We start from the raw sequence: 144,179 nt of genomic DNA on the forward strand, positions 1-144,179 counted from the left end.
GAAAGACAAAAAAAACACATACTATGTGTTTTTGCCTCCGTCTTCAAGAAACACACCTCATCATGAAAGATAAATATGGCCTTAGAGTTAAGGGAGGGACAATATATTATGAGCAAAAAAAAAAAAAAAAGATATTATGAGCAAATATATCCTAGGAAATAAGCTGGCATTGCTATTCTAATATTTGTTGTTTATTTTATTTACTTATTTATTTGAGAGTGACAGAGAGAGAAAGAGGCAGATAGGGAGTGAGAGAGAATTGCGCCAGGGCTTCCAGCCACTGCAAATGAACTCCAGACACGTGTGCTCCCTTGCACACCTGGCTAACATGGGTTCTGGAGAATCTAGCCTCCAACCGGAGTCCTTAGGCTTCACAGGGAAGCACTTGACCACTACGCCATAGCTCCAGCCCTATTCTAATATTTGGAAAAAACAGACTTCAAATTCTAATAAAAAGATATAAAGATGGCCCCTTCATATCAACTAAGGGAACAATCCATCAAGAGGACATTAATGTTATAAACGTAAATGGACCAAACGCAGGTGTACCTAAATTTATAAAACAAGTACTACTATAAAGTCAGAAATTAACCTCAATTCTCCAATAGGGGTAACTTTGATAACTTACTTTCAGTAATAGATGGGTCAACTTATCAGAATATTTCTTTTTTTAAAAAAGAGAAATTGAAGTTAAATGGCATCATAGAGCAAATGGGAAGTCACAGAACATTATACCTCAAACAAGCCAAAATATGCCTGCCTTCTCAGCATCAAATGGAACTTTCCCTAAATTATATCATATAGTAGGAAACAAATGAAATCTCAACAATATAATAATATTGAAATAAGTCCTTATATTCTATCTGACCACAAAGAAGGGCTAGAAATCAATAGCAAAAACATGTACAGAAAGGAAGTGCACACTGAGCGTGGGAGCGGTGCTTGCTGTGGAGATCTCCAAAGTGGATAAGACTCATGAAGATGTCATTATTGGCAACCATTCTCATGAAGGTGATAATCCATTTGCAGAGTATATGTGAATGGAAGAGGAATTTACCAAATTTAACAAACAAATAGAAGAGAAAGTGTGGAAAGAAGAATTTATTAAATGTTGTTTCCAAGAAATGCTGGAGGTGGAAGAAGGACATAGTGGTTTAGTCCAGCTAGAGATCTTCCAAACTATGGATCAACTCCAAGACCAATTTAGTGTGTTAGTGTGTTGTTATTAGTGACAGCTCTTCTCTGGAAGATCTTGTGGTCAAGAGCAATCTGAAATCAAATGCAATGGAATTTGTTCCTGGGTTGAAGTATGAAAATATTTGAGTTGATGGGGCCCTCTTTTTGTGGATGTAGCACAATTTCCACACTATGAAGGCAGTATTAGAAGACTTAACTTGCAAAAGTTCTCTCATCAAAGTGTTACACTTATGCATTGCCAAAGTTTTGTTAGTCTTGCATGCTTAATAAAAGTGCTGAGACTGTTCTTAAGTAAAAATCTGTCAAATATATATTGAAAGTAGAATTGACTCCATGGCTTAATGTAAAGACAGCAAGGGAATCTGCTCCAGTCAAGTTGTGACAAAATAACAAATTAAAAATCCTCCAAATCTTACTGAGTTTTCTGTCTTTGGGGCTAAACTGAGTCCTTGGAATTAATCAACATGTTGTAAAAATAATTTTAAATTAAGTTCTAATTAATTGATTAGTAGCCATTGTCCTCATCAAAAACAGTATTTTTCTAGTCAGGTGTTGTGGCAAATGACTTTAATCTCAGCACTCAGGAGGCAAAGTAGGAGGATCACCATAAGTTTGAGGATACTGTGAGACTACATAGTGGAGAACCTATCTCAAAATATAAAAAAAAAAAAGATAGGGCTGGAGAGATGGCTTAATGGTTAAGGTATTTGCCTGCAAAGTCAAAGGACCCAGATTCTATTCCCCAGGACCCACGTTACCCAGATGCACAAGGGGCATATGTGTCTGGAGTTCGTTTGCAGTGGCTGGAAGCCCTGGCATGCCCATTCTGTCTCTCTCTCTCTCCCTCTTTCTCTGTCAAATAAATAAATATATAAAAAAATTTAAAAAAAATAATAGAACTGAAGAGAAACATGTACAGAAGATGTATGATCTCATGGAAATTGGACAATATGTCTTAATGTCAGATGAAACCTATGGGATATAATGGGATATAATGAAGGTGGACCTAACAGGGAAGTTTATAGCTCTAAGTTCCTACATCAAAATATCAGACAAAGGGCTGGAGAGATGGATTAGTGGTTAAGGCATTTGCCTTCAAGCCAAAGGATCCCTGTACAATTCCCCAGGACCCATGTGAGCCAGATGCACAAGGGGGCACATGTGTCTGGAATTCATTTGCAGTGACTGGAGGCCCTCACATGCCCATTCTCTCTCCCCCTCTCTCTGCCACTTTCTTTCTTTCTTTCTCTCTCTCTCTCTTTCTCTCAAACAAATAAATAAAAATAAAGTTTAAAAAAAAATTTTTAAAGATCAGACAAAGCTCAAGTAAATAGATCAGTGATGCACCTTAAGCCTTTGGTAAAACTGGAATAATCCAAACTCACAATTTGAGATGTGAATAATAAATATTATACTGGAAAAAAAATCATGAAATAGAAATTTAAAAAAAGAAAACAAACAGCAGGGTGGGGGAAACAACTCAGTGGTTAAAGGTGCTGGTTTCCAAAGCCTGCCTCCTCAAGTTCAATATCCCATCACCCATATAAGCAAAATTCACAAAGTGGTCCATGCATCTGGAGTTTATTTGTACTCACAAGAGGCTATGACATGCTCTTTTTCTCTCCCTCCTTCCCTCCCTATCTATATATCTCTTTGCAAATACAAAAGTATATTTTATGTATTTATTTTTCCTAAAAGTGTTTCACACATAGTCCCCATCTGCGTTACCCCAATTCTGCTGAGGACCTTTGGTGGGTAATTAATATTCAGTGTGAAGACCAAGACACCTCTGTCTCAATCAGTCGTTGCAGGGATGGGGAAAACATGGTTTCTCAGGCTATTCCCACCTACTGTGATGCTTGTTGGGCAAGATAGAGAATAGATTTAGTTCTGCTTTCTCTGTAGACTCTGGATCTATGTTTTTATGAGGTTTGAGTCACCAGTGTCTGTTGTCATTTCCCTGGAACTGGTTTTCAGCCTAGTCATAAAAGCAGTCTTTATGTTACCTCTTCGCCTGAAATGACTTCTGGGTCCAGACAGATGAAGTACAGGTGATACATATCCTTGTAGACAGTCTCTTCTTGATGTATTGATGTAAAAGGTTTCTCCCTTGTATTATTCTCCATCTGTAAAGTGAAACAGATTATCTAACTAAAAATGAGAACAGTTTGAATAAAAGGGGATGCGCCTAGTCATTAGAAAGATATATTGGTGTGTATATTCTTAATTAGAGAGCAGTGGAGGTTCTCTCCAGAACCTATTGGTTTCCTGTTCTATGGTGACTGGCTTGGTTCACCCCCACTGAAGTGGGACTCCTGTTCAATCTGTGAAGAGTTAGTTACCTACACTGGCTATGTGCCAATATTGCATAAGTATATATTTCTTGCTCAGCTGGTTGGTTTTGTACCTGGCAGGATCTCCTGCTAAATTAATCAGTTGGCAACTGTTATACTCCAACCACTCTCATAGAACTTTCCAGCACTATGAGGGCTAGCTGAGAGGGAACTGGATTCCCTCTTGGTCCAGCATGAGCACTTCATGTCCTCTGGCTGCAGGCCGTGATGTCTTAAGCAGTAGGGATTTACTTTTTAGGTATTGCAGGTAAGCAAGTGTTTTGGCAATATTGTGTATTATTTTGGGTACCTACTGTCTTCCTGACCAACAGCTCATTTTGATGGGGGGGGGGCACTTCTAGCCCTGGGAATTATCAGCCAGTGCCCAAGTCCATCTATACTGAAAATTTGATTGCCTCATTTTCCCTTATGGCTGAGTAAAATTTCGTTGTGCATCTTCATTAACCATTCATTTCTTGATGGGCATCTGGGCTGCTTCTGGTTCCTGGTTATTGTGAATAAAAATAAATAAGTATCATTGATCATGTGTCTCTGTGGTATGTGGTAGATTTCTTAGGGTGTGTACCCAGAAATGGTATAGCTGGATTTAATTTTAATCATATTTTCAGCCTTTTGAGGAGTCTCCAAACTGATTTCCATAGAGGCTTTACAAGTTTGCACTCCCACCAGCAGTTTATATGCTGTCACTTATAATTTTAATGGTTGCCATTCAGACTGGAATGATATGAAATCTCATAGTTGCTTTAATTTGCATTTCCATGATAAGTAGAAATGTTGAACATCTATTTATGTGTTAAGCATCGCTTATGGTCATTTGCATTTCTTCTTTGAGAACTCTCTATTCAATTTCCTGCAATATTTTGAATGGGGTGCTTATGTTTTTGAGTTCTGTATAGATATTAAAGTTATCTAGATATTAAACTTTTGTCAGCAGAATTGCTGGTGAAGATTTTAATCCCACTCAGTAAGTTGTCTATTGACTCTGTTGATGGTTTGCTTATTTGTACAATAGTGTGTTTTTTTTTTTTATTTACAAGAGGTCCTAGTTGTTGACTGTCTGTAACTTAGAATGCTCTCTCTACTGTTTCTTTTAGTTGATTTAGAGTTTCAGATCTTATATTGAGGTCCTTGATCTATTTGGAGTTGATTTAGTGCAATGTGGGAGAATAGGTGGTCAAAATTCAATCTTCTATTTAAATATCCATTTCTCCAGAAATATTTATTGAATATTCTGTCTTTGCTCCAGTGAGCACTTTACACTTCTTTGTTGGAGATCAGGCAGCTGTAGTTACTCGATCTCATACTTGGATCTTTAATTCTATATTATTGATCAATGTTCCTGTTTTATTATGCCAGAACCATGTTGTGTTGATTACTATTTCCTTATAATATAGCTTAAAATATGTTAGGGTGATACCACCAGAGGTGTTTCTTTTGTTGAGTACTTTTTTGATTTCATATGAATCATTCTTTGAAGAATGTTGCTGTTATTTTGAATTGGCATTGCATTAAATCTTCTGGTATGTTACTTCTGGTAGTATGGCCATTTTAACAATATTAAATCTTCCAATCCATGAGCAGAGAAGGTCATTTCATCTTCTCATGTCTTCCTCCAGTTCTTTCTTCAATGTTTTTATGTTGTCATTTTATAGGTATTTTATTTCCTTAGGGAGATTCCAAGGTATTTAGTTTTTGTGAGTATTGTAAAAGAGAAAGCTTCCCTGATTTCTTTTCCATATTGTTGTTATTGATTAATACAAAGGCTAGTGATTTTTGTGTTGATTTTATATCCTGCCACTTGCTGAAAGCATTTATCACTTCTATTTTTTTTTTTTTTTTTTTGGTGGAAGAATTTGAATCTCTTAGGTGTAGAATCATGTCATGTACAAATAGAGTTTGACTTCTACCTTTCCAATTTCTATCCCTTTGATTTACTTCTCTTGTCTTATTGCTTGAGCTAAGACTTCAAGTACTACATTGCAAAGCAATGGTAAGAGTAGGCACCCCTAACTAATTCTAGACTTCAGTGTGCATGCTTCAAGTTTTTCCCCACTTAGTATGATATAGGCTTTAGGTCTGTTTTAGATTGCCTTTATTATGCTGCTATGTGTTCCTTCCGTCCATATCTTCTCTAGTATAATTTTTTTAATTTTAATTTTAATTTATTTATTTATTTGAGAGAAAGAGGCAGAGAGAGGAAGAGAGAGAAAATCAGCATACCAGGGCATCTAGCCATGGCAAATGAACTCCATCTGGACTCCATGTGCCACCTCATGCATCTGGCTTACATGGGTCCTGGGGAATCAAACCTCAGTCTTTTGGCTAAGCAGGCAAGTACCTTAACCATGAATCCATCTCTTCATCCCTATATTCTCCAGTGATTTAATCATGAAGAGATGTTTTATCAAAAGCCTTTTCTGCATCTACTGGGATGGTCATGTGGTTACTGAGTTTAAGTCTCCCTATGTGATGTATTAGATTTAGCAATTTTTGCATGTTCAACTAACCCTGCATCCATACTTGATCAACATGAATGATTTTTTTAATTTAATTTTTTAAATTTTTAAAAAAATTTATTTATTTGGTTGAGAGTGATAGAGAAGGAGGGAGGGAGGGAGGGAGGGAGGGAGAGAGAGAGAGAGAGAGAGAGAGAGAGGGAGAGAAGGAGAGAGGGAGAGAGGGAGAGAGGGAGAGAGGGGGAGAGAGGGAGAGAGGGAGAGAGAGAGAGGGAGAGAGAATGGGTACACCAGGGCTTCTAGCCACTGAAAATGAACTCCAGATGATGCGCCCCCTTGTGCATCTCGCTAACGTGGGTTCTGGGAATGGAGCCTCAAACCGGGGTCCTTAGGCTTCACAGGCAAGCACTTAACCACTAAACCCTCCAGCCTGAATGATGTTTTTGATTTGTTCTTGAATTCAGTTTGCAAGAATTTTGTTGAGAACTTTGCATCTAAGTTTTGCTGTTTCTCTGTATGGTTTTAGTATTAATATAATGCTGAATTCGTATAAGGAACCAGGGGCTTGTCCCTCCTGTTTAATTGTATGGAATGACTTGAGAAAATTGTCCTTAGATCTTCAGTGAAGGTTTGGTAGAATTCTCAATGTTTTTTCTAATCCATTGATTTCTGTTCCTATCTTATTTCCTTATTTCTGGTAGTATTGACTTTGGATTGTTTCTTGTTTTTCCAGTGCCTTCAACTGGATGGCTAAGTTGTTGATTTGAGATCTCTCTGTTTTTGTAATGAAAACATTTAGTACTATAAATATCCTTCTTAAGAATGCCTTCATGTGTGCCATGAGTTTTGATATGCTGTGTTTTCATTATCATTCAGTTCCAGAAGTTTTTTTTTTATTTCCTTTTTTATTACTTCTACTACCCATGCATTATTTAATAGAGTTAGTCAGCATCCAGGTACTTGTGGACATTTTGTTTTATTGCTTTATTTATTTGCTTTATTGCACTGTGGTCTGAAATAGTATATGGAATTATGTTGACTTTACTGAATTTGTTGAGACATGTTTTATGCCCCAGTATATAATCTATTTTAGAAGTTTCAATGATCTGCTGAGACAAATGTGTATACTGATGAATTAGGGCAGAATATTCTGTAGTTCTTTGCTAAATCCAATTGATCCACAGTATTGTTAAATCCCTTATTTCACAGTTAGTAGTATTCTGCCTAGATGATCTTTCTGATGATGATAGTGGAGTATTGAAATCTCCTATGATAATTGTGCTGGAAGTTATTTCTGGTTTATTGTCCAACATGCTCCTATGTTTGGTGCATATAGGTTTATGATTATAATATTCTCTTGTTGTATTGTTCCTTTGGTGAGTACAAAGTAGCCTTCTTTATCTCTTTGTGTTACTTTTGGTTTGAAGTATATTTTTGTGTGATATCAATATAACTCTCCCCCCTATTTTTGTTTCCATGAGTCTGAAATATATTTTCCATCCTTTCACCCTATCTATCTTTATAGGTAAGGTGGATTTTCTGTAGGCAGCAAATTGATGGGTCCTTTTTTTCTTATCAATCATTTAAGCCTGCATCTTTTGATTGAGGCATTGAAACTGTTGATGTTTAGAGTTATAAGTGTGAGGTATGAGTTAATCCCTGCCAAATTAAGGACTTGGTGGAGTTTGGTGTTTTCTTTGACTTCATAAGTTTTCATGTCTGTTCTACTCATGATTGTTATTTTCTGTTTTTGTAGACTCTTGGGTGTGATTGTCTCTTTGGTTTGTATTATTCAATGTAAAATACTCTGTAAGTTTGGCTTACTGCTCACGTAATTTTATAGCTGGCCTTTATCATGTAAAGTTTTCTTTTACTTTTGATTATTAGAGATGATATTACTGGTATAGTATTTGTGATTGGCATCCATGGTCTTTTTGGATTTGAAATATTCTTTTCAAATCCCTTCTGGCTTTTATAGTTTCCATTGAAAAATCAGTGGTAATTCTGATGGATTAACTTTTTTTTTTTAATTATTTATTTATTTATTTGAGAGCAACAGACACAGAGAGAAAGACTGATAGAGGGAGAGAGAGAAAGAATGGGCACGCCAGGGCTTCCAGCCTCTGCAAACGAACTCCAGACGCGTGCACCCCCTTGTGCATCTGGCTAACGTGGGACCTGGGGAACCGAGCCTCGAGCCGGGGTCCTAGGCTTCACAGGCAAGCGCTTAACCGCTAAGCCATCTCTCCAGCCCCTGATGGATTAACTTTTGTCTGAAACTAGATTTTATTTTACCTTATTTTTTATTTTGTAGTTTCAAGGATCCTTTATTTTCATTTTTGACAGACCCATAATGTGATGTAGGGAGTTTCATCTTTGGCCATGCCTATTTGGAGTTCTGAGTGTCTCTTATATTTTGATGGAACTCTTTTGTGAGGTTAGGGAAATTTTCTTCAATAATTTTCTTGAAATTTCTCCATGCATTTGGTTATAATGCAAATATTTGTCCTATTTAAGGTGTCCTATATTTCCCTCATGTGTTGTTTACATTATTATTATTTTTTTTTTTTGGAATTTAGCATTGGTTTTGGACTGCTGGATTACTTTCCCCATCTTTTCCTCAAGTTCTAAGAGTCTATCCTCCATATGGTCTACTCTGTTGTTGAGGCTTTCATGGGATTCTTTTAAGAGTTATTTCATTGTTGTTGTCCATTATATTTTTTTTTCTTAGCATCTCCAGCTCTTTATCAAATTCCAATTTTATTTCTTGATTAGTCTTGTTAGTTGTTTGTTAAGAGTCCATTCCTGCAGTTGACTATATCTTCAGTGTGTTTATTCCACTGTCAATGGAGAATATTTTTGTTGATTCTCCTCCATTTTCTTTATATTTCTGTCATAATATGCTCAATGCTTGTGCAATAAAGGTCTAAATTAGACACAGTTTATAGGAAGAAGGGATTTATCTCAGGCTTATAGATGCAGATGAAGTTCTGTAATGAGGGAAGAAGCTGGCACCCTTTGCCATATTCACACAGAAAGGAAAAACACCAGCAGCACTACAAGCAAGCACATTCTTGAAACTACAGGCAGAGCTCAGTCATTGCACAATTTAGGCAGGAATTCAGATCTACCCCCAGTAATACCTTAAAGATGGTCTGCCTTCAGTGATAACTCTTTCATCCAGGTGACTGGAAATCCAAGTGAGTCTGTTGAGCGACACAAATTCAAATGACCACCCCTTCTGTCAAGTTCTTTCTGATTGTCTTTTACTTTTTTGGGTTATTGTGCTCTATTGCTGAATTGTATCCATTTCTTTAAACCATGCTTTTTCTTTCTTGAATTCTTTTGTTGATTTTCTTCATTCACCCAATGTGGGGCTGAAGAGATGGCTCAGTGATTAAGGTGCTTGCCTTGAAGCCAAAGGACCCAGGTTTGATTCCCCAGGACCAACATAAGCCAGATGCAAAAGGTGGTGCATGCATCTGGAGTTTGTTTACAGTGGGAGGAGGCCCTGGTGTGTCCATTCTCTCTGTCGCTCTCTTTCTCTCTCTCTCTCTCTCTCTCTCTCTCTCTCTCTCTCTCTCTCTCTCCCTCTCTGTCTCCCTCTCCTTCTTTTTCTCTCTCTGCTTCTTTCTCTCTCACACACACAAATAAATTTTTTTTTTATTTTTTAATTTATTTTTATTTATTTGATAGCAACAGAGAGAGAAAAAGTGAGAGAGAGAGAGGGAGAGAAAGAAAGAGAGAGAATGGGCACACCAGGGCTTCCAGCCACTGCAAACGAACTCCAGATGCGTGCACCCCCTGGTGCATCTGACTAATGTGGGTCCTGGGGAATCAAGCCTCTAACTGGGATCCTTAGGCTTCACAGGCGAGTGCTTAACCACTAAGCACACAAATAAAATATTTTTTAAAAATCGTTGTCCTGGGGAATCAAGCCTCTAACTGGGATCCTTAGGCTTCACAGGCGAGTGCTTAACCACTAAGCACACAAATAAAATATTTTTTAAAAATTGTTTGTAATTGTTTACTTTGGTACTCAACTAATTATTCCATCTTTTTATACATGGCCTCCTAAAATTTGTTGACTAGACTTTCCATAGCTTTGTTTTTTTGGTACTAGGGCTAGAGTTTGCTCTATGTTTGCAATAAGGCTTCTACTTCAGGGCTGGATAGGGGGTATTTTGCCCTGGTTTCTTGCATTCTTTGTTTTCCATTAGGATTTGTCCATCTTGATGTCATTGTCTTGTTTTGCCTGGACTGTGGCAATTAACATATCTTGTGGAATATTCATTTATTGCCTTGTTCAAGTTTGATTAAGGTAGGAATTTGGAGGTGATATATTCACAGGTTTGGACTGGATGCTCTTGAGTCTCAGCCTGTCTTTCTTGTGTATTCACTCTCCTGGACATTCTGTATAGGGCCTTGGAGTGTTTGACCAATTCAATGACCAGGGAGGGTCATGTTGTCTCTCTAGTACTCACTTTTTAGTCTTTGGTAGTGGGCTCAACTTTGGCAACTGGTGGAATATAGGATGAAGCAATAGCAGGGATCCCACATGGGGTTTAAATCTCAGTCACTGTGGCTTTGGGTCCTTCCTGGGTCACAAGTTTGGGAATGAGATAATTGCAGGTGGAGCATTGCTTGTGAGCTTGCCACACATGTCTTTTGTGGGGATATGATATTTCTCTACTCACCCCACCTTGGAACAGGAAACCAGGGCCTAATCTCCCTGCATACAAGCAGGGGCCCAGCTGCCCTACAAAACTACTGACCAACAGGCAGCCAGGGGACTAGGAGCCCAGGCCTAATTCTGCTGCATGCACACAGGGTTTCAGTGGCCCCACACCAACCACCAAGGAACTATCAGCCAAACCAGATGTGGGGAACTGGGAGCCCATGCCTACTCACACCACAAACATGCAGCATTCTAGCCACCCCACACTAGACATGGGAGAACCACGAATGAAGACCCAAGAGCAGGGGGACCAGGTACCCAGCCCTCATAAAAATTTTTGAAAGGAAATTGAAAAGATTTAAGAAGTATCAATGAAAGTAGGAGTTGGTTCTTTTACATTATACACAAAATTGACAAAGGCTTAGAATATGGTTTTTTAATTAAGTAAAAAATTTTTATAGATGCATCATATGTTAATACCATCTTTTCCCTCCTCTTTGCCCCCATTCTGCTGAGGGCCCTCCTTCATAGGATTTCTGGTATTCCCCCTGTCATTGTGGGTTATGAGATATGAGAGTATCAGTCAGTCATTGTAAGGGGGTGGTGCAAAATACCTCGACATTCCCTTTCATTCTGTGGCTCTTATAAACTTTTTACCCTCACTTTCACAAAATTCCCAGAACTGTGGTGGGTGTGGTTTTTGTTCAAGTTTTTAAAATATTCTATTATTTATTTATTTGAGGAGGGAGAAGCAGATAGAGAGAATGGGAGTTCCAGGGCCTCCAGCCACTGCAAACGAACTCCTGATGATTGTGCCTCTTTGTCCATCTGGTTTACACGTGTTCTGGGGAATCAAACCAGGGTGTTGAGGCTTTGTAGCAAATGCCTTAACTGCTAAGCCATTTCCTCAGCTCTGGTGGGTGTGTTTTAAGTCTACTTTAGTGTGGGACATGTTCTGGATTTCTGCGTTGGTACATTTTGAGTATTTTCAGTGTCTTTCTCCATGACCCTGAAAATGGTTGACAGGCTCACCATTGAAGCAGAACTTTTGCTCATCTTGCCAATTCCTCTGTTGCTTCACCTGGGCCCTGGCTGATGTGCTAGGGAATTTTGTGTCCTTCACTTAATTGACTGTCTTTCACTTAATTAACTCTGTTAGTGAAGGCTTCTAGAGAGGCTTTTATTTATTTTTTTTATTTTTGGTTTAAACATTTTTTTTTTTTAACATTCAACAGATTGCCTTTTTGTTTTTAATTTATTAGTTTTCTTTTCAGCAAATACAGGCAGCTTGGTACCATTGTTTAGGCTCATCCATGACCTACCCCCTCCCAATGGTCCCTCCTTGTTGATGTAAGTGGGTCATGCCTTGTGGAGTTAGCCCACAGTTCTTTGTACGATAAATGTCTCTGCATATCATGACCCAACCTGTGACTCTGACATTCTTTCTGCCCCCTCTTCCGCAAAATTTCCCTAAGCCATGTTGGGTTCATTTTTGGTCTGCTTCAGTGTTGAGCCTCTGGCTCTCTGATTTGGTAGGAGTTATTTTTTCTCTGTGTTGGTCTCCTTCCCCTTTGTGCTGGTATCTGGTTCATCAGGAAAACAGCACCCATGTTTGTTTGCCAATTTTCCTTAGTTTCAGTCGAGCCTCTTTTGAGGTATAATGGGGCAGCTATCTCCTTAGAATCTGCATCTATCTGAAAAAGAGAAGCAGATTCTCCAACGGAGAATAGGTTTAAACATTTATTGCAATGATATTACAGATAGTCTCACATATAAATATACATATCATTTTGAACACTTATGTAGATTTCCACCAAATATATCCAGGTTTAGAATTCCTTGTTCATAGTGTATGTACATTAAACAAAACAGATCATGCTTTAAGTGGATTTTGTGACACCACAAGAACTGTTGGCTGTCCATTCTTACCCAATCCAAGTATTATCATTTATATATATATATATATATATATATATATATATATATATATATATACACATATATATATATATATTAATTTTACACATTCTGATGTATATGGAAATGTATCATTATTGATTTTACTTTTTTCTTTCTTTTCAGTAACTATATTGGTCATCTTCAGATAAGCCTACTCGGGCTAACTTAGACACTCTTTTGTTATTTATTTTTTCTTAATCAGTTTTGTACTCAGTGAATACAGTCAAATTGGTACCACTGTTAGGCTCATCCATATCCTATCCCCTCCTCCTAGCCTCTCCTTGTTGAGGCTTTTAAATTTTCTGTTTCATTTTTGTTTTCTGTTGTGTTTTTATGTACTATGGCCATCTCTTTTCTGAAGTCCAGGTTCATATTTTGATAGTTCATGGAATTCATTCTTTTTTTTTTCTTTTTTTCTTTTCACAATTTTTATTAACATTTTCCATAATTATAAAATATATTCCATGGTAATACCTCCCCTTCCCGCACTTTCCCCTTTGAAATTCCATTCTTCATCATATTACCTCCCCATCTCAATCACTGTGCTTACATATGTACAATACCAACCTATTGAGTACCCTCCTCCCTTCCTTTCTCTTCCCTTTATAACTCCTTTTATACTTACTGGCCTCTGCTACTAAGTATCTTCCTTCTCACACCGAAGCCAATCTTCTGTAGCTAGGATCCACATATGAGGGAGAACATGTGGCGCTTGGCTTTCTGGGCCTGGGTTACCTCACTTAGTATAATCTTTTCCAGATCCATCCATTTTTCTACAAATTTCATAACTTCATTTTTCTTTACCGCTGAGTAGAACTCCATTGTATAAATGTGCCACATCTTCATTATCCACTCATCAGTTAAGAGACATTTAGGCTGGTTCCAGTTCCCAGCCATTATAAATTGAGTAGCAATAAAAATGGTTGAGCATGTACTTCTGAGGAAATGAGATGATTCCTTCAGATATATGCCTAGGAGTGCTATAGCTGGGTCATATGGAAGATCAATCTTTAGCTGTTTTAGGAACCTCCACACTGATTTCCACAATGGCTTGACCAGATTGCATTCCCACCAGCAGTGTAGAAGGGTTCTTTTTCTACATCCCCACCAGCATTTATGACTATTTGTTTTCATGAGGTTGCCAGTCTCACAGGAGTGAGATGGAATCTCAATGTAGTTTTAATCTGCATTTCCATGGTGAGTAGTGACATAGAACATCTATTTAGATGCTTATATGGCATTCGTATTTCTTCCTTTGAGAATGCTCTATTTAGCTCCATGGCCCATTCTTTGATTGACTTGTTTGATTCCTTATTATTTAACTTTTTGAGTTCTTTGTATATCCTTGATATTAATCCTCTATCAGATATATAGCTGGAGAAGATTTTTTTCCATTCTATAGGTTTCCTCTTTGCTTTTTTCACTGTGTCCTTTGCAGTGCAAAATCTTTGTAATTTCATGAGGTCCCAGTGATTAATCTGTGGTTTTATTGCCTGAGCAATTGGGGTTATATTCAGAAATTCTTTGCCAAGACCAATATGTTGAAGGGTTTTCCCTACTTTTTCCTCTAGCAGTTTCAGAGTTTCCAGGCTGATATAAGGTCTTTAATCCACTTAGACTTAATTCTTGTGCATAGAGAGAGAGAAGAATCTATTTTCATCTTCTAAAGATATATATATCCAGTTTTCAAAAACCATTTGCTGAAGAGGCTGTCTTTTCTCCAATGAGTATTTTTGGCATTTTTATCGAATATCAGGTGGCTATAGCTACTTGGGCTTACATCTGGGTCCTCTATTCTGTTCCACTGATCTACATGTCTGTTTTTGTGCCAGTACCATGCTGTTTTTGTTACTATGGCTCTGTAGTATAGGGTAAAATCAGGTATGGTGATACCACCAGGCTTACGTTTTTTGCTCAGTATTATTTTAGATATTCTAGGTTTTTTGTGATTCCAAATGAATTTTTGGATTGTTTTTTCTATTTCCATGAAAAATGCCTTTGGAATTTTGATAGGGATTGCATTAAATGTGTAGATTGCTTTAGGTAAGATTGCCATTTTCACAATATTGATTCTTCCAATCCAGGAACAAGTGATGTTTCTCCACTTTCTAGTGTCCTCTGCAATTTCTTGCTTGAGTGTTTTAAAGTTCTCATTGTACATATCCTTTACTTCCTTTGCTAGGTTTATTCCAAGGTACTTTTTTTTTTTTTCTGATGCAAGTGTGAATGGGAATGATTCTCTGATTTCATCCTCTGTGTTTGTTGTTAGCATATATGAAGGTTACTGATTTCTGTGTACTTATTTTGTATTCTGCTAAATGGTTGTAGGTTTTTTTCAGCTCTAACATTTTGCTAGTAGAGTCTGTGTGGGCTCTGGCTGCTCTGGATCTCTTCTACTTCTCTCCTGCCATTTCAATTTCCTATACACCTCACTTTTTAGTATTTTGCTGAGGTTTTATTTTTGGTCTTTTTCCCCTAGGCTGCTTTGGCGTGGTACCTATGCCGCCATCTTAACCGGAAGTCATGGTATTCAGTCTTGCATTTGATGATATCCTCAATTAGAGTAGACAATGTGTTGTTGAGAAACTATTTATTGACTTGTCTTCAGTTAATGATTCTCTATTTTGATGTCTGTCTGGTTTTTCTCGATGTTGAGCCTAGTGACAAAGACTATATACATTTCATTTATGAAATTTTTGGCTTTTTGATGATTTGCTTTCCATTCCACAATTAACTTAGTCAAGTTCATATAGTTATTGTACTTTCATTTTGGGATTCAATTTCTGTTGTTTTCTCTATATTTTCACTGCAGGCTTCCCCATTGAACTAGGCACCCTTGGTGGAGATCTCTCAGTTTATTGACTTTCTTTATCTTTGTTTATATTTATTTGTTTGTTTGTTTATTTTTACACTGAGGGTCTAACCATTTTGGGAAAATGTCTCATTTTAGTAAGGTGGAAGTATTTGTCCTTATAGAATCTTCAGTGAATATTCTTTTAGGTTTTAACTAGATTGGAGTGGGATGTGGTTACAATTGCAGCTGTGCAGGTTGTGGAGGCTGCAAGTGTGCCAGATAGCAAGATATCTCCTTTATTAAAGGTAGGATATAATACAAAACATAGAACTCATAATTTCTCAGGGACCCCTCCTAAGCCCTCAAATCCTGCATCAACAGCACATGTGAGGATCTGGTGGTACCGTACCTGCCCCTACAAGGAGTAAAAAGCCGGGGCCTACTCTCCCTCCCCATGTGTGTAGGGTCCCAGACACCACACACCAGCAGCAGAAGAACTAGGAGCTGGGAAACCAGGGGCCAAGGCCTGTTCACCCTGAAGGAATACAGGGTCCAACCATCCCATGCCAACAGCAGTGGTATCAGGAGCCAGGGAACCTGGAGCCAGGGAAGAAGGAACACAGGCATATTGTTGAATCTCTTCAGGGTCCAAGCAACAGGGGTGCTGGGAGCCAGGGAAATGGGAGGTGGAGAACGGAGAGTTCAGGCCTAGTAATTCAGCATGTGCTAACCCTCCATTACAGGGTAACCAGGAGCCAAAAGCCCAGAACCGATCATTCTGCAAGAGTGCAAAGTCCAACTTGCCCTCATTAGTATTAGGGCAACTGGGAGAGAAAGAACCAGGAGCTGGAAAAGCAGAAGTCCAGACTTACTCACATTGAACACACACAAATCCCTAGAAATTTAACCAAAGCAGAGGACCCTAATTAAGATACCAACAAAATTTAGAACATCACAAGGACATACTTTAAAAGTACATTTTCTACCAAATTGAATATTCAAAAAAAAAAAGAATTTCTAGATGCATATGACCCACCAAAATGAAAAGAGTGATTTAAACATATAGATAAGGGGCAGCAAGATGGAAGCAGTAGCGACAATAGAAATCTCCTAACACCAACAAAAACCTCTCATCCAGGTATATTCCCTGTAGAATTCTACCAGAGTTGTAAGAAAAAATTAAAATGTATACGTCCCCAGTTATTCCATAAAATAGGAAGGGAAGAAATAGTTCAAAACTGCTATTATGATATCAGCATTTCTCTGAAACACAATCTAAATTGACACACACACAAAAAAATAAAAATATAGACCAATATATAATATATACATGTATATATGCAAAAAATTCTCAATAAAATAATTGCAAACTCAATTCAAGAATAAGCCTAGAACATAATATATCATTATCAAGGGAACTTCATTCTAGAAGTGAGGGGATAGTTCAGTGTCTCTCTCTCCATGTATGTATGTGTATACGTGTGTGTGTGTGTGTGTGTGTGTGTGTGTGTGTATAGATAGATAGATAGATAGATAGATAGATAGATAGATAGATAGATATAATTTTCATCATATTTCATCATATAGATAGACTCAAGGACAAACCCATAATGATAAAAACATTATGGTACCAGTACAAAAATAGATGTGTAAATCAATGGAATAGGATGGAGGACTCTGATATCAATGTATACAACTACAAACACCTTATTTTTCATGTTATTTTTATTTGAGAGAGAGAATGAGGCAGAGGAAGAGAAGAGAAAGACACACAGAGAGAGAAGGAATGGGCACACCAGGGTCTCCAGCTATGGGTAACCAACTCCAGATGCATGTGACACTTTGTGCATCTGGCTTATGTGGGTCCTGGGGAATTGAACCAAGGTCCTCTGGCTTTTCAGGCAAGTGCCTTAACTGCTAAACCATCTGTTCAGCCCCACACACCTTATTTTGATAAAGATACCAAAAATATTCATTGGCAAAAAGGCAACATATTCAATAAGGTACAGAAATAACTAGTTATTGATGCAAAGAAGTAAGCTAGATCCTTATTACTCACCCTGCACAAAGGTTATCTTCCAATGGATCAAAAAGTAGGGAGTAAAAGTCAAGATGTATGCATAGATAAGTAATCACAGTCTGAATAAGATTCCAGGGACTCAGGAAGTAAGATCAACTGTTGAAACATAGAACTGTAAGAAATTAGAAAGAGTTTTGCCATGCATAGAAAATGGTGAATATAATGAATTGGCTTTCTACAGAATGGGGGAAAATATTTGCCAGCACTATATATATATATATGACAAAGTATTAATATCTAGAATATAAGATATCTCAAAATTTAGCATCAAGAAAATAACCCAGTCAATAAAATGGGCTATGGAAATGCATGGGTAGTTCCGAAAGGAAGAAATACAATTGCTAAGAAATATTTTTAAGTGTTTGACATTCTTTACCATCAAGGAAATGCAAGTAAGTACTTCTCTGATATTCCATCTCACTGGTGAGGATGTGAGGAACAGATGACTATAGTCACCATTGGTGGGACTGTGAGGTAGTACAGGCATTAAAGGAGGCAGTGTTGCTTCTCCAAAAGTTTAAAATAGAGCTAACTTATGACCTAATTATGTACCCTACAGGCTCTACCCTTCTGAGATACTTGCTAACCCATGCTTATTGCTGCTCTTATTCACTACTAGTAGGAAATGGAGTCAGCCTAGATGTCCATCAACTGGTGAATGAATAACTAAGATATGGTACATATACAGAATGGGATTCGCTGGAAAAAAAATAATGAAATTATGAAATTTGCAGAAAAATGGATGGAATCAAAAAAGATTATACTAAATGATGTAACCCAACCTCAGAAACACAAACAGCATATGCTCTCCCTATGTGTAGATCCTAGTTTCAAAGTGCTAGATTAATGGCTGTAAGCCAGTGTGTCTGCAGATGTTTAGTGGCTATAATTCAGTATGCTTGTTGAGTCAAGAAGTTGGATGGGTGCCATGGGGGGGCAGTTTTATGAGTAGATAGTAGAACACATGGGACATGAAAGTAGAAGGTGGTCAAAGAGGAGGAAAAAGCTTAAGAAGGGATAAGGATATAAGGATGGGGAATAAATACAAAAAATGTACTAGTGGGGAATGAATCAAATTTATGGATATGTGACTAAGCCATATGGAACCACTTGTAAGCCACCTAAAATATAGGGTTTTTTTTTTTTGTGTGTGTGTGTGTGTTTGAATGAAGTTTCCTTACATGGGTGGATAAAATTGCTCCAAGAAGCCATAGTTTTGTTTAGTTTTGTTTTTATAGTAAATGCTAGTGCCTGGGCTGAAATGCCTCCTAATGCATTATTTATCAGGGAGGTCAAAGAGGTCCTAAAACAATATAGGCTATTGTTATTGCTCCTTGTTGCCCAGAAAAAGTAAGTAATAAGTGCCTACAGCTGAAGTTACCAGTTTTGACTTCAGGACATAGAGAAACCAAGCTGCTATATTCCTCCCTATATGCTAGTTTTCTTCAAACCAAGAAGTGCTATGTGAGTTGCTGGTGTAGAAAAGCCATGGACAGAGCACATTTTGTATTCTATAACTGACCTGCCAGGTATGATAGGCCTACTGGTACAATGGGTTTTTCTTTCTTTTTATTTTTTTTTTAGTTTTTTGCAAGTTATGAGTAACAAACTTCTTTCTAATTAGATTTGAGTCCATAGGAGGAGTCATGTCAGCTATTATATACCATGCTAAAAGCTTATGTCATGACACAGGCCCCAAGGGGAACCTACTACTATAATTAGACTAAATAGGCAACGTATCAATCTGCCTTCTAAACATCTATATTTTTCCCATAGATTAGTACTACTTGAAGTCTTGATCCATAATTTTCTTACTAAAATGGTGTTAGAATCACCAATTAGTTAATTGTAGATAAAATGAGACACTTGCCTAGCAATGATGACATCACTATGGTAACCAGAGACCATGGCCACAGCCAGCTGCACACTGATATGCAAATAGGCTAACCCTAAGGTGCATAAGGACTGGAGAAAGTGTGTAAAAACCAAAAAAAAAAAAAGTTGAAGAAACCGTCACTCAACCCAGAGGGGCAGAGTCCACATCACTCTGCACTGACACCTGCCACAGGTCTCGAGCAGCCCATGGGAGCCCCAAATCAGACTTAGCTGATGGAAGGAAAATAAGAAGAAGAATAGCTGGCCCAAGCCCCACCCATGGACCAAGTGTCATCAGAAGTGAGCTGCTTTAGGGTTAGGCTACAGTTGTGAGAATAGAATAGGGAATTTGACCTAATTAACAGGGATGAAGAGTGAATAAAGTGTGGTAATTAAATTAACATAATCTACCTCTTAATTACTTAATCATAATAGGTAGGATTCTCAGGTAAGAGGAAGGCCTCCAAATTCCTCCCCCCAATTTCTAAATTAATTGGTCCTGTGGCATAAAACTAAAATTAACTAAAATTAACTCCAATCAGAAAAACCATTTGCATATGACCAGTTTCCAAAGGGGCAACTCTGACAAGTGGATGCACCTGCTGTGGCAATGGGACATGGAGGAATCTAAAGTGCATGGGTACCCCATAAAAGACACTCAGACTTCTACAAAATTATGAGTGATGGCTTGTGGGTCCAGTTCTGCATCTTGTCCTAAGACTGGGTAGCTGCAGTGGTCCCACGGTATCAATGCACAAGAAGACTCCACATGGAAAACTGGTTAGCCAAAAGAATATATCGATTGGCTAAAAGAAAATTGGATGAATTAAGTGGAGATATACAGAGTGCAAATTGTCCTAATTGGTATTTAGGAAGGAAATCCATGAAATTTTTGTTTCAACTCACCACAAAATGTACGAATGGTTGCAGGGATGAACTGAGAGAAATGACATCAAACCCCAGTCAGAATGGAAAAAAAAACAAACAAACAAACAAAAAAAAACCAGAGTATAGTGCAGGAAAAATTGTGAGAAAGGAACCCAAATAGACATTTTGCTCCATAAGCCATAAATAGTAGAATCAATCATAGCTTCAGCAGAGAAAAGGAAATATCCACCATTTTGTGTATAATCAATATTAAAGAAGACAGAATGAAAGGAAAAAGACTGGACAGACAAGTTTTGGAGAGATGTAAAAATAACCAATTCTTGGGAGATGCAGTTAAAGAATAGGAACGGGACAAATCCACCCAGAGTAACCTACCAATTTCACCCCAGAACATGGTAAATACACCCCATAAAGCCTCTAGAGGACTAGGGATAGAAGTAGAACAAATAGTGGAAACCAGAACTTTAACTAGAGTGGAAATGCAAACATATAGACAAGAGTTTGCTCAAAGGGCAGCAAAAGATGTTACTTATGAAACTAGAACGTGGAAAAAGGCAACGACACATTAATGCTAACATCAGGTGAAGTGCATAGCCTAGCCAGCATAGTGGAGAATCCATATATTTATGAAAGCCTTAGCACAATCCTGGAAGTTTGCAGCAGTGATCTGCATTCATTATTTGCTTGGGTGTTCAAATGGGTTCATGCCTTCCCCACATTGGACTTCATGGCTCTTAAGGAGGAATGGCTGTTGAAAACCTTGCAGGAAGCTATTGAGATATGTTGTAAATTAGGGATATTGTATAAAATATGTAACATGGGAACAAACACTCCTTCTTATCAAGGATGTGGAAAATAATTATCAAAGGAACCCCCATCATATGAGGATGACTTTGGCCACTGCATTAACAACTTACCCTAACATAGCAACAGCCAACAAATTCCTTAAACAAATGAGACAATTGGATTCTAACAAGGTGGTTACCTTAACAGGTAGGAAGGGAGAAAGCCCTAGGTACAAGCTGGTGTCTCAAGGAGCATGGCCAGCAGCCAGGGTGACACCTGCTCCGTGGCCCTGAGAGGCTTGCAACCAGTGGGCCTAGGAGATGTGTCATCAGCACACTTGTATCTGCCAGGTAGGAAAATAGAAGAAAAAATAAAGCAGGTAAGGCGCCTTGGGGAGAAATCGCCCCAGGGGACATTTTGGAAGATAAGGCCATTTGGGGAAAGGCATCCTCACAAAGAAAACTGGCCCCTTGTATATGGGGACCCCAGGAGGTGAGGGGCCTGGATGCCTCTGAGATCTGTGGTCAGGTATCCCAGGAAAACATCTGTCCATACCTGCAGCTGTGCTGCAAGATAAGAGGAAAAGACTATTGCTTCACCTTTCTAGTGGACACAGGCAGTCAAGTCACAATAGAGACCAGCTTTCCTGCAAGGAAAATAGAAATGTAAATATAAATTGAAGGAGTCCACCCGATCAGTGTGCAGCACCAATTAAAACTATAAAACTTAAAATATTTGATAGAACTATATTATGTGATGCTGTCTTATGGCAGCCCCTGTGGGTATATTAGGAATGGATATGATTAATATTGTGTTCCCACAATGGACACTCTATAAGCAGCTGATAGTAGCCAGCATCCTACTGGGCATACTTAATCTATCACTAGTAGAGCTACCAAAGTTTTCACCATCCTTCACTAAGCACTATCCCTTTAAGGGAGGAAATGATGAAATTACTAAAAATGCGGAGAAACTTGTGGCAGAAGGAATTATAGAATGTACCCAATCATTGTCTTGTAATAGCCCAGTATGGCCAGTTAAGAAGCCCAAAAGGCAATACAGATTTACTGCAGATTAAAGAAATCTGAATACTAAAACAGTAGCCATGCTAGGTAACCTATAAGAAGTAGAAGAATTTTTTAATAGAATATTTAATGCTCAATATGTTGTAACCATGGATTTGTCAGATATATTCTTCTACATACCCCTGCATCCTAATAGTAGAGAATATACTACATTCACATAGCAAAATAAACATAATCAGTTTACTAGCGTCCCACAGGGATACTGCAACAGCCCAGTCATTGCACGTCAGTCTGTAATGAAGCCTGGATAAGGTGGAACATTCACCTGATATCCTGATACTATCTCATATGGATGACATAATTGTGTTGGTCATACAAAGGAGAAAGTACAGGAAGGGCTAGATGCCCTAGAAAAATTTTACAGGGGGATGGGTGAACTGTTAATTATGAAAATGACCCAAGATACTAGCATTAAGTTCTTAGGAGCAATCTGGACAAGTGAAGGACCTTAAGTCCCTTCCAGTGTTATTAATAAAATAGCTAATTTAAAACCACCTGAGAACAAGGCACAGATACAACACCTAATTGGATTGTTTGGCTATTGATGCCTCCCTATACCATATTTGCAATTAATATTGAAACCTCAAATTGAGGTCACCAGGAAGGCTGCCATCTTCCAATGGGGAGAATAGCAACAGCAGGCTTAAAACATGTGCATACATAGCAGAATTAGGCCAGTTATATGTCATACAACCTGATGATGAGGTATGCATCAACATACTCTCTATGGGAAATTATGGTCATTGGAGCATCTTCATTAACACACCAAAAGGAACCAGGGACCAGTGACATTCTATTGTAAGAGGTTTCAATTTTCAGGAAACATACTCATATTCTGAAAAGTTAGCATGGACACTATATGAAGCTCTGAGAACATTTAATCCTAACATCCAGGATCAGTGCCTAATAGTCAGAACCCCAGTGTCCCTGCTGGAATGGTATGTATGCCAAGTGAAGCCTTGGTAGGAATCAAAACTGAACTGAAGGTATTACAGTGGAAATGGTACCTTGAGGACCTCATTAAAGACCCCAAATTATCCATTAAAGAGCCAATGCCAGATTGAGTAGAAGAGATAGCACAGCTACTGCTTGCACTAAAACCCACATTCATGAGCACCCCTCCCCAGAAAATGGTGTCTATAGGATCATGGTGGACAACAGAGTGAGAACCTTCACAGACTAATACATGGTTTTTGTATGGTTCCTTAGCATATATGGGGGAAGGGGCAAGCTGCATTGGAAATCCACAGCCTGGAGACCAAATGACAGGTATATCCTAACAGATGAGGGGGTGACAAAATCAGAGCAGCACACAGAGGTACACATTGCTCTATTGGCTATTGGCTGTAAAGGAGGGATATAAATTTATGAGACTTTATTCAGTCATGGTTCCTATTCAATGGCATTGCCCTCTGGTCATCTAAGTGGAAACAAACAGATTAGAAGATTAATGGAAAGGACATTTGGTCCAAGTCTGATTGGAGCAAAATTGACAACTAATCCAACAATATTAAATTTTTAATTATGCATGTAGATGCCCACAGAGCAAAACAAGATGTTACAAGATTACATAATAGCAATGCTGATCAATTGGCACACATTATGTTAATCAAGTTGAGGAATGATGCACTATGGAGTATAACAAAAAGGAAAGAATGTGTATGACCATTGCACATCCTAAACAGTGGTACATAATGCACAACCCTAACATAGTGGCTATAAGAAATGATGAACTGTTAAAATTACATAAGTCCCTACGACATATTAGTACAAATTCCATGTTCTCATGGGTGCAGAGACATAATTTACCTGAAACCCCTGCAACTATGTTATAATGTAGTGATGGAATGTCCAGACTGTACTGGTATGAAACTGAGCTTTCAGAGAAACCCACCCAGGTCTATGGTAAAACCTAGCAAATTTAATTATGCCATTCAGATTGATTTTACTGGGTTCCTATTCTCTTTCAACAATCAATACTGCTGCATGATTACAGAGATGTACACTGGACTAGGATCTGGAAAGGCTTGTGAGAAGTCAAACCAGATAACAACTATATATACCCTACAGACATGAGTGGCCCAACATGAGGCCCCAGTAATTATTACATTAGATAAAGGATCTCATTTTACTGCTACAGCATTGGGCTGCAACCATGGACATTTTGGGGGACTTCCACTTACCTTACAACCCCATAATAGAGGTAATATTGAATGATTTAATGGATTCTTAAAATATAAGTTGCAATTCTAGGGCTGGGGAAATTGCTTAGTGATTAAGGTGTTTGCCTGAGAAGCCTAAGGACCTCGGTTCGATTCCCTAGGACACACATAAACCAGATGCACAAGGGGGCGCGTGCATCTGGAGTCCGTTTTCAGTGGGTGGAGGCCTTGGCATGCCCATTCACTCTTTCTCTCTGCCTGTTCCTTTCTCTCTCTCAAATAAATAAATATATATATATTTTTAAAAAGACATAAGTTGCAATTTTTATTAAAAACTTCCCTTAAAAAGGTGTTGGAAATTGCTTGTTTTGAGTTAAACTCACAATATAGACAAATGAGAGCAATCCTTTGGAGGAAGTACATGGCAAAAATGTTTTGGACATCCCAGATGCACCAGAAGGGGATAACCTGATAATACCCCACAAAATTAGGCAGCATAGTGCCAATAAATCTCTTTCCTCACAGTAAATTGTTGTACCTGGTTATGGTAACAACATCTGGACAGCAGGAGGAAAAGGTGATATATGGATGATTAACTCAAGGAAGTCACTGGGAGATATTCACCATGATTATTACTAGGAAACTTCTTATCATTGTGTAGAACTTTTGCTTCTTAGTTCTACTGATTCCTCTGGTGGGAAATTACACCTACCCTCATAGAATGGAGAATTCATCACACTGGGAATCCACATGGCTTACCAACCACACTTCCTGAATAATAAACAAATATACTGGCAAAAGTTAATTATATATTGTGCGCTCCACGCCTCATACAGCTTTGATATTGTCACTCCTAGTGATAATGATACTGCCACTCCTACTATGAAAGTGTCTACTACAACAACAACCCTGAGAATGCTACTTATGCTGACAAAGCCAAACCCTAAGTATCAATATCCTGAGCACCAGGTACCAGAATATTTTAATCACTATCATCTTGCATTAAACCAAGGAGATCCTTTTGGGCAAAATATGATTGTGCCAGTACCAACATGTTGAGAGACATGTGTACTACTCCTATTGTGACCAGTTTCACAAAGTGACTGCAAACCATAGCCCATTGGTGAGATCAAATTTGGAAGATATTAACAACACTTGTTGCAGTCCGGTTCGCATTGCTGGTAGAAATTATCCAACCAAGAAGGGTATAACCTGATAATACCTGATAAAACCTGATAATAGAGCAGCTTCTGGGAAAAAGAGATCTAGTTTGGCTTACAGGCTCGAGGAGAAGCTCCACAATGGTAGGGGAAAACAGTGGCATAAGCAGAGGGTGGACATCACCTCCTGGCCAACGTAAGGTGGACCACAGCAACAGGAGGGTGTGCCAAACACTGGCAAGGGGAAACTGGCTTTAATACCTATAAGCCGGCCCCCAAAATACACTCCCTCCAGGAGGCATTAATTCCCAAATCTCCATCAGCTGGGAACCTAGCATTCAGAACACCTAAGCTTATGGGGGACACCTGAATCAAACCACCACAAACATCTGTGATGAAAGCCTTTTAGAATGCCATGTTATGGAACTCTGGAGACAAATTACTTCTGCTTCAGCCATTTATATATTCCATATGAGAAAAATAAACTGCTGCACTAGAGAAACCAACTCCATCAGCCACAATATATCCTCTGGAGGATGCACAGTGTTGTACATATTCAGTTGGAACCATGAGGACACTCATCAAACATTTTCATGCAAATATGAAGCAAATGCAGAGTTCCTGTCAGTATTCTTTGTGCCCTGGTCAGCACAGACATTGACTCCTGATTATGCTTATTATGATAATAATTATTATAATTATGAACATGAAGAAGATACCATCATGACAAGGACCAAACAAACTACAGCCGCAATGACTGCATGGAAGGAGAAACATATACAAACAAAAGGGAGCTTTTAAAAAAATATTTAATTTGGGCTGGAGAGATGGCTTAGCGGTTAAGCGCTTGCCTGTGAAGCCTAAGGACCCCGGTTCGAGGCTCGGTTCCCCAGGTCCCACGTTAGCCAGATGCACAAGGGGGCGCACGCGTCTGGAGTTCGTTTGCAGAGGCTGGAAGCCCTGGCACGCCCATTCTCTCTCTCTCCCTCTATCTGTCTTTCTCTCTGTGTCTGTCACTCTCAAATAAGTTAAAAAACCTTTTAAAAAAATTTAATTTATTTAGTTAGTTATTTAAGAGAGAGAGAGAGAGGCAGATAGAAGGAAAGAGAGAATGGGCATGCCAGGGCCTCTACCCTCTGCAAACTAACTCCAGATGCATGTGCTCCCTGTGCAACTGGCTTATGTGGGTCCTGAGGAATCAAACAGGGGTTCTTAGGCTTTGTAGGCAAACATCTTAACTTCTAAGTCATTTCTCCAGCACCCAGAAGAGAGCATTAAATGACAACCAATACCAAACCATATGACATAAAATGTCCTAATGAGCTTGATGACAAGTCCCCACAGCTGAACTCTACCAACCACACCATTTTGTGTGTGGCTGACTTCCCAAACCTGCCTTATTATAGGAAGCTAGGAAGACAGAACTCTCACACAATAGATATGGGTGTCACCAATGACAGCTTTCTTCCTGTACCAGTCTGGCAAAAGATATTAACCTTGGGAACTCAGCATTACTAATTTTCTATCATCCTCACAAATCCAATTCCGCAGCCCTATGTGACTTATGATTTGGATCCCTGATAAAATATAAATGCAACTCTTATGATGATCTATGACCTTTGGGCAATGGCAGTCCCCGTATGAACAAAAACAACGGAACCAGAGGAGCCAACCCAGCCATACTATATGTCCAGTAGGCATGGATGAATTGGAAATGTAGTACAGTGACTGTAGCAGGAAGACATATTCTTTTGTGTCATGATTTTGGGTAAATATTATGGATGTCTCATTATTCCCTAGTAACACCATAGCAACACATATTTAATCAGGTTTAGTAAACTCATCTTCACCTTTCAAATGGGCTTTTATAGCTATGCAATCTGAGTTTTGACAGTATATCAATATGTCTTTCAACCAGTCACACATTTTTGGCTTCAAAGGTGAGCAGCCAATACAACTTGGCTTTGAGGACCTTTCAGTCCCCATTTCTTGGACTACAAACAAGACATCTCAAGATATTCTAATGGAGAAAAGAAATCTGTAAGTAGAGACTATAGGCATACCTTAATGTACTTTTATGACTTGAAAAATATGACTACCACAGGAGCACTCAGATAGAGATTTATTTTATTATTAGACAGAGTAAACCTTTTAACTCAACTGAGGAAACTCATCAGCACCTTTTCCAGTAACCTTGGATATGTACCTTCATAACAAAGTTGTAGATAGATTTTGTCAAGCCCAGGAAAAAGCCACATGTTTTAATGTGTCAACAGTAGACTACATATTTCCTAGACTAGATGTGAAGAATTGGTCAGTATACAAGGATAATCCACTGGACAGTGTGCACACCGGGTACATGATAAAAGACATGGATAACAGATCCTTACTATGGTAGAACAAGGCTGGAATGAAGTTGGTTCCAAACTACACTCCTTCAAGCATCACCATAATTCACCTTACTACTTTTACATGATTCTTCCTCTACTTAGAGTACGTGAGTGGGATATATTGTATCTGGTGACTAACACTCCCTCCATTAATGCTACACAATCCTCTACATTGAGACACCTGGTATGAATTTGATTCTGTTTGGATTTACCCTACCTTGTTCAAAACTTGTTACATCAATGAAGATATTGCGACCCATTGTATTTTAGACAGAGGAGCATTCAGTGAGTTACACAAATTCTTTACAGCTCTTTATAAATGGTCAGAGATATTTCTCTGCATACCTAACCCTGAAATGAGACACGGATAGCTATTCAATGCAACTGACAACCGTATTCTGCAGCCACATAGATCTATAGAAAGTTCGGAGCTATATATAGTTACTAAGTAAGCTGTTTCAGAACGATGCATGTGAGAAAATTGCAAACATAAAAGAAAAACATGTTAAGTAATCTTCAAGTAAAAAGAAATCTCGTCCATGAACAGTGATCAGACAAACACATCTGTCAATATGGACATGAAACAGTGAGGTAAAGATCAGCAAGTCAGCTAGAAACAGGAAGAAGATCCAGCTTGGTTTGAACAGCTGCCTGGGATTCTTGGCCTTTTGCCATCATCCTTGGAGGGCCTACTCCTCCTCAGGCTAATGTTCTCAAGTTACTTTCATAATAAACCAGTGGTCCTTCCAGCTATGGCTCTGACAATGCCACAATGTTTGTTCCTCATTTATCAACCCCAGCAAGGTGAGTGACATAACTAAGAGTACAACCTACAAAGGTAACACTTAATTTGAAAAATTGGGTGCCACCTGAAGGAATGTGCCCAGAAATGCCGTTGCCAGTCTGATTATTCTTCAGCTAACCACTGGTCTGCAAGGAAACCGTTGCAGGTTTTAGCAGCTGGAGCATTCTTGGCTAGGGCAGCAGTGGGCACCAGTATGGTATCCACCATGCTTGAACCAATCCAAACCAACATCAAAGATATAAGGCATCTTTCTCAAGAATAAGCACAAGCTTTAACAACATTATCCAATGTTCTGCATCCAATCATACACTCATCACCCAGATGCAAACAGAAAAGACCTACTTAAAGAATCTATGAAAGAGTACATGACAGATATGCAGAAAGCAATGAAGCTGATGTTGAACATGATCAAGGATGCCAGGACCTCCCAACAATGCTCTCAGTATCAACTTCTGCTGAATAGGCTAGAAATTGAGCTGTCCACATTATTTGCAACTGGCATTGGTGTTGAAACTGGAATATTTAAATCCATCTTAGATGGGAAGAAGTCATCATCTTGTGAGAATGGCATGTGTGTGATCCATTATCTACAATTGCTAATTGACAGAGCAGTTTCAGCATATGTGATAATACCACTACCACAACAACTGGGAGATAGCTTTGTCCAACCAGTACAATCTTATTTGTGGGCAAATATCTCTAATGAACAAGCTTACTACCCTATAGATGACACTATCCACTTAGGCTCTAACACCAATGTGGTGAACAAACTCCTGTTCCCAGAATTATACATTTCCAGCATCTCTTTTACCACCTTCTATGATAGAGTTGACAATTAGGAAATGCCATCTTTTCAGTATGTGGTACAAAACCTTTAAACCTCACAACCCACTTTTATAACAGTACCAGCTGGAAGTACAAACCTTTGTACTGGAATCTGCCAAAAGGATGTCACTTAGAATTTGCTTTAAGCAACATGATGCACATGTCTATCATAACCATTGTGCAACCCCACATCTTTGATTCAACATCTTTCAATGAATTTCTTTTGGATGATGCCAAATACTATAAGAAAACAAAAGTGGCCATACAGAAGTTAACTAATATATGGCAGCATAATGAGAAATAGAAAGCATGGACAGATCCATTCATGCTTAACACCTATGACAAGCAGGTGGACCATGTCAGCCATCTGGTGCACATTCTTCAAACTGACACCTTAGCATGGGAACACAATGTTAAAGGCATTGACTATTGCACCTTTCTGGACACATTGGGCTGAATGGCATAACTAGTTGTTTCATGCATTTGGACTGGAATCCTATGCATTGGTTTAAGCAACTGTTGTACACATGTGCTTGCATAATTCTGCTTATAGTATGTTTGAAAATTATGATTGTCATTTGTAGGAAACTCCTATGGAGCACTATTTAAAGGAAGAACTCACAGCTGATCTGTGACCTTTTAAAAGGCCAAAGTTAATATGACATACCTCTCTAAACACAGATTTTTGTCCCAGCCATCTCAGATCTCTATTCTTCCATGAATGTTGGAAAAAGTGCATGAAACCCACAAGATGGAATGAAAAGTAAGTGGGTGGATACCGCCCTCTCAATGCCACTTTTGTACTAACCATTGGTCTGTTATTATGTGAATCTGGCAAGATAAGTATAATATGCTATTTGTAGTATTTTTATGTCATATCCTACATAGCGACTTAGATCTGCTTATAACATCTTATAGGTGTGAACAACATATTGTAGTTTCACTGGATTTTTGGTAGCATTGTATGTTTCTAGTAGATGTTATATGTATCCTACAACCATTCAACATGTGATTGTGCAAAACCCTGATTTTGCCATGACTTGACTTCTTCTAGAGGTCCAAGGAATAAACCAAACAAAAAAATCTGATTATCGTTGTTAGAACATTAGAGGAATATTGTCTTAGATCTCTTGCAAGATGATTTGCAAAATTTGGTTTGTTTCAACTAACTGGTTATTTGACATGAAAATTGCATCAACAGTCTCTTGTGCAGTATTGTATTTTGAAATGGGCTACCCATATTACTCATTGAGGCATACTATGATTTGAAGCTGACTACCCTGGAATGATGTGTGATTTTTAGTGAGTTCTATTTGCAGTGATTTGTGATGCCCCTTTGCCCCTACATGCTTGAGGCATCAAGGGGTAGGATGTTAGGAGTACCAACTGGTTAATTAAGTGTAGATAAAATGAAACACTTGCCTCACAATGATAACCTCACCATGGCAACCACAGACCATGGCCACAGCCAGCTGCACACTGGTATGAAAATGAGCTAACCATAAGGCCGTTATCAGAATTATGGATAAGGACTAGAGAAAAAGAGTATAAAAGCCACCCACAAAAGTTGAAGAAGCTGTCACTCAACCCAGGGAAGCTGATTCCACATCACTCTTCCCATGTTGACACTTTCCACAGGATCCAAGAAGCCCATAGAAACCCACAGTGAGGTAAGTGTCAGCAGATAAACAGAGAAGAAGAAGAAGAAGAAGAAGAATGGCTGTCCCAAATCCTCCCACCTCCCCATGGACCAAGTATCATGGCCAGTGAGCTGCTTTAGGACTGAGAGGATAGGAGAATAGGGAACTTGACCTAATTAACATGTTAAGAGTGAATAAAGTGTGGCAATTAAATTAACATAGTCCATCTCTCTACTATTTAATCACAGGTTCACAACAAATGGGCAGTAATTCACGCAAAGCTGTATAGCAATTAAAATTCCCAAGAACTAGTGACTATAGTGTGCTTAACCTCAAGCAGGTAGTTAAGCCACCTCTTATAAAGATTATATAATATCACTAAAGAAGGGTTAGAAAGATCAAATAGTAGGAGGAAAACTGGAGGGCTGTCTGCCAGATATGGCATGTCTCATAAAAGATAATGTGATAAATAAGGAAATGTCCTAAAGAAATGTTACCTGTGGTATGCAGGATGTGGTACCTTGCAAATGTTATCTTTGTCATGCAGAATACCAGGCCACCTGCTTGAATGAGATAACCTCTAACCTTTTATTTTTTCTTTGCCTTTATAACTAGGCTTGTGAATGTTGTCATGTAGACTTGTTTATCAACTAGCTCTTATAAACTCTGCTTGGATGTAACTGGGGGATGCACTCTCGAGTTCCAATCTCGAAGTGTAGTCCTGGCCAGAAGTAAATGCCTCTGTTTTCTAATATCATATGTGTGGTGGTTTGATTTAGGTGTCCCCCATAAACTTAGGTGTTCTGAATGCTAGGTTCCCAGCTGATGGAGATTTGGGAATTAATGCCTCCTGGAGGGAGTGTATTGTTGGGGGCGGGCTTATGGGCTTTATAGCCAGTTTCCCCATGACAGTGTTTGGCACACTCTCCTGTTGCTGTGGTCCATCTTATGTTGGCCAGGGGGTGATGTCCACCCTCTGCTCATGCCATCATTTTCCCCTGCCATCGTGAAGCTTCCCCTCGAGCCTGTAAGCCAAAATAAATCTCTTTTTCCCAGAAGCTACTCTTGGTTGGGTGATTTCTACCAGCAATGCGAACCGGACTGCAACAGTAAAGTGGTACCGAGGAGTGGGATTGCTGCTAGACACCTGAGTATGTGGCTTCGGCCTTTTGGAGCTGATTTTCAAGAGGAATGTGGGAGGATCTGAAACCTTGGCCTAAGAGATGCCTTGCAGTGCTGTAAGTACAGCTTAATGGACTATTCTGGTCTGAGCTCCAAGACCTGAATGCAGTAAGAACTATGGACTGTGAGGTTTGGTTTATGAGGGTGTGAAAGAGCTTTGCCTGGACTGAGCTATCAGTTTGTGTGAAAAGCTTGCTCTTATGCCCATGTCCTGAGAAGTTGTGCAGGGTTGCTTTGCGTAGAAATGAACTGGTGTGTGCAGAGGGACATGGCACAGAGAAAAAAAAGAAAAATCTTTGGGTGAACTGTTGCCCATTTAGCTGCAACTGAGAAATTACAACCTTTGAGACTGGGCTAGCTGACCTGCGCTGGGGCAACAAGAAGATTGTCTACTCTTTTGAAGGGGCCTGAGTGGTCAAGGAGTGTCCTGTTCTTCAAAGTCTGCTTTATTCCCCCCTGGAGTAACAAATTGGCACCCTACCTGGTATCGTGGTGTATAAGAAATGCAGGAAAGAGGGCCATTGAGTTTGCAACACGGTTTTGTGTTTTGGAAATGGCCATGAGCAGTGTGAAGCGGGTTTGCTGGTTGCCTGCATAGAGACCCCATGGGGCCATGAGCATGAACCGTGGCTTGCAGTGGAGACCCAGTGGAGATGCCGGGACCATGAGATGGCTGCTGAGGAGCTGCCGGTCCCGATGAAGTTTCCCAGGACTGTGAGTAGCCTAGCTGGAGGGGCGGAATTGGAATGCCAGAGACTTGTTGCTGGTTAGAATTATCAGACTTGAAGATTTGTCACTGGCTAGAGTTGCTGGACTTGAAGCTACAGAGTTTGATATTTGCCCTGGTTGTTTTAAATCTTGTATTGGTTGAATGTTTCTTTGCTATGCCCAATGCCATCTTTTGCAGTGTGAATATTTATTCTGTGCCATTATGGGTTTTTTGAGGTTATATTTTGGTATTATGGCTCAGTTAAAAGATCTTGAACTATGGGGATGTATGAACATCATTGAGATTGATTAAAAACTATGGGGACTTTTAAAGTCAGACTGAAAGCATTGTATTTTACATCATGTATGGATATCAGTTTATGGGGGCCAGGGGCAGAATGTGGTGGTTTGATTCAGGTGTCCCCCATAAACTTAGGTGTTCTGAATGCTAGGTTCCCAGCTGATAGAGATTTGGGAATTAATGCCTCCTGGAGGGAGTGTATTGTTGGGGGCGGGCTTATGGGCTTTATAGCCAGTTTCCCCTTGCCAGTGTTTGGCACACCCTCCTGTTGCTGTGGTCCATCTTATGTTGGCCAGCGGGTGATGTCCACCCTCTGCTCATGCCATCGTTTTCCCCCGCCATCGTGAAGCTTCCCCTTGAGCCTGTAAGCCAAAATAAATCTCTTTTTCCCAGAAGCTACTCTTGGTTGGGTGATTTCTACCAGCAATGCGAACCGGACTGCAACAATAGGTCAGACTAGTGAATCTCTGAGTGACCCCAAGACCCATTACATTTGGGGGCTTTTCTGGTACCTGCCACGGACACTCAGCCTGATTTACATCTGTATTTTTTCTTTCCAACTAGACGTAAGGCCCGGGAAATCCCAGTAAAGTCCTGGCGGGGGTGTGTGGGGGGGAACCACTTGGGGCAGCTGATGAGATGACTTTTGCTTAGGCCAGACTAGAATGCTGGTAAGGCCTGGCACTGCAAAGTTTCTGGGACCTTAACGCCTAGACGTCTTCTGTGACTAATGAAGACAAAGAGACTTCAGAACCCCCGTCCTCTTTAGAGTGATATGGAGGCACTCTGGAGGTTTTGTTTCTGCTTGTGCATATTTTTGAAACTCCCCAAATCTTGTCTCATGGATTCTTGATTTCTTGGCACTGTACTCTGGCAGCAGGTTGGAAACCCTAGAAAGTGGCTGCTGAGAGATGTTCCTCAGCCCCAGGGACATTCTCTAGGCCCTGGCAGGAAAGAGTGTTAGTCAAGAGATATCAACACTATGGCAGAGAGTCATCTGGTCGGGAAAGGGTCCAAAAGGTAAAGGGGATTCAGTAGAAGGCTGGACACAGCAACGGTTTCCTAATTGTGGATGGTTGTGAGAGATCACCTTACACCCTGGTCTGGTTCAGTTCTGTTTGGTCACATGTCTTTCTTTCCGTTTAGTGCTTGTTTTGGCCTTTTGTGTCTTATGGTAAGGAGGACAATGAAAGTTTTTGTTGGTAGTTATGAGATGAACTGACTAAAGAAGATAAACTGGAGAAGAAATTTTAATGTTGGATGTTAAGTGTTTGATGAAAATAATTGTTGCAGAGTGATTACATAGATTTTAAGATGAAAGTATGTAGATGAAGGTATGACTAAAGTATGTGGATGAATGTAATAATACTCTTAAACATAAGAGACGAAGTTGATTAACTAAGTCTTCAAGTACTTGATCAGATTACAAAGTCTGGAGATACAAAATGACTATTAGCCTAGGGCTTATATCAGAATAACAAAGTATGGCTCTGCCTGGTATCAGGTTGCTATGGCATTCAGGTTGTAAACTTAAAACTTTAACTCATTGATGTTAATCTGGTCATCATAATGGTCATGAAAAACCGACTTTAGAGTACTCAACCAATTTAGCTAGGTTCCTCTGTCTGTCAACCTTTTAACTAAATCTTGAGGTTAAAATTAGCTCATTAGTATTTAATTTTCTGATTATTATATCTAAAACTATGTCTCAAAAAAAAACAGGGAGGGGTTATTTACTCTATTTTTCCTATTTGATAAGGTAAATAGACTACATTGGGAGACACTGAACAGTATTTATGTGACAGTATTTATCTGCTATGCACTTGGAAACTATTTACGTCATGCTGAGCAGAAAAAGAAAATTCTAAACAAAGTTATGTTGTGATTTAAGTTGTAATTCTTCAATTCCTCCAACAATCACAATCTTAATTACCTTAGATTTAACTTCTGTAACTATTGAACAAGTTTACTAGACTGCTACAGGCAGAATTATAGAGTTGGTTAAGGTTTGAGTAGTTATAGATTGTGTCATGATATTTTATCTATGTTTTGTGTATGATTTGGAGGAGAATGAAAATATTTCTTTCTGTCTCAACAGTTAAACATGCTTGCTTCCAAAGCCAGATGCACATACTGAAGCAGGTATTTGGAGATTGTTTGCAGTGGCAAGTGGCCCTGACATGCCCATCCCCTCTCATTTTCATAAGACTTGTCTCATTTTTCATTAGATAATGGCAGTTTAGTACAGTTCCTTTATTCTTTGGTCATCATAGACATAGCTGAATTAATTTCATAAACTGCCTTATACATTAGGTAGATATCTTATTTAGCTTCTAAAACTGCTAAATCTCATAAAGAGTATATATATATATCCTGATTCTGATGAGCTTTAAAAATTGTAAAAAATTTCATGTCTTCATATTTAAGCCAAAAATGTTACTACATAATATAGATTTCTTATTTATTTTGAATTTTGTTAGCAGATCTTTTGTTCAGTTTACTCTCTGTAGCCTCATGTGCCTTAAATATATGAACTCTTCTTTTTGTTAATAGACTTTTCCAGATATCAGAATGTTGTAATTTGTTTTAGACAAAGTCCATGATGTTTGGCTATCAATAAGCATACAAACATGCCTGGCTGCAACTATAATTTTATGATGGTTCTCGTCTTGTTCATGCTGGTTTTGCTAGGTGATTATCACTGAGGTTATAATCTAAGTCTTTTAAAAAATGACTTTTTGTGATTTTGTCCTTAGAAAAACTGAGGAAGGCTCCCCATGTCTTAGGTAAATCCATTGTATAAAACAATGTTAATATAGTTTGTCTAAAGCTTTTTATAACAGTCATAAATATTTCCTTAGTTAAGCCTTAAAATAATTTAATGGTAAAAGGTACTTATTTAAGAAATTCCTTTGTGTCTGTCATATTGTCTCCAATGTATGTTACAATGAGGTTTGCTTAACTCAATAATGACCAGGTTTTATTTTATTCTTAAGCTATGTATAATCAGTCTCAGTAAAGGCTTTACTAAATTAATTGTCTCGTTTCTGGTATTTTGCTTATAGAGATATTGATACTTAAGGCATATTTTCTGCCCTAGAAAGATAATCTTAAAATGCTGTTCTTCTTGCAGTTTGGGGGGAAATTGGTACTCACATTGCTGTAAATAGTAGCCAAAGTTGTTTTCAAACAAAGATGCCAAGTTTTTGTACTGTCTCATCTTTTCCTGGCATACAGTTTCTAGATTAAATCAGTTGGCTTAAAGTTATTGAAAAAATAATTAGTAAAATATTGTTTTTAGTGCTACTAAGATATTCTGCCTATACTTATAACTGACATGCTTAAAATATAGAATTTGTATGCTTTCTGTGTTCCATATATAGCTTACAGTGTCACCTGACAACTAAATTTAAATATTAATCAGAATGATTTTAAACTATTGTGTCATAATCTAACCATATCTAATATGCTAACCAGATAGGTTTTGGACCTTTTTAACTAATCTGTTTTGCTAATTAGATGTGTACAGTCTCTCTGAGTGATTAATAGACATATGTAGAAGCCAAAATCAATTAGAAACTTTGGAGTTAAGGGTTAACCAATATTCTGATTCTTTATCCCAGGTCAGAAGGCAACAGGAGATGATGGGACACTAGCTAACTTTGTTCCTGCAGCCAATGACACCATAGGCTGTTGGGATAGAAAGTAGAGCAACCTGGCTGGAAACTGGAAGATAGTCAAACCTCAGGCAGAAGGTGTTACATGATTGATTGGGAAAAATGACCAACATCTGTCTTAGCAACTAGTGGTCTAAGCTATTCAGCAGCAATCAACCTGACATGATACTCACACAAGTGCAATAGTGGCACATAGACATGTTGAATTACCAGCTGCTCTTGATTTGGCTGATGGATCCACTCAGTGGAAGGAACCCATACCTGGAATGGGATACAAGTCAGAACCATATCCAAAAATGAGCCCACTCTCCAATATCAAGCTCCCACCAATAGTGAGCTACAAGTGGGCCTACACCTATTAACTTCTCTCTAAAATAATAATGGGTATCTATGCATTTTGCACTGATCTCACTCTCCATTGTAGCATTTTCTTCTCTTTTTTAGATGGATGAAGAACCTGAGGAGAGAATCAGCCTATACATCCCACCAGGGCATCATCTTAAGCCATAGAGTTAGTGTGGTGATGAGCAAGATCTGCATTCTTAACCTGGTATCAGCACAAGGGTGAAGGAGATAGACACAGAATCCATGCAGTCAGAAAGCTGAGATAGGAGTATGAGGAGTACAAGTTCATCCTTAGCTACATATAATTTTGAGGCCAACATGGGCTGGATGAGACTTTATCTAAAAAAAAAAAAAAGACAGTCCTAATCTTAAAAGACCAATGAATAAGTTTTATGCTTTTCCAGAAAATATGCAAGCTAACCTACAATTATTAGTAAAATAATTAGATTATACCTTTCCTATCTATCTACTATAAAGAGAACTTGGTTTGTAGTTATTAGAAAGTTTTTTGAGTTGTGTGACTAATATTTGTTTAAAAATGTATTATGTCTGCAAAAAGTAATGATCAATAAAGGAGAAGATGAAAAGTTAGCAGCATGTCAGCTTCTTTATCTCTCACTTAAGAGTTTCACTATATTATCACAGATCCGTATTATTATAATCATAGAATATCTTTGCTAGTAATTGTACGAATGTTTATTTATTTATTTATTTATTTGAGAGCAACAGACACAGAGAGAAAGACAGATAGAGGGAGAGAGAGAATGGGCGTGCCAGGGCTTACAGCCTCTGCAAACGAACTCCAGACGCGTGTGCCCCCTTGTGCATCTGGCTAACGTGGGACGTGGGGAACTGAGCCTTGAACCGGGGTCCTTAGGCGTCACAGGCAAGCGCTTAACTGCTAAGCCATCTCTCCAGCCCTGTATGAATGTTTTTCAAGAATTTTGTAACTTACTTTAAATAGATAAACAATTTATCTGACATTAACTCACTCCACTTACTTTAATAATGTTCATTTTTGTGTCAAGAATGCCAAAAAAAATAATTACTAATCCATTTAGTGATTTCTGATGAAGAAAAATAAGATTGTGTTTAGATATTACTCAGATATTTTTGAAGCAAAGGTAGTAAAAAGTTTAAAAATTACAAAAGCAAATAAATAACCTTATCAATATGAAAAAATATTTAATAAGAGCTGGAAAAATGGCTTAGCAGTTAAGATATTTGCCTGAGAATCCTAAAGACCCATGCTTGACTCTCCAGATTTCATATAAACTAGATGAACAAAGGTGAGTCAAGCATAAGATTGCACATGCCACTAAGTAGCACAAACATCTGGAGTTCAATTTCAGTGGCTGAGGCCCTGGCATGCAAATTCATCCTCTCCCTCTGTCTCTCTCTTTCTCACTCAAAAACTAACAAGTAAAATACTTAATAAATAGTAGATAAGGGTCAGTGTATAAAGTATTTGTGTCTCCAGTAGCAATGTAAATGCTGAGGAAACATGGTAGCTTTGAAATCCCATGGCTCCAGAGGTGGAGACAGAGTATCTGGTGGGCAAGCTAGCTAGATACACAATAAACAGTGAGCTCTGAATTTGAGAAAGAAAGAGACCCTGTCTCACAAAATACATTGAAAAGTGACTGAGGAAGATACAAGCTATCAAGTTCTTTCATCTACCTTCACATAAGCAAGCAGTGCACACACAAATGTATGCCCTCATACCTGAAATCACTTCCACACAAAGGCAAACATACCACATACACTGTACATACCAAAACTAATACAAAAATTATGAAGTAAAAGGGTTTAGGAAAAGCTTGGAGTTGAGTTGGTTTTAGACAATCCAAGAATAACTCTCCTCTTAATTCTTGCTTCTTTAAGAATAATGGTAAATGAAACTTATGTATGTTAAGCATCTGGAAAACAAATGCAATTAATCCATTGAGGTTTAATAGCTTTGAGGGGATTTTTTAGCTTTCTTAAAAGCTAAAAGAATAAACAAAGTTAGCTAAAATGTTTGAAGTTACAGATTACATTGATGCCTACCTGACATGTTCTCTTGGGTGGCTTTAAATGTAAGTATAATATTTCTACACTGTTATTATAATTTTCCCCTGCAATATGCTCCAATGTAAGATATTTGCCTGTGAGTTCTAAGGCTTCCTTTCTAGTGCCTTAGGATGGAAACTTAATTTTATACCTGACTCTTCTTCTTAGTGTTCACATCTCCAACAAATTCTTCTCGGTTATTTTTCTAATTATCTTCACAGTCCTCACTATTCCTTTATTATACACAGCTCTTCTCTGACAAAAAGCATAGTTGTTTCATACCAGAATAATTGAAATAGCCTCCTAAATGGAATACATGTTCCTGCTTATACTCTCCATTTAGTTTATTCCTACCAATAATTCCTTGTGAGATAAAAACCATCTGTGGGGGTGCACACCTTCACACAACTACATTATACACTGACCCACCTCTCCTATTTATTAAGTATCCCAGCACCTGGAAGGCAAATGTAGGATTTCTAGGAGTTCAAGGCTAGCATGACTATATAGTGAATTTCAGGTCAGTCTGGGCTAGAGCATGACCCTATCTCAAAACAACAACAGCAAAAAAGAATTCAGTTCCTATTACCACTAATAGTTGTGTTGATGGAGGAGAAATGGGAGAAAGCTAACTTCTTTGGGGTAGTTTCTGTGAGAAATTGAGGCCCAAAAGGAACAAAGAGATGCTACTCCACATGCCAACCCCATGGATGCCTTCTCTAACACTATGCCTGTTACTTATGTAGCTTCTCTAAGCATAAGGAAAACATAGGATAGCCATGGGTTCTTTTCTGAATTTCTTGGTCTCTGTTTTGATATTTCCACTCTGATATTCTTCCTTAAGCTACCAACATTTGATCTCAACTTCCTTCCCTGGTGGGAAGCACAGTATAGATATTATGTGTTTCTTCTAAACCTCCCTGTTTATGCCCTTAAGTTCTATCTCCAATTTGCGTGTGCAAATTGTCTATGCAGCGTTTCATTGAAAGCCTCAATTTTTCTTAAATGAGATTTATGAACTACTACACTTGCAGCTTGCAGCTTTACTCCAATCTTTCTTTAAAAATAAGAATTTGGAATGGGACAGATTCTTAGTGGTTAAGGCACTGCTGGCAAAGCCAAAAAAGACTCATGTTTGCTTTCCCAGTACCACACAAAGCCAGATGCACAAGGTTGTGCATGAATGTGGAGTTTGCAGTGGCTACATCCCTCACATACCTTCTCATGCTCTTTCTATATGCCTCTCTCATATAAATGAATAAAATATATAATTTTTTAAATGTTTATTTATTTATTTATTTATTTGAGAGTGACAGGCAGTGAGAGAAAGATGCATATGGAGAGAGAGAGAGGGAGAGTGGGTGCGCCAGGGCTTCCAGCCACTGCAAATGAACTCCAGATGCATGCGCCCCCCTTGTGCATCTGGCTAACATGGGTCCTGGGGAATCCAGACTTGAATTGGGGTCCTTAGGCTTCACAGGCAAGCGCTTAACTGCTAAGCCATCTCTCCAGCCCAATAAAATATTTTTTTAAAAACCCACAATTTCTCTTAAATGAACCTTATTGTGGTGGTTTGATTCAGCTGTCCCATAAACTTATGTTTTCTGAATGCTACATCCCTAGATGGTGGCAATTTGGGATTGCATCTTTGTGGAGGCAGTATATTGTTAGGAGTGGGCTTATGGGTATTATAACCAGATTCCCCTTGCCAGTGTTGGGCCCAGTATTCTGTTGCTATTATCCATCTAACAGTGGCCTGAAGGCGATGTTTACCATCTGCTCATGCCATAATTTCCCCCTTCCATCATGGAGCTTCCCCTCACATCTGTAAGCCAAAATAAACTTTTTCCTTCAACAAGCTGCTCTTGGTTGGACATTTTCTGTCAGCAATGTAAAGCTGACTGCAACACGTAAGCACTTTTCAGTGGTTTCCACATAAGTATGTGTTTCCTACTTCCCATGTGTTTATGACTATAATCTAGCTTTCTTCCTAGTTCCCAATTTGCCTTAAATAAAGCCTGCAATTAGTTATTCCTCATTAAATAAACTTAAAAATTTATTATTTAATCTTCTTGAGTTCATTTTTACCAATTCTTTGTTAAAAATAGAAGAGGACCCAAAATTGGGGTTCATAAACTTTGGGGAACCCTCCTAATCTTGCATCATTAATTCACAGATATGGTTCCAATAAGAGGACAGCTGCTAGCCCTTTGTATGCAAAGAGGCCAGGTACAAGGAGAGGGACAACTTGACCACTTGGGCTGGACAGCAAGATCAGATAATATACTCTGATTTACGATTTTGTAGCCTATCCTGTGCAACCTCTCAGGATATAACACTAGTAACTCCAGTCACGTCTACCCTACAGCTAGGCCTTATTTCTAGCTAGAAACAACCCCCCAAAAATAATAAAATTAAGAAATTTTCTTGGTCCTGTTAGTGTCTGTCATTGATGTTGAAAGATTCTTCCACCCCAGAGAAGCCCCTAAAATGCCTGTTTTCTGCATCTTTTGATTTGAATGGATAAGAATCTCTGTCACTGAGCAGAAGTAGAGGTCATTTTACAATATTAACCTTACACCTGATGGGTCCTACCACATCTTGAGGTTCTGACATTTAGGCCACTTCACCCATTGCACTCCAGCCTCACTTATGACTTCCTTCTGCACAGCAAGCATCTTCACAGAAAACATATTTTCTTGTGTTCTTTCCCTTCTCTCTGGAGCATTCTTCCCCTCCTTTTCCCAGGAATTTTCAGTCTCAGATATACATATTTTTTTCTTTTTGTACCTTTTTCACTTAAATGTCTTCTAAATGAGAGAACAGCTAACTAAAGTAAGCTTTCCTTCTTCATTTATAATGATGTCACCCACCTCCTATTTGCTTTCTCTGCTTATTTACCTGCTTTATTGGTTCATGTTTTGAACTTTTTAAATAATACTATTTTTGCTAGTTTGGTTAGCATACAACTGCATGACTAATCAGAACATTTTTTAAATCCATTAAGTACATAAAAATAACCAGTAGTGAGAACCATGTATATAATACAATGATTATTGAAAAAATACTAATTAAAAATCATAAGTTATATAAGTGCTATGTATAGTTATAAATGTAAAACTTGTATTATAGCTAATGATGTTCTTTGTTTGCAATTTAATCTTGGGAAAGGTATGTGGGGTTATTTTACATTGTCTTTAGTATGTATGGCTTCACTTCCTATTTAGGTTGCCAGATCAGAATATACATTGGAAATGTGGAAAGTATAATTTTAACAAGTATTAAACAAAGATTATCTTTAATTATTATAGGTAGGAAGAGGAAGAACACATTTCTTCTTATGATATCTTCTGCCAAGAACAAAATTTTTACCTCCTAGGAATTGTGAGAATGGTATTTTCAAAAGTTTTCAGGTGAATTTGATATTAGGAAGCTAGGCCATGCATACACACACACACACACACACACACACACACACACACACACAAATTATATGTGTGATTATGCATGCTTCAATGTCAAATTACTTCACGTCAGAAAGAAAAAGAAAAGTTTTTGTTTAGAAGAAAAAATAAGGCCTATACATCTTCCTGGCATGTTTTATAACTTAAAAATGATAATCAAATTTGATATAGCATCAAAATTGCACATCTCACAAAGCCACAACTGTACACTCACAGCAGGAATATTTTATGAATTTCCTTCCTTTCATAAGCTGTTAAGCTGACTGTAGTGGTGCATGTCTTCAGAGGGAAAGTAGAGATAGGAGGATCCCAGTGAGTTCAAAGGCACCTTGAGACTACATAATTAATTCCAGAATTCCAGGTCAGCCTGGGCTAGAGCAAAAACACTACCTCAAAAACAAAACAAAAATCAAAAACCAAAAGGGGAAAAAATGATGATTCTGAGATTCGTAAATTCTGCATATGTTTGAAAATCCTGTTCATCATAGTGGCTCTTTGTACATAATATTTCTATATCGCATAATATCTGCTAAAATAAAACCTTAATGTAGAAAACTCCTGTATCTTAAATTGCCAAGAATTCCATAAAGTTGGAAAGTATAAATTGAAATCTTACAACCAGTCTCTCCTGTTCTCCAGCACTACTTAATATTGTTAAAATGATAGTTTCTTCAGGAACATGCATGTTTTCCAACACATTCAGGTACAGCAGCAATATAGGATATTTTTCTGACATTTTTTTATTCAAGCCCTGTGGTAGTGTGAATAGGTGGCCCCTTATATACTTAGTATTTTATTCATTTGTAGTTTGGATTTGCAGATACCTGAATGGAAGAGGTATCACTGGGCAGATCTTACGGTGCAGCCCTAAGGTGTGGTGGTGAATTTGCAATTCCAGTCCAAAGACCTGCAAAGTGCCTGAAATTTTTGAAGTGTGTTTGTTGTGGTGTGGCTTTTCTTTCTCTCTCTCTCTCTCTCTCTCTCTCTCTCTCTTTTTTTTTTTTTTTTTGGTCAGGATGGTGGTGTCTTTTTCTCTTTCTACTTGGATCTGTAAAAAGCATTCCATCTTCTGCCATTATGAAACATCCCTGGATCTGTAAGTTTCAATAAGTCCCTGCCTTCCATAACTGTGCCTGGTCTGGAAATTTATCTCAGTGACCTGAAGCTGTCTACTACAAGCCCTATATGTACTTCATTTTGTAACTTTACACAGTTCCCTTGGTGAGTGTGTATCTTTCTGTATATTGACATTGCCTTATCCTATGAATACATTTTTGTTAGCAGAGATTTAGGTAAATGAAATATGAGTAGAAGTTTGAAAGAAACTTGACCTGGCTTGGACAGCTCATACTGGATGTGATGACCTGACAGAAGAATGTACTTCCAGTAGCTGAGGCACACAAAGATGAGGCATTTGGTATAATCTGAATGCAAACTAGACTGGGGAGCCAAGTTCAGCTAAGAGCAGAAGGGTCTGACACCCATGTTTTCGCTGAAAACCACAGAAAAGTATCTTGAAATCCACAGATTTTCAAGTGCATATATATAGTTATATTACTGTATATGTAACTAATACTTTAGATACATAAAGTAAAAATAAAATCTTAATTTATGAAATTTCATGGTTGCCTATGACTATCACTTTAATTATTTTCCTCTTTAGTTATCTTGTTCACATTTATTTATTTCTACATTCAGTATTTTTTTTTAATATTTCCTGGCAGATATGTACCAACTATTTCACTACTTTTGTATTGTTCTAATGGGTCTCGGGGTCACTCAGAGATTCACCAGTCTGACATGAATAAGATACTAATAAATAGAGGCATTTATTTTTGGCCAGAATTATAATTTGAGCCAGGAACTTGAGAGTGCAGGCCCTGTTGCATCTGGTCAGGGTTTATAAGGACAAATTGATAAACCTGGAACTGGGGACAACAGTCACAAGCCCAATTACAAAGGCAAAGAAAAAAATCTTACAGGTTATCTCATTCAAGTAGGTGGCCTGTTATTCTGCATATCAAAGATAACATTGGCAAGATACCAGGTCCAGCATACCACATGTAACATTTCTTTATAACATTTCCTTATTGACCACATTCCCTAGCCATCATGTCCCCCCCTTGAATTGCCACTCCAAGTCAAACCTTTGACCCTCCAATGGGAACTGGCTGGTTTGGTGATCTAATAACTATTAATTATACTGAGGAAAGTCTCTGTTGGATAAACTTGATTAGAACATTTAAATGCATGGACCTATACTCAATCCTAAAAATAACAGAATTATAAGTACAGAGATGGCAGTAATTGGAATGGTGAGTCCAGGTGACCACAAATACCCAACTTTTCATACAGGCAAATGGGCAACTGATCTACAGAAGCAGGACATGACAACTTGTACATTCTATATGATTTAAAACAATATTCTTTTTTATTATTTTGGCTCCTTTTGTTATGAGTTATGTACACAGTATGAACACAGCCATATTGGTACCATCAATAGCCTATTCCCCCCTCCAAAGTGACCCTCCTTTTTTGGGATTGTGGGTCATGCATTGTGGGGTTAGTCATCACTTATGGGGAAGAGGCAATGCCTCCATGCATAATGTCCCAACTTGTGGCTCTAACAATCTTTCCTTACCCTCTTTCACAAATTTCTCAGAGCCATGTTGGGTTTGTTTTAGGTCTATTTTAGTGATGAGGCCATGGGAGCCTCTGTGTCTCTGGATATCTGGTTTGATAGGAGTTGAGTGTCCTCTGTGTCTGTCTTCTTCACCTTTGTGCTGGTACCAAGTTCACCATGAAAGCAGCACTCTTGCTCATTTCCCCAACTACTCTTGGTTTTAGCTGAGGCCCTGAGGAGGTGCAATGGGCTGATTCTTTCCTCAGGTTCTGTGTTCATCTGAAAAAGAAAACCAAATTCTTCAATAAAGCATGAAGTCACCACTAGATAAAGGGGATAATTATTCGTATTTTAGAGAGAATTTAATAGGTGTAGGCCCTCTTGTAGCCTATAATTGGTGGGAGCTTGATATTGGAGAACAAGCCCATTTTATACATATAGTTCTGATTTGTTTGTTCTCAAAATTCATATAGAATGGCAGAAGGCCTCAAATATCCAAGCATATCCTCAGCAAAAGAAACACCTCTGGAGGCATCACCATACCTGATCTAAAGTTGTATTACAAAGCTATAGTAATAAAAACAACATGGTACTGGTATAAAAATAGGATTATAGACCAATGGAATAGAATTGAGGACCTGGACTTTGAGTCAAGTAACTAGAGCTACTTGATATTTGACAAAGGCCCTAACAATGTAGGCTGGAAAAAATATAGCATCATCAACAAATGGTGCTGGACAAACTGGATAACCATATGCAGGAAAATGAAATTCAATCCACACATCTTTCCATGCACAAAAACCAAGTCCAAATGGATCACAGACCTCAATATAAGGCCAGAAACTCTGCTACTACTGAAAGAAAAAAATAGGAGGAACTTTTCATGATATAGGAATTGCAAAATACTTCCTGAACAAAACCCCAGTAGCTTAGGAAATTAAACAATCACTCAACCATTAGGATCTCAGGAAGCTGAAAAGCTTTTGCACAGATAAATATACAGTAAGTCAAACCAATAGATTACCCACAGAATGAGAGAAAATATTTGCTGGCTATACAACTGACAGGGGCCTAATTTCTAGAATCTACAAAGAAGTCAAAAACCTAAACACCAAAAAGCCAAACAACCCATCCACAAAATGAGGCAGAGAACTGCACAGTGAGTTCTCAGAGGAAGAAATATAAATTGCACACAAACACTTCAGGAAATGTTCATCATCACTAATCATCAGGGAAATGCAAATTAAAACAATTATGAGATTCAACTTTATGACAATGGATTCCACCTTATCCAAGTAAGGGTAGCAAACATCAAAAAATCTAATGACAACAATTGTTGGTGAAGTTGTGGAGAAATAGGAACCCTCATTCACTGTTGGTGGGAATATAAGCTGGTACAACCACTATGGAAAGCAATATGGAGACTCCTTAATAGGATGACTATAGATGACTATAGAGTTACCAACAAACCCAGTTATTCACTTGAAGGGCATTTATCCTAAAAGCTCCAAACCTTAGCTCAGAGATATTTTCTCAACCCTGTTTATAGGTGCTCAATTCATAATAGCCAAGAGTTGAAATCAACCCAGATGCCCATCATTAGACAAATGGATAATTAAGATGCAGTATATCTACATGATGGAATTCTACCAGCAGTAAGGGAAAATGACACATGAAACTTGAGGAAGAATAGTCAAACTTGGAACAGATCATTCTTAGTGAACTCATCCAATCTCAGAAAGATAATCATCACATGGTCTCACTCATTTGTGACTCCTAACCTGAATCTATCTGTGATGCCAACATTCCTAATAATCATCTCAAGTTCTGGTAAATAGGGATGGGATTGTGGGGTGGGAGGGGAGGGTAAGTGTGAGAAGGGGGACAAAACATTGGACCCAAATGGAAATGTTACCATAATACTACATCCTGAAATACATACTAAAGAATCAAACCTTCATCAGGTACTTAGAGAGAAAACCTGATTCACAGGGACCTGGAGAGGGTATGATAAATACTATCCTCAATCTTCTCTTGCTTCTCTCTCCCTCTCGCTCTTTTATATCACCTATATTTTTCTTCCTTTTTCTCCCTTGACACTGACTTGTAACTCCCACTGCCAGCACTGTGGGTAACATTCACAATGAGTTGTTGATCAGAGACCTACAAGGTTTCCCAAAAGTAGACAGAATTCTGTCAGAGTACTTGATGACCCATCAAAGGTTAATGGTAAGACCCTACTGCTGAAGACATCATATGATGCTGGGATGGAATATGGAGTGACCTGGCTGGAACCTGGAAGAGAGTCTATTCCCAGACAATTAGCTTGTCTAGTGTCAGAATGTTTACATGAGCAACTGGGGGAAAATGAACAACATCTGACTAAGCAACTCGTGGTCTAAGCTCCTCAAAAGCAATCAACCAGACATGATATTTACACAAGTGCAATACTGGCACACTGCCAAGATGGGTTACCAAGTGCATTCAGCTAATGGACCCACTCAGTGGAACAGAACCCATACATTCATCAGGTGGTTAGAGAGAATATCTGATTCACAGGGGTCTGGTTTCTCTCTCTCTTCTCTCTATCTCATTTATATTGTTATATATTATTAGGTAGGTATTTCCCACTCCTATATCACGGAAAGTTCCTTTATTTTTCTTTCAGTTGTAGCAGAGTTTATGGTCTTATATTGAGGTCTTTGATTCAATTGAACTTGACTTTTGTGCATGGTGAAATGTGTGAATCAAGTTTATGTTTTCATATAGTTATCCACTTTGTCAAGCACCATTCGTTGAAGACGCTATCTTTTTTCCAGTCTAAATTGTTAGGGTCTTTGTTAAATATCAAGTAGCTGTAGTTACTTGACCCAAAATCCAGGTCCTCGATTCTGTTCCATTGATCTATGTTCCTGTTTTTTTTTTTTTTAATTTAATTTATTAGTTTTCTTTTCAGTAAATACAGGCAGTTTGGTACCATTGTTTAGGCTCCTCTGTGATCTACCCCCTCCCATTGGACCCTCCTTGTTGATGAAAATGGGTCGTGCATTGTGGAGTTAGCCCCCAGTTATTGGTATGATAAATGTCTCTGCAAATCATGACCCAACATGTGACTCTGACATTCTTTCCGCCCCCTCTTCCGCAAAATTTCCCTGAGCCATGTTGGGTTCATTTTTGGTCTGCTTCAGTGATGAGGTGTTGGGGACCTCTGAGGCTCTGGCTCTCTGATTTGGTAGGCATTGATTCTTCTCTGTGTTGGTCTCCTTCCCCCTTGTGCTGGTATCCAGTTCACAGGAAAACATCACCCTTGCTTGTTTCACTAGTTGTCCTTATTTCAGTTGGGCCCCTTTTGAGGTATGTTGGGGCAGCTCTCTTCTTAGGATCTGCATCTATCTGGAAAAGAGAAGCAGATGTTCCTGTTTTTATGCCAGTACCATGTTGTTTGGATTACTATGTCTTTGTAGTACAGCTTTAGATCTGGCATGGTGATGATTCCAGAGTTATTTCATTGCTGAAGATATGCTTAAATATCTGAGGCCTTCTGCCACCCATATGAATTTTGAGATCATTTTTTCTATCTCTGTGAAGAAAAATGTAATTATTATTCATATTGTATTAAATCTATATATTGCTTTTAGTAGCAATGACATTTTCACAATATTAATTCTGCATATCCATGAGCATGGGAGGTCTAACCATTTTTTCAAGTCCTTCTCAAACTTTTTCTTGAGTGTTTTTATGTTTCACCAACTTGGTTAATGTTATTCTGAGGTTTGTTTTTTTTTATGCTGTTGAAAATGGGACAATGTCACTTATTTCTCTCTCTGTATCTTTGTCTTTTGCATATAGAAAGGGTACTGATTTTTGTGAATTGATTTTGTATCCTGCTACTTTACTGAAGAAGTTATCAATTTGAAGAATTTTGAGATGGAAGTTCTTGGGTCACTTATGTATAGAAACATGTCATCTGCAAATAGAGCTAACTTAAATTCTTCCTTTCCAATTTGTATCCCTTCTATTTCTTTCTCCTGTTTTATTGCTTGAGCTAGTACTTCCAGTACTATGTTGAAGAGCAGAGGTGAGAATGGACACACCTGTATTGTTCCTGATCTCAATGGGATTCCTTCAGTCTCTCCATTATCTATTATTGGGGCTTTAAGATATATATCTATATATCTATATCTATATCTATATCTATATCTATATCTATATCTATATCTATATCTATATCTATATCTATATCTATCTATCTATCTATCTATCTATATATATATATATATATATATATACATATATATTGCCTTTATTATGTTAAGATATAGACCATCCATGCTGTTCTCTCCAGTGTTTTGATCATGAAGCGATGTTGTATTTTGTCAAAGGCCTTTTCTGCATCTATCAAAATTATCATATTGTTCTTGCATTTAAGCTTATCTATATAGTGATTACATTGACAGATGTCCATATGTTGAACTACCTCTGTGTTCCTGGGATGATGCCTACTTGATCCAGCTAGATAATGCTATTGATGTGCTGTTGAATTTGGTTTGCAAGGAATTTGTTCAGGATCTTTGTATCTAAGTTAATCAGGGAAATAGGTCTATAGTTTTCTTTTCTTGTAGCATATCTGCCTGGTTTTGGTACTACGGTGATACTAGCTGCATAAAAGGAGTTCAGGAGCTTTCCCTATTCTCTGATTGTGTGGCACAATTTGAGAAAATTTGTTTTCAGAATCTTCCATGAATGTTTCATAGAATTCAGCTGAGACACTATCTTTTCCTGGTCTCTTCTTTTTAGGGAGGTTTTTGATTACCCGTTCAATTTTGATGGTTTTGATAGGTTTCTTTAAGCTCTCAGTTTAGCTTTGGTAGGAGGTATGTGTCCAGAAATTCATCCATTTCCTCCATATTATCCAATTTTGTAGAGTAGAGGTTTTTGGAGTAAGTCCTGATGCTTCTCCCAATTTCACTTATGACTGTTGTGATTTCTCCGTTTTCATTTCTAATTTTGCTAATTTGAAGCATCTCTCTCGTTTTGTTGCTGTTTTTTTTTTTTTTTTTGGCATGCTCAAATTGGCCAGGGGTTTATCAATCTTGTTTACTTTTTCAAACAACAAGCCCTTTGTTTCATCAATTTTCTTAGTTTTCAATGCATTAATTTCTGATCTGACCTTAATTATTTCTTTCAGTCTGGGGCTTTTTGGATTGGATACTTCTTGTTTTTCAAATACATTTCATGGATGGTTATTGATTTGGGATCTCTCTTTGTTATGAAGACATTTAGTAAAATGAATTTTCCCCTGAGGACCACCTTCATTGTGTCTCATAAGAATTGGTATGATGTGGGCTGGAGAGATGGCTTAGCGGTTAAGCACTTGCCTGTGAAGCCTAAGGACCCCGGTTCGAGGCTCGGTTCCCCAGGTCCCACGTTAGCCAGATGCACAAGGGGGTGCACGTGTCTGGAGTTCGTTTGCAGAGGCTGGAAGCCCTGGCGCGCCCATTCTCTCTCTCTCTCTCCCTCTATCTGTCTTTCTTTCTGTGTCTGTCGCTGTCAAATAAATAAACTAAAAATTTTAAAAAAAAAGAATTGGTATGATGTGTTCTCATTTTCATTTATGTCTAGAAATTTTTCAAATTCATTTTTACTTCACCCACTACCCATTTATTGTTTAAGAAAGTTTTGCTCAATATCCAGGAGTTGGTTGGGTTCCAGATGCATCCTCTTGTTGTTAATTTCTAACAATACAGCATTATGATCTGACATCATGCAGGAAATTATGTCAATCCTCCTAAATATATGAAGGAAGGCTTTATGATACAGTATATGATCTATTTTAGAGAGAGTTCCATGAGCTGCTGAGAAGAATGTGTAATCTGTGAATTTTGGGTAGAATGTTCTGTAGATGTTTGTTAGGTGTAATTGATCAATAGTGTTGTTGAACTCTCTTACTTCCCTGTTAATTTTCTGTTTGGATTATCTATCTATTGCTCATAGTTGAGTATTGAAGTCCCCAACTATGATACTGTTGGCTGCTAATTGCTTTATTGTCAAGTAGGTTTTGTTTTATGAATTGTGGTGCACCTGTGTTTGGTGCATAAAGATTAATGATTGTGATAGCCTCTTGTTGGATCATTCCTATGGTAAGTAAGAAGTGGCCTTCTTTGTCTTTTTTGATTACTTTTGGTTTGAAGTCTATTTTATCTGATATACATATAGCTACACCTGCTTACTTCTTATTTCCATTTGCTTGGAATATTATTTTCCACCCTTTCACCCTGTGGTGGTGTCTGTCTAGTGGTGAAGTGGGTTTCTTGCAGACAACAGATTGAGGAGTTTAATTTTCTGATCCACCCTGTTAGCTTATATCATTTTATGGGTGAATTAAGGCCATTAATATTGGGGGTAATAATTGTGAGGTTTGATTTAATACCTGCCATATTGTGGCTGTTTATATGCTTTCCTGTTTTCTTGGCCTTTGTATTTTTTGCGCCTTCTTGAAGTTTGGTTATTGTGATCTGCCTGTTGTAGGCACTTGAGGTTGGTTTCTTGAATCTTCTGTGTGGAGCATTCCCTGAAGTACTCTCTGCTTTATGACTTTCTCTTTGGGATCGATTGCCACAGACAGCAAGCATGCCATTTCAGGATCAAAAGGAATCAAGCCCTGAAGAGCTGCATGACACAGTTCCAGCCCAGCTGTCTCTTCCTTGGAGTCCAATGTGGCCCCTCTATAGAAATATCTTTGGCTCTCTGTGCTACAGATATCTATACTTTTCTGTATAATGTTTGTCTTTTTCTGTCTTTCACTTGGTACACCAATCTCTAAGCTTACTTTTCCAGCAAAAATTGATGTTAATGAAGTGTTGGTCAATGTCTGTGAAAGAAGCTCTGGCATAATTGCAAAAATAAGAAATTGGGTCAGAAATAATTGTTTTCCTTAAAGGCCTTAAAGAAAGCCAGGCATGGAGTACAGTACACTGAGGAGGAAACAATGAACCTCCTGGAACAGTGTAAGAATTGTTCTATGACTAATTTTTCTAATGGTGGCAATTGCAGCAAACTATGACTCTTTACCAAGAGTCCTTACAAGAAAAACAACCAAGGTCAGAAAGAGTTCAATTGGGGGGGGGGGGGCAAAGTCTAAGTATTGGAGAGACATGAAAAGGAAAATTCTAAATAATTGGTTGGGGGATAAATGGGTTTATTGGATCAATGATCAATGGTGGGAACCCCCATTTTGTCTCTCATCTTTAATATTGTAATTGAAAGTATAAGCTCAGGAAACTGCAAGTGCTTGAGTGCACATATATGGGGAAATTGTTTAAATAGTTAATCATTATAGGGGCTTGATGACTGTACTTGTGGTAAATAATTATGGGACTGTTTTATGTAAAGAAATTGCAAAAGGTTTCTATGAATTCTGTGGAACTATACCTTTTTTGAAGTTTGTTCTTGCATGACATGATCAGAAAATAAAAGAGTGAGGTTAAGAGCTGTGGCAGCAGAGAAGCAGAAAGAGAGAGAGATGGAGAAATTCAGCTGCCTTCAGCATTTAGCCTTACAAGCTTGCACCAGAACTTGACTTCGAGTCGTCATTGTGCTGCTCACTTTCACACCTCTTTTCGGAGACCATCCTTCAAGCCAGGGCACAACTGATGTTTAGAGTCTTAATTATGATATGTCTTGGAGAATTTCTGCTTTTTTTTTTTGTTTTTTGTTTTTGTTTTATTTATTTATTTATTTATTTTTTTGGCCCACCTGTTTGGAGTTCTGTTAGCTTCTTGTAAATTGATGGCACTTTCTTTTGAGAGAGTGGGAATGTTTTCTTCAATAATTTTGTTGAATAATTTTTCCATGCCTTTGGTATTTCTTCCCCTTAATGTTGGAATGCTTACAAGTATCCCGTAGTTTCCATGTGTTCTGTTCAAAGAAATTTTTGAACTTGTTGAAACTTGTGGGCTCATGAACTGTTTCTTGTGTTTTGTCTTCCAGTTCTAAGTTCATATCCTCCACATCACATGGCTGACTCTATTCTTAAGGGCTTCTGTAGAGTTTGGGCCTTATTCAGTTCAGTTTGTGTTTGCTACTGTTTTTTTGTTTTTGTTTTTGTTTCTGTTTTTGTTTCTTGGTTTTACAAGGTAGGGTCTTACTCTCACCCCTGGCTGACCTGGAATTTACTCTATTCTGTATTTTCAGGGATGCTTTGAACTCACACTGATCCTCCTACCTCTGCCTCCTGGGATTAAAGGCATGCACCACCACGCCAGGCATTCTACTGCTTTTTTATGCATAGTTTCCAACACTCTGTTGAGTTTCCTTCTCACATCATTTGCTGATTTAGTTAATGCTTCTTGGCATTCATCCTTGCATTTACTTTATTTCTTCATTGAGATTAGCCAGCTGGTTATTGAGGTCCTCCTTTATTTTAACTCTCCTTCAGATAATTTGTGTCTGGAACCCTTCCTGGTTCTTTTCTAATAGGTCTAATCTAGTGAGCATACCATTCATACAATTTTGTCCTTTGTTGAGTTTCTGCAAGTTTTGCTATTTGTTTGGACAGAGTTACATAGTTTGTTTCTTCATTTTGGGGCTCTGCTCCTATTGTCCCTTCTATGATTTGATTAGAGACATCTATTGTGGGACTGGGCAATCCAGCTGGATCTCCTTGCATCTAATTTTTCATGCTATTCCTTTTTCGCTGTGGTCTGCCCATAACAACTCTTCAGAAAGCCCAAGGTGTGGGACACTAGCCTGCTGGCCAGGCGTGGGAAGGGGGCAGCAGTGAGTGGGACTCCAACCACCTGCAGAGTTGGAAAGGCTAGGGCAGACACTAGCCTGGGTCCCTGTTAGGGAGTGGGACGGGTCAGCATTGAGTAGAATGGTGATGAGTTTGTGGCCCAGAAGGGTTGGGCAGGAATAGTGACTGGTATAGCGATCTTGTGCATGGGGGTCAGCAAGGCTGGGCAGGAATGGTGACGGGAATGGCAATGGTCCACCCTGGGGTCAGCCAGGCTGGGTGAAAATGGTGTCTGGGACAGTCATCATGCGCTGGGCTCAGAGAGGCTGGGGTGGAATTACGAGTGGGATGGCCATTGGGTGCACCGGGATCATCAAGGCTGGGAGGGAACGGTGATTGGGATGATGTTCGTGCCCATCGAGCTCTGCCTAGTGGCGGGAAAGCCTAGGGCAGAGGACCTAGCCTTCAATCTTGGGTCCACTCGGCCCGCAGTTAGTGCAGGAGGGAGCTCCGACTGGGACTGCGGCTAGGAGGGCTGCTTGAGGGCATCGAGGGACTGGAGGGCTACCCGTGAGCATGGCAATCAGTGGATTCCCTACTTTGTTCCTCTGCATTCTCCCACTGGGAGCCTACTAGAATCGGCAAGCCCTTAAACAAAACAACAGCAACAACAAAACAAACAAAAACCCTGAACCTTAAGGGTCTTTCCTTTTCTTCCCCATGAGGTAAGGCGAGGTTAGGTGGATGCCATCGTGATCAGACATCACTCCTCCTTCAGAAATGAAGAATCTTAAGTTGAAGCATTAAATCAAATACTTAGTGAGACATATGGAAAACACCTAAGCATAGCAACTTTGTAAAGAGACAAGAATCCATTATCTATTCCTGGTGCTACTGAGCAAGGAGGCCAATTAAGGATGCCTAAAAAGAGGCCTTCTCATTTCTCCAAGATTCAATATACAGATACTTGTAGGAATTAAGGAGTGAAAACAAGAAAGTGGGCTGGAGAGATGGCTTAGGAATTAGGGCACTTGCCTGTGAAGTCTAAAGACCCAAGTTCAATTCCTCAGGACCCACTTAAGCCAGATGCCTAAGGTGGCACTTATGTCTGCCATTATTTATTGTGGCTGCAGGTTCTAGTACACCCATTTCCCTTGTCTCTCTCTAATAAATAAAAAATAAAATAAAATAAGAAAAGAAAAGAAATATTCTAGCGCTCTAAACTCTCGACAAAAATTGTTGACATAGGTGGGAAGATTGTCTGTGGTTAGAGGTATTTCCTTGTGAAGTCTGCCAGCATTAGGCTCAGTTCTATGTAAGCCACTATGTAAGCCAGGAACAACAAAAGTCACAAGTGTCTGGTGTTTACAATGGCAAAAGCCCTAGCATGTCTGTAAGTACACACACTCACAAACACTCCATTCTAAGCAGGATAAAGGGGAAGAAGGGAAATAAGAATGCCCTGCACTTATATCCTTCACAGATACTATTAGAAATTCATGATCCCAAACATACCAACTTCCTCTGAATACCCAGTAGTGAGATAAGTTAAAAATTGTTGAAAAGGAGGCACATTTCCAACCCCACAATGTTAAATCTCCAAGCTGCTTGTTACTTATCTTCAAGTACTTGGCTAGGATTGCTTGAGTAGAATCAGCCAGCACTGCATTGTGAGAAACTGTCTGCTTGTAATTAACTACAAAGTTATGGAAGAGCCAATGACAGGGGTTTAACCTGGCCCAAAGCTAACAAAATGAGAAGGTAAACTTATGCCAATCGTGAGTTAATTGACATTTTAGACATAGCCTGAGTTCCTGATCACCCAAAGCAAGACTAGGAGATTAAGCAAATAATAAAATCTCTTCCTTCATTGGCAAAACAGGCAGAGTGATGCTTTCAATCCCAAGAACAATGTCACACTGAGAGCAGGCTGACCTTAAACTTCTTCAATAAGGCTACAAGGAACAAAGGCCCTAGGGATCTAGCTTCTCACTTCCTTGCATGCTCACCATGTCCTGTAAGGTATATCTTTTTCTTGTACTCTATTAAAATGATGCTTCTTATTCTTTCCTCCCCTCATCTGTCTCCTCCAAGAAGCTGCCAAGAAGCCCAGCTCCTATGTCCTATTGTTTTGTCATTGCACTCTTCTTTGTAAAATATCCTTGGGCTTTCTTCTCAATTTTTAAGTTCTTTTAAGAATATTGAGAACCCACAAAGAGGGCTATGTGTGCATAATGACATATGTGACTTTGATATACACACAACATTTTTATGCTTGAAAAAAACTGATGTGTTACTTTGAATGGATCACACCCAATATGTTCAAGATTTTATTAAAGTTTGTAACTTAGATCTATATCCATATGGCTAGAGGAGGCATCACTGTGGGTAGATCCTAGGGTCCAGTCCTAAGGTGTGGGTGGGGCTTTGGAATTCTAGTCTAATGATATGAAATGTGCCTGAGCTTTGCCTGGAATTCCTAAGTGTGCTATGTAGTGTGGCTTTTGGGGTTTGGCTTGTGGTTGTTTCTCTCTTGGCTTGGACCTGAACAAGTGAGGGCAACTTCTGCCATTATGGAACATCCCAGCTTTAAGATTCAATAAATGACTTCCTCCATAACTGCCTGGTTGGGAAGTTCATCCCAATAATGTGAGGCTGTCTACTACAGAATTGGTTTTCAGAGTGAGGTGTGGCTGAGCTGAATCTGACCATGTGATTTTTGATCATTTGGAACTTTTGTTTTGGAAGAGTGGAAAAGTTGGTTCTTAAAACTGTAGATGCTCTTGGAGTAGTAGGCAAAGTATTATGGACTATTGTGAGAATTGAGAATTTGAAAATACTAAATTCAGAGAGATAACTGTACTTAGAGGCTTGGATTATGAAATTTCTAAGTGAAAGGAAAGACTGCAGAAAATCTTGTTGGAATTGAGCTACTGGCACAAGGGCTGGCTGTGTTCAACTGCCCAGGCCAAGAGAGAGTTTGATCAAGGTTAAATTTGTAATGAAGTGTTGTGCTTGGCTAAAGATATGGGACTGAGAGGTTTAAGATTTTAAATTGGGTAAACGCAAACAAGTTTAACTGGCACAGAGGCCTGTTGCTGAAGTTGCTTTTATCAAATAGATTAACATTTGGAAGAAAGATGGCCCAACTACTTAACACAGAAACAATGGAAAAGGATGCTTGAGGAAATATTATGATAGACATGCAAACTCTTTTGGAAAGATTTGTTGGAGAAGTAACCTGCTTTACAAGGTTATAATTGATTTCATCCCTGAATATAGAATATGGTTATTGTTTGTATATATAGTACATATTTTAGAAATATGAACAATGTATGAAGTGGTCATGAAGTACACACTGTCCCTGGAGCTGCATGCTGACTGTCATTAAGAGGCTGACAATGTCATTGGAAGATAGACTGGTTTGCAGGGAGACCAAAGGATGTTTAGATATATCAAGACTGTTCAAGGGACTGTTCATGGAGACTGTTGGCTTGGGATAGAAAGATTCCCAGGTGTGGTAATTTGATTCAGGTGTCACCCATAAAGTTAGGTGTTCTGGATGCTAGGTTCCCCAGCTGATGGCAATTGGAAATTAAAGCCTCCTGGAGATGGTGTATTGTTGGGGGCAGGCTTATATTATATTTATTTTATATTTTTATATTTATTTGATATTGTCCACCTGATGTTGTCCAGGAGTTGATGTCCAACCCCTGCTCATGCCATTGTTCTCCCCTGCCATTGTGAAGCTTCCTCTTGAGCCTGTAAGCCAAAATAAACCTTTTCTCCCACAAGCTGCTCTTGGACGGGTGAACCAGTCTGCAACAGTAAAATGGTAATGAGGAGTAGGATTGCTGCTAGACACCTGACTATATGGCTTTAGCCTGTTAGAGCTGATTTTCAAGAGGATTATGGAAGGATTTGAAACCTTGGCCTAAGAGATGCTTTATAATGTTGTCAGTACAGCTTGATGGACTACTCTGGTCTGAGCTGAAAGACCTGAATGCAGTAAGAATTATAGACTGTGAGTTTTGGCTTATGAGGGTGAGAAAGAGCTTTGCTTGGACTGGGCTAGCAGTTTGTGTGGGAAGCTTGATGTTATGCCTGTGTCCTGAGAAGTTGTGCTGGGCTGCCTTGCATAGAAATGAACTGGTGTGAGCAGAGGGATATGGCACAGAAAGCAAAATGTTTGGGTGAACTGTCACCCATTCAGCTGTAATTGAGAGACTACAACCTTTGAGACTGGGATAACTGACCTGCCCTGGGGCAACAGGAAACATGTAGACTCTTTTGGAGGGTCCTCAGAGCTCAAGGAGTGTCCTGTTCTTCAAAGTCTGATTTGTTCCGCCTGGATTAACAAATTGGCACCCTACTTGGTATTATGTACTATAAGAAATGCAGGAAAGAGAGGGTCATTGAGTTTGCAACACAGTCTTATGTTTTGGAAATGATCATGGGCAGTGTGAAGGAGGTTTTCTGGTTGCCTGCATGGAGACCCCATGGGGCCATGAGGATTAACCCTGCATTGCAGTGGAGACCCAGTGGAGACTCCAGGACCACAAGATGGCTGCTAAGGAAAGCTGCTGGCCCTGATGAAGTTTTTCAGTACTGTGAGTAGCCTAGCTGGAGGGGTGGAATTGGAACTCCAGAGACTTATTGCTGATTAAAATTATTGGACTTGGAGATTTGTCACTGGCTGGAGTTGTTGGACTTGAAGTTACAGAGTATGATGTTTGCCATGGTTGTTTTAAATCTTGTATTGGTTGAATATTTCTTCGCTATGCCCAATGCCATCTTTTGCACTGTAAAATGTTTATTCTCTGCCATTATGGGCTTTGGGGGGATTTTTTGGTATTATGGCTCAGGTAAAAGATCTTAGACTATGGGGATGTTTGAACATCATTGGTATTGAGTTAAAAATAGAGGGACTATTAAACTTGGACTGAATGCATTGTATTTTACATCGTGTATGGATATCAGTTTATGTGTGCCAGTGGCAGAATGTGATAGTTTGTTGCAGGTGTCCCCATAAACTTAGGTGTTCTGGATTCTAGGTTTCCAAGCTGATGGCAATTGGAAATTAAAGCCTCCTGGAGGTGGTATATCATTGGGGGTGGGCTTATGGGTACTATAGCCAGTGTCCTCATGCCAGTGTTTGTCATACTCTCCCGTTGCTATTGTACCTACTGTTGGCCAAGGGGTGATGTACTTCCTCTGATCTGCTCATGCCATCATTTTCCTCTGCCATTGTGGAGCTTTCTGTCAAGCCTATAAGCCAAAACAAACCTCTTTTTCCCACAAACTGCTCTTTGTTGGGTGATTTCTACCAGCACTGTAAACCTGACTGCAACACCAGACTATTTAGCCTAGATGAAGTGGTAGAATTGAAAAAATTTGGAGACTGTCTGTCACTGGTTATGATATCAAAGTTGAACTTCAGATGTTTGATGTTTGCTTGATGGTTATTCAGTGTACATTGTTCTATTGTCTTTGTCATGCATTATAGCAGTTAGAAATGTTTATTCTGTTCCTTTATATTTTGCAAGTATATAACTTGTTTGATTTTCCAGGACTCAGAACCAAGAGACAATCTTAAATCTCTGATGAGACTTAGTACTTTACCACTATCTTAAGTTGATAAAGACTGAAGAGACCTTTGACATTGAGTGAGATGTGAATCTATTGGGGGTTAGGGAAGGAATGTGGTTGTGTGAATGGATGGCCATCTAGCTGGGTGGCTTCTAGGGTCCAGTCCTAAGGAATGAAGGTGAATTTGGAATTACAGTCTAAAGACATTCAAAGTGTCTGAGCTTTGCCTGGAGTTCCTAAGTGTGCTGTGTGGTGTGGCTTTTGGCTTCTGGGTTATGGCTGTTTTCTGCCTCGGCTTGGACATGTGGAAGTGGGACCATCTTCTTCTGCCACTATGGCACTTCACCTCTATCTGTAAGGTTCAATAAATTTCTTCAGCTATGCCTGTGCCTGGAAGTTCATCCCAGCAGTGTGAGGCTATCTACTACAAATGAGAATTTGCATGTTTGCAAGGGAAAACAACACCTGTCATAAGCAATAATTTAAGATGAAAATATACCTTTTTTTGAGTACATTTGTCTGAAGGGAGTATGAGAATGTGTCTATATGTGCATATGTGATGGACAATGTGTATGTGGGAATGCAGTGTTCCCAAGTGTGTATATATGGGTAGGCCAGAGGTCCATGTCTAGTCTCCTCAACTATTCATCACCTTACATTTTTGAGACAGAGTCATTCCCAATGTGCTCACCAATTTGGAGGAATTAGCTGGCTAATGATCACTAGGGGCCCTTGTGTCTTTAACTCTTCTGCACTAGGACTACAGGCATACACCACCACATATGGATTTTTCGTGGGTGCCCAGGATCTGAACTTAGGTTTTATTGCTTATACAGCAAGCACATTATCCTCTGAGCCATGTCCCCAACCACAGAAAATACACACTTGTTCCAGTTCATAGTAAATAAGGACAATCCATGGGAAATGTGATTTTTGAACTGCATATTATGCTGTGCTGCCCATAAGCAGGCAGAATCAAGAAAGTAGGCATTGATTCAAGATGCTGCCCCATGGTCCCTTCTCACTGAGACCTGCTCAGTTACAATATTCTTGCTGCCAAAGGTCTGTTGTCCTTATCCCAAACAGTACTGTCCCTAGCAGAATCATTTCCACACAGAAATAGCAAATATCTATTTGTAGTTGAAGAATTCAAACTGGCAGTGTGTTCTCTTAACAAAGTAACACTGTGAACTGGTTATTCCTATAACATTTTTCACCAAGGTCAAGGCTTCTGAGATTAAATCTTTGTCCATGGCCACAATAAATCACAGATTCTGATTGCAAAGCCCATCACATAACCCCACTTGGGGAAAAAAATGAGAGTAGTATTTGTTTGTGTTTTCTCATTCTATACATTCTATACTATAGATTATACTCTAGCTATGTTCCAAGTTTTCCAATTAGAAATTAAAGCATATGACATTAACTATACCATGGAGTATGTATTTGCATAATATTTATATGTCTTTTAATTTTTAATAGAACTGACAGCTAGAAGATCAGACTGAAATAATGATTCCAAATAATGCTAACCCAGAAGTTTCCTATCCCCACAGAGAGGACTTGAACCAATTAACTAGAGAATTTCATCATAAGAAAAAAATATGAACATGGTTCTGGTGCCAAATGTGGCCTAAGTGTATGCATCATCCACCCCTAGGGTTAAAAGAAACTGGATATTGCCTCATTCATCTTGCTGGTGATGTTCATAGATGAAGCTGCCTTAAGGAGCAGACACTGGTGGAAGAAAAGGTAAAGAAGTCTCCTGAGACTTGCCATAAGAACCACAGTGCCCACATTTAAAGATTCCACAGTATGAATAATAGCATTGTCCCTGAAGCAGATATGTGTGTGAAGATGAATAACACTAACAAGGTTCTGACCCACACATCAACATACTTGTGCTTGCTAAGAATGAATATATATTATCACATCCTGGCCAATGCTACCTTATTTGGTCCCAAGTGCTAAGTTTTTGAACTATAACAAATATCATAAAAATGAGTCATTGTTGTTAGATTTATTTTACAGATGTCAATATTGCCACCTTTTGTCAAAATGGGAATTAGAAGACTATCCTTAAACACTAGCTGAGGTTGTGCCAGAGACCAAATGGATGAAACTGGATCTAGTTTTACATCAACTCAAGTTTCTACCATGCTACACCTAAGCCAAGCCCCATACCCAACTCTTGGTTCTTTTTAACAAAGAAAATCAAAGAAGGTTAAAAAAAAATCTATGCATAAGACTGGAGAGATTGCTTAGCAGCTAAGGCACTTGCCTATGAAAACTAAGGACCCAGGTTTAGTTCCCCAGTACCCATGTAGGCCAGATGTACATGGTAGCACATGCATCTGGAGTTTGTTTGCAATGGCTAGAGGCCTTGGAGTGCCCATTCTCTCTATTTGCCTCTTTCTCTCTCTCTCAAATAAGTGAGTAAAAATAAAATTTAAAAAAATATATATGCACAAATAATCTCTATTTTCCAAGGACTCTAACTGCAGAGATAAGTTTAATCACCTACTTGGTCTATCTGCTTGGATATTCCTTGACCATTTCAGCCTCAACATATCCAAAACCAAACATCTACTATACTCCACACACTTTTATGTGTCTCCTGTCATGCTCTTCCAAAAAAAAAAGGGTAAGTCTCCTGTCATGCTCTTCCAAATTTCAGTTAACAGTGTCTCAGTTATTCCCATTTGTTAGTCAAAGACATCACATCAACTCAAGTTTTCATTTTATACACCACCTTAGAGTCATCAGTGATTTTATCACATTTATGTTAAAAATACCTAAATTTAATCTTGTCTAGTATAACACTTGTCTAAGTTACAATCACTTAGCCTATGATTTCTTGTTCCTGCCACTCTCTTTCCTTGGTCATTTTTAGCTTCTTCTAACACAGAAATGAGACATTAAAATATCACCTATCTATTCAAAACATTCTCGTGCTTTCTTTTCACATAGGAGCCAGAACAGTCTTCAATGTGCCCCCATTCTCTCTCTCCTCTCTAACTCTTTTATATTACTTATCTTTTTCTTCTTTCTCTTCATGGGCACTAACCTGTAACTCCCAGTACCAGCAGGTGGCAATCATTCACAATGAGATTTTGATCAGAGAGACCTACAAGGTTTCTTAAAAAGAATGACAAATTTCTGTCGTAATACTTGATGACCCACCAAAGGTTAGTGGTAAGACCCTACTGCTAAAGATACTATATACAGTTGACACGTAACATGGAGTGACATTGCTGGAAGCTGGAAAAGTCAGTCCCTAGACAGTGAGCATGCCTAGTGCCAGAAGTTGCTACATGGGCGAATGGGGGAAAATTACCAATATTTGTCCAAGCAGCTCATGGTCTAACCTGCTTTGCAGCAAATAACCTGTTGTGATGCCTACACAGTGCAATAGTGGTGCACAGCCATGGTAGGAAACCAACTGCTCTTGATTTGGAAAATTTATGATTTTTATATTCACCTGTCACACTGAATGCACTATGGATTTTCAGATACTTGTTTAAATAGTGTTCTGGTTGTTTATATTTAGAATTTTGGGGGGATGAATTTAATGCATAGAACATATTTCTCTCTCCAACATGGGCAAGTCTCAACTAACCATCTAAAGCCTAGATAGACCAAAAGACTGAACCTTCTCTTGGTCACGGGGAGCTACTACTGGCTGAGTGGACTTTCCTTAAACTAGGACACCAGTCTTTCCTGCCTTTTAATGTAGTTGAAATATTAGCTTTCATTGGATGTTGAGCTAGTTGAGCTTAGGACTAGAATGTCCCTCTCTAAAAACATATATATATATATATATATATATATATATATATATCCATATATATATATATATATATATATATATATATATATATATATATGGTTATACTTTCCAACCTAAATTCTTTTATCACTGTAAAAAATAATTTCTTTTTGATATAATAAAACTCTGCTTCATTTCAAAGTTCATTAGCTGCCTTCTTTGAATACTTGAAAATTATGCAGATTACCAGACTCTTCTTCACTTCAAAGCCAACATGCACATGCCAACATATAAAAATTCTGTGTTACCATGTGTGCTGTGTAAGCCATGAAGGAAATGTCAATTTGGAGAAGTTAAATTGAGCTACCAAGCAAAGACATAGAAAAATATTACAGGAAGTTCCCATGATTTATCAGATATTAAAAGATCATTTTCTGTTTAGGATATTTCTAACCATTCTTAGCATTCCCATAGCCCCTATGCCCCACACCATTGCACATACTAATACTATCCCTATATCCCCTGTGTTCTAACACCACTGAAGCACCTCTGTGCTCCACACCCTTACATATACTAATATCATATGTGCCCTACAACCTTACATATACTAATCAAAAACAAAGAGTTCGAGTTGATATTCAGAAAGGTTAAAGATGCAGCTATTAATAAAAATAAATGTCTATATGGCCAAATATAATATAATCTTAAATATGACAATGTCCTCCATATGCCCATGTATATTATTTAATCTATTATTGATTGATATGCTTATAAATCACTTCTTTGAAAAATATTAAAAAGGCAAAATTATGTTTAAACTATTTATTGGTTCCATTATATGTAATATACAGAGTTAAACTACACATAATATAAGGTAGTGTAGAAATTTAGAAATATTAGTATTAATTTATTAGTAATTAATTAGTATGAATTTAAACTCCTCACATGCCTCTTCAATGTTAATGTCAGTTTCTATAATTATTTTTTAAGCACCTACATTTCCAGAACACACCTTTCCCCCTTTCATCAAAGTGAGATACAGTTTACATAGTGCATGTTTCCATCACTGGGACATTTACACACAGCCACAAATGCTGAGTAGTATCACATAATAACGTGTTTTATCCTATCTGCTTACATTGGTAAGGCTGACTTGCTATTACTTGTGCTATTATATTTTTAAGGAACTCTTTACATGACTTATTTACAATTACCATCTATGCTTTTGATTGTAAAAGCAATCCCAGGGAATAACTACTAAATATGATTTAAATTTCTTCCCTTTGTCTTAATTGGGTCAGGTGGCTTCTCTCACATTCTAAACATGCATTGTTTGAAGTTTAATTCCACAGATACATATTCCCTAAACAGAATTTTAAAATTAAAATTAAACATCTAAGATATCACTGGAAATGCCAGAGATTCCCAGAAGAACTCTTGAAGATGAAAAAAAGGGCAAGTATGGATAAACCAGGTTATAATTTTTAAAAAATGCCTATGACATGAAACTAAAAGCAGAACTATGTTGGGAGGGCCAAATGCAGGAGAAAGTGGAGAAAAAAAGAGTGTAATTAATGAGCACAGAAAGATGAAAATTACTATTTTTTCTCTTGTATGTGGAGGGCTTAGCTAGTCACATATGTATGTATACATATATGTATTTTATTCATCTATTTATTTGAGAAAGAGAACAGGGAAGATAAGAGAGAAAAGGCACACCATGGCCTCTAGCCACTGCAAATGAACTCCAGACACATGGGGCACATTGTGCACTGGACAATCAAACTTGGGTCCTATGGCTTCTCAGGCAAGTGTCTTAACCCAAAGACATCTTTCCAACCCCTTACATGCAGTTTTATGCTAAGCCAAGGAGATATGTGAGCTTAACAGAAGGTTATAAGGCAAAGAAAACTGGCTGTAATCCTACAAACTATCTTTTTCCTATATTACTTTCTATATAATCATTATTGTTTCTCCTACAAAAATTAAGGATCTTTCATTTACTTTGGTAAGTTGCAAAATATAGAAAAGTACCTAAATTGAGTAACTGACTTCTTTCACATTATCTTTAAAACAAAGTGTTTTACTTTTAGCAAAAAGAAAATGTATGTTAATTTACCTTTGGTCTTCTAACACACAAACTGATTAAAACCAACCTGGAATATTAGCAGAGAAAATAAAACTTAGCTGCATGAATATATCAGTCAGGTGAGTGCACACCAATCTTAAGTGCTCCTCTTGACTCCAAGTGGCAATGTTAACCAAAAGTATTTTCTTAACATTTTATAACTACAGGCAAAATTTGCTGCCATATTTCTTGTATTTTAATATAGTATTAAGTAATGCAAATGGACATTAGCGCATTCAAGGGATAAAGACGAGCATGTCTGGCTGGCAACCCAGTGGGATATAATAAGGAAAAAAAAGAAGACAAATGTATCTAGTGTTCTCATTTGGAAAAGTTTGCAAAAACACAAACTACAGAGGAAAAGTACTGGTGAAAACTATTTGTGTTTATAAAAATCTGAAACACCTAGGAAAGGAAAAAATGTCAGTTTCTCTTCTTATTTGATACGTGTAGTGACCAAGAGATAGTTATTTTCATGACTATAGGAGAAGAAAAGACAAGCAAATAAGAGTGTGATTTTCCAGAATGGAGGTTTGGGAGCACTTTTTGTAATCAATAACCTAACCCTAGTAGGAATGTGTGGTAGTTTGAATGCATGCCCCACCCCCAATAGACTCAGGCATTTTATTGAAACTTGTAATTTGGATTTCCAGCTGCCTAGCTGGTAAAGGTGTCACTGGGGGTGGATCCTGGAGTCCAGTCCTAAGGTGTCACTAGAGGCAGACCTGAATTCTAACCCAAAGGTGTAAGAGAGCAGTCTGAGCTCTGAGGGTCCCACTTGTTCCAGTTTTCTGCTCCTTGCTACCAGTTTGTATTGTTGCTTTTGGTATTAGCTGGCTGGTGGTGGTTTCTCTCTGCTTGGATGTATAGAAGCAGCTTCTTCTGCCGCTGATGGAGCTTCCCCCGGACCTATAAGCTTGAAATAAATCCCTTCTTTCCCTACCTAAACAGTGCATGGTTTGGATGTCCAGCTTAGCACTGTGAAGCTGCGTACAACAGTATGTAAAATAATATTAGCACTCTAGTCACAGAAGATTCAGTAATATTGATCTGAATTTGAGCATTTTTTTTTAAAAATGCTATTCTCATTGAATCCTTTCTGTATAATTATTTATTTTTAAAATAGTTTCATTTATTAATGAGAGAGGAACAAAGATAGATACAGAAAGAGAGAGAGAGAGAGATTGGTATGGACAGGCTAGTGCAACCTGTGACAGTAAAGGAATACTAGATGCATATGCCACTTTGTGCATCTGGCTTTATGTGGGCACTGGAGAAATAAATCTGAGTCACTAGGTTTTAGAAGCAACTGCCTTAAACCACTGGTAAATCTTCCCAGCCCTACTTTGTGTTTTTAAAACTTTCTCTGCATTGGATACAGAATATGACCCCATGTGAAATCTTCCTTCATTCATTAATTTTTAAAATGTCAGCCCTACATCAAAACAGAAGAAGGAATAGAAAAAAAAAAAAAAGGTGTTCCATGGAAAAAGATTGAGAAGGAGATTCATGGTATGGGATGGAATTATGTAAATTTTAATATTTTTTTATTTTAATTATAAAAGGCCTATTTATGCTCAGCATTGGAAGCTATTATGATTATTATTGTTTTGCTCTATAAGTTTATACACAGGAAAAAGCAAATGAATAAAAAAATTGGCTAATATAAAATTGCAAGTAGATGTAGTGAATAATATTATAGTTATCATTTAATAACTATGTTTCATCTAAATCCTATCACAGGCCTAAAGGTTACTGTTTTTCCTTGTATCTGATCATTTTTAAATGCTACTATTGGAGGACATCCATTCAAACAACACCAGGGGCCCAAAAAAACAGTGCAATGCAAACCATCATTTTTCTCCTTTTACTCACATGAGCTACATGGAGATTAACCCAAATATCTCCTACTATCATGCACTTGGAAGCCTATGTGCTATATGTGCAACCTACTTTATCAATATCCCTACACTGATCTTTAACTACTACCAGGAAATATTTCCAAGAAAGACCCTTTACTTGAAATTTATGTTTCATTCTTTCATGCAAATTTTATTGAAAATTATCTTTTCTCACAAGAATACTGTGGCAGTATTTGTAGGTGGTCAAATTTCCACTTCAAAAATATTCCTTTTCTAACTTAGAATATATTTACTTGTGTGTGTCTGCATATGCAGATACATGCATGCTATGGCACCTGTGTAGAGTTCTCCTCATGGGAGGCAGTATTCTGTATCCTGTATTCTGTATCCTGACTCTGCTGCTATAGTTCTCTATGTTAGCCAGGAGCTTCTGGTAAATGCTCTTGTTGTTGTCTCCCCATTTTGGAAGGAAGTGTCAACTTCAGCATGCTAGGATTGAAGAAGCCCATAAGGGATTCCAGGTTTTTATATGGGATCTGGGAATTGAACGAGATTATATCTATCAAGACTTATAGCAAGAACCTGTAGATCTCAGAACATGCATCTTCTCTTGACTTACTGACATTACACATAAACTGTGACATGTACATGTCTTTCTTTACCACCCAGTTTTCTATGCACCAAGAAGGAGTGATGCCAAGTGGAACCATCACTTTTCCTGGCAACATTTGGCTGAAAAGGAATAGATTCAGGCCCTCCTTGTCCAAACCAGGATCAACACAGACATCTGTCATCAGGGGTAAGAAAAAATGAAATTTATCCTATAAAGTAGGAAGCTTGATTAGATTTTTTTTCACAATTAATCCCAAATGACCTTCCAAGTTAATTCATTTAAAAAAATTGTTTATTTTATTTATTTATTTGAGAGCTACAGAGAGAGACAGAAAGAGGGAGGGAGAGAGAGAGAGAGAGAGAGCGAGTGCCAGGGCTTCCAGCCACTGCAAACGAACTCCAGATGTATGTGCCCCTTGTGTATCTGGCTAACTTGGGTCCTAGGGAATTGAGCCTCGAACTGGGATCCTTAGGCTTCACAGGCAAGCACTAATCGCTAAGCAATCTCTCTAGCCCACAAGTTAATTCACTTTTTTATAACCTAAATGAAGGTTTCAATATTTGAAAAAAAAAATGAAAATAAAAACCATCACAGTGCTGTCATATAATATTAAGGTTTGCTTTATAATAAAAAATAACAATAATCCCAACACTTTGACCTGAACAGTAATACTATGTTCAAAAGTGTGAATTTGAAAGTAAAGCAAATCTATTGTTTGCTTTAGCACATCACCTATAATATTTCTAAGCTTCTTTATTATCTCTTCTAAGATGTAAGTGGCTAACTAGGGCTTATGATACTCCTCAAAAATTTAAACAGCATTGAGTGATTACCAAATCTTTTTGTATTTTTATAAGTCTCTTAAAAAAAGATATTTTTCTTCATGGTGTACATAACAAATTTCATTTAAGTATTTAACTAAAAATAAGTCATTATTTTATATAAATTTTAAAAATTTGCAAAAACTATATAAGTAATAAGAATGAACACATATTGGGAATAGCAATTGCCAAATATTATTTATGAAAATAAAATTAAAAAATATAGTAAATAGGTGAGTTTTTGTAACTAATGGTTACAATATCTACTCTTTCCCTTTACAAACTAAAATATAATCCTTCACGTGTATGACACACAACTATGAAAAAGTTCCACAAATATTCAATCTTTGAGACATTTACTTAAACTTCCCAGAGGTCTCGTTGAGACCCCAAGTTATCAGTAAGAATTTTGGAACATACATTACTTGGATAATTACAAATTGTTCTAATTTATATATGATAAAAATTAGAATGAGTTCAGTAATTTACCCATCAGCGCATATAACTAAATTTTGTGAAAGCCTGAATCTGAATTTAAATCTGTATGATTGTAAAATCACAATTTCAAAGCAAATTTTTGGTAAGTTAGTGAATATTTACCACAGACAATGTGTTTCTGAGTAAGTCATTAAGTGATGTGCCAACTAACAGTCACATGACTATACTTTAGCTCAGCAAGTTATTTTATATACTTTTATGTTAATCATGTGAAATATAAAGTAGATAATAATGATATTACTTTTTAGCTCTAATTTGCCCCGGCCAGCGGGGAGTTGAACAAGGACTCAAGGAGAAGCTAACCTGGGTGAAAGAAGGCAAACAGACACAAGAAAGAGACCATGCTAGGTGTTTGTCACAGCCTCGAGAGTTTATTCTTACATGTAGGTTTATATAGGGTTGTAGGGGGAAGGGGACGTGGTCAGGGCAAGGAGTTGTAGGGGGAAGGGGATATAGTTAGGGCAAAGATCACAGAGTTACTGGTTAAACCGCAATGCCTTTGTTTCTTCATTAGCTACCGGCAGGATGGGGGAGTGTTTGGCCAGGTGTACGATCGCACTGTTTCTGGTGGTTGAATATTAGGTGAGGAAGTAGAAACTTAACTTGTTATACGGCAGTCTTTGTTTGTGGTAGTTGAGTATTAGGTGAGGAAGTAAAAACTTAACTTGCTATATGGCAGTCTCTGTTAACATGGTCGAGGTTTGGTTCATAGCTCCCAATGCTAATTAACTGTTATTTTCCTTACAAATATACATTACAGAGAAATAATGAATAGAAATTAATTAGCATAAAATAAAGTGATCTGAGGTTTTTTATTTATAATTAGCCAAGTACTGACTGGAAAAATCAGTTTGTAAACACTTTGTTATAAAAATAAAATCCACATTATTAATAAATAAGGTATTTCTCTAAATTATAATGCCTAATACATTCCCAAAATTTATTGTACAATTTTATTACTTACAATTAAGTCTTCAAAGTATTTGTTTAAAAATCATAAAAATCTTCTCAGAGGGCCTGACATGATGCTTCAGTGAATCAACTGCTTGCAGCTCAAGTTGAAAAATCTGGAAGCCAAGGGTCGACTGTAATCCCTGCTGCTAACTGTGCAATGGGAAGCAAAGACAGAAGAAATTCTGAGAGGCTCAAGGAAAGCCAAGCAAAGAACAACAGAAAGAGAAACCAACTCACAATGACATGCAAAGATGAGGACAATCCGAATGTTTTCCTCTGATCTCCACACATCATGACCCGTTTGCCCACACTTTCACACAACCTAACATGTTGAAGAGGTCACAAGTGCAAACATACAGAAACACTAAAGAAGACCTCAGAAAGCCTCTTAAAATCAGAGGTATCCAGCATTTATACAATTCATGGTTTCAGACTCTGAACAGCCTACTTTGATAATGTTACCCTGAAACATTTTCCTCCAAGTTTCAGGATTATCCATGGATAACCACAGCAGCCATTTTTTAATGATACATCTGAAGCATAGCTAAAGGTCTTCTTCTTTTACTAAAATGAAATTATTTTTCAATAATATAATTGACAACTGTTTCACCTTCAGAGGCAAATGTGGAAAGAAAGAGGTAGGCCAGGATGTGTGTGTGTGTGTGTGTGTGTTTTTTAAGATTTTATTTTTATTTATTTATTGCAAACAGTGAGAGGGAGAGTGAAATAGAAAAAGACAGAGTGAGAATGGGTGCGCCAAAGCCACTAGACACTGCAAAGGAACTCCAGATGCATGTGCTACCATGTTCATCTGGCTTACGTGGGACCTGGAGAATCAAATCTGGATCCTCAGGCTTTGTGGGCATGTGGCTTAACCACCAAGGTATGTCTCCAGCCAGGTGTTTTGAATGAAGTCAATTACTCAGTTAGCTCACCAGTGATTTCTGTATGACAAGATGGAGAGATCACTGATAAGTGGAACAAACAAAATTCAGAGATCATATATTCCAGGTACAGAAGTCTTAAGCAGGAACTAGTAGGAGAAAGAATAATTATAATCTGATCCCATTCACACTTCTAAGGATTCCTGCTCTCCTGCTCTATTTGCACAGCAGACAAGAAGAGCCAGAGAGATCTGGAAACATCACCAGCTTACAGGACCAAAAATTAAATTCTTTCTAAATCTCTTTCTACTTAATTGTTCTTAAGGCTCAAGGCAAAGTGTCTGGAATTGCATCCTTATTCTTTTGCAGGTACTGAGGAGAGTTTACATAAAGACAGAGCCATAAGACTTCCATCTGAAGCCAAGATTTGTTCAGAACCTTGTTATATCACTTCTATGGCCAAAAGCATGAAAATATATGTAAATATTTTTAGTGTTTAAGCCATAGCCACTAGTAGTATCTTGTTATTTTCCCAGAAAATTATAATTCAACTAGGTAGAGAAAATTTGGAGAGAGAGTGCCAATTTAGAGATAGGTTTTAATAATCTGATAGTCATTTAAGAAACTTGTAACATTATCTAGACAAAAGCAGCCAGGTAGAAGGAACAGCAACTAAAAAAGAATATGTTTATTTGGTAAAAATGAAGAAAAGACATATCCTTGCATGGCTAGAGAGGAAAATACCAAGGAATGATAGCCAAGAGGAAGCAGGAGTTAGGTCAAACAACACCTGTGTCCATGAGACAGACCGGACTGTATGCCACTGGGTATCAGAAGGAAAGAAATATAAGATCATTTAAATTAAACTTACATAAGTGGCTATGTTGATAATTGACATGGAAATTACTAGAAGAAGGGGCAGGTACTATTTTAACTCAGGTGTAGAAGAAATAAGGCTGAAGTAAAGGAAGTGGTGATACACTAGACCAATTTTGAAAACAAAGTGAAAAGTTTTCTTTTTTGTGAGTTTTTTAAAATTAATTCTTAGTTTCGGCTGAGACCCTTTTGAAGTATGATGGGGTGGTTATCTCCTTAGGATCTGTGTCTATCTGAAAAAGAGAAGCAGATTCTCCAACAGAGAGTGAAGTTAGCACCAGATAAATGGAATGACCCTTATTTTTTTTTTTAATTGAGAATTTAATAGGTGTAGGCCTTCTTGTAGCCCATGATTGGTGGTAGCCTGATAATAAAGAGCAGGCTCATGTTTGGATATGGTTCTGACTTGTTTCCCAGGTACAGCTATGGTTCCCATTCCACTGAACAGATTAGTTAGCCAAATAAAGAGCAGTTGGTTTCCCACCATGGCTGTGTGCCCCTATTTCACTTGTGTGGGCATCACAACAGGTTATTTGCTGCTAAGTAGGTTAAACTATGAGTTTCCTGGACAGATATTGGTCATTTTCCCCCAGTCGCCAATATAGCACCTTCTGGCACTAGACACACTGAGTGTCTGGGGACTGACTCTCTTCCATCTTCCAGCCATGTCACTCCATATTACTTGTCAACCGCATATGGTGTCTTCAGCAGTAGGGTCTTACCACTAACCTGTGGTAGATCATCAAGTACTCTGACAGAAATATATCTTTCCTTTAGGAAACCTTGTAGGTCTCTGTGATCAAAAGCTATTGTGGATGATAGCCACCTGCTGGTACTGAGAGTTACAGGTCAGTGCCCACTAAGAGAAGGAAGGAAAAGATAACTAATATAAAAGAGTTAGAGAGAAGAAAGAGAGAGGGCGGGGGGAGAAGCTGTAGAAGATTAAGGTCAGTCTTCATCGTCTCCTCTCTAGTGCCTTGTGACTCCGGTGTTCCCTCTAAGGACCTGGTGAAGGTTCAACCATCTGGTTTGCCTTTTAGGATGTAGAATTTTATGGTACCATTGCTATTTGATTCTAGACTTTTGTCCCCCACCATCCCCCTTGCCCTCCCCTCCCTCCTCGCCCACCCTATGTTATAGTCCTCGAGATGCTTGCTGGTTTATTCTAAATATTTATTTAATGTGTGAGGGAAAGGAAACAGGCTAGATTGACCCAAAGGATTACAATCAAAGTATACTCTAAATTTAACTTTTAAAAAAATGGAGAAAAGATGATAAAAAAAAAAAGTCTATAGCTAGAGAGATGGCTTAGCAGTTAAGGTGCATGCCTGTGAAGCCTAAGGACCCAGGTTGATTCTCCATGTCTCCTGTAAGCCAGGTGCATATGTTGACACATGCATCTGGAGTTCATTTGCAATGGAGGCCCTGGCATGTCCATTCTCTCTGTATGTATATGGGTCTCTAATAAATGAATAAATAAAAATAAAATCTTAAAAAAACGAAGTGTAAAAGTGAGGTAACAGTCATTAGAAATATAACACAGATATTGCAGTTTGGACATTAGTGAAAGTGAGCAGAAGAGGCGAAGCCAATGAATTGCTAAGCTTTTTTAAAGCTGATTATTCCTTAATATATCACCATTAGGGATAATAGTATATAGTAGCAGAAGTGCTATGGAAGAAAACTCATGAGATCAAAAAGCTGGGATAAGATGCCAGTGTAATAAATAAGAAATAACTATACTAAGTTTATTAAATGCATTGTATTCACTGAAGAAAATACCAGAATAGATATGTGGCATTTCATTAGCCACAAGATAAATTGTACTGCAAATGAATGGGAGTACATGGGAATTACACACACCCATGTGAAGTGTGCAAGGATAGCACAGAATTCAATGAGGTTTGGGTTAACAAGAAAGACAAACTTATGAATGGAAAATAAAATCCCTGAAAATTTTTGTCCTATAGTTATTTCCTATGCTGAATTCCTTATATGACAGTATTAAGAGGTGGGGTACTGGGAAGTCACTGAGTCAGGAGGGTGAAAACTTCATGAATGAGGACACTCTTCTGCAAATAGAGGCTAAGATGGTCTTATCCTCCCTTTCCATGGGAGGATTCAAGCAGATGGAGGGCTGCAACTCAACTTGCTCCCTTCACCAGAACTCAGATATGCTGGCACTCAGCCTCCAGAATTCTTAAGAATAAAATTATTATGTCTATACATACTCTCAGCACTTTCACATAAAAACCTAAAATGCAAAGCACACAATAAAAATCACACTTGGCAAATTCCCTTATGTAGTTTGCAAGGAGGAGGGAGCAGTGTGTGTGGTAGAAGGGGAGATATCAGTTGAGGAACAAAGAAAACATAGAGGAGTGTTCTGAGGCACACAGAGCAGGGATTGAAGAGTCCCTGAGGCAGAGAGGCACTTGGCAGTGAGTTGAAGTGGAACATAGCCTGGGAAGAGCAGTTCAAGTGTGAAATTTTGAATGGTTTTAATATTCTAGACTAACTGTTCTGCTCTAAGTGGACAAGACACGGGGAAAAAGACACAGACATCTTGTAAGAGAAGAATATTTTAAATGAAAATCCTATTTGTGCTCACACTGGTATAGGGGCTTATAGCATTCCATGCCTCTGAGCAATGTCAGGAAGAGGTGAAAGAATAATGCATCATGATCATGTATGATGGCCACCCAGTAATAGCCTACCTCCTAGTAATATAGATGCTGTATGAGTTTGTATAAGCACTTTCTGATGTTTGTACACTGCAATCTGATAATGATACATCTCAAGAACGTGTCTGTTGATAAAATACTTGGGACTGTATGTTTTCTGGTGCCAAATATGTATAATTTGAGAGGGGGGTTTGAGGTAGGGTCTTACTCTAGCCCAAGCTGACCTGGAATTTACTATGTAACCTCAGACTGGCTTCAAATTCACAGTGATTCCCCTACCTCTGCCTCCTCAGTGCTGGGATTAAAGATGTGCACCACCATGTACATGTATGCTTGTGCACACATCACAGTGTGTATGGAGGTCAGAGGACTTCAATGTGTTGAATCTCTCCATCCACCTCATTTAAGACAGAGCCTCTCTGTTTTCTTTTTGTGTGTGTGTGCCACTGAGGTAGCCCAGAATAGCTTGCCTTTCCTTGAGTGCTGGGGATCAAAGTCAGAGTGGTAAGAATTGGGACCTGCCAATAGCCTTTAACCACTGAGTCATCACCTCAGCCCCTCAAAGCCATTTACAAAAGCCTTTCCTGTGGTCACAAGGGGTTTGTGGACAAACCCTGGTTATTCATTCCTCTTCTAAGAAGGAAGACATCTGAATTCTCCTTTCCATATTCCTTCTGCAAAAGCCCCCAGCAGAAGTTGCCTTTATTGGTGGATGTAGGCAGGGGTCTGGTTCATCTTTGAACTGATACTTAAGCCTACTTATTTTTCTCTTTATCTCAGGCCTTGACCACACACTCCACAGTACAAACAACTGTTACTCTTTGTTTCTCAAATCACAGGAAATATATGGCCTTTGAACAAAGCAGAATTATAACCAAGGGAAGAAGAAATTTTCACTGGGAAGAAAAACAAGTTGTATGTATTTCTATTCCATAATCATTGTCTTAGAGCAATGATTTGTTGCATATATTACACTTTATATAATATTTTTCTAAAATAATATAAGAGATGGAGTCATAACAAACTGGAAAAAAGTTCCCATGTTGTATTACCTTTCCCTCCTTAGACTATCTGGCCCATCTAAATGATATGTGTTCAGTATTCAACTGTAAAAATGTTACTGTAGCAATGCTTGACTGAAAATAAAATCCACTAGCCTCCTCTCAGGGAGAAGTCATTGGTTACATTTGCTTGTTTCAAATCCAGACTGAGTCTTTCAACTATATTCAGATAAAAGAGTTTTGATTTGGAATAATTGGTATCACTGAGTATAAGAAGATCCCCATGCAATTTTCTTGGTGTGTATTTAGTGCTGTTGGTTGATTCTAGGACCACACTAATGCCAGATGATACTACACCACTGAGCTTCATCCAAGACTTCCAGTGCACTTATTGTCATAAACTGGTTACTTAAATAACAACTATTTACCACTGTGAGTCTCTGAAGCTTTCTGTTGGGATAAGGTGCAAGTCTTGTGATCATCTTCTTTCTCTGTTCAGTGCACTAGGGAGCTCTCTACCATCACAATAATGATGAAGGCAGTCAGACATATTCTGAAACCTACAACAAGACATTCATAGTGAAGAGAAACACAACTTCAAACTGAATATTGTTAAAGAAAATTTTTATATAAGAAGAAAACCAGAGGACAACCTAAAAGGTCCATAAAAAAATGCTGTTTGTGTCCATGCCTTTCTTGATAGGTATTGACACAGTCAATGAGATTGCCTTCTGTCAAATTCACAAAGTTACTGGTGGATGAGGCAAATAGTGCCATTAAAGAAATTTGCCACCAGAAATGAAGTCTCTGGAAAAGACACTTTCTCACTTTTCACTCTGGTGCTAATGAATGGAACTTTATAGATTATAAATGTATTTTCATGCATTTTTTCTATATCATTTTCATTTTGATAGATGCTTCACTATTGACTCTTTTCTAGATACCTGGGTTTTCAGCACTGAAGATATTTTGTTCTCTGAACTGAACAAATAAATGTTGGAAAATAACACTGTATTTCCTCAATTGTTTCTTAACTTGCCAGCCTAAATGTGAACTCCTGTTAAGTAACTATGCATAGGTAGGCTTGTAGATCAGCATTATGTGAAGAAAATTCACTTGAAATTGAATATTTGAAACCTTTTAAGTGCATTAGTGATTCCTGTTATGTATGAGAAGCTCAGAGATAATTAATAAGGGCAAAGCATGTCATATAGGAGGGCCACATATCCCAGCCATATTTTCCCTTCCTGAGGGTGATAGGAATAGAGAAGTTTTCTGCAGCAAGCATATTTTTGCTATACATATTTTTCAGAGAGCTTATTTGAATCATGGGTTTTATGGCACATGGCAGGAAGGCAAGATCTCAAGAACAGAATGGATAAAATAGACTTCTGGAATTTCTTGCAATTTTGGGCACTTTGAAAACCTTCTGTTCATGAAACCAGCTCTTTCCCTTGTAAAAGTAGATTTCTGAAATACAGTAATTTCCATGTGAGGTCCAGAGAAAGCTAAATAGTTCAATAAATAACACAACTTTAAGTTCTAAAACTAGCCTTTGAAAAAGGACAAGTCACTGTAGCTATTTGCTAATATATTTCTATCTTCAATGAAGAAAAATGGTGGGCAACATTATCTCTAGTGAACTATTTCTGACTATCTATGATTCAACTATTTACTCTTAAAAATATGTGAAATGGGCTGGTGAGATGGCTTAGCAGTTAAGGAACTTGCCTGTGAAGGTTAAAGACCCATGTTTGACTCTCCGGGTCCCATGTAAGACACATGCACATTGACACAAGTGCACAAGGTCACATATGCACATAAGGGAACACATGTATCTGGAGTTCTATTGCAGTGGCTGGAGGCCATGACATGCCAATTCTCTCTCTCTTTTGCTCTTTTTCTCTCTCACTCTCTCACATAAAAAGGTAAATCTGTCAGGTTTGCCTCAAATAAATAAGATATATATGGTAACAGGATTCTGCAAAATATATTATAGATTTCAATAAATGTAATATCACAGAAAGGCAAAATGTATCAAAATTATATTAATCTCTATGAAAGGGTGAAGGCTGCCACATAAAACAGGCACAAAATTTCATTACTAAGAGTGAAACCCTACATCCAAAAAAGGAACTATTTTTAAATTTAAATTTATTTGAAAATCTACTTTTGTACATCCATCTTCTAATATACAAAGTAAAGAAAATGAAGGAAAACCTAATCATAGCTTTACTATCCTTTCATCTCATTCAGGGCCTTACTTTTGTAAATTACTTTCAACTCAGTGCTATTGGTATTTGTATTTTCCCTTATGGAATCCTTCTTTGTCCAAAGGAGAGGTTTGTTAAAGGTACTTCTTTAAAGCATATTCCAATATTATCTTAGGTTGAATCTCCAGCTACAGACACCTAAACTATAACTTTGAGAGCAAACACTTTCAACAAAATGTCTTGAGTCAATAACAAAGACTTTTTCTTTGATTTTTCCAAAAGATCTATGAGTGCTTTAGTGAATTAAAATAATATGTTTAATGTAATAGTTCCATGTGATATAGAAAAACACATTTCTTTCAACTGTAGTGGGAAATTGACCTTATAGAAAGCATAATAAATCCTGATTTATGAAATTTTATGAGTGTTACCTTAAAACATTGACATAAACCATATGACAGTGGATCTTAGTTCTACATGTCCATATGATTATTTTAGTCATCCTTTAATTGAGTAAATAAATATTTAATAAACTATATTAATGTTTATGCCAAGCACTGTGAGAAAAAAAGAAACACAAATAAGAATGTCTCAATGTCTTGTAGCCATTCTGAAGCAAAACAGAAAACATGGAGATGACAAAAGGAAAATGTGTTGATCTCAAGCCAAAGAGTATAGACTAAAATCAGATTGTTAGAGTCTGCAGATACTGAAGATGAAAAGGAAGTGTATTGTTAGCTTTATGTTTCTAGAGCAAATATCTGAGACAATCAGCTAACAAAGGAAGACTTCACATTTGTTGAGGTAACAAATCTTTAACATATGGACTTAAGCAACATTCAAGAAATCACTATAGTAGGAATATCAAAATCAGGGCCTGGAAAGCAAGGGATATATACTAAAATAGTTATAGGTAAAGTAGAAAAAAATTACAATTGGAAAGCAAAAGTTATGTTATGGTGTTATGGAAAATGGATAACAGGTAGGAGCCTCATTGTTTGAGGATTTGTCTGGAAATGGTGCAGTGGATATGTAAATATATAAATTGAAAGGATGAAAGAAAAGAAAATCTAAAATACAAATACTATAAATTTATCATGGCATGGTCAAAACTAATTGCATTTCTAATATACAGTACATTATTTATAAGTTGTATTGTATATGTGAGTGATGATATCTCTACAAGTTTTAAAGATCAAATACAACTCTCACAAATTTCTTTAATTACTATTCATACCAACTATGCTAAAATGTAACTATTCAATCCTAGCGTAAGCAGTTTCAAAGTTGATTTACTTTACTATTTTATAGTACAGGCCCTGGTATACTTTTCATATGAGGACTTATAAAATCTTTCCCTTCTCCAAATGATGACAGATGCCATATTCAGTCATTCTCTTTGACAATGAAAAAATACCATTTGCGTAGCTCAAACATTAATGTAGCCCAATTAATGCAATTGTTTTCACTATCAGTATCTACAGGAACAATTTACCTAAATTCTCAGAGAATTTTAAGGCATTTCTTTTCTAAAAAGACAGAGGAGGGGCTCATTCATAGAGTACCTGCTTAGTATGGCCAAGGCCCTGGGTTGTTTGGCTCCTAGTAACACACACACACACACACACACACACACACACACACACACACACACGGACAAACAATATGTACTGGGCAGATAAAAAATGAAGAAAGTTGAAGGACTGAGAGAGGAAGAAATAAAAGGGATAAAGAGAAGTAGAAATGTTATATTGTACATTGTTAGGAACTGACTGTGTTGCATCTCAAAGGTAGAGGATTCAGAAGCCAGGAGCAGCAATGGAAAATTTTATCAGCAGAATGAGAAGCAGGTGACCACTCAAAAAGAAAATGACTAAGAAAAATATCTAAGACATTGAAAGGATTCATTCCTACATGGTTGCTATCCCACTTAAATTTATAGCTTCCTTGTATGTCCTTTGCATAATACTTAATCATCTTAGTGCATTTTGAGTGGTAGTTACAAAATAATTCTCAGGGAGTAACTAATAAACAACAGAATGTATTCCTTTCACCTTTGGGGAATGAGAAGGTTAAGCAGCAGTAGTCATTCAATGCCTGATGGCTTCTTTTTTCCCTACTAAAAGACACATTCCTTTCCTCCTGTTTCCTGACATGCTTGCACAGGTGAAAATGTTCCCTCAATCCTCTTATGTAAGGACACTGATCCCATGCTTGACAATGAAATGATCTTAATGCTTCCAAATCCTTTTAATACCCTAACATAGCAGATTATATGTCAGCATATGAACTGGGGGAGTTATACACAAAAACATTCAGATCACAGCAATATTCTGTCTTAACCACACCAATTTTACCAAGTTTTCAAAGATTTTCACTCATTGAGAAGATTTTGTTTATAATTCCTGTTCTATAGCAGCCAGAAGTCTTCTCCAAGGAAGTTCATATTGTGAACTAACGTTTCTGAAAAGTGCTGCATCTATTCCAACAAGGTTGATAGAACTCTTCTGATCATAGTAGGATACAATGTTGCAATATCAGAGTGAAATTACCTTGGGCTACCTTCAGCCCCTGAAGAGCCATTTATTGCACACCTCTGTCTGACTGAACATCCTGGTGACTGTCAGTTAATCAGATGTAACTTTTCTTGCAGTGTACTTACAGACCCCCGTCTTCTCCCAACCCAAGGACTAAGAATGTCACCAGATAGCATCTGAGGCCTATGGTGGAGATTTCCCCTCATGTTGCTATAATTCACCTACCAATATATTTGAAAAGTGCCTTGATTTATGACTCTCTTTTGTTCTCTAATTATAAAACCCTCCTGAAATTCTTAATATGTTGTCACATAGGATTGGGGTAACCTAAATTAGTGTTTCTGGGCCATGGATCAGTCATATTTGGCTCCAGAATAAATTATCTGTTAATCCCTCTGAGGTAAGAGCTGTTTTGTTTTGTTTTGTTTTGTTTTGTTTTGTTTTGTTTTGTTTTGTTTTGTTTTGTTTTGTTTTGTTTTGTTTTGTTTTGCATCACACTATTATTTTAAGACCTAGTTGACAGGTCATGTATGCTTGTGAGGTTTCTTATGCTTTTCTCTGTTGTCAGCCCATTCACTGGCCTAGGAGAAAGTTTCACATGTATTTTCATAACATTTTTGCATAGTTGATTAATACACTTTTAAACCATTAAAATGTGTCTTGTTACTATTGTTTGACTCAGAAATGTTCCCATGGGTGCCTGGACTGAAGTCTTGGTGCCCAGCTAGTGGTGCTACTTTAAAAGGAAGGTGGTCACTGGGGGTGTGGCTTTGGACATTATCTTATCCCTGGCTTCTTCCTCCTCTCTTTTTCCTCCTGTGTACTCCCCTCCACTCATTGCCCCCATTCTCTTATCCTTTCTTTTCATCTGCTCTATGCTCCCCTCCCTCTTTCCTACCTGTCCCCTTCCTTTCCAATATCTCTATTATCTCCCATTCTTTGCCTCTCCTCTCCCCTCTGTCTCCCTTCACACCCTCTCCCATTCCTACCCCTCACTTCCTTTCCTCTTCTCTCTTGCTCTTCTCCCCTCTTCCCTTCTTCTCTCTCTGCCTCCTTTTCTGACTACTATACTTAGAACCAGCAACAATGAATTCACACATATTTCTATGAACTCTAATATCTAAAACCTTGAAAAATGTACATCTTTCCTCTTTTAAGTATTCTCAGATATTTCTCACAGCAATGAAACAAACCAACACATCCACAAAACAGTGTGTATCTTGTGACTATCTTGTGACTTTCCTACTTTATTAATCCTTGTATTATTTCTATTATCTAACAAATAATAGTACAGGCAATAAAAATAATTATTTGCTGAAATAAATTGAATTTTTAAATTGTTTTGTTCCCCAAGTAGCCACATTCTTCTGCAATGTCATGCACATTGGTTAGCTTGTCCTTTCCAATAGTTTACATGCCCAAGTGATGTAAAAACATGTCAGTACAGAGCCAAAGGAAAGACTTTTTACAGCTCTGCAATAGAGCAATGAAGTCATATTTTAAAAATATACTTTGACACCAATATAATTAGAAGTTATTGAGCTTTCATTAGTTAAGGAAGCCAAGTACCTTTTAATTGTCATTTAGATTTTTTGCAACTATAATAGCCTCAAGAGACAGATGTCTTATTTCTGTAACAGACCCATTGGTTACCACTGGCATAAATGAAGCCTAGAATAGTACTCAACATTGATTCTATTCCCAACTTTTACTAGTAAATTTAGTCAAGTAAAAATTAATCCCATTTGTCATTTTAAAGTCAGAAATTCTATATATAGAAAAAAACAGTATTTAAACACTACCTGAGTGATGTTTTAATCCCACTATAAAGTTTCACCACTGTGTAATATAGCTCATTATATGCATATATGAACATATTTGTTCTCCCTCTCTTTGATCAAACTTTCATTTTATTATAGCCCAGGATGAATTTGAGATCAGCATTCTTTTTGCTTAATATCCTTAGTGCTGGAATAAAAGACATGTCCACCATGCCCAGACCATTGCATATTTTTACAATGTTTCAGGGATTCTTTACAACAAATATTTTATGCCATAATGTCATTTATATTACATGTACATTATGCCCTATTCTGTGGACAAATCTCCTAATATTGGACATAATTAGTAGGTTGCTTTATTTGGTTGAACAATATATACCAAGTTTTTCACCGAAATTTCATGTTATATCATTTATGTTCATTTAAACTTCCCAAATGCTTTATCTTTTCTAAACATACTACAATCCTTAATTGAGGTACCCAGAAGTGAAATCAAAACTCATTATGTGACTTTGCAACAGAGGAAAAACATCACATCTCATCACAGTTGTTTAAGATGAGGGGCTTCTAAGATTTTTGGTTTTGTTGTTCTTGTCCTAGTAATGTTAAACTTTACTCTTTTACAATATGAAATGTAAGGGTAAAATGTACACACTTAAATATATAACTCCTGTTTCTAATACCTGTGGCCATCATTATCTGAACTTTGAGTAAATAATCAAAAGTGAGCCAAGTATTTACTGTTTCTTAAGCACTATTTTTTTTACATATATTGCAAGATGCATGAGTTCACCATATGCTCACATGATATATCTCTTTATCTCAGTGTAGTTCACAAATTCTATGTTCAACGAGGGCACTAAATTCAAGGCAACAAAATGCTGTTTACATACTCCACTGGAATGTCTCTGTATTTGTCTCTCGTTCATATATGTTTCAAGTCTTGGGCTATTCTTACTCTATATATTTTCACTATCAAACAGAAACCCATTTCTTGAATAAATGGTGATCTTTGTGCTACACAATACTGTATCAAAACAATATGAAAGATAAAAGCACATCTCACCCAGATAAAAAAAAAATGTTTAAAATAAGCCAAGTAAAGAAAGAGCTAACATATTGTGAAATAGCACCAACAAAAGTTGCTTCAGTGATGAAATTACATAGAACATATTCTAATTTTATTATTATAAAGAAACAAGGAAATTTCATTGACATTCAGCTATTCTAATTTCCAGAAAGCAATAAATTGGTCAGTTAGATTTATATTTACTATTACTTTATGATTTTCGTTTAAATATTGCATATGTGTGCATTTGTATGTGTTATGATGGGGGGATGTACATGTCATAGTGAATGTGTGGAGGTCTGAAGACAACCTCAGTGGTGGTCTTCCCATTTACCTTGAGGCAGTTTCTTTTTTTAACACTTTTTATTTTCTCAATTTTTATTAACATTTTCCATGATTATAAAAAGTATCCCATGGTAATACCCTCCCTCCCCACCCTCCTACTTTCCCCTTTGAAATTCCATTCTCCATCATATCCCCTCCCCATCTCAATCATTGTACTTACATATATACAATACCAATCTCTTAAGTACCCTCCTCCCTTCCTTTCTTTTTCCTTTATATCTCTGTTTTAACTTACTGGCCTCTGCTACTGAGTTTTTTTTCCTTCCCACACAGAAACCCAATCATCTGTAGCTAGGATCCACATATGAGGGAGAACATGTGGTGCTTGGCTTTCTGGGCCTGGGTAACCGTACTTATTATAATCCTTTCCAGATCCATCCATTTTTCTGAAAATTTCATAACTTCATTTTCCTTTACCCGTGAGTAGAACTCCATTGTATAAATGTGCCATATCTTCATTATCCACTCATCAGTGGAGGGACATCTAGGCTGGTTCCGTATCCCAGCTATTATAAATTGAGCAGCAGTAAATATGGTTGAGCACGTACTTCTAAGGAAATGAAATGAGTCCTGAGGATATATGCCTAGGAGTGCTATAGCTGGGTCATATGGTAGATCAATCATAAGCTGTTTTAGGAACCTCCACATGAATTTCCACAATGGCTGGACCACATTGCATTCCCACCAACAGTGTAGAAGGGTTCCTCTTTTTCCACATCCCCACAAACATTTAGGATCATTTGTTTTCCTGATGGTAGCCAATCTGACAGGAGTGAGATGTAATCTCAATGCGTTTCCCTGATGACTACTGACATAGAACATTTTTTAGATGCTTATATGGCATTCGTATTTCTTCCTTTGAGAACTCTCTATATAGCTCCATAGCCCATTTTTTGATTGGCTTGTTTGATTCCTTGTTAGTTAACTTCTTAAGTCCTTTGTATATCCTAGGTATTGATCCTCTATCAGATATATAGCTGGCAAAGATTTTTTTTTCCCATTCTGTAGGTTCCCTCTTTGCTTTATTCACAGTGTCCTTTGCAGTGCAAAGTCTTGTAATATCATGAGGTCCCAGTGATTAATCTGTGGTTTTATTGCCTGAGCAATTGGGGTTGTATTCAGAAAGTCTTTGCCAAGACCAATATGTTGAAGGGTTTCCCCTACTTGTTGCTCTAGCATTTTTAGAGGTTCTGGTCTGATGTTAAGGTCTTTAATCCATTTGGACTTAATTCTTGTGCATGGAGAGAGAGAGGATCTATTTCAATCCTTCTACAGATACATGTCCAGTTTTCCCAACACCATTTGCTGAAGAGGCTATCTTTTCTCCAATGAGAATTTTTGGCATTTTTATTGAATATCAGGTGGCTATAGCTGCCTGGACTTACATCTGGGTCCTCTGTTCTGTTCCATTGATCTACGTGTCTGCTTTTGTGCCAGTACCAACTGTTTTTGTTACTATGGCTCTGTAATATAGGTTAAAATTAGGTATGGTGATACCACCAGCCTTATTTTTGTTGCTCAGTATTATTTTAGATATTCGAGGTTTTTTGTGATACAAAATAAATTTTTGGATTGTTTTTTCTATTTCCATGAATAATTCCTTTGGAACTTTGATGGGAATTGCATTTAATGTGTAGGTTGCTTTTGTTAAGATTGCCATTTTCATAACCTTGATTCTTCCAATCCACGAACAAGGGATGCTTTTCCACTTCCTAGTGTCGTCTGCAATTACTTGCTTGAGTGTTTTAAAGTTCTCATTGTACAGATTCTTTATTTCCTTGGATAGGTTTATTCCAAGGTACTTTATTATTTTCTTGATGCAATTTTGAATGGGAGTGATTCTTTGATTTCATCCTCTGTGTGTTTGTTGTTAGCATATATAAAGGCTACTGATTTCTGTGTATTTATTTTGTATCCTGCTACATAGCTGTTGGTTTTTATCAGCTCTAACAGTTTGCTAGTAGAGTATTTAGGGTCCTTTATATATAGAATCATGTCATATACAAATAATGATAACTTTATCTCTTCCTTTCCTATTTGTATCACTTTTATGTGTGTCTCTTGCCTTATTGCTATGGCTAAGACTTCCAGAACTATATTAAATAAAAGTGGGGGGCTGGAGAGATGGCTTAGCGGTTAAGCGCTTGCCTGTGAAGCCTAAGGACCCCGGTTCGAGGCTCGGTTCCCCAGGTCCCACGTTAGCCAGATGCACAAGGGGGCGCACGCATCTGGAGTTCGTTTGCAGAGGCTGGAGGCCCTGGCGTGCCCATTCTCTCTCTCTCCCTCTATCTGACTTTCTCTCTGTCACTCTCAAATAAAAATAAATTAAAAAAAAATAAAATAAAAAATAAAAGTGGGGACAGTAGACACCTTTGTCTTGTTCCTGATTTTAGTGGAAAAGCTTTCTGTTTTTCCCCATTTAGTAATATGTTGGCTGTAAGCTTGTCATAAGTAGCCTTTATTATATTGTGATATGTGCCTTCTATTCCCAGTCTCTGTAGGACTTTTATCATGAAGGGATGTTGGATTTTGTCAAATGCTTTCTCTGCATCTAATGAGATGATCATGCGATTTTTGTCCTTCAACCCACTTATATAATGTATTACATTTATAGATTTGCATATGTTGAACCATCCCTACATCTCTGGGATAAAGCCTACTTGGTCAGGGTGACTGATCTTTCTGGTATATTCTTGTATTCTGTTTGCCAATATTTTGTTGAGAATTTTTGCATCTATGTTCATGAAGAAGATTGGTCTGTAATTTTCTTTTTTTGTTCTATCTTTGCCTGCTTTTGATATCAGGGTGATGCTGGCTTCATAGAAGTAGTTTTGTAGAATGACGTCTTTTTCTATTTCATGGAAAACCTTAAAAAGCAATGGTGTTAGCTCTTCCTTGAACGTCTGGTAAAATTCAGCAGTGAATCCATCTGGGCCTGGGCTTTTTTTAGTTGGGAGATTTTTGATAACTGTTTGGATCTCCATGCTTGTTATAGGTCTATTTAAGTGATTAACCTCATCTTGATTTAATTTAGGTAGGTCATATAAATCAAGGAACTCATCCATTTCTTTCAGATTTTCATACTTTGTGGAGTATATGCTTTTATAATATGTCCCTATGATTTTTTAAATTTCTTTGTCATCTGTTGTGATGTTACCTTTTTCATGTCTAATTTTATTAATTTGTGTCTCTTCTCTCTTTCTTTTGGTCAGATTTGCTAAGGGTTTATCAATCTTGTTTATCCTTTCAAAGAACCGTCTTTGTTTCATTAATTCTTTGGATTGTTTTTGTTGTTTTTATTTCATTAATTTCTGATTGAGGCAGTTTCTTGTTCACTACATACAGCAAGCCTGATCTCTCACAACCTTCCGGGGAATCTTCTGTCTTTGCACTCCTTCTTGCCATAGGTCCACTGGTGTGATACATACACACTAAGGTATCTGGCATTATGTGTGTTTGAAAGTCTCAATTCTAGTTCTCATGTTTTTACACAGGTTTTGTTTTTAATCCAACCAACCCACCTCATCAGCATCACTATTGCTTAATGATTAATTACCAATTGCTCTTACCTCTGAGAGTCTAAAACACTCACCATATAAGTATGTATTTCTGTGTAATAACACAGTATTTTGGAACTTGAAGATAAGCAGGACCCATGATGAAAATAATGATGAACTGTTTTAAATATTTATTTTTCTTATAAACTTGTCACTTATTTTATGCTAGGAAATGTTTTTCTAGTTGCCTTGTATGAATTATTTCAATTGAAGTTTTATTATGCTATTGAAGTAGTTCTTAGCTTAGGGACAATTCATTGATGAGAAATTCAAATCCAATATTACAACTCAGACATTCTGTCTCTACAGCCAGGGATACATCAATTTTCCCCTGCACGCCATCAAATGTAGACTTTTGCTTCAAATAGTTTCTAAGAAAATTCAACGTAACTCTAAATTTGTGAAACAGACCCTTTAAAGACCATTAGGTACAGAAAAATAAAAATATTAGTTAAATATCTTGATTTTTGTAGGGAATGAAAAAAATGGGGGGAATCCTCACACTTGGTAACAGTGCACTTATTTCTGAGAAGTCAGTACCTCTCAGTCCCAAGGCACTTCTCAAACTCAGTGGTTAACATCACTAGGGTAATGGACCTTGCTTTAGAAAGCATTGGTGGGCATTATCAGGTGTCCAATTATATTTTCTGCCTCTACTGTTTAGATAATAGTTACACTGTTCTAGTTGCAACAACCAGTAATATCTTTAGATAATGCTACATATCCCTTGGGGGTAAATCTCATTGTGGTAGTAAATAAAGATGATGTGACTTTAAAGTTTCCCTTCACACACACACATCTCATTCTTATTGTTTACCAAGAATCTCTATGCAAAATTTTTATTTTTGTTCATGTGTTTGTTTCTGTGTCTTGCATATGTGTGTGTATGGGGGGATGTATATGGAGGTGCATGTGCAAATGTGTATGTGTGTTTGTGTGTGGGGGTGCATGTGTAGGCAAGAGAATATGACATCATGTGTCTTTACTGGATGATTTTTCTGTTGAAATTACCTTTTTGTGGCTGGGCAAGGCAGTTCATCAAAAGTTTGTTATAGTATTTAATTTGGGTTACAATCTTGGAGGAAAGCTTTATGAAGGCAGGGAAAACATGATATCAGAGGCTGGATAACACTTCCATGTCAGAACAGGAGGAAAATAGCAGCAGTAGTGCTAGCCAAACTAACACTTGCAATCTATGGGCTAATAAACCTAAAGGTCTACCCTAGAGAAACACCTCCAACAAGGCTCTCCATCCCAAGTTGCCATCAGCTGGGGACCAAGCATTCAAAACACTTGAGTTTGTGGAAGACATCTTATTCAAACCACCACAGTTTTCTATAATATTTTAAAATATATTTTGTTTATTTATTTAAGAGAGAGGGAGAGAGAGAGAGAGAGAGAGAGAGAGAGAGAATGGATGTGCCAGGGCCCCAACCACTGTATAGGAACTCCATATGCATGTGCCACCTTGTGTGCCTGGCTTATGTAGGGCCTGATGAATCGAACCTGGGTCCTGCAGCTTTTCAAGAAAGCAGCTTAACTGCTAAGTCATCTTTCTAGCCCTCTATCTGATATTTGCATCCTGACACCTCACTGAAATCAGACCTCACCCAATTTGACTAAATTAGCTACCAGCATATGCCAAGGATGGACCTATCTCTGCCTGTGTTCTGGGACTGAAGGTGTCACCATGTCTGGCATTTACAGGGGGATTAGGGTCCAAAGTACAGCTATTACACTTGCAAAGCAAGCATCTTACTGACTGGGCCATTACTCCAGACTGATGATTTCTATTTTCAAACTGCCACCTATCATTGAATGATAGAGATAGTTATACCAGACACTAACAATATTGGCCTAGGAGTATGCTATTGCCCTCAATGTTCTGCTGTATGTTTCTAAAACGATGCTGGAAAGAAATTAAATGTAGAAATAAATATCAAGAGGTAAACTATCATGTGCTCAGTAATTGCATTGATTATAATAAATGAAACAACCTGAAATTAAAGTTAAATTCCAAAGAACAACTATTAGATTTGCATATAAAATATGAAATTCTTTAATGTAAAATTAATATATAGTACTACAAACATAATTGTCAAAAAGATTAGTTTCCAGGTGTGGTGGCACACACCTGTAATCCCAGCACTCTGGAGGCAGATGTATGAGGATCACCTGAGTTCAAGGCCACCCTGAGACTACATAGTAAATTCCAAGGCCGCCTGGATTAGAGTGAGACCTTACCTCAAAAAAAGAAAGAGAAAAAGACTTCCAGTTAGGATGGCAGCATAGGAACTATGCCCAAGCAGCCTAGGGAAGAATTGTCAAAGAAAACCCAGCAAAATACACACTTTTACTAAAAAGTGAGGTGTAAAGGGTGGAGAAAGGAAGGGAGGAGGATACTTAATAGGTTGATATTGTATATATGTAATTACAATGATTGTAATGGGGAGGTAATATGATGGAGAATGGAATTTAAAACGGGAAAGTGTGGGGTGGGGAAGGAGGGAATTACCATGGGATATATTTTATAATCATGGAAAATGTTAATAAAAATTAAAAAAAAAAAAATTAAAATGGCAGCAGAGAAGTAGGAGAGATCCAGAGCATCCAGAGCCCACACAGGCAGGCCGAAACAGCTCCAGCAGCAGCAGCTCTGGCTCTGGCAGATGAAGCTGTGGTGGAAGCACTGGCTCTGGCTCTGGCAGCAACAGCAGCGGTTCCGACACCAGCAACAGCAGCTCCAGCAGTGGCGGATCCAGCAGCAGCAGCAGTAGCAGCAGCAGCAGCAGCAGCAGCAGTGGGTCCAGCAGCGGCAGTTTCAGCAGCAGCAACAGTGGGTCCAGTAGTGGTGGTGCCAGTCTGAAGGACAAAGGTTTCCAGGCTCAGTTTTCCCCACAGGAAAAGCCAGTGCCCAGCTCCAGAAAACAGAACAGTCGTCCATCCACCCAGCCAGGCTACTTTACTGAGACAAAATTTATCCAAAAAGGTAACTGGGATTGCACCAGGGAAGGGTCTCGCTGGGCCCAAGCAGACTTAGAATCCTCAAAAGACCAGAAATCTTAACCTCTTTGTTGATAGAGGATCTAGTTGTTATAATAACTACTCTTCCATAAATATTCGGTGCTGTTTTTGATTGAATGTGTACAGTGGTTAGTTAAATTTTAGAATCTACCTGTATTTTGTTCCATTCAGCCTACTTGAATACTCCCATAGGAGGCAAACTCAACCCCTAGGATCATTTTATAGATACTCTGAGAGTGCTAAGAGCCATATCTAACATCTGAATCTCCTACCCTGAAGATGTATAACATCAGATCAATTGATACAGCTAAGAATACCCAGCTAACTAGAAAAACCAAGCATTAACTTAAACCAAGATGCAAAAATATATACACTATAACACAAGAAACACCAATACTCAAGACAATATAAATCCATCAAAAAGTATTAGTGCTTCAGAAATGACTCCAATGATAACAAGTTAGAGGAAATGCCTGAGAAAGATTTCAAAAGACTGATTGTAAATATGTTCAAAGAAGTCAAAGAAGGAATCAAAGAGGAAATCAAAGGAATCAAAGAAGACACAGGACACCAATTTAATGAAATAAAGAATTCAATAAAAGATATAAATAATGAAATAGAAATAATAAAGAAAAACCAGTCAGAATTATTTGAAAAGAAGAACATAGTTAATGAAATAAAAAACTCTGTAGAAAATCTCACCACTAGAATGGATGAAGGAGAGGACAGAAGTCTAAGCTAGAAGACCAGGTGGCAGATCTAATACAGTCCAACAAAGAGAAAGACAAACTAATAGGAGAAGTATGAATGGGAATTTCAAGATATTTGGGACACTATGAAAAGATCAAACATAAGAATTCAGGGCATAGTAGAAGGAGAAAAATGTCACTCCAAAGGCATAGTAGGTGTCCTCAACAAAATCACAGAAGAAAACTTCCCCCAAATTGGGAAAGAGGTGCCAATGCAGATACAGGAAGCCTTTAGAACACCAGCCAGACAAAACCTGGAAAGAACTTCTCCTTGCCATATTATAATCAAACTACTAATCACACAATGAAAAAATATTGAAAGCAATTAGAGAGATAAATCAAGTTACCTACAAAGGCAAGCCCATCAGAATTACAGCAGATTACTCAACACAACTTTAAAAGCCAGAAGGGCTTGAGTGATGTATTCCAAATCCTGAAAGACAACAACTGTCAACCAAGGTTAATTTATCCTACAAAGCTATCCACTCAAATAGATGGAGAAATAAGGACATTCCACAATAAACGCAGGCTAAAGGAGTATTTGAAGACAAAACCAGCTCTACAGAAAATACTTGAAAGAATCCTCCATGCTGAAGAGAAGGAAAAGCACACATATAAGGAACCTGGAGAAAACAAGCAATACTCAATTACTAGTTAACACAAAAGAACAAAGGTAGAACCGGAAACACACACACAAAAAAATGGCAAACATAAATACACACCTTTCAATAACATCTCTTGATATCAACAGCCTCAATGCACCAACCAAAAGCCATAGGTTTACAGACTGGGTTAAAAAGCAGGATCCTACAATTTGTTGTTTCCAAGAAACTCACCTTTCTACAAAGGATGGATATTATCTTAGTGTGAAAGGTTGGAAAACGGTGTTTCAAGCAAATGGGCCTAGAAAAAAAGCAAGGGAAAAAAAGCAGTGAAAATCATCCCCTGTTCCTGGATTGGAAGAATAAAATTGTGAAAATGGCACTCTTACCAAAAGAAATCTATGCATTTATTGCAATCCCCATCAAAAGTCAAAAGGCATTCTTCATGGAAAAAGAAAAAACAATCCAAAAATTCATTTGGCATCACAAAAATCCTCGAATATCTAAAATAATACTGAGTAACAAAAATAAGGCTGGTGGTATCATCATACCTGATTTTAACCTATATTACAGAGCCATAGTAACAAAAACAGCATGGTACTGGCACAAAAGCAGACATGTAGATCAATGGAACAGAATAGAGGACCCAGATGTAAGTCCAGGTAGCTAGAGCCACCTGATATTCAATAAAAATGCCAAAAATTCTCATTGGAGAAAAGACAGCCTCTTAAGAAAATGATGTTGGGAAAACTGGATATATATCTGTGGAAGCATGAAAATAGATTCTTCTCTCCTGCCATGCACAAGAATTAAGTCCAAATGGATTAAATCCCTTAACATCAGACCTGAAACTCTGAAACTGCTAGAGAAAAAATTAGAGGAAACCCTTCAACATATTGGTCTTGGCAAAGATTTTCTGAATACAACCCCAATTGTTCAGGCAATAAAAACACAGATTAACCACTGGGACCTCATGAAATTGCAATGATTTTGCTCTGCAAAGGACACTGTAAATAAAGCAAAAAGGCAGCCTACAGAATGGGAAAAAATAATTGCCAGCTATATATCTGATAGAGGATTAATATCTAGGATATACAAAGAACTCAAAAAGTTAAATAATAAGAAATCAAACAAACCAATCTAAAAATGGGCTATGGAGCTAAATCAAGAGTTCTTAAAGGAAGAAATACAAATGGCATATAAGCACTTAACAAAATGTTCTACATCAGTATTCATCAGGGAAATGCAGATTAAAACTACATTGAGATTCCATCTCACTCCTGTCAGATTGGCTACCATCATGAAAACAAATGATCCTAAATGTTTGTGGGGATGTGGAAAAAGAGGAACCCTTCTACACTGTTGGTGGGAATGCAATGTGGTCCAGCCATTGTGGAAATCAGTGTGGAGGTTCCTAAAACAGCTTATGATTGATCTACCGACCCAGCTATAAAACACCTAGGCATATATCCTCAGAACTCATCTCATTTCCTTAGAAGTATGTGCTCAACCATATTTACTGCTGCTCAATTTATAATCGCTGGGATATGGAACCAGTCTAGATATCCCTCAACTGATGAGTGGTAATGAAGATATGGCACATTTATACAAGGAGTTCTACTCAGCGGTAAAGAAAAATTAATTTATGAAATTTTCAGAAAAATGGATGGATCTGGAAAGGATTATAATAAGTACGGTTACCCAGGCCCAGAAAGCCAAGGACCACATGTTCTCCCTCATATGTGGATCCTAGCTACAGATGATTGGGCTTCTGTGTGAGAAGGCAAAAACACAGTAGCAGAGGCCAGCAAGTTAAAAAGGAGATATAAAGGGAAGAGAAAGGAAGGGAGGAGGGTACTTAACAGATTTGTATTATATATATGTCAGTAGAATTATTCAGATGGGAAGGGGATAGGATGGATAATGGAACCTCAAAGGGGAATGTCGTTAGGGAGGGAGAGTATTACCATGGTATATTTTTTATAATCTTGGAAAATGTTAATAAAAATTGAGAAAAAAGAAAGTAAAAAAGATGTTCATGTATCTATGTTTACCACAGTATGTGCATATTTTATGAACATAACATTGAATGTTAACATTAACATGTATTTTATTGAATAATATACAAGTATTTCCAAGCAAAATGTTCCCACTTTTACTGATCCTAAAATTAAAGAGTATGCCCCCTAATTGAAGCCCAAAAAGGACAGTTAGGATATCTCATGGAATTTTCATCTATATGGTAACAATGACTTTTCCCCTCCAACTCATTTCAAATTACATGAAAGCTTCTTTTTAGCCTCCCTAGATTGCATTGTCAATTTGTAGAAAGTAAAATCAGTTCAAATTATGAAGATTGGCATTCTTTTCTTTCAACCAAAAGTAGTAATTTTAGGAAAAAAGCAATTTCATTTGCATTATGTTATGCCATCTATTTCAATTAGGCAAAGAAAGAAAAAAAAATTGCAACAAATTTATTTTTCTTTTCTTAAATAGTTTATAATTTGTAATGCCTGTATTATTTAGATTAGTGTACATGGGTATACGTCTGTGAAATCTAAGTAGATCTGAATTTAAAAAGCATGAATTTCTATTTGTTGTTTCACTATAATTATAAGTGAGTTTTATTAATAGTCTAGGACAACATATTATGTCTTTGGCAAAACTGATAATTTTCCTTCAAATTTCTTCTCTTAATAAACTTAAAAAGCAATGTAACATTAAACCAAATTCACTACCTCAGCCCCCAATAGTATAAGCTAGAAATATTTTTATTGATTTTTCAGTTTAATATTTTATAGCACTGGTAATCGAATTTTTGAGTGAGCTCACATAGAATAGATTTTTTTACATCTCAGAAGACATTAAGTTCTTTCAGGCTAGTGTTCCCTATCATTGTTTAGTTATGTTTAATCATAAGCCAGTGGTAAAGACATAATATTGATTTTTTACTGTATACAGAACACATTTAGGGATATCTTCAAGACCTATGTGAGGCACTGTGGATAAATCATCTCAGATAATATCCACAGCATTCCAATGGCCTTGGAAAGGCTCGTTTGCACAGGAATTCCCATGGGTCATTGGAAAGTTTTTTGTGTTTTTTTGTTTTTTTGTTTTTTTTTAACAGAGGAATTTCCATGGCCTTGGAAAGATTCCTTTACATAGGAACTAGCATGTGATTGGAAATAATCCTTCACACAAGAATTGCCATGGTATTGGAAATGTTCTTTTACAGAGGAATTCTCATGACCTTGGAAAGATTCCTTTACACAGGAATTACAATTGCATTGGAAAGATTCTTTTATAAAGGATTTCATATGGGCCATTAGAAGGAATTCTTTGCAGAGGAATTTCCATGGCCTTGGAAAGATACCTTTATACAGAAATATTTGGGGGCTTTGAAAGGTTCCTTTACACAGGAATTCCCATTTGCTTGTAAAGATTCATTTGCATAGGAATTCGCATGGCTTTGGAAGATTCCTTTACACAGGAATTCCCATAGCTTTGAAAAAGTTCCTATATACACTAATTCCCATGGCCTTGGAAATGTTCTTTTACACAGGACTTTCCATGTAAAGATTCCTTTACACAGGAATTCTGCATGGGCTTGGAAAGGTTCTTTTTTTTTTTTTTTAATTTAATTTATTAGTTTTATTTTCAGCAAATACAGGCAGTTTGGTACCATTGTTTAGGTTCATCCATGATCTACCCCCTCCCAATGGACCATCCTTGTTGATGTAAATGGGTCGTGCATTGTGGTGTTAGCCCACAGTTATTGGTACGATAAATGTCTCTGCATATCATGACCCAACATGTGACTCTGACATTCTTTCCGCCCCCTCTTCCGCAAAATTTCCCTGAGCCATGTTGGGTTCATTTTTGGTCTGCTTCAGTGCTGAGGTGTTGGGGGCCTCGGAGGCTCTCTGATTTGGTAGGACTTGATTTTTCTCTGTGTTGGTCTCCTTCCCCTTTGTGCTGGTATCTGGTTCATCAGGAAAACATCACCCTTGCTTGTTTTGCCAATTATCCTTAGTTTCAGCAGGGTCCCTTTTGAAGTATGTTGGGGCAGCTCTCTACTTAGGATCTGCATCTATCTTTCTTTCCCCAGTATTTGCAGTGCAGCTAGACAGTTGCCATCTTGGCCGGAAGTCCTGGAAAGGTTCTTTTAAACAACAATTCCCAACAGGCTTGGGAAGTTTCCTTTAGCCAGGAACTCCCATGGCATTGGAAATGGTCTTTTGCAGAGGAATTCTGATGGGAAAGTTTCCTTTACACAGCAATTTGCAAGGGGCATTGCAAAAGTTCCTTTACAAAGGAATTCCCAAGACCTTGGAAAGATTCTCTCTCACAGGAATTACCATGGATTTGGAAAAGTTTATTGTCACAGGAATTGTTGTGGCCTTGGAAATGTTCTTTTACAAAGGAATTCCAATGGGCATGGAAAGGTTCCTTTACACAGGAATTCCTATGGCATGTGAAAGGTGTCTATACATAGGAATTCCCATGGCCTTGGAAAGAAATTCCTTTACACAGGAATTCTAATGGGCTTGGAAAGTTTCCTTTACACAAGAATTCCAGTGGCCTTGAAAAGTTTCTTTGCCAGAGTTATGCCCATAGACATGCAAAAGTTTCTTTACAAAGGTATTCCTATTGGATTAGAAAGTTTCCTTTACACAGGATTTCCCATGGACTTGAAAATGTTTCTTTACACAGGAATTCCCATGGCCTTGGAAAGTTTTCTTTGCATAGGAATTGCCATGGGCTTACAAAGATTCCTTTTCACAGAATGCCCATGCCATTGATAAGATTTATTTACACTGGAATTCCCACAGACCACTGGAAAGGTTCCTTTACACAGAAATTTCCAAATCCTTGGAAAAGTTCCTTTACACAGGAATTCCCATGGAATTGGAAATATTACACAGAAATTCCCATTGTCCATTGAATGGATTACACAGGAATTCCCATGTACTTGGACAAGTTCCATTACACAGGAATTCCCATGGCGTTGGAAATTTTCTTTTGCAGAGGATTTTATTTATTTTTTTTTTTTTTGAGGTAGGGTTTCACTCTGGTCCAGGCTGACCTGGAATTAACTATGTAGTCTCAGGGTGGCCTTGAACTCATGGCAATCCTCCTACCTCTGCCTCCCAAGGGCTGGGATTAAAGACGTGTGCCACCATGCCTGGCCATGGAAAGATTTCTTAACACAGCAGTTCCCATGGTTCTCACTGACATTGGAAAGGTTCCTTTGCCCAGAAATTCCCATAGGTTGTGAAGATTCCCTTACACGGGAATTCCTATAACCTTCAAAAGATACTTTTTGCAAAGTTATTCCCATTGTCTTGGAAAAGATTCTTTACACAGGAATTCCTAAGCCATTGAAAAGTCCACCCCCCCCCCCCCCGACATTGGGAAGTTTCCTTTATACAGGAATTTCCATGCCCTTAGAAAGTTACCTTTACACAGGAATTGCCATGCCCTTAGAAAGTTTCCTTCACACAGGAATTCCCATAGGCTTGGAAAGTTTCTTTTGTAGAGGCATTACCATGGGCTTGGGAAAGTTCCTTTACACAGGAACTCCTATGGGCCTTTGGAAACTTATGTTTACATAGGAATTCACATGGGCTTAGAAAGTTTCCTTTACACAAGAATTCCCATGAACTTGAAAAATTTATTTGGCAGAGTTATGTACATGGACTTGGAAAGGTTCCTTTATACAGGAATTCCCTTGGGATTGGAAATTTTCCTTTACCCACAAATTCCCATGGGCTTGGAAGGATACCATTACACAGGAATTCCCATGGCTTTGAAAAGAACATCACTTTACACAGGAATTTATGTGGACTTGAAAAGGTTTCATTACACAATTCCCATGGACCATTGGAAAGATTTTTTTTACACAGGAATCCCCACAGGTTTGGAAAAACTCCTTTACACAGGAATTCCTATGGCCTTGGAAAGTTTCTTTTGCAGAGTTATTCCCATTGTCTTGGAAATTCTCCTTTATACAGGAATTCCCATTCCATTGAAATGATTTGTTTACACTGGACTTCCCACTGGCCATTGAAAAGGTTCTTCTACACAGGAATGTCCACATCAAAGGAAAGGTTCTTTTACACAGGAATTCACATGGCATGGGAAAGCAGATAGCTTTGCACAGGAATTCTAATGGGCTTGAAAAGGTTGTGTTACACACTTATTCCCATGGTCTTGAAAAGAACATTACTTTACACAGGAATTCCCATGTACTTGGAAAATTTCCTTTACACAGCATTACCCATGGAATTGGATATGTTCTCTTGTACTGGAATTCTGATGGGCTTGGAAATGTTTCTTTACACACCAAATCCCATGGGCCATAAAAAGGTTCCGTTACATAGGAATTGTCATAGGCTTGGAAAGATACCTTTGCTAAGGAATTCCTATGGCCTTCGAAAGTTTCTTTTGCAGAGTTATTCACATTGCCTTGGAAAATTTCCTTTACACAGGAATTCCAATGAAACTGATAAGATTTCTTGACACTGAAATTCCCACTGGCCATTGGAAAGGTGTCTTTACACAGTAATTTCCATGTCCTTGGAAAGGTTCCTTTACAGTGGAATGACCATGGTCTTGAAAAGAACATTCCTTTACACAGGAATTTCAATAGGCTCTTGATGTTTCCTTTACACAGGAATCCCCATGACATTGGCAAGATTCAGTTACAATGGCATTCTCTTCACCTTGGAATGTTCTTTTACACTGGAATGTCCTTAGAATTGTACAGACTCCTTTACACGGGAATTTCCATGGGCCATTGGAAAGGTTCCCTTACACAGGAATTCCCTTGGCCTTAGAAAGATTCTTTTACACTGGAATTCTCATACCATTAAAAAGATTCCTTTACACAGGAATTTCCATGGGCCATTGGAAAGGTTCCTTTATGTAAGAATGGCATTGGAAAGATTCCCATGAGCTTGGAAAGATATCATTATCCAGGAATTCCCATGGCATTGAAAGGAACATTACATTACATAGGAATTCCCATGGATTTGGAAAGATTCCTTTACACAGGAATTCCCGTGACCTTGGAAAGTTTCTTTTGAAGAATTATTCCCATTGCCTTGGAAAAGTTCCTTTACACAGGAATTCACATGCCATTGAAAAGATTTCTTTCTTTTTATTTCTTTTTTTTTTTTTTTTTTTCAGTTAGGGTCTCACTCTAGCTCAGGCTGACCTGGAGTTCACTAAGTAGTCTCAGGGTGGCCTCAAACTCATGGAAATCCTCCTACTTCTGCCTCCCGAGTGCTGGAATGAAAGGTTTGTGCCACCACGCCCGGCCGAAAAGATTTCTTTACACTGGAATTACCACTGGCCATTGGAAAGGTTCCTTTACACAATATTTCCCATGGCCTTGAAAAGAATATTATTTTACATAGGAATTTCCATGGGCTTGGAAAAGTTCTTTTACACAGGAATCTCCATGGCATGGGAAAGATGCATTTACACAGGAATTCCCTTTGCTTTGGAAAGGTTTTTTTTTTTTTTTTTTTTAACACTGGAATTCCTCAATCATTGGAAAGATTACTTTACACTGGAATTTCTATGGGCCACTGGAAAGATTTCTTTATTCAGTAATTTCCATGGCATTGGAAAGGTTCTTTTACACAGGAATTGCCATAGGCATGGAAAGATTCCTTTACACAGGAATACTTATGACCTTGGAAGGTTTGTTTTGCAAAGTTATTCCCATAGTCTTAGAAAAGTTCCTTTGGGAAGGAATTCTCATGCCATTGAAATATGTTTTTACACTGGAATTCCCACTACCCATTGGAAAGGTTCCTTTATGCAGCAATTTCCATGTCCTTCAAAAGATTTCTTCACAAAAGAATTCCCATGGTCTTGAAAATAACATTACTTTATGCAGGATTCCCATGTGCTTGGAAAAGTTACTTTACAAAGGACTTTCCAGGGCACTGGAAATGTTCCTTTGCAGAGGATTTCAGATGGGCTTGGAAAGGTTTATTTACATAGCAATTCCCATGGGCTAATGGAAAGGTTCCATTATGCAGGAATTCCCATAGGCTGCTTAGAAAGATTCCTTTACACAATGATTTTGTTGCAGTCAGGTTCACATTCTTAGTAGAAATCACCCAACCAAGAGCTGCTTGTGGGGAAAAAAAAAAAAAAAAAGAGGTTTATTTTGGCTTAAAGGCTCTAGAGGGTGGTTCCATGATGTCAGAGAAAATGATGGCATGAGCAAGGGGTGGATATCACCCCCTGGACAACATAGGATGAACAAAAAGGACAAGAGAGTGTTCCAAGCACTGGCTTTGGGAAACTGGCCATAACACCCATAAGTCCACCCAAACAATACACTCCCTTCAGGAGGTGATAATACCCAAATCTCCATCAATTGGGAATCTAGCATTCAGAACACCTAAGTTTATGGGAGACACCTGAATCAAACCACCACATTCCACCCAGGACCCCATAAACTGATAACCATACATTATATAAAATGCAATGCATTCATCCAACTTTAAAAGTCCCCATAGTTTTTATCAATTCCAATGCTGTTCATACATTCCCATAGTCTAAGGTCTTTTATCTGAGCCATAATACCAAACCACCCCCCAAAAAAAATCCATAATGGTACAGAGTAAACATTCACAATGCAAAAGAAGGCATTGGGCACAGAAAAGAAATATTTAACTGATATAAGTTGTAAAACAACCAGGTCAAACATCAAACTCTGTAGCTCCAAGTTCAACAACTGTAGCGAATGATAAGTCTCTAAGTCCAATAGATCTAACCAGCAATAAGTTTCTGGAATTCCAATTCTGCTCCTCCGACTAAGCTACTCACCATCCTGGGAAACCTCATCCAGGGATGGCAGCTTTTCTTAGCAGCTGTCTTATGGTCCCAGCATTTCCACTGGGTCTCCACTGCAATCCAGGGTTCATCCTCATGGCCCCATGAGGTTTCAATGCAGGCAACCAGCAAACCTGCTTCACACTGGCCATGCCATTTCCAAAACATAAGACTGTGTTGCAAACTCAACGACCCTCTCTTTCCTGCATTACTTGTACTCCACATTACCAGATAGGGTGCCAATTTATTCATGGTGGTTGGTGGAATAAAGCAGATTTTAAAAACAGGACACTCCTTGAGCACTTAGCCACCTTCAAAAGAGTCTATATCCTTCCTGTTGCCCCAGTGCAGGTCAGCTAGCCAAATCTCAAAGGTCTTAATCTCTCAATTACAGCTGAATGGGCAACAGTTCACTCAAAGATTTTTCTTTCTATGCCATATCCCTCTGCTCACTCCAGTTCATTACTATGCAAAGCAACCCTGTGCAACTTCTCAGGACACAGCCATAAGAGCAAGCTTCTCACACAAACTGACAGCCCAGTCAAGCAATGCTCTTACCCTCATAAGCCAAACCTCACAGTCCACATTTCTTACTTCATTCAGGTCTTTCAGTTCAGACCAGAATAGTACATCAAGCTGTACTTACAGCACTGCAGACATCTCTTAGGCCAAGGTTTCAACTCCTTCCACATTCCTCTTGAAAATCAGCTCCAAAAGGCCAAAACTACATAGTCAGGTGTCTAGCAGCAACCCTACTCTTGGTACCACTTTACTGTTGCAGTCAGGTTCACATTGCTGGTAGAAATCACCCAACCAAGAGTAGCTTGTGGGAAAAAAACAAAACAAAAAAAAAAATGTTTATTTTGGTTTACAGGTTCGAGGGGAAGCTCCATGATGGCAGGGGAAATGATGGCATGAGCAGAGGGTAGACATCACCCCCTGGCCAACATATAGTCAACAGCAGAGACACTTGTTTGGGGAAACTGGCTATAACACCCATAACCCCCCCTCCCCAACAATATACTCCCTCCAGGAGTTGTTAATTCCCAAATTTCCATCAACTGGGAAGCTAGTATTCAGAACACTTACGTTTCTGGGGAAAACCTGAATCAAACCACCACAGATCCCTATGGCTTTGGAAAGTTTCTTTTGCAGAGTTATTCCCATTGTCTTAGGAAATTTCCTTTACACAGGAATTCCCATGCTATTGAAGAGATTTCTTTACCCTGAAATTCCCATTGACCATTGGAAAGGTTCCTTTACACAGGAATTTCCATGTCCTTGGAAATGATCCTCTACATAGGAATTCCCATGGGCTTGTAAAGATTCCTTTACACAGGAATTCTCCTAGGCCATTGTTAAGGTTCCTTTCCAAAGAAATTTCCATGGAATAAGAAAGATTCCTTAACACATTTCCCATGGGCTTGAAAAAGTAATTTACACATGATATCTTATTGTATTGGAAGGGCTCCTTTACACAGAAATTACCAATGCCTTGGAAAGATTCATTTACAAAGGAATTCCCATGACTTGGAATTATTCATTTTAAAAGGAATTCCCTTGGGCTTGGAAAGATTCCTTCACACAGGAATTCCCATGGGCTTGGAAATGTTCCTTTTTGCTGAAATTCCAATGGGCTTCAAAAGATTCCTGTACTCAGCAATTCACATGGCTTTGAAAGTTTCCTTTACACAGGAATTCCCATACCATTGGAAAGATTAATTTACAAGGAAATTTCCATGGGCTAGGAAAGGTTACTTTTCAAAAGAATCCCCTAGGCTTGGAAATATTCCTTTACACAAGAATTCCTGTGTCCTTATAAAGAATCTTCTGTACAGGAATTCCTATGGTCTTGTAAAAAGGTTCCTTAACACAGGAATCCCCATGGCCTTGGAAAGGTTCCTTTATACTGGAATTCCCATAGCATTGGAAAGATTCCTTTCCATAAAAATTTCTCTGATTCATTGCTAAAGGTTCCTTTCCACAGCAACTCCCACGGCAGTGGAAAGATTCCTTCACATTTGACTTGTCGTGAGCTTGGAAAGGTTACTTTACACACAAATTCTCATGGAATTGAAATGGATCCTTTATACAGGAATTCCCATGGCATTAGAAAATTTCTTTACATAGGAATTCTTATGTGCTTGGAAAGGCTCCTTCACAAATGAATTCCAATGGGGGTCAAAAGGTTCCTTTACTCAGGAATTTCCATGGACCACTGTTAAGTTTCCTTTATGTATAAATTCACATGGGTTTGGAAAGTTTCCTTCATACAGCAATTCCCATGGTCTTGGAAAGGTTCTTTTTAACAGGAAAGCCCATGCGCTTGAAATATTTCTTTACACAGGAATTCCCATGACTTTGGAAAGGTTCCTTTATACTGGAATTCCCATAGCATTGGAAAGATACCTTTACACATGCATTCCCCTGGGCCATTGGTAAGGTTCCTTTGTCCTGAAATGCCCATGACACTGGAAAAATTCCATTAAACTTCAATTCCCATGGGCTTGGAAAGTTTCCTTTACACAGGAATTCCCACGGCCTAGGAAAGATTCTTTTACACTGGAATTCCCACGGGTTTGGAAAGGTTCCTTTACACAGGAATTCCAATGGGTTTCAATAATTTCTGTTATTCAGGAATTCCCATGGATTTGAATGGTTCCTTTACACAGGAATTCCCATAGCATTGGACAGATTCCTTTGCATAGGAATTCCCATGGACTGGGAAAGTTTCCTTTATACAGGAATTCACATAGTTTTGGGAAAGCGTCTTTAAGCAGGCATTCCCATGGCCTTGGGAATGTTCTTTTATAGAGGAATTTCCATGGCTTGGGAAAAATTCCTTTACACAGTAATTCTCATGGCATTGGAAAGATTCCTTCATATATGATTTTCTTTGAGCTTGGAAAGGTTACTTTACACACGAATTCTTATGGGTTTGGAAGCATTCCTTTATGCATGAATTCCCATGGCATTCCTTTGCACAGGAGTTCCTGTGGCCCAATCTGATGTTCTTGGAAAGGTTCTTTTACACAGGAATTCCCATGGTCTTGGAAAGGTTCCACAGTGTATGATTTGGGAGTGACCCAGACCATGGAAACCACTCTGAGGCAAAGAAGGAAGCTTTTATTTGGGAAAAAATATGAGCTGCCAGGACTAACTCTCAAGAGTGGAGTACAGCAAGCTTGATATTCCATATAGTGCCCTATATAGGGTTTTTCAGTTGGGGGAAGGTGAGGAAGGGAAAAGTTACAAAAAAGGGTTGGGGGTCTTTAGGGAAGATCCAAGATAGCCAGGGTGTGACACCAGAACAGTAACCATAAGATAAAAGGGCAGGAAACCTAGACCTGGGGCATTTTAGATAAGGAATGGATAATGGCTTGACAGTGTCTTGAGAAAGGTGGATGACATACTTCCTTGTGTCAGTTGTCATACTGCTGTCTTTGGTGACTCCATTTTGTCCTGACCTAACATTTCAGCCGGTTCCCCAGGTCCCACGTTAGCCAGATGCACAAGGGGGTGCATGCGTCTGGAGTTCGTTTGCAGTGGCTGGAAGCCCTGGCGTGCCCATTCTCTCTCTCTCCCTCTATCTGTCTTTCTCCCTGTGTCTGTCGCTCTCAAATAAATAAATAAAAACTGAACAAAAAATATTTTTTTTTAAAAAAAATTTTTCATGCTGACCATAAATGCAATTAGTTCTTGTGGGAGAGGCTGGATAATGCAGTTTCATGGTGGATACAGGTGACAGAGTGGTCAGATCGACAATGCCAGTGTAGAATGTTGTTATAACTTGGCTCTAAATGAAACAGAGACTTCTCTCATACCATCCCTGTATTGAGCTGGCTTCAGGAAAGTTGCTGCAGACACCTATTATAGAGAAAGTGAGGGAGATGGGCTCTGGGCACCTTGTAAGAAGACAGAAAAGAGAATTAAGGAGCTTGTTACCATTGTCAACAGTTATGACATCAAAATGCCAGGCATAAAGGGAGGATGAGCATTCAGAGGTGAAGGATAGAGGACTTGGGGCAAGAGAGGAGGCAGAGGGGCGTTTTGGGATCAAGAGAGTTTTAAGTGCGAGAGAGCCCATTGGGGTGGCAGTGTACTTAATCCCTGGATGAGACAGGGTAAGGGCTAAGGAAGGAGGGGGCCCGAGGAATAGCTCTGATTCTGGCTGAGGCAAGTAGGAGGATCTGGGGTCAGAGTAGGTGAAGTTAATTAGGGATAGGCAGAGACAGAAGGCATGAGTTAATATTAGAGTATAGTATTGTAAGTCAGAATCAAACAGGGGAACCTATTAGTCTGACTCATTGTTTATATTGTAGTTTTATTTTGTAATTATATTTTTCTTACTGGGTAATTAAGACCATGTAGGCTGCCAGAATAAACTGTATATTTTAGAAATCAATAATGGTGCCATAGGAGAGAATTTTAGGGACCTGTGAGGATTTCTATGACTCTCAACATTCTCATCTGCTAGAATAATTTAAGGCCATGCTGACCAAGTGGCCCTCCCAATTTTGGGAAGACTGGAGGACTAATTTTCTTCTGATGTGACTCTTCTATTGAAGATACACATCTTTGGTTCTCCAGATCCCCTCTGATCAAGAAGACTAGTATCTTATCAGAGGCTAGAAGTTAGTACTGTCCCATCATCTCCTGTGACCTTCTGACCCAGGAGCAGGAACCAAAATATTGGTTATCCTTTTAACTCCAATGTTTCCAAATGATTTTGGCTTCTATGTATGGTTATTAATCACTCAGAGAGACTGTATGTATGTATGTATGTGTGTGTATATATATATATATACACACACACACACACCATTAGCAAAGCAAATTAGTTAAAAAAGGGTTCAGAAAATGTCTGTTTAGCAAAGCAGATCTGGTTAGAGAATGACACAATGGTTTAAAATCATTTTGATTAATATTTAAGTTTAGTTGTCAGGTGACAGAGTAAGCCATATTTGGAATATAGAAAGCATGCAGATTCTATCTTTTAAGTATCTGTCATTTAGAAGTGTAGGCAGAACATCTTAGTAGCCCTGAAAACAATATTTTAACAATAACTTTAAGGCAATCGATTTAAATCTAGAAATTCTGTGTTAGAAAAAGACAAGACAGTATAAAAACTCAGCATGTTTGCATAAAAACAACTTTGGCTAGTGTGTATACCAATACAAATACCAATTGCACCCCAAAACTGGAAGCAGAACAACCATTTAAGATTATTTTTTATGTCAGGAAACATGTCTTAAGTATTAATATCTCTATAAGAAATGATCTTAAGATACCAGAAACAAGATAATTAATTAACTGAAAACTTGACTGAGGCTGATTATACATAGGTAAAGAATAAAATAAAATTTGGTCATTGTTGAGGTACATTAGAAACAATATGACAGACACGAAGTAATTTATTAAATAAGTACCTTTTACCACTGAACAATTTTAAGATTTAACTAAAGAAATATTTATGACTATTACATGAAGCTTAGACAAACTATATTAACATTATTTGTATACAGTGGCTTTTCCTAAGAAGTGGGGAGCTTTTTCAGTTTTCTTAAGAACAAAATCACAATAAGTCACTTTTCATAGCAATTAGATTATAACTTCAGTGATAATCATCCACCATGAACAAGACAAGAACTATTTTAAAATTACAGAGCTTTAGCCAGGCTTGGTGATGCATGCTTATTGATAGCCAAATATCATGGACTTTGTCTGAACCAAATTAAAATATTCTGATGTCTGGAAAAATCTGATATTAACAAAAATTAGAGTTTACATATTTAAGGCTACAGAGAGTAAACTATGTACCCAAATCTGCTGACAGAATTTCCAAAAAACTAGAAATCTTTATTATGTTTTTTGGCTTAAATATGAAGACATGAAAATTTTTATAGTTTTTAAAGTTTATCAGAAGTGAGATATCTTTATAATATAGATAGATGGTTGATAGATACATAGATATATATAGATAGATAGAGATAGAGTGATTTAGCATTTTTAAAAGCTAAATAAAATGACCATCTAATCTATAAGTCAGTTTCTGAAATCACCTTACCTATATTTAATTTACCCAAAGAATAGAGGATCTGGATTAAAATGCCATGATCTAATGAAAAACAGGAGACAGGTCTCATGGAAAAGAGAGGCACTGAGCATGCCAGGGCCAGTTTGCACTGCAAACAATTTCCAAAGCAATTTTCAAATGTATGCTCCACTATGTTTATCTGGCTTTGCAAATAAATAAACATCTTAAATGCTGAGCCAAAAATATATTTTTAATCATCTATTGATTTTGAAAATTTGTTTCTTATAACTTTCCTGAAACACATTTTTAAAAAAATATGAAAGCAGGACTGGAGAGATGGCTTAGCAGTTAAGCACTTGCCTATGAAGCCTAAGGACCCCAGTTTGAGGCTTGACTCCCCAGGACCCACATTAGCCAGATGCACAAGGGGTCACATGTGTCTGTAGTTCGTTTGCAGTGGCTGGAGACCCTGGCATGCCCATTCTCTCTCTCTCTCACTCTATCTGCCTCTTTGTCTGTTGCTCTCAAATAAATAAATAAAAACAAAAATAAATCTGTTTAAAAAATACAAGAGCAGGGGCTGGAGAGATGGCTTAGCGGTTAAGGACTTGCCTGTGAAGCCTAAGGACCCCAGTTCGAGGCTCGGTTCCCCAGGTCCCACGTTAGCCAGATGCACAAGGGGGCGCACGCCTCTGGAGTTTGTTTACAGAGGCTGGAAGCCCTGGCGCGCCCATTCTCTCTCTCTCCCTCTATCTGTCTTTCTCTCTGTGTCTGTCGCTCTCAAATAAATAAATAAAAATTAAAAAAAAATATGAGAGCAAATTTGAACATTATTAGAAATTTTAGAATATTCTTACAAGCTCAGTATGGGGTACTACATAAGCCTAATTCTTGAGGCTGTTGTTTGTTAGTAGTTTCATAGAAGCAAAGAAAGATAAAGTAAACCTAAAAACAGTTATAAATTTCTTATAAGAAGTCCCCAACTGTTCACAGCAACTTGATATTCACCTGTCATCATGCTGGGCCCAGGATCTTGAGATTCCCTGTGCTTGCAGCCCCTGGCTCTACAAGGTAGGGAAGCTAAGAAAAAGCCATGTTTTTTCTCCTAAATTCCAGGGAGAATTTTGAACTTTCCGCAGGGTTACAAGGCAGCTTTCTGATCCTGCCATTTTACAACTCTTTAAGAGTAGGAGCATCTTGCAATGTTTTGCCTGTGATCTTAATTACTTTTAGTGTTTCTTCTGGAGGCCACTCAACAGTAAAAATTGGCTATGGTGTCTAGCACAATGGGCTTGGTGGAGAACATCCCAATGAATGGCACTGCTCAGAACAGAAATCATTTTGCAGCCTTAGGGCTGTGAGCTGCACACATACTCATACACACACATTCATTTTAAGTGAACTTTTCATATAGACTCTAGACAACCATTTCTCCTTCATACATTCATTCATTCATTTTTTTATTCAGAAGTTGTGCAATCCCATTTTAAATTTCTGTTCTCTTTACAACTCTAGAGACTAAAATCAAACCTCATTATGAGACAGGGGTTCAGGAGAGGCTGAAGGAGCTGGAGAAGTTGGGGGAGCTGATGGGGCAAGGTCATCTATGGCATCAAGGTCAAAAGCAGAGGGTGAGGACAAGTATGGGGGAGAGGTTGAATGAGAGTGCATTCCTGAGACCTTGGGTAAAGGGGCCTATCAGAAGAGAGGGTAGATCAGAGAGAAGGCCATGCACACAGAGTGAAAAATGGGGTATTTTGGACCATTTGCATGTATGTTGTATGTTGTGAGAATTTGGAAATAAAAAGTACTATTCTTAGGCCATTTTGACCCATTATCCAGCTTATATTGTGGCCAGGCAGAGTTGTAGAGAAAGATAAGATGTGGTCCAAGAGTCATAAAGACTTTAAATTAGTTTCTTTCTTTCTTTCTTTCTTTCTTTCTTTCTTTCTTTCTTTCTTTCTTTCTTTCTTTCTTTCTTTCTTTCTTTGAGAACGACAGACACAGAGAGAAAGACAGATAGAGGAAGAGAGAGAGAGATTTCTTTAGAGGAGATCTCAGATACCAGGGTGTGACATCAGAACAGTGACCAAAAGATAATGGGTCAGGAAGCCTAGACCTGGGGCATTGTTAGGCAAATAAAGGATAATGGCTGGATGGTTTCTTGAGAAATGTGGGTGACTCACCTCCTTGTGTCAGTCTCCATCTTGCTGTCTTCCGTAACTTCATTTTGTCCTGATCTAACACACAAGAATTCCCATGGGCTTGGAAAGATTCCTTTACACAGAAATTCCAATGGCATTGGAAATGTTCTTTTATAGATGAATTCCCATGGGCTTGGAAAGGTTCCTTTACACAGCAATTTTCATGGGCTTGACAAGTTTCCTTTACACAGGAATTACCATTTGTTTGGAAATTTTCCTCTTTACAGCCATTCCCATAGGCCATTGGAAAGGTTCCTTTACAGGGGAATTCCCATGTCCCTGAAAAGATTCCTTTGCACTGGAACTTGCATGTGCTTGGAAGTGTTCTTTTTTTGTTGTTGCTTGTTTGTTTTTCGAGGTAGGGTCTCACTCTAGCTCAGGTTGACCTGGAATTCACTATGTAGCCTCAGGGTGGCCTTGAACTTGTGGTGATCCTCCTACCTCTGCCTCTCTAGTGCTGGGGTTAAAGGCATGTGACATGCCCAGCGGAGATAATCTTTAACACAAGAATTGCCATGGCATTGGAAATATTCTTTTACAGAGGAATTCCCATGACCTTGAAAAAATTTCTTTATACATGAATTCCCACTGCATTGGAAAGATCCTTTACTCAGGATTTCCCATGGGCCATTAGAAGGGACCCTTTACAGAGGAATTCCAAGGGCCTTGGAAGATACCTTTACACAGGGATATTTGGGGACTTTGAAAGGTTCCTTTACACAGGAATTCCCATCTCCTTGTAAAGATCATTTACATAGGAATTCACATTGCCTTGGAAAAATACCTTTTCACTGGAATTCCTATAGCCTCCAAAAGGTTCTTATATCCAGGAATTCCCATGGCCTTGGAAATTTTTTTCTTTTTTTTTTCTTTTTTTTTTTTTGTTTTACACAGGACTTCCCATATACTTGGAAATAGGCCTTTACACAGGAATTCCTAGTGGGTGTGGAAAGTTTCATTTACACAGAAATTCCCAAATAGCATTGCAAAAGTTCCTTACAATGGAATTCCCATGATCTTGGAAAGATATTTTTACACAGGATTTACCATGGACTTGAAAAAGTTCATTGTCAGAGGAATTTCCATGGCTTTAGATATGTTCTTTTAGGGCTGGAGAGATGGCTTAGCGGTTAAGCGCTTGCCTGTGAAGCCTAAGGACCCCGGTTCGAGGCTCAGTTCCCCAGGTCCCACGTTAGCCAGATGCACAGGGGGGCGCATGCATCTGGAGTTCGTTTGCAGAGGCTGGACGCCCTGGCACGCCCATTCTCTCTCTCTCCCTCTATCTGTCTTTCTCTCTGCGTCTGTCGCTCTGAAAAAAAAAAAAAAAAAAAAAAAGAAATGTTCTTTTAGAGAGGAATTACCATGGGAATGAAAGGTTCCTTTACATAGGAATTCCCATGGCCTTGGAAAATTACTTTTGAAGAGATAATCCCATTGTCTTGGAAACGTTTCTTTTTTATTTTATTTTATTTTTTATTTAATTTTTATTAACATTTTCCATAATTAAAAAAAAAATCACATGGTAATACTCTCCCTTCCCCCTTCACACTTTCCCCTTTGACATTCCATTCTCCATCATATTACCTCCCCATCTCAATCATTGTACTTACATATATACAATACCAACCTATTAAGTATCCTCCTCCATTCCTTTCTCTTCCCTTTATGTCTCTTTTTTAACTTACTGGCCTCTGCTACTAAGTATTTTCCTTCTCAAGCCGAAGCCCAATCATCTGTAGCTAGGATCCACATATGATGGAGAACATGTGGTGCTTGGCTTTCTGGGCCTGGGTTACCTCACTTACTATAATCATTTCCAGATCCATCCATTTTTCTACAAATTTCATAACTTTATTTTTCTTTACCACTGAGTAGAAATCCATTGTATAAATGTGTCACATCTTCAGTACCCACTCATCAGTGGAGGGACATCTAGGCTGGTTCCATTTCCCAGCTATTATAAATTGAGCAGCAATAAACATAGTTGAGCACATACTTCTAAGGAAATGAGATGAGTCCTTAGGATATATGCCTAGGAGTGCTATAGCTGGGTCATATGGTAGAACAATCATAAGCTGTTTTAGGAACCTCCACACTGATTTCCACAATGGCTGGACCACATTGCATTCCCACGAGCAGTGAAGAAGGGTTCTTCTTTTTCCACATCCCCGCCAACATTTATGATCCTTTGTTTTCATGATGGTGACCAATCTGACAGGAATGAGATGGAATCTCAATGTAGTTTTAATCTGCATTTCCCTGATGACTACTGACATAGAACATCTTTTTAGATGCTTATATGCCATTCATATTTTTTTTCCTTTGAGAATGCTCTATTTAGCTCCAAAGCCCATTTTTTGACTGGCTTGTTAGTTATTATAAAACTTTTTGAGTTCTTTGTATATCCTAGATATTAATCCTCTATCAGATATATAGCTGGCAAAGATTTTTTCACATTCTGTAGGTTGCCTCTTTGCTTTTTTCCCTTTGCAGTGCAAAATCTTTGTAATTCCATGAGGTCACAGTGATTAATCTGTGTTTTTATTGCCTGAGCAATTGGGGTTGTATTCAGAAAGTCTTTGCCAAGACTAATATGTTGGAGGGTTTCTCCTAATTTTTCCTCTAGCAGTTTCAGAGTTTCTGGTCTGATGTTAAGGTCTTTTGTCCATTTTTACTTAAATTCTTCTGCATGGTGAGAGAGAAGAATATATTTTCATCCTTCTACAGATATATATCCAGTTTTCCCAACACCATTTTCTGAAAAGATTGTCTTTTCTCCAATGAGTATTTTTAGCATTTTTATCAAATATCAGGTGGCGATAGCTACCTGGGCTTACATCTGGATCCTCTATTCTGTTCCACTGATCTACATGTCTGTTTTTGTGCCAGTACCATGCTGTTTTTGTTACTGTGGCTCTGTAGTATAGGTTAAAATCAGGTATGGTGATACCACCGGCCTTATTTTTTTGCTCAGTATTATTTTAGATATTCGAGGTTTTCAGTGAATCTAAATGAATTTTTGGATATCTTTTCTATTTCCATGAAGAAAGCCTTTGGAATTTTGATAGGGATTGCATTAAATGTGTAGATTGCCTTATTTATTTATTTTGATGCAATTGTGAATGAGAGTGATTCTCTGATTTCATCCTTTGTGTGTTTGTTGTTAGCATATATGAAGGCTACTGATTTTTGTGTATTTATTTTGTATCCTGCTACATGGCTGTAGGTTTTTATCAGCTCTCATAGTTTGCTAGTAGAGTCTTTAGGGTCCTTTATGTATAGAATCATGTCATCTGCAAATAATGATAACTTGATCTCTTCCTTTCCAATTTGTATCCCTTTTATTTGTGTCTCTTGCCTTATTGCTAGGGCTATGACTTCCAAAACTATATTAAATAAAAGTGGGGACAGTATACACCCTTGTCTTGTTCCTGATTTTAGCTTCCACTTTTTCCCCATTTAGTAATATGTTGGCTGTAGGCTTCTCATAAATAGCTTTTATTATACTGAGATATGTTCCTTCTATTCCCAGTCTTTGTCGGACTTTTATCATGAATGGATGTTGGATTTTGTCAAATGCTTTCTCTGCATCTAATGAGATGATCATGTGATTTTTCTCCTTCAACCCTCTTATATAATGTATTACATTTATAGATTTGTGTGTATTGAACCATCCCTGCATCTCTGGGATAAAGCCTACTTGGTCAGGGTGAATGATCTTTCTGATATAGTCTTGTATTCTGTTTGCCAATATTTTGCTGAGAATTTTTGCATCTATGTTCATGAGGGATATTGTTCTGTAATTTTCTGTTTTTGTTCTATCTTTGCCTGGTTTTGTTATCAGGGTGCTGTTGGCATCATAGAAGGAGTTTGGTAGAATTCCTTCTTTTTCTATTTCTTGGAAAAGCTTAATAATCAATGGTGTTAGTTCCTCCTTTAAGGTCTGGTAAAATTCAGCAGTGAATCTGTCTTGGCCTGGGCTGTTGTAGTTGGGAGATTATTGATAACTGTTCGGATCCCCAGGTTTTTTTGTAAGTCTATTTAAGTGATTAATCTCATTTTGATTTAATTTACGTAGGTCATATAAATGAAGGAAATCATCCATTTCTTACAGATTTTCATACTTTGTGGTGTATATGCTTTTATAGCATGTCCCTGTGATTTTTTGAATTTCTCTGGAATCTTTTGTGATGTTACCTTGTTCATCTCTGATTTTATTAATTTGTGTCTCTTCTCTCTTTTGGTCAGATTTGCTAAGGGTTTATCAATCTTGTTTATCCTTTCAAAGAACCAACTCTTGGTTTCATTAATTCTTTGGATTGTTTTTTTCTCTCTGTGTGTGTGTTTCTATTTCATTAATTTCTGCCCTAATCGTTGTTATTTCTTCCCATCTACTGATTTTTGGTTTGCCTTGTTCTTCTTTTTCCAAGGCTTGAAGGTGAAGCATTAGGTCCTTTACTTGTGACCTTTCTAATTTCTTAATATTGGCACTTAAGGCTATAAATTTACCTCTTAAAATTGTCTTTATTGTGTCCCAGAGATTTTGGTATGTTGTGTTCTCATTATCATTTTACTTTATAAATTTTTTGATTTCCTTCTTGATTTCTTCATTGACCCATTCATCATTTAGTAGTGGATTGTTTAGTTTCCATGATTTTGTGTATGCTCTATAGCCTTTCTTGCTACTGATTTGTTTAATTCCATTGTGGTCAGAGAGAATGCAAGGAATTATTTCAATTTTCCTGAATTTGTTAAGATTTGCTTTGTGTCCTAATATATGGTCTATTTTAGAGAATATTCCATGTGCTGCTGAAAAGAATGTATATTCTGCACCCTTTGGATGAAATGTCCTGTATATATCTGTTAGGTCCATTCCTTCTATGACCTCATTTAGTCCAGATGCCTCTCTGTTTTTTGTTTTTTATTTTTTGTTTTTTTCCCCTGGGATGACCTGTCAATTGATGAGAGTGGGGTATTAAAGTCATCCACCACCACTGTGTTTGGTGTTATCTGTGACCTTAGTTCAAATAGTGTTTGTTTGATGAATTTGGGAGCCCCCGTGTTAGATGCATGTATGTGTAGGATTGTAATGTCCTCCTTTTGGAGTGTGCCCTTAATTAATATAAAGTGACTTTTCTTATCTTTCTTGACCAATGTTGGACTGACGTCTACCTTGTCAGATATTAGGATAGCAACCCCTGCTTGTTTTCTAAGCCCATTTGCTTGAAACACCATTTTCCAACCTTTCATACTAAGATAATGTCTATTTTGTAGAAAGGTGGTTTCTTGGAGGTAACAAACTGTAGGATCCTGCTTTTTAACCCATTCTGCAAACCTATGTCTTTTGGTTGGGGCATTGAGGCCATTGACGTTGAGAGAACAACACTAAAGTAGACTTAAAACACACCTGCAATGGCTCAGGGAGTTTTGCAGAAGGAGGGGCATAAAGACAGTAAGAGCTATAGATGGGAGGGTATATCCAGAGGGATTACTCCTGAATAATGGCTGACTGCTGATTTCACTACTTAAAACCCACAAACACATGGTGAATACCAGAAATTTAACTGAGGAGGGTCCTCCTTGGAATGGGGGCAAGGAAGAAATGATGGTACTAACACATGATGTGCCCAAAGTTGTACTTAAAAGATTCTATCAAATTGCATGCTTTATAGGTGTGCAGTTTACTGTATGTTGCTAATGTCTCAAGAGATCTGTGGTAAAATCCCTGACAGTGTAACAACTGGAACTTTGAAGTATATTTGGAATAACTTGTGCATGTGCAATCTACTTTTTCAAGTGCACATATTAGGAATTGAAATAAAATGTTTCATTTGTTATTTTGAGGCAGTTTCTCACCTGGAATTCATTTTGTAGCTCAGGCTGGCCTCAAACTCCAACAATCCTTCTACCTCACCATCTCAAATACAGCCACCATGCCAAGCTGAAATATTTCTGGTAATTTAGCACCTGGATGGGTGAGACCTATACATAAATGTAAAATACATTGTATTATAAAGCCATGACACCAAAGGACAAAAGAACATAATGTGTCTAAGCACTTTTTAAATATTGGTGACATGGTTTTTCTTTGTTTTTTATTCTTTTTTCTTTTTTATTTTTTTGGTTTGTGTTTTCATTTGAGACAGGGTCTCATGTAGACCAGGCTAGCCTCAAAGTTATTATGTAGGTGAACATAATTTGGACTTGATCCTCCTACGCAAGTGACAAGATGACAGGAGTGGGTGCATAGGTTACATATTAAACTGATGGTAGTTTACACATCACTGGTTTAAATAAAGCATTATGAGAAATAAAAAGCAGAATTTTTTATATGTATTTCTTAAAACAAAGGTATTCACTTTATAGAAATCATAAATTACAATATTATTTCAATTTAAAGTATGAGAAAGTTAAGTCTCAGGAAATTAAATATTTTTATCTGGTCACAGAGTCTCTAGGTAGCAAAAAAACAAAAGTGGATTTAAATCTCAGTTTGTCTGGAATAAGAATTCTACACATATTGTTTTGGATATCTACAAAGTTCTGTCTACATCCATACAAACTGTAAGAATATCATCCAGAGACATACTCTGAAATGATGCAGAGCATATGACCAGGAAGAAAGCAACTATCTCCTACAAAACCAGCATCACTCATCCTTAAGCTTCCACATTGCCAAGTCATATTTTGTTTGTTTGTTTGTTCATTTGCTTTTGTCTTGTGCTTTTGCTGTATATTATTTGGCACAATACCATGCAGATTCATTGAGCTTGAACGATAATGCCCAATATTTGTCATTTCATTCCTCCAGATAATAAGTAGTCTTTATTTATCTATTACTCTTTTTTCATGTATAGAATGTGTATAGTATTGTGTTTATGGTATTTATATGTGTATAGAGATGGACGTGTATTATAGGAAGCCAGAGGAGAATTTTGGGTATCCTTTCTTATATTGTTCATCTACATATTTCCTTGAGACTGAATCTCTCTAGGCAGACCTGGAGTAATGTTTTTCATAAGTTTCAAAGACTCTGTGGTCCACATTCTGCACAGAACAAAGGTAACAGACATATGTGACCACAGCCAGCTGTTTTTCTGGGTCCTAGGGAATCATACTTAGGTGTTTTCTGGACTCCTCGAGCTCCTCATGCTTGCCTAGTAAGTGTTTTTAATCACTGAACCATCTCTTCAATAGCTATTACTTTATTGGGAATAATAAAGACACTATTCAAGACACAGTTTTTATTAGCTAAAATAAAAATGACGTAAAAATATGCAAAAAGTAACCAGGGATGTTGCCAGCATCGAGTGAGTGTTATAATGCACACATAAATCTGACAGTGGAAGAAGCAGGAATGGAGTACAAACAAGATTCCATGGATGTTTTGTTTTATTTTATTTTCTCCATTTCAAAGAAAACATCAGACAAGTAGAACATAGGGGAAATCCATGGCTAGGACAGGGTGAAGCTTAGAAAACCAAATGCAGAAGACATTGCTTGGTAAGTGACCATGGGCAGGCAGAGATCTTCACCACCTCCTTAGGCCCTTAGCACTTCTTAATGTGGAGGAGAGCCACAGGGCAGTGAACACCAGCTCCCTTGTGAGCCTTGCACTGCCAGCCAGCAACACTTGTCTTAGTTCTTATAAAGGAACCCCATTCTGTCCAGTTTCATTAGTTCCTTGGTGAGGTAGAAGATTTTAGGATCAATGAAAATATAATACACCTAGTGGCAGAAAAGTAGCCAAAATTAAATTTGGAATAAATGGTGGTGGTTTGATTCAGGTGTCCCCCATATACATAGTTATTGTGAATGCCAATTTCCCAGCTGGTGTAGATTTGTAAATTAATGCCTCCTGGAGGCAGCATATTGTTGGGGGAGGGCTTATAGGTATTATAGTCAGTGTCCTCGTACCAGTGTTTGGAACTTTCTCCTGTTGTTGTCTATCTGATGTTGGCCAGGAAGTGATATCCACTCTCTATTCATGCCATTATTTTCCTCTGCCATCATGGAGCTTCCCCTCAAGGCTATAAACCAAAATAAAGCATTTTTCCCCCAAGCTGCTCTTGTTCAGGTAATTTCTGCCAGCAATGTGAACCTGACTTCAAAAACATATAAATGATTATTAGGTATCTTTTGTCAAAAAACAACACAAAAAATAAAACAACACAGAGTGAGTTATGGCTTTGGTGTTTCACTGGCTTTGAACTAGTCACAAGTGACAGGAGATGCCTTCAGGTATATATAACTTACTACAACACAAAATAGCTACTTACAGACCCAGCAGTATTTTTTTATTTTTTCCTGGTGATGGTGCAATGGACACCTCCAGCCCTGACAGAAGTCCTTCTGCCTCCACTTGCCCATTTTATGAGCAAATCCATGATATGAATACATAGAAATATCGTAACAAAATACATTATTTTTTCCACAAATAATATAAATTTCATAAGTACAGCATAAATTTGTAAAGAAAGAATATGCAAACTAAATAAGCTATTCATAAAGAAGTAATGAACACAATAAAATTTAATTTTTTTATTTGAAAATATATCAGTTCTCAGCATTCTCTTGAATTGTAATATTTTATCAGTTCATTCATTAACTGTTAATTCAAGTTTATCACCCTAGTTTATGTTATTTATGAGATTTGTGAATTTACCTGTTTATGAAATATTATCCTTCAGCAAACATGATTTAAAATTCGTGTGTAGTAAAAATAAAAATAATATGTGTGCTATTAAGAGACTAGGGAAAGACAAGTAACTTCATCTGGAAGTATGGAAAAGTAGTGGTCATATGCACCCTCATGTAGACTGAATGTCTAAAAGAATATTGTTGAGATGAAAATTCCCTTTTTCTTAAACAAATATGTCGCTCCATGCCTGTGTGTCACAGGGACCTTAGCTGATGTTCTTTTTAAGGAGTAACTTTGAAATACACACATATGGGGATTGTAAAATCATAAACTGGTCAATCTTACCTACTAAGATTTTATTCTTTCACATTCTCAAATTAATTAGCATAAGAACAGTAAATCATAATGCCAACCAGTTTGCATTCATAAGACTGAGTTTCCTTGTGAGGCTCCTTAATAATATTTTCACATTTTTCTTTGACTTGAGGAACAACACAATATTATATCAACAACTTTGTTTTTCTCCCTGGGTTCTTCAGATGTTACAAAGTTGTATTTTTTCCCCTGAGTCTTTGAAGACAGCAAGCCTGTGTCTTTCAAATCTCAGATATGGAATGACTTGGCAGCAGCGGAGGCCTTTGACAGACCAAAGAAATGTTTCCTATCAGTGCATACCTCTAATAATTGTCACCAGTACCTCCACCAGAATTTCTATCCCTTTCTTCCTATACACACAATACCTTGCAGTAGAACTATACCACAAATGAGTTTCTTTATTCTTATGGAATGCATGTGTCTGTTAAATTGAATTATATTTTAAGAATCCAAGGTCATTTCTGACCTTGGAGTTTTGTCTTACCCTATACTCAGGTAACTGGTTGTGGTCTTCTATGGTTTGGATTAGATTTGTCCCCCAAGTATCCGTCTGTTAGAGAGTTAGTCCCCACCCAGTATGGAGACATGAAGAAGTAAACTTTTTACCAGCTAGGATCTAAGTGTGAAATGCATTGGAGGCATGCTCTTAGAAGAGACTGAGGTAGTGCTGCACTGAGGACATGCCCTTGGAAGGGACTGAGGTAGTGCTGCTAGACCTTGCACTGCTCATGAAAAAGCTGTTCTGATATCCTGAGTCTGGCATCACTCAGCTTTATGTCTGCTGGGTCAAGACTTGACCACTGACTCCTCAATAGATTCTTTCCAGGATGTTTCACCATCTGTCACCCTTAATGGAAGCCGAGCCATTGAAGTCATGTAATCTTGAACTTTGAACATGCACACTTGTATGCTCTATGGTTTTATTTATAAGCATAGCCCTTGCTCACTATGACACTACACAAAAACAAACAACAAAGGACTAGTACAATACCATAAAAGTTAAAAATATGTTGGCAGAAACTTCTGGAAGGCCTAACTTAGGCAACTTAGCCACAAAGGAATATGCAATATAAAGAGGAGAGGACAGTTGAGTGTAGTTTATGTGGCTGAGCACTTGAGTGGGTATAGTTGATGTGACTGGTGCCCCTGTACTTGTATAGTAGGGTCATGAGAAAAATCATGGATGGACCTATTTCACACCGTCATGTCTTCCCTCTTCATAAACTGAAGCCAGATTAGAAACTGACTCTTTTTCTACATGTATAAGTAATTTAACTGATTTTCACAAACTATTTCTTTCAAAGTACCAATTGGCCATTTTATGAGGTAAAATGACTCATTTTCTGACAAACTGCCAGACCACTAATAGCATACTTTAACTTGAATTCTTGCTTTGAAACAATGGTTTGGTGTAAAACATTGAACAAACACACTCAGTGGCAGAAAGAAATATTCAATTGCTCTATTTATTCATTTATTCTTTCATATTTACTCACTCCACATGGCCTATGTGAGAAAGGGTTGAACTGAACGAGGGATTATTTGTGTTCTTAGAAATACTATGTGTCTAGAAAGAAAATAAAAAACCTCTTAATTTTTGAACAATGCTAGGTATGACACCTTTAGTACTCCACATTAGATATTATGTTTAAGCCATTATGGCTTGAATAAAGCTTTACAGCTATAAGACACCAGCATTTATAACATGTACAGAGTAAAGAAACTGAAATCATTTGAAATAATTTACATAATCTATCTACCTTGCTGAAAATTTATCTATATATAGAATAAGTTATTATATGCTCAGATATCTGGTATCTGAAAGATCTGAGACCTACTAGTATCACTAGAAAACATGGCTGTCTTACTAGGAAGAACACCTGCATCTACTAAGTCAATTTCTTTATATATACAAGGAATTTTCTTTTACTGAGCACAAATCCATGCAAAATTCCAGTATAGTTTATCAAGCTTTTGAAAAATGTTTGAATATTTTTAAAAGTAAAACAATACATTGAAATAGGCCAAGATATGCTCTTCCTCTACAGTACTGACTTTAGAAAGAAAACTAACTGTTTTATAAATGATTTTTGTGTCTAAGGGTTTAGGTTAAATTAACTTTAAGAAGATAGAACTATGAAGATGTTCATATACTTGATATATGCTAGTTATGAAATGAAATAGTGTTCAATTAAAAAACAGAAATACATGCTATAGAAATATGCAGAATGAAGAAAAAAAAGGAGCCCCTGTAAAACATGGGGAACAGACACATCATGTATCTCAATGCTCCCAATAATAACTGTGCCACTCCTTGGAAAGAGCATAACACAGGGATCACATCACAGACATCAAAGATAGATTATTCCGGTCAAGCATAAGTGACCATGGTCCAGAAACACAGATTTGGGTGATTCCTAATGACACGTTTCAATGTGAAAGCAGTTAAATCAACATATATCATCATAACAAAAGAAAGTTATGAATTATTATGTCTTAACATCTACCAAATATATCATTGGGAACTTTAGGTAGACAAATTACAGCAAAATGTAGCTTTTGGAAGTTGTCTGATGACACTGTTAGCTTTGGGGTTGGTGGAAGCTGTTAAAGTCTCAGAGCTCCTCCCCCTCCCAGCTGACCCAAACTGAGGTCTTCAGAGGACTCACTCCACGGGGTATATAGTCAGCTTGTTTCTCTCTGAGTGCTGGTCCACACCCCTTGACTGGGCAAGTTGGCCATGCTCCAAGATAAGGGAAAGAAAAGCCAGCTGCTCTTTTACCTGGGCCTCTCTCTTCTTCTGACCTTTCATGACACAAGGTGAATGTACTTCTCACTCTGTTTCTGCCTCAGGCTCTTGTTCTGTTTTCCTTCATATGCGCATCTTTCTCCTTTCTATAACCCTCTCCCTTCTCCCTTTCTTCTAGATTTTGTGACAAGGGCCTAAACTGGAGGACATATGTGACTCCATATTGTGAACTTACACAAGGAAATTCAGCTTAGCTGGTACCTTTGGATATGGTCTCACCTACACTTGAACTTTATACTTGGCTTGCTTTAACACAATGGGTCACCACAAGACGTTTTTCTCACTGTTGCTAAGTGCAATTTTTAGATTCTGTATTAACTGTTGCTTCTTTACAGTTGCAGGAGAGGGAAAATGCAGGGATGGTAGATTCTGGAAAATCTTTTTTTTTTAAGAAACATTAATTTATTTTTTATTTATTTGAGAGAGAAAGAGGTAGAGAGTGATAGAGAAGGAGAGAAAGAAAGAGAGAATGGGAATGCCAAGGACCTCTGGCCACTGCAAAGGAACTCCAGATGCGTGTGCCCCCTTCTGCATCTGACTTATGTGGGTCCTGGAGAATCAAACGGGGATCCTTTGTCTTCATAGGCAAACGCCTTAACTGCTAACCCATTTCTCCAGCCCAAGTTTCTGGGTTTTTTTGTTGTTTTTTTGTTTGTTTGTTTTGTTTTGTTTTGTAAAATCAACTGAAATTAACTCTCGATTTTGTAAGATTATGATTATAGAACTTCTGAAGTGTAAAACTAAGATGTGCAAGCTTATGAATTTATCCTATAAAAGAAGCACTGAATCTTGATAATGCATTCAGGCTCCCAAATCCTGGATGTAGTTGTGAGATGGCTAATAAAGATTCCTCTCCTACTACTTGGTGCCCATATGGTCTTCCCTGGGGGCCCTTACCATCATAGTTTCTTGGTGGACTGTGCACTGGTTTCCCCCCCATACTGATCCATAGCACTGCAGCCCATCACCAGTTCCCCAGCTCCTGATCTTCTCCTTTGCTTAAAACTCAGAGGCTTTAATAAACTCCCCTTTTCCAAAAAGTGTAGGTTCCGAGTCCCCTGTCTTCAATCCTCTGTCAACTGAAGTCAGTGGTACTGCTAAGTTTATACATGGCAAAGTTTTTGACTGTTAGTTGAGAAGACCCTGTGTCAGATATGTAAAGTGGAAACTAAATGTCTTGATAGCTCAAAATAACAGAGTTCTAAGAGATCAAGAAATTCTAATCAATCAGCCTAATTCAATCATCTACATAAGTGTGACTTCATTCTAGGAATTTCAGCTTACAGGATAAAGGTGATACAAATGCTGTCTACTGCAGTCTCAAAGACAATCTTTGAATCACCTTTGTAATCCATCAATAGCTATTTTTCTCTCAAAGTTTTTAAAGGCTTTACAATTGCTATGGTGGTCTGACAATATCCCCAGGCAACCACAAGCTAGTTATAAAATGCATCTCTTATTGAGAACAAGAAGAAGAAATGTTTTAACAAGTTATATCATGTTAGCAATGGAAAAAGTAGGTATTGACTTCTCACAGATACAACTGGTAATAACTGGAAAACAGATATTCTCAAATACCATGGAATTGTTTCAGAAATTTGGGTCATTTCCATTCCAGTAATTAAACCATTCTCAATCAATACAAACACCCTTAATTTGGGTTTTCTATTGACCTCTGTTGGTTGACTGGATATCTACAATGTAGTAAAGTAAATTTCATTTGCATTCAATAGTCATGGATACCTAAAGATAAGATGATTAAGTCAAATCCTAGGGGGCATTAACATTAACATTACTCTTCAGGTGAAAGAAAATAAATTTAGCTATGGACATTGATTCACATATTTCTGTAACTTAATAAGAAAATTTCTTATACTATTTAACACTACATGGCAATGATGAAACAGAAAATAACCTATACACATAAAATAAATTAGGAATACAATTACTTCTAGAAATGAATGATGACAAGCTAATGAAAATGAGATGTAATAACACATTTGAAAGATAAATTCATGACTTAATAATAATATATCCAATTGTAAAGGCCAAATAAATTATTTTAAATTTAAAGGATCATAGAATTGTCATGGAAGTCATTTAGTGGGAAATATCTTACATTGTAATAAGAACTCATTTACCTTTTCAGATTTAGGAAGAACAACAATTCTCACATCTGAATTGGGTTAGCCATCCCATTGCTAATTGATATGTGACCTTAGTTACAGTCTTGCATTCTTAATTGCTTTGTTTCTTTAGAAAAGAGATAGCTATGACAAGATATCTGTTACTAAGGAAATGAAAGCAAGAAAAGCAGAGTAACTGCTGTGTTCTCAGGAGTGACCTGGCTACTCTTCCTCCTCTCTTCCTCTTTTGGAAACCACTGACCCTGTCAAACTATTCTCTGAACATTCACAGAAACCATATTCTCAGTTCCACTAAGTCATGAGATGGGACCATGTATCTTTAAAACCATAATTTCAAAGTCATTTTTACTGAAATCTACAGAATAAAGTAAATAATTACAAACACACATAAAATGGGAAGTACCATAATCCCAAAGAAATGTCTTTGTCTTGCAAAACTAAAGGAAGCAGTAGAACACTTAGCAGTATGTGGTTTTTTTCGCTGTCATGCAGTGATCTCCTTAAATGGGTACTACAGATCTACCTTCACATGGCCTCTGGCAACTTTACAGGTTTGCCTAACCAAAGTATTTGATTTGAATACAACATGTTGTATTTTGTGTTAAAGGATCATAATTCATAACATTTCCCACACGTGTGTACAACTGATTTTTTTGTCAATTTCTCCCCATTGCTAGACTCATAGGAATGGGAAAGGAAGATGGAAGAAATCCCATCATATATGGAAGGAGAAAAGAAAAAGAATCTCAAAAGGGAAAGGCTCCAAGATAGTCAAGAAGCTAAGAGTACTTGATGATCCACCAAAGGTTAGTGGTAAGTCTCTACTGCTGAAGACACCATATGCAGTTGACACATGAAATGGAATGTCATGGCTGGAAGCTAGAAGAGAGCCAGTCCCTAGACAGTCAGCACATCTAGTGCCAGAAGGTGCTACATGGGCAACTGGGGGAAAATGACCAATATCTGTCCAAGCAACTCATGGTCTAACCCACTTAGCAGCAAATAACCTGTTGTGATGCCCACACAAGTGCAATAGTGGCACACAGCCATGATGGGGAACTGACTGTTCTTGATTTGACTAGTTGAACCCCTCAGTGGTATAGGACCCATAGTTGGAGCTGGGAAACAAGTCAGAACCATATCCAAACATTAGCCCACTCTCCAATATCAAGGTACCATCAATCATGGGCTACAAGAGGGACTACACCTATTAAATTCTCTATAAAAAAAAAAAAAGTAAGGGTTATCTTATTTGTCCTGGTGCTAACTTACTCTCCATTGGAGAATCTGCTTCTCTTTTTCAGATAGATGTAGATCATAACGAGAGAGCCACCCCATCATACCACCAAAGGGCCTGGCTGAAGCTAAGAAAAATTGACAAAACAAGCAAGGATGTTGTTTTTCTGATGAACCAGATACCAGCACAAGGGGGAAGGAGACCAACACAGAGAAAAATCAAGTCCTATCAAATCAGAGAGCCAGAGCCTCAGAGGCCCCCAACACCTCATCACTGAAGCAGACCAAAAATGAACCCAACATGGCTCGGGGAAATTTTGCAGAAGAGTGGGTGGAAAGAATGTCAGAGCCACATGTTGGGTCACGAAATGCAGAGACATTTATCTTACCCATAACTGTGGGCTAACTCCACAATGCACAACCCATATACCTCAACAAGGAGGAGCCAATGGGAAGGGGCTAGGTCACAGATGAGCCTAATAATGGTACCAAACTGACTGTATTTGCTGAATACAAATCTAATTAATAAAAAAAATGAAAAACAAACAAAATAGAAACAAAAATAAAAAATAAAACCTAATAATTCCAAGCAAAATAAACAAAATTATACCTAAACATGTAATAATGAGATAGATAAGTAGAGTAGTGGTTAAAAAAAAAATACATTTCCAAGAAAAAAAGAAGAAGCTAAGAGTTTCAGGCCCATTTATGCTAATCAAACTCCAGCTAGACTAAGCTTCATCATCAGACTCAGGTGTGCAAAGCAAAGCTTGATTTTTTAGTAGACCCAAGAAGAACATTGGCTCAGAAAGGGGCAAACTATGGGGCTAAGCCTAGGAAACTGAGGGAGAAACAGGTTGCTGTTCTCTTTGCTAATTGGGGTGTGGTAATTTTGATGTATGGTCCCATTGATACAGGTGTTTTATTAAAAATTGAGGATGCAACTTCAGCATACACTATTATAATGGGCTTTTGGGGGTTAAGAAAAATTTTATCAACTCCAACACCTCAATTTATATATGATTTTAACAAGAACTGAAAAGAAGCATAGATTATAAATTGTTACATTTATTCAGGGGAATCCATGGATCAAGGGACGGGGCTGGGTATACTCATGTGGCCCGGGAGCCCATGCTTGAGCTTGGGCATGGAGGAAAACATGAAAGTTCCCTCTCCCCCGGGAAATTTAAAATAAAAGGCAAAAACTAAAATGTGATAAGAAAGTAGAGAGAAATTATCTCTCCCCAACTGCCAGAATGGGGAGATAAGGTGTTACTAGTACTGGGACCCCAAGGATTGGTGTAGGAGAGATGAGCTACAAAGGAAAGGGAGTAGAGAGAGTCCCCCATAAACCCTATTTATAATTTCATAATGGTGGGCTTTACTCTTAGGCTTAGGAGATTCGGCGAGAGAGCTGATTGGCCTATACTAGATCAGATAGAGGCCAGCATAAGTGAGTAAGAAGTTACTATCCCTGAGAGATGAGAAGGATGAAATGCTGAATTCCACCTTTACTAAAGGAGGAAGTGTAGCATCTCATTTTGTTCCCCTTTGGCTCCTCTCCTAGCTGATTACATATACAAAAATAACTACCTTGCCTCCATTTCTTCCTCATTATTATGCCTCATTTCAAGTTAAGTGTTATCACCCATGGTCCCCCACGCCCAGATGCCCTGCTCTGGAGGGAGCACACATGGAGTGAGTAGGCCAGAGTTTCCAGTTCATCCCCCATCTCCCATTTTTCTGGTTCTGGTACCCCTGCTGCTGGCCATAGAACCTTCTCCAAAATAGATCATATTAAGTCATAAATCATGCTTCCATAAATTCAGGAAAATTGAAATAGCTTCCTGCATCATATCAGATCATAATGCTTTACAGCTAGAAGTTAATAACAAGAGACATAGTCAGAACTCCACCAGCTACTACAGACTGAACAACACACTGTTAAACAATGAATGGGTTGTGGAAAATATCAAAGAAAGAAACTGTAAAATTTCTAGAAATGACTGATAATGAAAACACAACTTATCAAAAGTTATGAAACACAATGAATGCAGCCCTAGGGGAAAAATTCTTTGACCTAAATGCCTTCATAACACAGACAGAAACATCTCAAATTAATTACTGTCCACATAAAGGCATTTGAAAATCAATAAGGACCCAACCCTAAGACCTCATGATAAAAAGAAATAATAAATGTCAGATCAGAAATTAATAAGTTAGAAACTAAGAAAACCATTAAGGAAACTGATGAAACAAAGAGGGGGTCATTTGAAAAATAAACAAGATTTATAAACTCCTGACCAATTTGATCAAGGGGAAGAAAGGGTATTCTCAATTTAACAAAATCAGAAATTAAAAAGTAGTGGGCACAATAGAAATAAATGTAATTTGATAGGATATACTTCCAAAACCTCTATTTCACAAAATTAGATTATCTGGAAGAAATGAATAGAGTCCTAGCCATATGACACCTACCAAAACTAAAGTCAGTACAGATTAATCTCCTAAACAAACCTATCACATCTACTGAGATTGAAAAGATAATCAAGCCTCCCCCAAAAGAAAAGACCCAGACCGGATGGCTTCTCAGCTGAATTGTATCAAACTTTCATTGAAGAACTGACTCAAAGCACAATGTTGAAATGTAAAATGTTTAACTGTCATGAATGATAGAAATCCTTAGGCTTGTGGAATATGATTTCATACTATCAGTTATTAAACTTGAGTTTCTGCTCCCTGAAGGACTAAACAAAACCTTCTCAAGCAGCCAGTGCTAAAGTGAAAGTAAAATGTCATTTGTTATTGAAATGAGGGCTTCAATGGTGTTTGAGGATAAAACTACAGGACCCATCTCTTCAAAATAATTTAATTATGTAGATGATATGGGCTAGTAACTGTGATTTGAGGACATTCTTTCAGAGAACAAAGTGACAAGGATGAAGTATTGCATATGTGCAGATAGTAAAATTTAACATAGAAACAAATTATCCACTGATAATCCAATTACCTATTGCTTGCAGAGCTCCAATCTGTTAATTAATCTCCATTTATTCTGAATCATCTCCCAGCCAGTGAAGATTCATTAGTGCCCACTTAAGTCTCCAGCACAATTCAATATGTTTTTCTATTCCACTTTTTTAATATAAAGAAAATAGCTTATGCTTCCTTTATCATTTTGAATTAGGAGTGTGGTCTAAGCCTGATAAAAAATGTTTTGAATTAGTATTATTTTCCTCTAATGTGCAAACATGGTCAACCTGAGGGACAGAGAGTATACCAGTTGCTAAGTATGTTAGGCCAGTGTTTATGGTTATTGAATTCCATAACTGTTAGAATACACAAAAAAATCATCCATCATGTTAGCATCCATTTCCAACCCAGTGTGTATCATATGGCTATGTCCTTTTTCCAGTGTGATGTATTTATATCACTGTCCCATGACATTACAAAAGTACAGAGAAAATAGGGCTGAGTTGATTTCTTTCTTCTTTTTATTCTCTCACATTCTTGGTCAGGCCATAATTTTCACTATCCTCTTAGGGTGGCCAAAACAGGCCCATAGGAATCTTGAAAATATGTCTGCAGTAAACCTAATAGGTCGTTATGGCTAGAATGCATACACAGCACCCTGCTACTAAATAGAAATGACATGGGAAAGAAATATATGGTTCTTTATAAACAAAGGTAGAACCACCACAGAAATGTGGAATGGTCATTTTGTCCTCATTGAGTTGATTTGGTCTGGCTTGCCACCAGTTTTCAGTGTTTGCATCTATGTTTTCAAGTTTAATTTTGTTTAAGGAGATTGATAACTATGTTAATAAGCACGTTCAAGACTGGCCCACTAATCATGGCTCTACCAAGAGGTATGTATCATATGAGTAAATTTGTTTAAACAGGTGATAAAACTCCTCTCTTTTACCAGGACAGGGTGCTTCTAAAGATGTGTGTATGCAAGTACAGCAAAATCTTTCCTTTGCTACCTCTTTGGGGTGGTTAGTGTTTGTATATTACATATTTTCTTTTGTCATGAATGATAGTCATGATGTTCATACAACCTGTTTTATTCACCTTTCCAGAGAAAAATCACCACCTGCCAACTCCTTTAGAACCTTCTCTGTTTCTCCAGTTTTGCAGTTATGTGGACTTTGTTCCATAACATACAACCATCACAGTAGCAACATGTTTGTTGTTGGCTGTTTTATAATTAGAATTTCAATTAAAAGACAGAGATGAGATAGCCTCCTCCCCATAACTGATGGATAACCTCACAATGCAAGGCCCACATTCCCCAAGAGGAGGATCCCCTTCAGAGGATGTTCAACAGGGAGGAGGCTAATGGATTGTCACCAACACTAAATTCATTAGTCAAGAGGTGGATTATGTAGATTCAGTTTACACACTTTATTCATCTTCACACATGTTAATTAAGCCAATTCCCTTTCCCTTATCTTCTCAAGTATCCTAGCCTCCTGGCCTTAACCCTCCCTCCGCCCCATCCCCCCCCCGCCCCCCCCCCCCCCCCCGGAACTCACAAGGGACTCCACTTGGTCAGCAAGCAACAACCTGGGCAGGGCCTTGCTCTTCTCTGTACCAGACTGCCAAGGGGTCCCACAGGCTGCTGCTTCTCCTCACCGTGGGTGTCAGCAGAGGGTCTCTGGTCAGTCTCTGGTCTTGGCTCCTGGTTGCCATGGCGATCTTGTCACTGATGAGTGAGTGCCCCATTTCTACTTCTAATTATTGTTTCTGTTCCCATTTACTTCTAACATCCCATTTTAATTTTTAATTATTGCTCCTAACATTCCAACCCCTGATGCCCCAAGCCTAGGGGGTGAAGGGGCATCAAAAACCTTAGAAATTAAAGCACACTGCAAATCCACACTAAACTGCAAATCACAGCAAACAATCACAAAACAGTATTTTAAAACAACTTAATGTATAATATTGTAAGAGTGTTTCAACAGTCTATACTCAATAAAGAACTGTTGGTACAATTTCTAAGTCTGATAAGCAAAAAGTTCAAACAAACAAAACTTATCAAAAGGTCATACCAGTTCCCTCAAACAATATTCCTTCAAAGCCTGATGGGAAGTGATGGATTCTTATCAATAGGTTCCATAGCACACAAGAAAAATTAAGCATGATAGTAACAGAGTCAGGACATGTCTAATCATCTGCTGGATCATGTCAGGCTACATGTAACATCTATTAAGATATACAAAGCTACCAAAAAGCCAACTATTACTACAGGCACTTGCTCACACCTTGGCTACTATGTATTGCCAAATCATAGTGAAGAATGTGCCCAAAAATGTAGCAAAAAAGGAATTACTGTGCTCATGCCTAATGCCAATAACTACTGACCATCTTCTTTTACAAAAGTGGCAAGTAGATGGTGGGATGTATTCTATTAGCCAATGTAGTATATGTCTAGTCTCATAGTCCAAGCAATGTTTCCAACATTGTTTAAAAAATGTATCTCCAAACTCACAGGGCAAAACCTGTGGTTGGAAAGACATTTCATATTAGGCATGTTCCAACAGGGTTTCTATGGACTGGCTGGTCTTCTTATCAAAGACATTGTACAATCCACATCTGCAAAAGAAAAACAATATTATCAAACAAACAGTATAACAATGCCAGCACATGCATAAAGAAGTTGTTTAAATCAGTGAAGCAGGTTCTAAGTCCAAATGCATGTTGTATCCAGGTGCATGCCAGTCTTCCAACTGTTTCCAAAAAGTTGCAATATCCAGTGTCTCGAACCTTAGAGACCCAGACCAGAGTGTCAGTCTGTAAAACATGTGCTACATGAGACACATGATCGACCTGTTTATCATCTTTTTGGAAATATTGTTTCACAGTATTGTCCATGTTGGTAAACTGTCTCTGGTTATGCTGCAGGAGGTCTGTTAACTTTTGTATAGAGGCTTCTGCCTCCCTATAATACCTGTCATCATTAAATTGATCAGCTTCATACATCGTGAATCAAAGACATGAGATTGTGGTTCCATAATTGTGGAGATATGAGTCATGGACTTGGTCGAGAAATTCACAGTCACTTTATACGTGTTAGAAGCCAAATGACATCCTTCTGGTAACTGACATAAGGATGATGAGTATTCCCAAGATGTAAGGTTGAAAAAATAAATGGTGAGGTTAAATGGCTTAGTTCCACAAATGGAGAACAAAAAGTTGCCTAAATCGTTCACAACATCATAAAAGGTAGCTAATGAGACTCCTGAGATCTGCAAATCAGTAAGCAAAGGATTAGTGATTGTGTAGGTATTAGCTCTAAGATGCAAGGTATTGTATAAAGGATAGTACTGGGGTTTGTTAGAAATGTTCACCCCAGATGACCATATAGGTTGGACAAATGTGTTGCCCAGCTTCTGTGGTAATGGCATAGTCATGTTTTCAGGTGCTGCTCTGTCCAGAAAAACTTGTAGTTAATTAATTACACATATACCATTTTCACAATATGAGGTTTTGTGACCATCCAAAATACATTTAAATGTTGGGGTTTCTGCTCCCATGCCAGGAGCAAACAAAGTGTTCATTTCTAGCTTATTCATAAGTAATTGAAATTTCATGCATCATTGGGTGGATCTAGTGGCCTTAACAAGTGTCAATAAATCACCCAGGGAATCACAAGTAAACTTTACATATGTCTTCATAGAGTCCTGCAATAGTTGTACTTTATTCTGCATTAGAGCAACAAAGCATGTGTACTCTGCATAGCATCTGACAATGCTGTAATTGCTTGTGCCTGTTCCTGTGTGAGCTGTTTAATATCTTTTATATCTGCTTGTATGGGTGCCATTATAGCTGATGAAATATTAACACATAATGCTGTACCTGCTAAGAACTGAAGAGGTTTCCTTGCAAACCACCTATTAGTAGAAGAGTAAGAAAAAGTTTGGGAGAGGCTGATCCAGACACAGTCCCTTGGGTGAAGTCCATTCCTTCAAATTAAGAGTTACCATAAAGGGCTGTATTCGAGGTTGAACCACAAGTCTCACTGGGGTTGACAAGTAAGGAGCTAACATTGGTGCCTCTGTGACCTTAAGTCGATCCAACAAGTCCATTGCCCACAAAACTGCTGGCTTGTAATGGTCTGTAAAGAATTTATGTGAGGGCTGGAGAGATGGCTTAGCGGTTAAGCGCTTGCCTGTGAAGCCTAAGGACCCCGGTTCGAGGCTCGGTTCCCCAGGTCCCACGTTAGCCAGATGCACAAGGGGGCGCATGCGTCTGGAGTTTGTTTGCAGAGGCTGGAAGCCCTGGCACGCCCATTCTCTCTCTCTCCCTCTATCTGTCTTTCTCTCTGTGTCTGTCGCACTCAAATAAATAAATAAAAAATTTTAAAAAAAAAAAGAATTTATGTGACCGCTTGGATCCACTCTATCTAAAATGTAAGGCACATCACTATCATCCTTAATATCACAAGCCTTAAATGACATTGGAAAAGTTGATATAGAATCACATTTACACCTGGTGTCTCTTACCACTGACGGGAAGGAAGTATTTAGAAAGGGCAAATGAGTCACAAAGTCCATGACTCCCCATTTATGTATCCTGGGTAGAGGCAAAATCATATAGATATAGTACAGGAGGTCATGGTGATGTTTAAAAGAGACAAACCTGGGTCCAAACCGCATTCCAGCCAAATTCCACCAGTGCAAGGTCTTCTGGTTGGCCTTTCTGATAGAATATCTGACTTGTAACTTGACCAATGGATCAAATCTTTGGAAGGGCCATCGGGTGACATCCAGTCTGGGCAAGATGCTTGTATTCAATCACAGACATGATGTAATTCGTGCTACTGCAACTCCTGCACGCTTTATAACATATTATCTGATTGTCCATATGCACATCCAAAGGCATAAGGTAAGGTGCAGAATTTTCTGTTGTAATGTGTATAGTACTGCATAAAGTTTTAACTGACCACTTGAGGGGGGGGGGGACCCTGCATCTGTGACACCACCTGTTGGTAGTGCTTGGGGGTCAAAGAAAAACATGGAATATCCATATGGGGAGGGAACAGGGTTTGCAACCTTACACAGCATCACAGGTTTCATTAATTCTGTTGCAAAAAATACTGGCACAGTCAAATTGGCAAAGTATAACTGCTTCTGTTGTTTGCCATCACATACAAGCATGTAGATGGCATTATGTGTCATATTGACATAATATCGTAGGTGCAGTTGGGTCACGGTAAAAATCCAATCAGCTGCTATCCCATTCAAACGAAGCCTATTGGGGCTGATAAAAGTACCTGTCATATTATTTGGAAATAAAGAATAATAATTGCCTTTGAATATAATCATCACACTATGTGCTACCCACGAATATTTCATAGTAAAAGGTAAAGTTTCTGGATGATGCATACAATGTGGCTGCAGGGTAAACTTGGGTTCTGGTGGATTTATATAACATAGGTGCTGCTAGAGCTACAATGCATAATGTATCATATTCGAGGCATTTGTGATTTATTTGAGGGTCAACATCATAAGTGGCATAAGGTTGTGGTATTGGATCAGTAAGGATAATTGGGAATTGAAGGTTAGTATCTTCCGCCAATCTTGCACTGTCAGGAAACTGTCATTAATGACATCCATATCTATTTCCTGCGAATTCCATTGCTTAAGTTTTCCATAATGTGGCAAATTAGGAAGCCAAGCACACATAAAATAGTATAGTTAGTCGAGTTTAACCTTGGGTATAATCCAAACAATTCCTTAGGGCAAGGAGCCCCATAAGGTGATGGGATCGGTGCCCACTTAAAACTAACAATTAGCTGTTTAGCCTCCCAATGGGAAAACCAGGGATAATCAGTGGGGATAGCCGGTGGATCGTCAGCCGTCATCTCAATGGTGTTATCATCATCATCATAAAAATTCTCACCTTCCAAGGCTCAGCATCCATTGTGAAAGAGGTCACAGAAAGAATGTAAGAGCCAAAGGAAGGGTAGGACTCATTACAAAGTGCTCCTCCAGACACAGAATGTCCTGCATATCTATGACCCAGATGATTGACTCAGAATAAATGCAGATTAACCGCTTCCCTTTCTTTGCTGGCATAATGCCAGTAGGGTTGCCTGTACTTCTGCATGCTAGGGGGACTTTGCTACCCCCTCATCCATCAGGATATAGTAATCAGATAGTTTCCAGGCTGCAGATTTCCATCACAGCTAGGCCCCTATGTTTGTGGACGCTCCATCCTTGAACCACACATTCACTTGCTTGGATCCCAAGAGCTCGACCCCCATGTTCCAATACATGCCTCGTTTTGGGGAGGGGCCTCCATGATGGATGATGGCATGGGTATAAGAGGCAATTGTGCCTCCTCTTCTCCCCACCCAGGCATTTCCCCTTTGGCTGACAAGCATGCTCCCTTATAAATGCCTGAAGGTACCATTTCCACTGAAATACCTTCGGCTCTGTTTTCATTCCAACCAAGGGTTCACGTGGCATGAGCACCCAATCTAGCAGGGACACTGGGGTTCTGATTATTAGACTTGATTTTGGATATTGGAGGCTATGTGTCCTCAATGCATCATACAGAGTCCATGCTAGTTTTTCAAAGAAGGAATATTTATTCTCTGAAAATGGAAACCTTTTGTAATAGAATGCTACTGGTTAAATAATTTCCTGTGGGTCTTTTGTAAAAATGCTCCAGTTGCCATAATTGTTCAGAAACAGTATGGCTGTGTATACCCTGTGTACATAACTTAAAAAAAAAAAAAGAGCAAGATGGGGATGAGGAGATTGCTGTTGAGAAAGTGCTTGCTACACAAACGTGAAGACATGACTTTGGATTCCAAGCATACATGTAAAAGCTGTCTTAGAGGCACAACAAGACTAATTCCAGTGAGGGGAATCAAACACTGGGAATCTTTAGGGTGAGCTGGTTAGTGTGCTAGTCTAACTCAATTGGTGCATTCTAGGTTGAGTGAGAGGACCTGCTTCAAATAATAAGGTAGAAAACAACCGAGAAAAATGTATGTGTGGCCACCACCTACACACACACATATGTTTACATTCATGTGTGTACCCACATATGATCATGCATATTCATACATCACACACAGATGCAAATATTTAAAAGACAGTGGGAGATAAAGCCTAAATGGGTGAATAAACAAACCATGCTGTCTACAAGAAGCAAACTATAAATTAAAAATTAAAAAAAAAAGAAACAGAGAATATAGGTGGGAAAGACTCCAAAGAAAGGAACCAGAAGGTATTTGAGGTGGATAAACTTAAGCCTCATGGCTTCATTTCATTTTGCTGTGGTTGGAGGGCCTGTAACCCAGAAAAATACAAACTAATTCAGAAAGTTGTTTTGAGGTTTAAAAAAACAACATGTAAAATGATAAAAGTGTACTTGCAGTTCTTAAAAATGTCATCACTAGGATGGATAGATGCCTCAATGGTTCAAAGCAATTGCTTGCAAAACCTGATTGTCCAGATTCAAATCCCAATAGCCACAAAAGCCAGGTGCACAAGCCCATGACTCGGGAGTTTGTTTTCAGTGACTTTTCTATTTCTCTCTTTCTCCCCTCTTCTCTGATTGCACATATAAGTACAATATATTTCTAGATGACATCACAGAGAAAGAATTTATGAGAAATATGTAGATAGAAAACTATGGGAACAGAAAAATTGTGCAAGTCATTTTTACTTAGGTTTATTGGAGAAAAATGTACTCAAGATTGGGATGAAACTGGAAAGGCAAATTAGTTAACAAGACAGGGAAAAAACTAGTTTTGGGTAAAAACTCTACAGCATTTTTGGAGGACAGTGAGCAGAATATTTTAGAGAATAATTATGCACCAGTAAACAGTGATAGAGAGGATGACAATAGAAGAGTAAACCTTCACTGGGAGACTTTCAAGATCAAATTCATAGCACTTGAAAGCCATGAAATAAATTTGTGAGACCATATCTTAGAAAGTTGCTTCATGGGAAAATGTGAGGAAGCCATCTAACCTTTCATGAGCTCAACTATTTTGAATATGTAATAAATGAGACTAACAATATTAATGCTTATGAAAATAATACATATATGCTATAACCTTCTACATATGCTAAGAAAATTAAAATTTAGCTCTTAAAATGCCTATAAATTACTATATAGTATTTAAATAAATACAAATATTTTTTCACTACAATGTATCATAAACACCATTAATTCTACTTAATTGATAGAAATCAATGTCAAAAAATAGTAAATTTTCATATTCACACAGACATTTTATGCTGTCTGTTTTCAAGCTTCATGCTTTGCCCTTTCTATTATGTCTAAAGGCTGCATGCTATTATTATTATTTATATTCTTTTAACATATATGTCTTTTGGTCCTTTCAGAATGTTTACTCTGTATTTAAAAAAAGGGATGATAAACTAAGCAAATTATTTTAAATAAGTTCTTTATTTCAAAATCATTTTTACCTGTTATTTACTCCTGCCTAGCTTAAACAAAATTTCATTGAGTAAACATTTGGGGATGCTAATTTTAGTAGAAAATAGAAATATTTATTCCTTTGGGAAAATGTTTCTAGAACTTATTAAGGACAGACTTCAAAGTAAAATAAAATCCACATGAAAATAATTAGCAACTGTTTAAAACTTACACATCTTTCCCCAGAGTTCTATCACACTGTGTCACTTAGTCTTTTATTAGCTCTTTATTGAGAACTGAGCCCTTTGTATGTAATGCAGAATCTCTGATTCTGGAAAGCCTGGAATATAAAGGTACCAGTTTTGGTCCTACTAAGTGTGGCAGGTTTGTGATTATCTTGCTATTTTAGTTCTAAAGATTCCAAAGAAAATAATTTCTCCAGGTGGATTGACCAATCAGCAGTTAAGGCACTTGCCTGAAAAACCTAAAGACCAAGGTTCGATTTTTCAGTACCCAAGTAAAACCAGATGCACAATGCAGTGCATGCATCTGGGGTTTGCTTGCAGACCCATTTTGTCTGTCTCTCTTCTCTCTCGCTTTCTCTGCTTACAAACAAATATATTAAAATATAACAAATAATAAATATTAATTTCTCTATTTTTTCATGATCACATAGCCAAACTTTTTTTCTCATATATATATATATAAATATGAGAAAAAAAGAAAGTATATATATATATATATATATATATATATATATATATATATATATATACATATATATACACATATATACATATTTATTTATTTATATATAGATGCATGCACCACATTGTGCATCTGGTTTTACTTGGGTACTGAAGAATCAAACCTTGGTCTTTAGGTTTTTCAGGCAAGTGCCTTAACTGCTGAGTGGTCAATCAACCTGGAGAATTTATATATATATATATATATATATATATATATATATATATATATATATATATATATATATATATATATATATATATATATATACAAACACTGGGAATCTTTAGGGTGAGCTGGTTAGTGTGCTATGTTAGTGTGAAATGAAGCCATGAGGCTTAAGTTTATCCACCTCAAATACCTTCTGGTTCCTCTCTTTGGTGTCTTTCCCACCTATATTCTCTGTATATATATACATATATATATATACACACACACACACTTAGAGAGAGAGAGGGAGAAAGAGAGAAAGAGAGAGAGAGAGAGAGGGAGGGAGGGAGGGAGGTTATTAAGCTTATTGAAGGGAAAAATTACAGATTGTGTGGTATATTTAAGTGAGAAATCAAAAATTGTGGGGTTTAGGAAACATGCTCTGTTTATAATGTTTATAAGGTTTGTTTAAGAGAAATTGAGTTTTTGGCTTTTTTTTTTTTTTTTTTTTTTGAGAAACTGGAGTAGTGTTCCAAGCCTAAGTGCTAAGGCCCTATATATAGTCAAGGCATAGCTTTGAAGAGTCTAAACATCCAGCCACAGATCTTCTATCAGCCACCAACCCAAAGCTTCAGACAAACATGCAACCTACACACCCTCCTATCTTTGGATACAACACCATAACATTCCAATCTGGGTCAAAGAACACACAATGAAAATCATACAATAGCAAATTCTTGCTTCCTACTTAGTAAAAAAATGCTTTTACCCAAAGATGGATAGACTGCAACACACACACACATACACACACCCACAAGGCAATAAACTCAGTGATCTCACTAAGGTTGCCAGAGTGGAAGTCTCCAGTGAAAACAGAGGTAATGACGGAATTTGAATACCAAAATGAAAGCAGAATAAGTTTATTTACTCTGACGAAGCAAATCACTGAACTGGAAGCAAATGATGAAAATAATTGCATAAGTGAAATTGAGTAGAATCACCTCTAACAGCCTACAGCTTTCATCATTAGGCTAAACTTGAAGAAAATCAGAGAGACCTCAAAATAGAGATAAATGAATTGAATGTGAATAAAAAAGTAGAGGACCTCAATAACCATCTGATTAAGCTTAATAAAGACATAATTAAATGCAAGAATGAATTATGAGAAGCAACAAGGAAATCAAACCGTGACCTGAAATTGGAATTCTATGAAGGGATAGAATCTATGCAGAAAAAGGCAACAAAAACATAAACTAAATAGAGCTTATAAAAGCCTCTCTAAGAATTGCTAACTAAGGTGTTAATCAGGTGGAAGACAGAACATCAATTCTGGAAGAGAAGACAAAAGAAATTAATTGGGGAACCATAAATTTAGATAAGTTAAAAAAAAACCATGTGAACAGAACATGAGGGAACTGTGAGATACACTAAAACCATCAAACATCTGGATCATGTGCCAGAAAAGATGAAATTACAACCAAATACATGGAGAACATATCCTACAAAATTAGTGGAAAATCGTCTCCCCCCAACCCCTTTCAAAAGAGAGACCCATGCAGATAGAAGAATCTCAAAGAACTTCAAAAAGACCAAACCAAATCAGAAACTCTCCAAAGCACATAATTTTTTAAACTCTAAAGAATAAATACAAAGCAAGAGTGCTCAAAGCAGCAAGAGATAACACATTACTTACAAATAAAATTCCATTAGAATTACATCAGATTTCTCAAGGGAAACTCTGGAACTCAGAAGGATCTGGATTGGAACACTTCAAAGTCTAAACAATTATGGCTACCAACCCAAACTACTGTAACCAGTGAAAGTATTCCTCATAGCAGATGATGAAAGGAAAACTTCCCTTGATAAAGGCCAGATCTATGAGTACATGAACACAAAGCCAAACCTAAAGCAAATACTTCAGGAAAAACTCCACACAGAATAATCTAACAACCACTCTCAAGAGCCCCAAAGAGAAAAAACACAATAACCAAAACTGCACACTCAAAAATGTATAAAGCCTGAGAAATCACCAAACCCCATAAAGCCTCCAATATGGCAGGGATAAAATCAAACCTCAGTTGTAACCTTAAATATAAATGGTCTTAACTCACCCATTAAAAGACACAAGGCAATAGAGTGGATCAAAAACCTGGACCCTTTTATCTGCTGAATTCAAGAAACCCACCTCACTAAGGAAAAAATCCTCCTCATAGTGCCAGCATAGAAAATGATTTTCCCAGAAAATAGAAAACAGAAATAAGCAAATGTGGCTGTACTAATATCTGAAAATAATAGAATTGAATCAAAAGTAATCAAAAAGGAAAAAAAAATGACACATCAAGGGAAAAACATCCAACAAAATGACATCACAATCATAAACCTATATGCACATAACACAGGTGCACCACAGTGAAAAACCTACTTGCTAATAAGGAATAAACCCTAAATACCATCATTGTAGGGGATGTTAATACCCTACTATCATCAAAAGAAGGATCATCCAAGCAGAAAGTCAAAAGAGAAATAGTAGAAGATAAAAACACCATAAATCAACTAAACCTAACAGACATCTACAGAATATCCCTACCCCATTACACAGAATACACATTCTTTTCAGCAGCTCATGGAAGCTTCTCCAAAATAGATACTATATTGAGGCATAAAGGATGCTTCCATATGTTTAGGAAAATTAACAAGACTTTCTGCATCATATTGGTACATGATGTATGAAAGATAGAAATTAACAAGAAACACAACAGAATACACCAGCTCCTAGAGATGGAACATGATTTTGAATAATAAATGGGTTTTAGAAGAAATAAAAAAGGTAAATGTCAAATTTCTAGAATTGAATGATAAAGAAAACACAACATACCAAAACTTATCAAATACAATGAAGGCAGTCCTACAAAGAAAATTCATTAAGGTGTTCCCTCTAAGGACCTGATAAAGGTTCAAGCATTCAGTCTGTTTTTAACATGTATAATTTTATGGTACCATTGCCATTTGGGTCTGGTTTTGTGTCCCCTACCCCTCCTTACCCACCCCTCCCAACCCACCAACCTTATTGTCCAGTCCTCAAGGTGCTAGGTATGTCAGTATCTCTGGTAGATCAGGCTATTAGCCATAGATGAATGAGACTATACAATGATTATCTTTCTGTGATTGGGTGAGTTCACTGAGAATGATTTGTTCCATGTACGACCACTTTTCTTCAAATTTCATTGTGTCATTTTTCTTTAATGCTGCCTAGAATTCCACATCTTGGTTATCCATTTGTCTAATGATTGCTATCTGTGTTGATTACAGCTATTAGCTATTATGAAATGAACAGCTATAAACATGGTTGAGCAAATCTCTCTCAACTGAGGCATAGAGCTCCTAAATGCCCACTAAGAGAATAACTGGATCTGTTGGTAACTCTATAGTCTTCCTTTTGAGGAATCTCCACATTGTTTTCCAAAGTGGTTGTACCATCTTACATTCCCACCAACAATTAATGGGGGTTCCAATTTCTCCACATTGTAGACATCATTTACTTTAATTTGATGTTTTTAATTATTTGCTATCATTACTACGGTCAGGAGGAATCTCATAGTTCTTTTAATTTGCATTTCCCTGGTGATTAGGGATGGTGAACATTTTCTTAACTGTTTGTTTGCTATTTGTTTTTCTTCCTCTGAGAACTGCCTGTCCAGTTTTTTGCCCCATTTTGTGAGTGGGTTGTTTGACTTTTTATTGTTTGGGTTTTTGAGTTCTTTATAGATTCTAGAAATTATGCCTCTGTCAGTTGGATATTCAGCAAATATTTTCTCCCATTCTGTGGGCAATGTGTTCACTATGCTTATTGTATGTCTGTTAAGAAACTTTGCCACTTCATGAGATCCCAATGGTTGAGTGATTGTTTAAGATCGTGAACTACTGGGGTTTTGTTCAGGAAGTCTTTTCTCATTCCTGTATTATGGAGGTTTCTTCTTATTTTTACTTCCAGTAGTAGCTGAGTTTCTGGTTTTATATAGAAGTCTTTCATCCATTTGGACTTGATTTTTTTACATGGCAAGATGTGTGCATCAAGTTTCAGTTTCCTGCATATGGTTATCCAGTTTGTCCAGCATTACTTTTTGAAGATGCTATCTTTTTTCCAGCCTATATTGTTAGGGCCTTTGTCAAATATCAAGTAGCTGCAGTTACTTGACCCAAGGTCTGGGTCCTTGATTCTGTTACATTGGTTTATACTCCTGCTTTTATGCCAGTATCATGCTGTTCTTATTACTGTGGTTTTTTAGTATACCTTTACCTCAGGTATGGTGATACTTCCAGAGGTGTTTATTTTCTGAGGATATGCTTGGATATATGAGACCTCCTGCCTTTACATATGAATTTTGAGATCACTTTTTCTATCTCTGTGAAGAACAATGTTGGGATTTTGATTGGTATTACATTAAATCTGTATATTGCTTTGGTAAGAGTGCCATTTTCACAATGGTAATTCTACATAGCCAGGAGCATGGGAAGATTATCCATTTTCTCAAGTCCTCCTCAGTTTCTCGTTTGAGTGTTTTCATTGATACACCTTTCACATCCTTTGTTAATGTTATTCTAAGGTATTTTATTTTATTTTGTTGCATTGAAAATGGGAAAATGTCACTTATTTCTTCCTTTGTATCATTATCTTTTGCTATAGAAAGGCTACTTATTCTGTGCATTGAATTTGTATCTTGTTTATCACCTTTAAGAGTTTAGGAATGGAGGCTCTCAGGTCTATTATTTACTGAATCATGTCATCTGCAAATAGAGCACACTTAACTCCTTCCTTTCCAATTTATATCACTTTTGTTAATTTCTCCTGTATTATTGCTTGAGCTAGGACTTCCAATACTATATTGAAGAGCAGAGCTGAGAGTCTACATCCTTGTTTTATTCCTAATCTCAATGGTAATTTCTTCACTCTCTCTCCAATAAGTATTACTTGGACTTTAGGAGCTTTATATATAGCATTTTTTTATGTTGACATAAAAACTGTCCATACCTACTCTTTGTAATGTTTTCATCATGAAGAGATGTTGTATTTCGTCAATGGCCTTTGCTGCATATATCAAAATGTTCATGTTGTTTTTATGTTCAAGCTTATTTATGTTGTGTATTACATTGATATATTTCTGTATGTTAAACCACCGTTGCATTCCTGGGATGAATCCTACTTGATCAAGGTGGATAATGCTTTTGATGTGTTGCTGCATTTGGTTTGAGAAGATTTTGTTCAGAATCTTTGCATCTAAGTTCATCAAGGAAATAGACCTATAGTTTTCTTTTCTTGTGGAATCTCTGCCTGGTTTTGGTACCAGGGTGGTACTTGCTTTATAGGAGTTAGGGAGCTTTCTCATTCTCTGATTGTGTGGCACAGTTTAAGAAAAAAAGGTTTCAATTCTTCCATGAAGGTTTGATATAATTCAGCTGAGAAGCCATCTGGTCCTGGACTCTTCTTTTGGGGGCAGTTTTTTATTACCCTTTCATTCTTGATTGGTGTGATAGGTTTGTTTAGGAGATCAAATGCTCTGAGTTTAGCTTTGGTAGCTAGTTTGTGTCCAGGAATTCCTGCATTTCCTCCATATTATCCAGTTTGGTGGATTAGAAGTTTTGAAATAAGTCCTGATGATTCTCCCAATTTCACTTATGCCTATTGTGATCTCTCCTTTTCCTTTCTAATTTTGTTAATTTTAAGTGTCTCTCTCTCTCTCTCTCTCTCTCTCTCTCTCTCTCTCTCTCTCTTTTTTTTTGGCTTGATCAAATTAGCCAGGGGTTTGTCAATCTTGCTTATTTTTTTCAAAGAACCAGCTCTTTGCTTCATCAATTTTCTTCATTTTTTTTTCTTAGCTTCCAATTCATTTATTTCTGCTCCAATCTTTATTATTTCTTTCTATCAGGAGCTTTTGGGTTAGATTCTTTTTGCTTTTCCAGTGCCTTTAGGTGGATGGTAGGTTACTGATTTGTGATCTCTATGTCTTTGTTATGAAGGCATTTAGTGCTATGAATATTCCCCTCAGAACCACCTTTACTGTGTCCCATAAGTTTTGATAGGATGTGTTCACATTGTCATTTATTCCTAGAAATTTTACAATTTCATTTTTTATTTCATCCACTATCCATTTATTATTCAAAAGTATGTTGTTCAGTTTCAAGGAGTTGATGGGACTCCTTGTGCAACTTTTGTTGTTAATTTCTAGCAATAGTGCATTGTGATCTGGCATCATGCAGAAATTTATGTTTATCTTCCCAGATATATGGAGGCAGGCATTGTGACCCAGTATATGATCTATTGTAGAGAAGGTTTAATGGGCTATGGAGAAGAATGTGTAGTCTGTGGATTTGGGGTAGAATGTTCTGTAGATGTCCGTTAGGTCTAATTGCTCTATGGTTTTGTTGAGCTCTTTCACTTCCCTATTAATTTTCTGTTTGGATGATCTATTTCTGATAGTGGAGTATTGAAATCCCCAACTATGATTGTGTTGGTGGCTATTTCTGATTTGTTGTCAAGGATGTTTTGTTTTATGAATTGTGGTGCCCCTCTGTTTGGTGCATAAAGATTTATAATTGTGGTATTCTCTTATTGGATCATTCCCTGGGTAAATAGGAAGTGGCCTTTTTTTTCTTTTTTGATGACTTTTAGTTTAAAATTTATTTTATTCAATATTAATATAGCTATGCCTGTTTGTTTCTATTCCCGTTTGCTTTGAATATCATTTTCCACCCTTTCACCCTGAGGAGTTGTCTGTCTTTAGTGGTGAGGTGGGTTTCTTGAAGAAAACAGATTGAGAAGTTGAATTTTCTGATCCACCCTGTTAGCTTATTTCTCTTGATTGGTTAATTAAGGCCATTAATATTAGGGTAATAACTGTGATGTTTGATTTGGTACCTGCCATATAGTGGTGGTTTATGTGGTTTAGTTTGTTTCTTGGACTTTGTAGTTTTTGTGCCTTCTCTGAGTTTGTTTGTTGTGATCTGCTTCTTGTAGGTGATTGAGGTTTATTATTTGATTCTTCTGTGTGGAGAATTTCCCAAAGTACTCTCTGCAGGTTAGGCTTTGTGTTCACATCGTTGTACAGCTGATTGTTATTGTGGATAGTTTTTCTTTCACAATCTTTTATGAGGGATACTTATTCTGGGTAGACTAATTTGGGTTGGAGGCCATAGGTTCTTGGACTTTGTAGTGTTCTATTCCAGGCCTTTCTCGCTTTCAGGGTTTCAACTGAGAAGTCTGAAGTAATTCTGATAGAATCACCTTTAAATGTAATGTGTTGTTTTTCCCTAGCAGCTTTAATTTTCTGTTTAGTATCAATGTTTAGTCTTAGTGACAATATATCTTGGAGAATTTCTCCATTGGTCCACTATGTTTGAAGTTCTGTTAGCTTCTTTTAACTTGATGGGCTTTTCTTTTGAGAGACTAGGAATGTTTTCTTCAATAATTTTGTTGAATGAGTTTTCCATGCCTTTGGTCTGAATTTCATCCCCTTCTGGTATTCCCATGATCTGAATTTTGGGCCTTTAAGGGTATCCCACAGTTCCCTCATAGTGTGTTAACAAAAATTTTGAACTTATTGAAACTGTTTGACTCATGAACTGTTTCTTCTGTTTTATCTTCAAATTCTGTGTTTCTATCCTCCACATGGCTTACTCTATTTATGGGAGCCTCTATAGAATTTTGGGCTTCTTCAATGTGATTTTTATTTTCTACTACTTTTTAATGTATAGTTTCCATCCCATTGTCAAGTTCCCTTTTCATGTCATTTTCTTA

Source organism: Jaculus jaculus, chromosome 9, assembly GCF_020740685.1.
Source record: "Jaculus jaculus isolate mJacJac1 chromosome 9, mJacJac1.mat.Y.cur, whole genome shotgun sequence".
Lineage (NCBI taxonomy): Eukaryota > Metazoa > Chordata > Mammalia > Rodentia > Dipodidae > Jaculus > Jaculus jaculus.